At 44.2% G+C, this 144,179-nt stretch overlaps 1 protein-coding gene, 2 long non-coding RNA genes and 1 other non-coding gene across 7 annotated transcripts; 2 read left to right on the forward strand and 2 right to left on the reverse strand.

Annotated features, from left to right (window-relative positions):
• Positions 1–5,928: 5,928 nt before the first annotated feature.
• Positions 5,929–79,326, reverse strand: ARID1A (AT-rich interaction domain 1A). 4 transcript variants are annotated; one of them, XM_033422494.2, is made up of 20 exons: positions 79,308–79,326; positions 49,746–49,958; positions 47,990–48,442; positions 46,867–46,983; positions 23,817–24,057; positions 23,426–23,515; positions 22,710–22,877; positions 21,691–22,003; positions 19,951–20,096; positions 19,754–19,863; positions 18,362–18,571; positions 15,481–15,688; positions 13,864–13,996; positions 13,514–13,689; positions 13,056–13,206; positions 12,823–12,969; positions 12,642–12,738; positions 11,281–12,166; positions 10,785–10,915; positions 5,929–9,040 (listed from the first exon to the last, which is right to left on the reverse strand). In XM_033422494.2, exons 2-20 carry the CDS (start codon positions 49,944–49,946, stop codon positions 7,310–7,312), a joined length of 5,709 nt encoding a protein of 1,902 aa, XP_033278385.1. In that variant the 5' UTR covers positions 49,947–49,958; positions 79,308–79,326; the 3' UTR covers positions 5,929–7,309. The 4 variants fall into 4 exon arrangements, with proteins under 4 accessions (XP_033278385.1, XP_004266682.1, XP_012387356.2 ...); XM_004266634.4 differs by lacking the exon at positions 79,308–79,326 and adding an exon at positions 74,659–78,182; XM_012531902.3 differs by lacking the exon at positions 79,308–79,326 and adding an exon at positions 74,659–76,470 and having other exon boundaries at positions 13,514–13,686.
• On the forward strand, positions 34,639–51,382 carry LOC125961456 (uncharacterized). Its single transcript, XR_007472192.1, has 3 exons — positions 34,639–34,754; positions 49,670–49,724; positions 51,247–51,382. It is a non-coding gene; the product is annotated as an uncharacterized LOC125961456 (long non-coding RNA).
• Positions 79,327–81,504: 2,178 nt separating the features above from the next.
• Positions 81,505–89,631, reverse strand: LOC125961458 (uncharacterized). Its single transcript, XR_007472199.1, has 3 exons — positions 88,876–89,631; positions 84,975–87,220; positions 81,505–84,018 (listed from the first exon to the last, which is right to left on the reverse strand). It is a non-coding gene; the product is annotated as an uncharacterized LOC125961458 (long non-coding RNA).
• Positions 89,632–96,891: 7,260 nt separating this feature from the next.
• LOC117200248 (small nucleolar RNA SNORA40) lies at positions 96,892–96,988 on the forward strand. The gene has a single exon (XR_004481728.1). It is a non-coding gene; the product is annotated as a small nucleolar RNA SNORA40 (small nucleolar RNA).
• Positions 96,989–144,179: the final 47,191 nt, after the last annotated feature.

The raw sequence follows: 144,179 nt of genomic DNA on the forward strand, positions 1-144,179 counted from the left end.
TTGGGAACCCTGTAACGGAAACTGTTAGAACAGCTCTGCACCCTCCTTAAAGGAAATAGATAATAAATCCTTCTCCGTTGGTGGATTTCTCGTTTCTCAGGATTCCAAAGCCGCCTGTGGTTTCAGTTATCTGCCCTCCAAACGAAGCTAGGGTCTGGGTTAGCCTCTGGCCACAGCCCTGGCGGAGGGAGGGCTTTATCTTCCGCAACAGCTACTACTGTGGGTGGGAACAAAAGAGGTGGTTGCTCTCGCTCCAGGCGAAGACAGCGAATCCACAGCAGTTCTCTGGGGGCCAGGGACTGTGCCTTTTGATTCTTTATAGCTCATTTCAGGCCCTGGGACCTGAACTGCCCTCAGGTATTTGTTGTGTGTAAGGTGGATAAATCACGTTTTAGTTGTGGTGTGTTGAACGAGAAGGGGGAAAATGGAGTTTAGAACCCCAGGTTTTTCGGTGACACACCCTTGTTCTCAGCCCCGGAGGGATGTGAGTGAATCGGCAGAGCCGTGGGGCACACTCGTGCCTGGGGCCTAAGGTTGTGGCTTGAATCTCTAGAAGTCTGTGAGGCTCCAAGCAGTACTGTGTTTGCAGAGACAAAACTGAGAAATGAACTATCCTTCCTTTGTGGATTCACAGGGGAAAAGACATGCATTCTTTAGGTTCCCTCTGTTCACACCAAATTCCCTCAAAAATCTGTTTGTAAAAAGGACAGGGGTCTCTTTTGACACATCAGAATGTTTTATAAAAGCTCAACTGTCACCCTTTAGAGGTAGAACTTTGTCCAGCTCTTCAGCCCTACTTTCTTGCAATCTCTCCTTCCTTTCCTTCTCTACTACCCACCCCCCTTCTCTTCCGCTCTGTTTCCTGTTTCATTTTCTGGCTGCTGCTCCAACTGGAAAACAAGGAAGCTGAATCTTGTGCTCTCAAAGCTCTGGCTTGTCAGAATGGAAGAGGACTAGGTGGGGTGGGAGGGGTTCTGGGCCTTCAAGGCTGTGAGTAAGTAGTGGAGGAGGCAGCTCTCTCCAGTCTGCTTTTAGAGTCTGCAGCTAAAATGGAGCCTGCATCTACACAGGGAGCCCCTGAGCGGCCAGCACTGTGGGAGAGCTGGAGAGACAGGGACGTATCCCAGGGCTCCCAAAAGATTCTACACCGCCCAAACACTTCCATAAAGAAGCAGATATGCCACACCACCAAGAAACGGTTTCATAATACAAATCCCGGACCAAATTAAACAATGTAAGCAGTGCATCGCTGTTTCTAGACTCCTAGAATGTAAGAGACAGCATTTCTGTTTCTGAACTTGCCTGGCTCTGCTCTTGCTGTTTCCCCTGTTTGAAATGCTTCACTGCCGACCACTCTTTGGCCAACGCACTATATTCAGGTCTCAGCTGAAATGTCACCTCCTTGGAGAAGCTTTCTCTGTCTACCCAGCCACAACTACCGCTCTGTACTATCCCATCACTGTTCTGCTTTCATCATAGCACTTATTATCACCTGGTTGTCCTGTCCATGAATTTTCCTCATTTCATTGTCTGTTTTCCTCTTAGGGAATGCAAGCTCTATGAGAGCAGGGGCCTTGTTCACCAAAGTGTTACCAGCACTTAGAACAATGCCTTGCACATTGTGTGTACTCAGTAAGGAACTAGTGAATAAATCCGTTTGTTTAACCTGATACCTGCATTTTATGGATGAGGGAACTAAGGCTCGGGAAGAAGTGACTGGCCTGAAGTTACACAGCTGGGGGCAGAGGTGGGATTTGAATTCAGGTCTTCAGCCTCCCTGGCTGTTTTGTTTTGTTTTTTACCACCCCACAGTATTTTAATCTTTCTCAGGTTTACCTCTTTCCCTCTCTTCCTTTTTTTCCCCACACAACTAAGAGTCTTTACGGGCTATGCCGAGAATTCTACATAAGGCACACCAAGTCTTAACAGCTCCTACCTACTGTTTCCTCCATTAAATTACAGTTTTATCTTTTTGATTTGCTCAACGAAATAGGAGTGCCTACTATGTGATGGGGATGAGGCTGTAACACTAAGCAAGACAGACACAGTCCTTGTCCTCATGGAGATGATAGTAACATCTACCTTATGGATTTTATAGTGCTTGGCACAAAGTGCTTGATAAACATGAGCTGTTAGGTCCAGTGGTTAAGAATCTGCCTTCCAAGGCAGGGGACACGGGTTGAATCCCTGATTGGGGAACTAAGATCCCACATGCCGTGGGGCAACTAAGCCCACACGCCACAACTAGAGAGCCTGAGTGCCGCAACTACAGAGCCCACACACTCTGAAGCACGCACGCCACAGCTAGAGAGAAGCCCGTGCGCCGCAATGAAACATCCGACGTGCCACAACTAAGACCCGACGCAACCAAAAATAAATAAATAAATATTTTATTTTAAAAAAAGGTGCACTGTTACAACTCCCTGAACAAAAAGGGGAGCAAGTGATTTTCCCACTGAAGATGTGAAGGAAGTTTGGGAGTTCTCATGGAGCACTCACTTCCCTGGAGCAACCTGACGACTCATTTTTCTCTGTAGCTGCTTTGCTCTGCTGCCACATCTGGAGATGGCCTTGGCCATCTCTCAGTAACTCAGCTTCCAGACACCAAACTTTCCGTGGTCCTAATCTTAGGGGAATGACGGAGTAGCTGATCCTGATCTTGGCTTTGAGGCCAGGCCATTATGGGACAAAAGTGAGCACACTGGCCTCTGATTCTGTCACTGCCAGCTGTTAGCAGGCAGGGCTAATGCCTGTGATGACAGGCAGCTGTACCTTACCCAAACTTTATGCTACTTCTTTTCGTGCGGATTCTTTTCGTGGGCATTCGTTGGCAGTTTCCAAGGATGCTGGATGACACTTAAATCCATGCTGAAGCTAGGGGTGGCACCAGTCAGGTCTTGGACATTTACCAGAAGCATCCTTTTTGGCTCTGGCCATACATATCACTTGAGGATGCCCATCCACCCTGGGACAAGGACCCCACCCTTCCTCCCAATTTCAGGAGCCAAAATGCTGATCATTTAAAGGTCACGGATACTAGGTGTTTTTCACCCTTTCTTCGGTGTTTGCCTTTCGGTAGTTAGAAAACCTTGACCCCACCGAGAGGCCCAGTGGGAAGGGCCTTAGCCACTTGGGGGTGGTAGTGGCCGCAAGGCAAAAGAGCCAATGAGGTTGAGAGTATTGTTTAGGCTGGACTTGGCTGCTCTCCAGCCTTGAAAGAAGGTTACGGTCACTTGCGGGGCTGGGGAGGGAGGAGCCTGGGAAAAGAACTACTTACTGGCCACACCCCTGGGTTCTCTACTGGCGAGGTTCTATTTACTTCTCAAAAGCAAATTACTCACAGCTCAGTGGCTAGCAGCCCTTTCGGCCTGCGCCTGCGGTAACTCCAGTCAGAAACTGGACACCAGGCTAGGCTCCTCCTGCATTGCAGGAGAGCAGATGAAAAGAACCCAGGAAACCAAACTCCTAGGCAATGCTCCACACACAGCCCAGAAATGCAGTTTCTTGACTAGAAATTGGAGTTTCAGAAGCCCAGAGCAAAAATAGCCAAGAGCAGTATTACTCACCAAAATATAGATATGAAAAGCTTGCCATTTAGTTTTCTTCCAGAAGAGTCCTAGGAAGGCATCTTAGTTGACAAACGTTAGCCAATTGTCTCTATTTCCCCCTCTCTCAATGGAGACGTATGACTTAGTCATTCCTGTCCCTGACCCAAATATTAACAACCACACTTAGTTTGATGAACACTTGACTGAAATTCCTGGGACAATTTTACCTCATGCTAAACACAGCAAAAAACGAATCTTGCCTGCTGTGCTCCACAGCTGGGTCCAGTTACTCCTGGTTGTTCTCCAACCCAGGAAGGAGGTGGAGTGTGGTGCATTAGGAAGAACTCGGGCCTTGGAGTCAGGGGGACCTTTGTGTGTGAACTCAAACAAGCTGCTTTCCTCAGCTGTAAAACGGGAGCCAGAATACTGACCTCACAGGCATGGGGCTGTTGTGGAATTATTTGATGTACTATGTCTGGTACACAAGTAGGTACTCAATAGAAATCTTTTGTCTTGTTTTGCTTCTAAGTGTCCACAATAATAGCATTTTCTCTGTTACTGTTTCTGGTTTCTCCATTGTCTCCCTAAGGAAGGAGATGAATAGAGAAGCTATATATTGCAACATTAGCCTTATAAATGTAACTGCATCTGGCCAACATCTACCATTTCATTCAGCAGCTACTTAGTAAGTGGCTACTATGTGCCAGGCTGTTCTGCAGGACAGGGATACAGCAATGAACCAAATAAATCCCCTGCCCTCAGAGAACTTACATTAATTACAGTGGAAGACAGTAGGTAAGTACAATATACAGTAAGCCAGATGGTAAAAGTGCTGTAAAGAAAAATCAAGCAGAGAAGGGAGATGAGGCAGGGGAACAGATTGCTATCTTATTTTATTATTTTTTTTGGCCGCACCACACGGCATGCAGAGCTTCCCCAACCAGGGATCAGACCCGTGCCCCCTGCAGTGGAAGCACAGAGTCTCAACCACTGGACCACCAGGGAAGTCCCAGATTGCTATTTTAAATAAGGTGGCCAGGGAAAGATTCACCGAGCTGATATTTGAGCAAAGACCTGAAGGAGATGAGGACTTGAGCCATGCCATTTTATCTGGTGATAACAGCTCTGTATGGTGGAACAAGCAATGGGGAAGAGAGAAGACCAAAGAGGTAACAGTAAGATAGATAACTGAGGGCCACTGTAGGTCACTACAAGGATCTGGACTTTTACTCAGAGTAAGGCTGAAGCACCGAAGGATTCTGACCTTAGGTTTTAAAGGGAGCATTCTGGTTGCTATGTTGAAAATAGGTTCAAACACCAGGCAAAGCAGAAGCAGGGAGGCCAGTTTGGAGGGTATTTTGAGTTCAAGAAAGATATGATGGTGTCTTGAACTAGTGGTAGTAGCTGGACTGAGGATTATTTTTTGAAGAGAGCTAACAGACTGGATGTGGAAATGAAAGGAGTCAAGGATGTTTTTGGCCAAGCGATGGAGTTGCCATTTCCTGAGAAAACTATGGGAGAAGCAGGTTTCTAGGGGAAGACAGGGCATCTTAGGCATATTCATATTAAACTTTCAAGCAGAGATGTCAAGAAGGCAGCTGAGGGCTACCCTGGTGGCACAGTGGTTAGGGATCCGCCTGCCAATGCAGGGGACACGAATTCAAGCCCTGGTCCGGGAAGATCCCACATGCCATGGAGCAACTCGGCCCACATGCCACAACTACTGGGCCTGCGCTCTAAAGCCCATGAGCCACAACTACTGAAGCCCGTGCGCCTACAGCCCATGCTTTGCAACAAGAGAAGCCACCGCACGTGCACCACGATGAATAGTGGCCCCTGCTCGCTGCAACTAGGGAAAGCCCACGCGCAGCAACAGACCCAACGCAGCCATAAATAAATAAATAAATAGATAAATAGATTAAACATTTTTTTAAAAAGGCAGCTGAATGCTCTAATCTGGAATCAGGGAAGAGAGCTGGTCTGGAGAAATAAATGGTTAAGTTGGAGGCTGACTCCAGATAATGGTCTTTTAAAATATTTCTAAGAAAAATGGAGATCCTCCCTTTGCCAACTATTTCCAAAAGTTTTTTCCTAGAGTATCATCAATTTCTTTGGCTACTTAAACCCACTTTACTTCAAGAGGCTAACAAGCTTTTTATGCCTAGAACTTCTTCTGCAGGTAAAATCATCTCTACAGCTCTCTTAAAGTCAGACTTACACTGTGGAAGGTCAAGTGAATATGGTGCAGAAATGACAGGGTCCAGGATGCCACCATTTAGGGAGAGAGTATACCAAGGGGGACTCGCAAGGACAGGACCAGCTCCCCAACACCCCCAAAAGGGTCAAGATTTTAAACAGTTTAAAAATAAAAAGCTTCACAAACGTCTTACCAAGATTTAATGTACATTTATTCTTAACACGTGGAACATATAGTATAAAGATTTCATACTGAATAAATGATATTCATTAAGCCAAAAAAGGAAAAAAGGAGGAATTTACATCAAGTTTTAGCTACATTGTTTGAAATACAAATATGCAGATTTTATCACTGAAAAAATCTCAATTGTGTTTCTTCATCAGGAACTTCAACTGAACCTAGAACTTTTTCACACCTCGATTAGAAAGAAAACAAAACAAAACAAAAACCCAGAAAAAAATAAACTATAAGTTGATTGGCTGCTGAGACAGCAAGGACTTTTTACAGAGACCTGTACAGCATCGCACCAAGAGGGGCGATGTCTGGCAAGAGATTAAATAGCTGTGTCTCGCTTTGTGCAGGTCACCAACTTGTTAACTCGTCATACTATAAAGGGGTAGCTGGGAGGGGGTCCAAACTGTGGGGATCCAAGGGTATGTGCAATGTACAACGTCATATATATACACACGTGGCAGCGCAGCCGCTGCAGCTAAAGGTTAAAACCAGTTCTAAGAGGTGATCTCAGGGTTATTCATACAATCAAGGAGGAGAGAAAGAGGTCAGGGTGTTGTAGGTTCACACATGATACTTTGGGGGAAAAGCCTTTTTTTTTTTTTTTCTCCTCAACGTTTAACTAAAAACATTTTTAAAAACTACAGCTTGCTGCTGACCCAGCGTTTTCTCTTGTTTCCATGTGAGACATTATTATTACAGTATGTTTACAGTATCAGGTGTACAGTACAGTACATGAAAGGGTCTACACTCTACTGCACAGGCCTCTCCAGTGAACAGGGTTTGTCCACAACTGCGAACTTCTCGGTTCCTGCAAGATTGTGAATGTACAACAATAAACCATACACAGTTCAGCAGTCACCATTTTTGTCCTTCAGGGTTTTTTTTTTGTTTTTTTTTTCCTTTTTTTTTTGTTTTTTTGTTTTTTGTTTTTTTTAACCATTAAAAACATTATGAAATGTGGCATCCCCTTGATGCAAGGACTGGGAAAGCCATTTTTATTTTTATTTTTTTTTCCCCAAACTCACTGTAAACGACAGTAACTTTGGTTAAAATAAAAAAAGTCTTCTATGTAGGCAGAGCTTTGTCTTTTCAAATAGGGCAGGGTCCTGAGGGGAGTAAAGTGAGGACAGGGAATAGAAAGATCGGGAGGAAGAAGGGGCGAGAAGGAAGAGAAAAGAGAAATAGGAGAGACTTTTTTCCCAAGGGAGAAGCTGGACAGCACAGGGTAAACTGGATTCTGAGGTGGTTTTGCATAAATAAAGGGCAACAGTCAGTTTCTAAGTTCTCCACACACGCACACGCACACAGGGAGGGAGGTGTCCCACGGCTGTCATGACTGGCCAATCAAAAACAGTACATCGCAAATGACTTGTGAAACCAATGAGTTCATCAACGGTGATACCGAGATGTCCAACAGCCGTGACTCATACAGCGTGAACTCCGAGTGGTTCTCGTCCACCTTGGCCAGGGCCAGCAGCGCACGGGCAGCCCGTCGCATCATGTCCACACTAGTTGGCTCAAAGGGCGGGTTCTGCATGTGGAGCAGGCTGGCCTGGCTCTGCTGGAACTGTGTGGCAGCAAGGCTATCCTCCAGGAAGCCCAGGAGGTTGCCGATGCTGCCTTTCTGCACTGCAATGGCACGGGCTGCCAGGCTGTCACCCTGTGCCAGGTTGGCTAGCAGTACCACAGCCATCTCCCGGCACACCGGGTTCTTTCGGTCACTGAGGAAGCGCACCATGGTGCTGTACAACTTCTCCAGGCGGCTGAAGGGGGGTGTGGCCAGGATCAGGTCCACATTGTTGTCCTGGATGCTGAGTTTGCTGAGGGTTTCCAAGACCAGTCTCTGTGGGGAGAGGACGGCGTTGGGGCCCAGGGTGGAGAAGGGGTCCTGGGCTTCAGCTGAAGGGCAGACTGCCCAGTGTAGGAGTCCATCCAGGACAGGCAGGCAAATGCTCTCGGGGTATGGGGAGAGGTCCAACTGCCCCGAAATGTTGGCGAGCGTGACCAAGGTGTTTTCCCGAAGCATCTCCAAGCAGTCCCACCACCACTCCACTTTGTTGCAGCTCACCCCTTGGTCCTGCTCCTCCTCCTTCTCGTAAGTCAGTGGCGCCTGCTTCCGTTCCGGGTGCTTGTGGTGCAGAAGGATCAGCTTGCCCAGGATGAGCAGCAGCCCCGGGTGCTTGGACATCTCAAAGTCGTTGCCTGGCACAAATGACAGACTTCGGATGGTATTGGAGACACAGACGCAGCGTTTGGCAAGGGAATCCTGCCAGTCCAGAAGGGTACACAGTGGGGTCTCATCTTTACTGTGGGGTTCATCCTCTAGGATCTTGATGTTCCGATGGCTCTGTGCTGGGCTGATGCCAAATGGAAACTTGCTGCTTTCCTTGGTGGCCTCTACACTCTTAGCTCCCTCCTCGGTCAGTGTGCTAGACCGGGTGGACAACATGTCATCCATAGTGGCTGTGATCCGTTTTTCTGGAGGGCCATCAGTCGGGGGGCCCTCCTGCTCTGTTGTCCCTGGTGTACCCTCTACTGCTGTGACATACTTCCGAGTGACTGGTGGGCAGGGTACATGAGGCCGGGAAGGCAGCAGCTCTGTTTTGCTCTCAAAGTGGGTCTGGATATGCTCAGTGGTGTCCCCCCCACCAATCCGCCAGTGCAGCAAGCCACTGTCAAACTCCTGCACGCGCCCAAGCTTATCTGAGCAGTCCACCACGAACGGGTCATTCTTTTGCACAATCTTTACTGGAAGCCTGTCAAACTTACTAATCAGTTTCTCCTCACTATTCTCTGAGGCGGCTTTGTCCTTGCCCGCAAAGGCCATCTCCTCATCATTTTCAATTACTTCCTCCTCTTCTTCCTCCTCTAGTTTGGGACCTAGAAGGTCTTCCTCCTCCACCCCCTCCATAGGAGCTGGACTAGACGCTTTGCTGAATCTCCCAGGGTCCAGTAGTGTTCTCTGTCCTGGGTCACCCACCTCATACTCCTTTAAAATGCCAAAGATCTCAATCAGGCAACGTCGGAAATATTCCACAAGGAGCTCTAGCAACCCTGGGAGCTAGAAGAGAAAGAACAGGAAATAAATTAAGGGAGAAAAGTGGGCTAAGAAGAGAATCCTTGACTTGAGAGGCCTGCCAAGGTCTTCTATCTAATCTCCCCTCTTCCCTTCTAGGTCAGATGTCTGTATCACTGGGAGAGTCAGAGTTCTCCTTTCCCAAAGGCTCTCCACAAAGCAAGTCATTTGAACTCTCCTCTGCTTAGCACAAAATTCTTCCTTCTGCCCAAACAATCTTCACACAAGCCTGCTTCAGCAGATGGACCACTGACCAGCAACCCTGCACCTCACCTACCAGTGCCACCCACCTCTCAGCCTCACCTTTCTCAACCAATTTCTGCTTCTCTTCACCAGGCCCAGTTTCCTACCCGTTGGTCACTGCCATTGTCCCTCTTAGGACACTCTCCACATTCCATTGCCAAGTGGAGCCCAAGGCTAGGCATGGTGGGATAACACCTTCCAACACAATGCAGGGTGGACAGATGTTCATTTGCTCTCTTCCCCAAGCTCCCCAACTTTTCCAGGAGGCTGGACCTCTGTGCGTCATGTAACATAATGAGTGGGATGAGGCTTATATTCTCTAAACACTGTTCCAAGCTGGTGCTAGACAGACCCAAATTTCAGCTTAGATTCTGTATAGGCCATTTACTACTCCCAGCAGAAAACATTAATCTCCAGTCAGATTAATCTCTGGCTGAAGAGTATAGCAGAAAGGAAAAAATAGGGCTTTAGACTTAAAAAAAGATCCAGGTTTGAATTCTGGCTTTTCCAGGAACTATCTGTATGATTTAAACTCTCTGAGCTGTAGCTTTCCTATCTTTCCACTGAAAATGATGCACATTCCTAAACTTTACAGGGTTGTTCTAACGTCTAAATGGAATATGTCAAGTGCCTGGCTTATGGAAATTGCTCAATCAATATTTGTTCCTTTTCTTTCTCATGGGAAGCAGGCTTTGGATTCAGAAAGACTGCTAACAGCTGTGTGAACCTGAGCAAAGATAAGACTCTGAGCCTATTTACTCATCTAAGAGGCCACATCTGCCTCAGAAGGCTGCAGTGAGGATGACACAAAAGAAAATATGAAGTACCTAGCACAAAGTGAGGGCACAGTAAATGGGAACTATTAATAACGATGCCCCCCTAGTCAACTCCTAAACAGATGGGCTGGTAGGTGCTGAGGATGATCAAAAGAAAGAGTAGGATAGTGCAGCAGAAACTCTTCCCAGCTGAGAAAACTCCAGGTGCGTGTCTATGGAGAAAAGGTCTGGAAAACCACCTCTACATTAACTGCCCCCCCAGCCCCCGCCCAGCAGCGTGCACTTCTTTACCCTTCCCATTCTACACCTTAGGAAAAATGGGATCAAGAAAGACCTCTTCTATTCGGAGTGGATGAAGAAAGAAAGGGAAAATAAAGAAACTGCTCTACTCACTGACAGACAACAGGTTCTTCTTGGTAGTCTAAAAAATATGGTGTCCTCACTGACGTCAACAGAATCTGCATTTCTTACCAATACCAACAAGTTTCTCCCTTTGAAGTCAATCCTGATTGACTAAATTACACAATTATTGTTCTCAGTATTCTAGGCCCATGGCTGGTGGCAAAGTACTGGCATAGAAGGTATCAGACAGCAAGTGAGAGAAAGGAGACCATGTTGGCCAGGGATGGCTTAATTCCCTGGTCACTTAGCATCATCTCCTTCAAGAAGATCCCAGGCCCTCCCAATCTTCCCCGGGCACCTGTACTCACCTGACTGAGGTTGAAAGTCATGATGCTGTTGTCATCATACAGCAGGATGTTAATGGTGTCTAATGCCCACGTGCTCTCTGCCAGCAGCCCAGACTTGAGGGACATCATTACCCGCCATGCCTCCGGGGTTCCTGAAATAAACCTCCACGTCGTCCATCCACCAAGCCCAGGTTGGCAGGAGGCACCCCCCACCCCAGAGCTGGCTCATCAGTCAGGCTACTCTGAAGAGAACACATGGTGAGAGGCAGTTCCAATCTGGGAGATGACACACATCTGCCCCTCATGGCTTCTAGGCTCTCTTAGGACATCACTGTGTGGCAATTCCTTTAGTAAAGCCTGACATCAGCTGATTTCTTCCTTACCCAAAGTTCTTTGGCTCTACTTTAGTCAACACTGGACCAGATTTTAATTCATCCAGAACATCAGGATGGAGAGAGAACAATGAACAAGATGTAAAGAGGCAGATTAAGCAACCCAATCAAGGAGGTCTCCTTACCGATGTCTTTCATCGTGAGCCGCCTCCTCTGCTTCAACACAGGCTGTGTGGCTTCAACAGAGCCAGGTGGGAAGGTGATGTCCCGCCGAATCATAGGGGGCTGCACAGGGGCAGGTGCTATGTGTGAGGCAGGTACTGGGGGACCTGCCTTCTGCATCTTCATCCCGGAGTGCAGGAATGGAGACTTGCTAGGAGAGGTGCGGTTCTCCATTGGCCGGGGCAGGGGAGCAGGGCTGGATACCTGAGGAATGTGATTCTGCATGCTTGGTGGGGGCTGGTAGTTGGATGGAGGGGGCCTTGTCATGGGGGGCACGGGGGCAGAAGGACCATATGGGGGCTGGCGTGTGCCATGGGAAGGCCATGGGCCTTCATGGTTGGCTCTCTGATCCGTGTGCAGCATTTCATCTGTTCGGTTCACGCCATGATAGGCAGCACCTTGCGGGGCAGAGCCCGTGCTCTGCCTGTTGGCGTAACTGTAGGTCATGTCATTACGCCCCTGCCACATGGTGCCTTGCTGAGCAACCTCAGCCGATGCCTGTATGGGGCCGCCCATCATCTGCGGTGGCATGTTCTGCTGGGCACTGGAGCCAGGGGGTGCTGAGACACGGTCTCGGCCAAACTGGAATGGAAACTGGTTCTGGGGGCCGCCTGCTGGTCGGCGCTCAGTAGCAGCAGTGGCAGGATAGGCATTGCCATACTGGTTGTACACATCTTGCTGAGGGGAAGGCTGAGCAGCTTGTTGCTGGCTGGCAGGCTGGGGCTGGGCTGGGGGCAACTGCTGCTGCTGGGGCTGCCCCTGCCCCGTGCTGTACGGCACACTGTACATCTCCCCTTCGTGCCTCTTGGCAGGAGGGCCATATGTGCCATCCATCGGCCGCTTGTAATTCTAAGACGGGGACAAGCACAGGAAAGGTTAATACTCTGCACTCAGGGACACAAGACCCACAGCTGCCCAGATGCTACACCAGACACCTGCTGGGCTTACTTCTGCCCCTCTAGAAGAGAGGACACAGACTCCAAGGGAACAAAGGAATCACCTTTATGAGTTATCTTTTGAAGTTGTTTCTGAAAGCAAGAATCGTTCTCTATTCCCTCTGGCTCTCCCTTGCTCTAAGTAGAAAAATGTGGAAAAGTTCAAAACTCAAAATAAGGCCTGTTTCTAACCCTTTTGGAGAACTAGAGACGGGACTAGACTCCAAACAGGGAAGAGACTGAGGGCCTGGCTCTTCAGACAGAAGCGGCCATCGGGGTGGGAGAAGAACACCAAAGAATCTAAAGTGGACTTCACAGACTGCACAACTTAGCCTTCTAACTGGCTCTCGGGGGAACCTGTGTGTCAGCTTACCCGCTACCCTCCTCACCTGCTGCTGCTGCTGATACATCGTGGTCTGCTGGCTGGGGAAGGGGCTGCTGGAAGGGGTGCCTTGAGCGGAGAACTGATTGCCATAGGAATCATGTCTGCAGGAAGGAGAGAAACAGAGGATCAGGGTGGGAAGTGGGGAAGCCTGAGCCACAGTGGCACTGAGACCAGGTTTTACTTACCGTTGCTGCTGCGGCTGCGGCTGCGGCTGCGGCTGTGCGGGGTAACGGCTAGGAGAATACATCCCCGAGTCTGGGTTGGAAGGCATGAGATTCGGCTGTGGGGCTGCAGTGCCCATGTTTCCCTCGGGTCCTATTCCGGGCTCCGTCCTAAACAAAATTGGAGAAGCAGGTTGAGTCCATGATAGTTGTGGGGTGCTGGTGTGGGACAGGGGTGGGAGGTGGGGCGTGCTTACCTCACTCTGTCATAAGGACCTCCATAGGGATAGTGCTGTCGCGGTCCCATCGCCACATTTCCCAGCCCAGGGCCGGCAGCTCGACTGTAGGGGTCCCCCATCCCGCCGTTAGGGCCCTGACCTGAGGACATGAAGGGATCACTCCCCGGAGCTAAGAGCAAAAGGGAAGACGATGAGCAAACTGGTTCGTCAGTAGGCCTAGCAGCCTATACCTTGCCTGCCCCAAAGACCCAGGCCCTCTTCAGAGCTCAGGTTTGTACCAGGTCTTTAACAGAGATCTAAAATGGCCCCAACCAGCAAAGAAGACACACTGATAAAGGGATGACAAGGTGAGGCCAGGGAGAGGGAGACAAGAAGGGAGGATGGCTCGACAAGAAACCTTAAATCACTCTCAAGTCTACCCACCGCCCCCGCAATTCCCCGTCCTCAAGGAAGTAAGGCAAACAGCAGTTGGTCACCTTTCCTCATGCTGCCATAAGGATCCTTATTTGGCTCGTAGGACATGCGCCCCATCATGTCAGAGGTATTCATACTGGGCTGGTACCCAGGGTTTGGAGTCATGGAATTCCGCTTTTGGAATGTGGGGTCACTTCCATCAGGAAAGGCATCCTGGATCCCGACCGAATTGCTCCTGCTCCAGAGTGAGGAAAGCCAATTAGACCCCAAATAAAGGAATTCCTCCAATAATGCAAGGCACATGGGAGTCACTGGTTGGACAGGCAGAGCAGGGACCGCCCTGGGCTGCACAGGAGCTCATGCACTTCTGTCCAGGATCCCCCAAACCACCTGTCCCTGCTCCAGGCCTTACCTCATGCCTGGCAAGGGGGGGATCTGGCTGTGTGGTGTGGATGCTGGAGTTGGTGGCTTCAGGTCTCCCCCTTCTGCCATGGAACTGCTGGTTGACTGAGGTGTCTGTGGCCCCTGCATTGACCCTGATCCCGCTGTGGACAGAGATGCAGGGTGAGCAGGAAAGTGTTTAACTCTCACAGCAACACACAAATGCCCTAGGATCTCTTTGAAGCAGATCATTATAAGGCTAGAACTAGGGTTCTTTAAAACCTAAATAACCCTCCTCAAGAGAGGATCTGCAAGGCCAGTAATAAAGAAGGAAATCTGAGAGCGCTATCGCTTTTTGCTGCTGTTCACATTTGGAGACCAGGAGTGGTGTGGCGATGCCATCAACATGCTGGTGATTCCTTGAGTCTGTCAGCTTCCCTGACTACTTTTCTTTACTTCCCCCAAGGACCCTACCTAACCTATTACACATTGTTATGCTGGTACACAAGCTCCCAGTAAGAGGCCCTGGAATGCTAGATGGGGAGGTTCCATCTTGCCCCAAACCTGCAGAACACTGCAGGAGCCCAGGAACTCCTATTCTCAAGCATCTAACCCAGTGGCACTGTGCAGTTTCAAATGTTCCCTTAAGCTGATGAGCACAGAACTACCCATAATTAATGTGTCCATTAGCTACCATTCCCAGCAGCAGATATCCCACTGATTAGGCCTCCCCAGCTGATGAGTCATCTCAGGCACTCACTATACCCTCAGAGGTCAACACCAGGGCGCATGTGTTTACACCCACCTTCTAGGAGCCCTGGCCTTCTTCCCTCCCCATGCTTGTCCAGGCCCCATCCTCCTCTCAGAAAGCAGGGTGGGCAGAGGCACTCCCAGCAGAGAGCTCCATTCATGTTCCCTCCCCACCCCCTCCTTCCCATTCATTACCATCTCAGCTCCCTGGGGAATTCAGGGCTCTAGTCTGAGCTGCATTCTAAGGCGCTGACATCAGTGAGCCAAAGCTCCCAGATGGCCCTGCCTCACTGCTATTTGTCAGATTTCCCGACTCCTTTGGTGTCCCTCCCACTCACTAGTTTACAAACATTTGGCAAGACGCCAGGTGCACAATGAAAATTAAAACTTAAGGGCTGCTGCAAACTATCTCCCAAGGGAGTCGCCACTGCCCGCTCTTTAGTCTGCCAACCTGTTAAGCTCTGTGGTAGGACAAGGCAAAGCACACATCCCTGGTGGCAGGCACTGGTGAATAAGGAACCTGGACCCTTGAATGCTACCCCTTTTATTTTTTTCATTTTTCTAAAACATCTTTATTGGAGTATAATTGCTTTACAATGTTGTGTTAACTGCTGCTGTATAACAAAGTGAATCAGCTATACATATACATATATCCCCATATCTCTTTCCTCCCACCCTCCCTCTCCCACCCCTCTAGGTGGTCACAAAGCACCGAGCTGATCTCCCTGTGCTATGCGGCTGCTTCCCACTAGCTATCGGTTTTACATTTGGTAGTGTATATATGTCCGTGCCACTCTCTCACTTCGTCCCAGCTTACCCTTCCCACTCCCCATGTCAAGTCCATTGAATGCTACCCTTGAAGGGTGAGCCTTGGTGAGGCTGCTCACCCAATCCTTACCAGGAGAGGGAGGCTGGATCTTGGGCTGGGACTTCTTGGAATCAGCAGCTGCAAAGATGTCTGGGGGAGGGTCTTCTCCCCGTTCGATCTTGCACTCAAAGGCATAGAGACATTGGATGTACTGCTTTTTCAAGGAGCTGGCAGCACTGCTTGAGGTGCCGACATTGAGGTTGGTCGCAAGTTCCCGCCATTTTTTGTTCTTGTTGACCTGTACAACCAACCAGAAGAGTTGGGGGTACATCTACCATCTGGTCTTCCTGCCCACATACCCCAAACCCCATCAGGCTACCAGGTACTCATCTTGTGATATCACAGTTCTGTTAACCACAAAAGTTAACCTTGCTTGTGGAGAGTCCACAATAAACATTAAATCCATGGCTTTCCTCTACCCTCAGCAGGTTTTATCCACAGATCACTGCAACTGTCAGACAGTGCTTATTCAAAATAGGGCAAACCTTACACCACTATTAGAGAGAATGGAATTCAGAAGGTATGGGCTTTGCTTTACACAAGTGTACTGCTGAGAAATGATGTGCAAATCACCCAGATCCAAATCATATTTTAAATGAACTGATAAAAACTAACATTTTATAAAATGGAGACGTGTGGCAATATCAACGACCACGCTGCTTGACTTTTACTTTGTCAAACTGGGGGTTTTCATAACTGATTTTTTTTCTCAGTGTGGGGCTCCTTCCAAATTTGATACTCTGCGTCACTGCTCCCTGCATCTCAAGGACATATAACTACAAGCCCCTTTCCCTCAGCAGTCACTGTCTTGATTGTCCGGGAGATGCTTCAGACCCTATGACTCCTTTGCCCCTTCCCAGCGGCCGGCCTACAGTTCTGCCTCCTCTCCTCAGCTTCAGCACACACTGATCAAGACCAGTCCCCCAGTCCCTACACTTGGTCTGTCTGCTTTAGCCAGGCAGGTCTCCTTCTTCACGTATTCCTTTTTTTGGGCGCTCTGCGCGGCATGCGGGATCTTAGTTCCCCAACCAGGGAAGGATCCCATGCCCCCTGCAGTGGAAGAGCGGAGTCTGAACCACTGGACCGCCACGGAAGTCCCCTTCATGTATTCTTATGTTTATTCATCCACCATGTGATAAGCCTGTCTCTCAAGGCTAGAAACACTGACTTTCCAGTCCCAATCCACAGGGAGTTCAATATGTTTTGATACCTGCTGGTCTGGTACCTGTGACACCAGAGAAGAGTGATAAGGCAGCAAAGAAAGGAACAACCTAGACGAACACTTCCTAGAGCAGGCAATATCTGAGCAGAGTCTTGAAGGTTGGAGGTGGCACTGGTAGGGTATACTCCAGACTCTTTCCCATCAGCATGACAGCTGGGCCAGTCAACTGCCTCCTCCCTCCCCCACCCTCTACCTAAACCCTACTAATCCTTCAGAAAAGCTCAGGTCTCATCTTTTGCCTTCTTGGAGCCTTCACAAACTAACTCGTAACAGCACTCTTTCTCCTCTGAACTCTGTCTTTAGAGTTTAATCACATCACTGCATCTAAAAGGTTGGCAACCTTTTGCAAACTGGAAGACAGACCCAGGCTTTGGGATTCCCTCTATACCTCATTTTAGGTCCAGTGAACCCAGAAGCCCACACAATCAACAGTGTGCCAAACCTAACCCAATGCCCCCTTTCCCTTCAGGTAGAAGAGCCCTGACTACGAGAGCTCAACACCAGGGAGAATGGCAGGAATGAACCCAGGGTCACCTCAGAAGCCTGCTGTGGCTCGGCTTCCCACGCTCGTTATGTGGTGGTGTGCACGTGTCTTGTTTTATTTTGTTTTCCTTTCGTGGGGGAGGGGAACGAAGCCTGAGGGAGAAGGAATTCATAACTGACTGTTGGTTGGCTTCATTCCAATCATTTTCTTTTCTGCTGGTGACAGCTGTTTTCTCTTCTGATTTAGAAGGTTTGGAATACACCCCTCCCCACGACGCCTCCCCCTGAGCTCAGCCACACACTCAGATCCAATAGCAGCCTCCCGGTATGATGACTACAGAACATACATAGGAGGAAAGTTTGCAAGGCACAGTGGGCTGTCTGCCAGCGTTGCCTCACCTGTTTGACTCCTGGGCTGAGTGTAAAACAAAGATATAAGTTATTAGGGCAGGCGCAAGGCTCAGGCTGGTGCTCAGTTCAGAGGTTTCCAGTGGAGATTAACCCAATCACTTAAGTCTCCCATACAGAGTGACTAAACACAATTTCCCACCTACTTCTTCCTTCATAAACTATTTCTATTTAATAGCTCCTGAAATCCCATCTCCATTGGGAAGCTTCCTAGAATGAAAGGATCAGCAACCACTCTGGCTTCCCTTGTACCATACTGTAGACCAATTTATGTGACAGAAATCTTGCTGAAAGCTGTTTGATTATCCCCAGCTTTCGACAGTCTCAACAGGATACACACTGTCCCTACATTCCAAATAAGGAAAACGAGGGCTCGGAGTAGTTATATACCTCGATTAAGGTCACATATATCGTAAGTGGCTAAGAAAGAATTCAAAACCAGACCCATCTCTTTTTTTTTTTCCCAGACCCATCCCTGAACCTTGCCCTTGTCTACTACTCCAAACTGCCTGCCATGGAATCAGAATGCCCACAGACTTGCCCGATTTTTGCAACCCAGGGGGACTCTGGACACATGGTAAGTTAATGCTAATACTTTACACTACCCACGGAGGTCTCAGCCTCCTCCCTTTGCCTTATCTTCTGGAAGGCCCGAGCTCCCTGGTCTGTCAGTATGTGACTCAGAGAGCAGCAGGAGAGGGTGATGTGCCTGTGGGATGCATGGCACCAGTGATGCCACTGAGTACCTAGAGAGAGGCTTGTTGAAACCACAGGGGAAGCCAAGTGCCAGGCACTCACCTGAGTCAATCCACCAATTTCCTTCACAGACACATAGAGGCGGTACAGGTCCAGAGGTTTCCTACCCACAGCAGGCAGATTTGTCATGCCCATGGCCTTCTCCTCCGTGAAGGCCAGATAACGGTCCACCCACATCTTCCTCTCAGGCTCACCACCCAGCTCATACAACTTGGTGATCTTCTCATTGGTTGTAGTAGAAGAACTGGATTTCTGAAAGGGGCAGGTCAAGATTCTTAGGAACTGGTCAGATTCAAAGTCTATGCTAGGGGTCTTAGAAATCCCTCGATTAGGGCAGTGGTAAAGCTTCTCATTCTGGGGTGGCCACTAACATCTGCACTGCCTTCACAAAAACCAAAAGGGAGATAGACGTTCCTATAAAGAAAGAAAGCTAACACTGCCTATGTGTTATGTATTGAGTGCTGTGCTAGAGGCCTTTACACATTAGGTATTATAAATTATCCTGCTCTTAAAAGATAAGGTAGCAAGCACAAGGAGGCCATGCCTGACATCTCATAGCTTTTAAGTAGCAGGACTGAGAGTCAAACCCTTGTCCACCTGACATCAATGTCACTACTCCCATACTACTACCCAGGAGCCTGGACACACTTTTACAGACTGTTTCAGAGAACTCAAGAAACACAAAACATGACCTTGAGACAACTGACTAAAATGAAAGCCAACTCTTCCTCCTCTCAAGAAAGGAAGGGTCCTGCTTGAATGGCTTTGGATATCCTATCCAAGACATGAGGATGACTAAAAGGGTCTAGAAGCCAGAGGTGAACGTCCACAAGAGGTGGCAGTTATGATTTTGATTTCCCCTACTTTATAAGATAGGGAAAATGAGGCATGACAAAGGGCCGAAATAATTTAAATGACTTAAATACTGAGCAGGTCCCCAAAATGCCACACAGTCCAACCAACAGCACACTCAGGACCAATCTAAGAGAGGCCAAGGACCCAAAACCCCACCTGCCTCGTCTCCCACTTTATAGAACGTAGGGCACCAACCATTCCTGCTGTTCTGAGTAAGGTCCAGGAAGAGAAGAACTAGTCCCCCATGGCATACACCATCTATCAATGCATAAGGACAAGGGTCACAGTTTCAGAGAGAGCAGTGCAGAGAATTCTACTCTGCAGGTCTGGCATTTCCTCCATATCAGACAGCTGTGAGAACATGTTATTTACGTTAGGACCCCTTAGGCTAACTCAAACCCAATTCAGTGAACTATTATCCTGGGACCCTTCATGGTAAGAAGAGGTGACAGCACTCTTTTCCAAGATTATCTAGTTGGTGTCATAAAAGGCTGGAATCTAATCACCCTCTCTTCTTTTTCCTTCCTATCACTGAAAGGATGGGACAGAAAGTTGAGGGGTCAAAATATAAATCATTACCTTGGATTTAGATTCCGTCTTGGGTGTCCCATCTGCCTTGTTGTTCATTTTGGTGGCTGGAGTTAACTTGACATCCCCAAGACCCATCATCTCTGGGCTGGCTGCCATCCCTATAAAAGAGAAAAAAGTCCAATAGGTTTGTGACATGAAGATCACTTTGGAAGAAATCCCTGGGGTGAACAATGACTAGGACTTACCTGCTGAATTGTTAGCCATGGTTCCACCCATGGGATATGGGGGTCCCTGAGGGTTGATCATGCCAGCCATACTATTAATCCCTTGTCCATAGGGAGGTCCAGTTCCCATTATGCCCCCTTGATTCATATTGGGGTAGCCTGGTGGCCTGAGGAAGAAGATGCAAAGTGTGAGAGAGAGACAAGAGTTAGAGACACTAAGCTTTCGGATTTGGACTTGAGCTAAATAGGGCTGTGTGAGCCAAGATCATCTAGTTAGGCTTACAAGGAAAAAGTTTATGGCTCCCGCAAACCACAACCATGCACAGAGATATTCTTATCTTCCACCACCCACAAACGGCTCTAAGAGGGTGCAAGCTCCCAAAAGGAACTCACAGCTCAATTTTAAAGGATACACTCCTTGAAGAATGGAGTCTTACGGTGCCTCTTAAATACTGCCTCCTTTTAAGGCATCTCCAAAGTCAAGCTGTGTTTCCATTTAAGGGCCCTCACTATGGCAAAAGGCCTAGATTAAATGCTCAATTTTATTACTCTAGCATGGCACCTGGAGGGGCTTTGCATTCTTTTTATATTATTTTTAAAATTATACCTCAAAAAACCCTTATTTACTTATTTTTTGGCCGTGTTGCATGGTTTGCAGGATCTCAGTTCCCTGACCAGGGACTGAACCACAGCCACGGCGGTGAAAGCCCAGAGTCCTAAACACTAGGCCACCAGGGAACCAAATCCACCTCTTTATAGTCAATCACCCTATTCTACCGTGGTTCATCAACATCCCAGTAAGAGTCGCTTTAAGAACTGTAGGCACCAACAATGGGGTACACAGACTTCAAAAACAGCAGAATCATAGTCACTGAAGTCAGTGGCCAAGGAAGAAGAGATGAATCTTGAAGTCATTAAACCAAATCACACGAGCCTTCTACACTTTTGCACCAGAGTCAAATACACAGGACCACACAGAAGAGTAGGAGAAATGGCAAACCACAACCTCACCACCCTCCATTTCTTACATCGTAGATCCAAATCATGTGAATCATTAAAAATCCTTTTGGAGGGCTTCCCTGGTGGCGCAGTGGTTAAGAATCCGCCTGCCAGTGCAGGGGGCATGGGTTCGAGCCCTGGTCCAGGAAGATCCCACATGCTGCGGAGCAACTAAGCCCGTGCACCACAACTACTGAGCCTGCACTCTAGAGCCTGCAAGCCACAACTACTGAGCCCACGTGCCACAACTACTGAAGCCTGCGCGCCTAGAGCCCGTGCTCCGCAACAAGAGAAGCCACCACAATGAGAAGCCTGGGCACCGCAACGAAGAGTAGTCCCCATTCGTCGCAAACAGAGAAAGCCCGCATGCAGCAACAAAGAGCCAACGCAGCCAAAAATAAATAAACAAATAAATAAAATTGCATTTAAAAAAAAATCCTTTTGGAAACCAAGAAGCTAGACCGGCAGAAGAAATAAACTCTGAAGACTTATTTTACTAATCAAAATAATGTATACTTTATAAAGTTCTTTACATATGGTATCTGGTCATGTGAAATTTGATACCAATCTAAGATGCTTACAAATCAGCATTCCTGCTATATTTTTCACTGTAAAGAAACCTGGTTTTCTAAAGAGCTCTCAATAAAATGCATATTTACCAAGATAACATGATTTAGGTCCAGAAGTATCTCAACAACCTAAATGACTCTACAATGAGTTTCCTAGCACTGATACCCTCCCTCTTCACTTCCCAGGCCTTACCTGTTCTGGATAGAGTTGGCAGCAACGTGCATGGCGACAGCAGTTTCTTGAGTTTTCCGGTTCATACCCCCTGGTGGGGGACACATCCCTGACCCAACCTGAGGTGGCATATTGGCCATGTTAGGGCCATAAGGCCGGTTGCCCATGGAGGCATGACTCATTCTCCCTGGAGGGAGTGTGCCATAAGGTGGGATGCCAGGCTGCCCATGCATCTGACCTCCAGCACCCATAGGGTTCATGCTTCCAGCCATGCCTGCACTGGGGTAGTTAGCATTGGGCAAGGCATTATAGTTTGGCTGCCTGGGGTAGCCTCCTGGGAGGGGAAGGAGAGAAGATGCAGAGACTTGGTTAGTGACTCACTAGCAACTCACTAATAACACTCAACTCTAAAACTCCAAAGATAACAAATAATGGGAATCATTCAATATTTGGTCTGGAAAGAGACCAATTTCATGGTCTCTTTAAACAACAACAAAACTTCATGATCCATTTAAAAACAAAAAAAGTGGGGGGGGGGCAGGAGTATTTAAAGGCAGCCCTCAGTCGTCCCCTTATCTTAAGGACAGCACAGCACAGAGCAAGGCTGTCTGGCAGGCAAGGCTGCCTACGCTGCTATCCAGGCCCTTCAACGCCCAGAATTCTTTCCTTTCTACATACTCATCTTCCATGCTCTGTTTAAGAAATTCAGCTTTAGATCCACCTAGGGCTGATTTTGAGCAAAGATCTACTCTAGTAGGACTAATTTACTCAAAAAAGTTTAATAACCAATAATTACCATTTACTAAGTATCTGTGCTCAGTCTTGGGCTAAATACCTTATCCCCATTTTAGAGATGAAACAGAGGCTCAGAGATATTCAAGGACTTTCCCATGATGGCAGTCCTGCCCTACTTTAAGGGCCTGGCCTTGGTGGACTTAAGGCAAAGGACAGTTCTACTCTAATAACCCAGAGAGCAGCATATCAAACAAGGAACTCTTTTCTCGCCTCACCTCCATGTACTCCTACGGTAGTATACTCACCCTGTGGGCCGTACTGACTTCCCTGGGGACCATAGCTCCCCATGGAGTTCTGCTGGTAGGAGCCCATGCCTGTGTGCATCTGTCCTCCAGAAGGCTGACGTGGAGATAAGGCCGACCCGGGCTGGGGGGAACTGTACTGGGGCATCTGGGGGTTCCTCTGCATGTAACCTATTTGTGGGTAGTGTCCATAAAGTTAGTACCTCAATACAATGGGAACAAATGCTCTCCCTTACCCTAGGTCTTCACCATCTACGTTTTCTTTAGCAAATACTTGCACGGGGGCTCTTATCTGCTGTATAAATTGTGTGCTCTTTTAGGCACACTCAAAAGTGACACAGCCATTAACCAGGGCATGCCAACTGTTTCTACTAAATGGAGGTTTGAAAAAACAAACAGCAATGACCCCCCCTCTCCCCCCAAAAAGAGGTAGGATTTAAAGGGTAAAGATTCAATGCTGAGTATTTAGTATTTGCTGACCAAATCAGGCACAATGTAGGGGGGAAATCCATCAAAACACATGACCAACAAAGAATGACTGTGGGGGAACATAATTCTGGAGACACCAAGATGGCCAAGCCCATCCTAACTTCACAACCTGCTGCTGACACTGTCCTAAGCTTCATGGTCATACAGTTCTCCAAAAGCTGTTGCACAGATAATCAATCAAAGGTCTGCCTCTGCCCTGCTCCCCCCTCCCTTGAAGCCCAGCCTCTCACCTCGATCTTGGGCAATGCTTGATTGGTTCATAGAAGGATGCATGATGCTGTCCGACTGGCCACTGGGTGGCCGAGGTGGCATCTGGTTGCCTGCTCCAGACAGAGAAAGAAGTAAGCCAATTATGACTAATTGGAACTAGAATTCCGCCGCAACTAGAATTCCATAGCCTGGAAATTCTAGCCAGAAGGTCAAGTTAGAACTGGAAATGGCTTCTGAGAAGGCCAAGAACCTCCCAGTATCCCATTCACAAAAGGATCCAGCAAAGGGGCTCCCATCTCCCTTCTTCAAATGCTGAAGGGAAACTCTCTGCCAGTGGAAGCCTGGGGCTCCCTAATATTGCTGGGGGCCAGTCCTCTTTCCCTTTCCCCAAAGGTCAGCACTCGTGGGTACCTGGCACTGCAGCAGGCGAGAGTGGTCCTGAGCGAGACTGAGCAACACTGGCAGGAGAGCCAACTGGGGACGGGGAGGGGCCTCGGATGCCAGGCAGGTGAGGGGAGGTATGGGGAGAAAAAGGAGACTGAGCTGGATTACTCTGCTCCCCTTGGCTGCTTGAAATCCCTGATGTGCTCACTCCAGGGCTCAGAGCTCCTTCTGTCCCCATGGGGAGATCGTCTATTGAACCAGACAGATCCTGGAACATACACACAAGGACATGGATTAGCAGTATTAGGCAGAAAGATTCTTTTTCCAACAATCCTACTACATGATCAACATTTTTCTTAAACAACCCGAAGTAAATATACTGCACACATTTATGCAGTCGTGATACTATAGCTTACATACAGCAAGCTCTCTATTAAGGGCCAGAGAGGAAATACTTTAGACTCTAAAGGCCACATAGTCTTTGTCACAACTATTCAACTCTGCCACCAGAGTGCAGAAGCAGTCACAGACAACACATAAACAAATGGATATGACTGTGTTCTAACAAAACATTATTTATAAAAACAAGTAACTAGGGACTTCCCTGGTGGCGCAGTGGTTAAGAATCCGCCCGCCAATGCAGGGGACACGGGTTCGAGCCCTGGTCCGGGAAGATCCCACATGCCGCGGAGCAACTGAGCCCGTGCGCCACAACTACTGAGCCTGTGCTCTAGAGCCCGCGAGCCACAACTACTGAGCCCGTGAGCCACAACTACTGAGCCCACATGCCACAACTACTGAAGCCCGCGCGCCTAGAGCCCGTGCTCCGCAACAAGAGAAGCCACCGCAACGAGAAGCCCGCGCACCGCAACAAGAGTAGCCCCCACGCGCAGCAACGAAGACCCAACGCAGCCATTAATTAATTAATTTTTAAAAGTAACTAGCCCACAAGCTATAGTTTGCTGGTCTATCTGGTCTATCTTCTGGTCTATCTACCAGAAGCACATATAGTACTTTCATCTTCTTTCCCAGCCCCAACTTCTACAGTCATAAGAGAGCAGCTCTTTCAGCGAGCCTTTAGTTCTTTTCCAACGGGGAAACTTAACAAAACACTGCCAGGACAGCATCAGGAGCTATAAGAAAATGTTAACAAGTTTGGGCAACATTCACAGATCCCCTCTCCATCAAATTATTATAACCTACATTTACCAAGAACTCACTCCAAGTTACCATACTTTAAAACATAAGGGGTAGGAGGTAAGAAAGGGATATATTGCACAGACAATTCTTTAACTGCCAAGAGGGTCTGGGACTACATTCCTAACACCTGGCCAACAACAGGGATGAACAAATGTTTGCCAACTGAACAAACCCAGTTTTTTTTCCTAGTTTTAAGTTTTTCAATGAGAATTTGGTATTTATTTGGAGGTTGTGCTTGTCTTGAATTAATCGGTAAAGAGTTCACTCTAGGTCAGTAAACCCCAAGATTAGCAATCAGGAGCTCAATATGAAAAATATTTAAAAATAGAAAAAGGGACTTCCCTGGCAGTCCAGTGGTTAAGATTCCACACTTCCACTGCAGGGGGCGTGGGTTCGATCCCTGATCAGGGAACTAAGATCCTCCATGCCGCGTGGCACACCAAAAAAATAAAAATATTCACCCCAGGAAATGCACCCCCAACCCACTCCCAGCCCCAAGTTCACTCTCGAGCAATACCATGGGCTCAACATCACGCATTAACTTCAGGCTGGGAACTAACTGTACCTTGAAGAAAGAATGAAAGCTTTCAGTACACGCTCAGGTCTGTGAAAACCCTAATACTCAAATAGTTAAGAAAAGAGTTCTCTTAAAGAGACACAGCTGAAGAGGAAGGAAATCCAAAATGGCCTGATTTGAGTCTATTCCTATTCCCACAACAAGCTCACCTTGGAGAGATCAGTTCAAGGTGATTCTGACCCTGGAGTCGGACAGTAACATTGGAGATCAAAGAGCACCTCTTAGGCTCTCCCCTAAGTATCCAGGTTGGTTGGATCTTTGCAAACCAGTTGGTTACTTCACTAGGCTGGGAGTATTTCTGCTGAGTTCTGTGGGAACAAAGCTTGCCTTGAAGGCAAGGCAAGTAGGTAGGTGTGCATTTGTGTCTGTGTTCAGCTCTCAGTGTTAGCTGAGAAGTCAGAAAATGCTAGCTTTCCTACAAGGAGCAGACCCAGTACACCATAGCATGCTTTCACAAACTGCAACTAGAATTAGTCCCAGCATGGAAGAGAACTCAAGAAGCCCTTCTCTAGGTAACACCAAAGGGCCTCTTTCGTCTCAAAGGATTAAAGTACCTGGAGCTATGAAGAGCCCTAGATTCATCCCAAGAGAGGAGGATTCCATCCCCACGTTGAGGGCTAAGCTGTACCAGGGACACCTAGCTTCTGAACCAAGGAGAGTAAACTCAAAGAGGCAGCAAGATGACAAGAGGAGCCAACTGTGTAGGCCAGAAAAGGCCTTGAAAGCCACTTGTTAAGCCCTGGTTTATAACAGAAACCACAGCCCAATGCTCTGTTTTAGGGACCAGTAGCTTTCCTCAGCATTCCCTCCTACTGTCTCCATTCCTTACCAAACCACCAGCTTCTAGTAATAAGAGCTACTTGCTTAGAGGAAAAAGAAATCAGCATACTTTGGAACAGTACAGGAATTGAAGGTCTATCCATAAGACAAGAACTCTTCAAATGGCCTTGAAAAATTAAATGTTTTAAACATTTCTGTCTTTGATTAAACAAGTAAAACATGAACATTCTCATGGTAAAAACAGTTGAGACAGTATAGGTAAACTTAAAAGTCCCCTTTGCTCTCTTTCTGCTGCCTTCAATAGAGGAACCCCTATTCAAGCTGGTGTATATCCTTGGAGACCTTCTGAGGAACTGAGGAGGAAAAAAAAAAAGAGGATGTTCAACATCACTAACCATCAGGAAAATGCAATTCAAAACCACAATAAGCCTCACGTCTGTTAGGATGGCTATTAACAAAAAGACGAAAAGAAACAAGTATTGGCAAGGATGTGGAAAAAAGGGAACCCTCGTGCACTGCTGGTGGGAATATAAATTGGTGCAGCCACTATGGAAAACAGTATGGAGGTCCCTCAAAAAAAAAAAAAAAAAAAAAGGAACTACCACATGATCCAGCAATTCCACTTCTGGGTATTTATCCAAAGAAAACCAAAACACTAACTCGAAAAGATAGATGCACCCCCATGTTCACTGTAGCATTATTTACGATAGCCAAGGCATGAAAGCAACCTAAATGTCCAATGACAGATGAATGGATAAACAAAATGTGGTGTACACACACACACACACACACACACACACACACAGGAATATTATTATTCAGTCATAAAAAAGGATGAAATCTTGCCATTTGTGACAGCATGGATGAACCTTGAGTGCACTATGCTAAGTGAAATAAGTCAAACAGAGAAAGATAAGTACTGTATGATCTCACTTACATGTGGAATCTAAAACAAAACAGAACAAAAACCAAGCTCACAGAGAAGACTGGTGGTGGCCAGAGGTGGCGGGGGAGAAATCAGAGAAGGGGGTTAAAAGGTACAAACTTCCTGTTATAAAATAAATAAGCCATGGGGGTGTAATGTACAGTGTGGTGACTAAAGTTAATAGAACTGTATATCTGAAATATTTAAAAAGTTCTCATCACAAGAAAAAAATATTCTGTTAACTATACAGGTGACGATGTTAACTAGACTCATTGTGTTACTCATTTCACAATATATACAAATACTGAATCGTTATACTGTACACCTGAAACTAATATAATATTGTATATCAAATATATATCAATAAAAAAAATAAAAAGGAAAAAACCCCACCAACCCAACAACCGCTGCTATGGGGTCAGGGCGGGGCCTACAGATGCTCTTTCAGCCACACATCTGTTAAAAACCAGGCTCTCCACAGATACACAAGCAAACGTCCTAGCCCACCTGAGGGATCCCAGGAGCCTGAAAAAAACCACAGGCAGCCCCTGGGGTTGCGCTCTCAGGACCCTGGAGGCACCTGTGGTGGCAATGTGGTGGCTTCCTTCACAGAGGCATTCTGAGGAGAGCTGTCAGTTTTGGTAAAGTGCCCTGAGCTTCGTAGAGAAAAAGTACTAAGTAAACCACTGTCAACAGCAGTCCACGTGGGCTGGGATGCCTGGGCACAGAGTAACCGTAGGGGAAGAATCAGCATTAATCTTCTTATCTCTCTCATTTGGTTGGTTTGAAGCCAGTCTCTCAAACTGTCATTTTCATCAGAGGGCAACTGGTCAGCATGGGGGGAGTTGATTTAAAAAGATATTAAGAACCAGAATGTTAGCATAGGAAGGAACAGATCATTTATATTAATACTAACAATAACTATCATTTGAGCATCTACGATGTGTCAGGCATTTTATGGAGTTACTTAATTTTCTACAATTCTTGGAAGCAGGTACTACCACCACTAACATGTTGAAAAGGAGCAAGCGGGTGCTCAGAGACGGGGTTACATGCCCAAGCCATCCAGCCAGTAAGTGGCAGAAATCAGACTTTGAACCCAGATCTGCTGAACCCCAAAGCCTATGTTCTTTCTCTTTCCACTACGCTGTGATACTATATAGACTGAGGAAAAAGCATCATAACCTTGAGTTAGGAGACCAAAGCCCAGCTCTTGGTACTTATCAGTTGTGACCTTGGGCAAGCTAGCAACAAGATGGGCTTCAGTTTTCTCATTTATACGACGAAAGGACTGGACAAATCTGAGTCTGTGACAAATCTGAGTCTGGGGCATCTGCAAGAAACTCTACCGGCACCATATAGTCAGGGCCATATGGAAAATGCAATACCAGCAGCAATACCCTGAATAAGAGATACAACTAACACAGCAGTATAAGATGTAAGACATACCCATCAATCTGAGCGGCTAATCACAGTAAATGTTTTTATTGGGAAATGAGAGGGAGTGGTAAAAGCAGAAGACTCCAAAAGAAGTCTCCCTCCTCTATCTGCATGAACAGATATTGCTCTGAACTCCACGTCCTTTTATTGCACAGGACACACCTCTGCTTTCTACCCTACAAAAAGCCAGTTTTTCAGGTCTTTTGTTCCACAAAAAGCCGGATGTCTGGTTGTTGAGTCAGACTTCAATGTGCCTAACAAGTTCGGCTTTCTACAGCACACATATCACACAGACAAAGTTCAATCAATCCAAGCCCCTATTCTCTCTCCCTGGTGGGGCGACCTTTAGCATTTCAGGACTCAGGTTCTCAGTTCTCCCAAAAGAGTCCACCTAACAGGTGTCTTCTAGGAGGACTGCTGAAAGAATTGTAGCAATGCCCTGTAAGTGGAAAGATCTCTTTTCCCGGGCTTGCATTCCTCCAAGCATAATCCTGCTGAGAGATAGGAGGTGAGGATCAGCCCACTCAGTGCCCTGCCAGTTCCAAGGAAGCAGCAGGGCCAGGGAGAATTTCCTCACGTGTTTCCAACGTGTTTCATGCATTTTATTGCTCATCTACCATGCAGATCAAAAGCGCTGGAGCAGGTCCAACTATTTCACACAGAATCTCACACTCCAGGCTGGCTACAGCCCCGAAAGCCTTCGTTTCTTCACTTGAAATACTGCCCAATGTTATTTTGGGATGTGACCTGATAGAGGAAGCCCATAGGGATTCCATGACGATAACTGTTCCAGCTGTGATTGGTTGCCCAGCCCCAGCGAGTGCCAGCATGGGTCTGTCAGGCTCTGCTGACAAACAGAACTCAGCAGCTAACACCTCTTCACACCACAACAAAACCATGCCCAAAATCACACAGTCCATACCTCACTGGGTGTGGGGGTGGGGGGTGGGGTGGGGTTGGGGGGTGTTTGCAGTGCTCTCACAGGAAGAGCTACAAATTCTAACATGAACTGGCTGCCTGATTAAGTACACTTTCAAGCAGGAAGATACCAGATCAGGGTTACAGAAGGGTGGGGGGTTAAACAATCTTCTGACAGAGACTCACAAGGATGACATCAGCTCATTTTGCTGAACAGATTAAGCAACATCAATAAGGAAGTCTAAAGAACGAGCTCATAGCAATGCTCAGATTCAGGGTTTTCTCATAAATTTGGCCGAATCCTCGAGAAATAGAGCTTCTGTTAACCCCCAGGTGGAGTCCTCATATTCTTTCAGTTGTGACGAGCTTTTGCCAAGTTGTGCTGACTACTGGCAGGGAAACCATCCGCCCCAGGTAAATTCTACACACATACTTGCCCAGCCTAACAGATCCACGGTCCCTGTGGGAGGCTGCTCCCAGGCTGGAGAATGGGAGGAAATCCTGAAGAACACAGAAGAGGTTGGGAAACTTAACTTTGATGAAAGGCAGATGGTAGGAAAGGAGGCAATAGTTTTAACAAACTTCAAGGAAAAAGACAAACTTAATTACTTCAGAACTACTTAAGGCAAATAAATTTGGGGGAGAGCTGATTTTTCATAAAGCCTTCTTTAAGCAACATATTTGTCAAGGGTCAGGGGAGGAAGAGGCTACCTCTATCATACACTCACAAAAAAATATTCAGTACAATAATTCTCTTTTTTCTCCTCAGTCTTTGCTAAATGGAAAGATGGGCGAGCTGACCCACCCAGGCTAGAAGGGACTCCAGAGTTACAGGACTGCTGCTCTGTTGTTCTAATAAGTGGTCTTAGTCCAAGAGACTAAATGCCATCCCTCCCTTGAGAGCAGGCTAGCGGTAGCAGTGCTCGTGGAAATGCCAAGAACGAATCAACACACAGAAGAGGCTGCCTCTTACTTCCAAGTCAGGCTTTAAGCAGGTGGTAGGGAAGGGGAAAGAAAAGACACAGAGGCTGGCAACTATCCTTGCAGCTTAGGACCAAGCACCATCTCCTGCCTGGACTACACTCACTGTGTGGAATAGAAGAAACTGCTCTGGGAAAGGCTCAGAGAACTCTTATTTCTTAACCCCCCACCCCAAGTTCCCAAAAACCCCTCACCAAACTCCCACTTCTCTTTTTCTACAAGCTTTTATTTTGGCGATAATGAATCATTTCTTCTGGGTACCTTCTGGCTGCCTGGTGGGAAATGCACAGTAGAGAAAGGTCAGACTCTTCTTGTCTCCAGAATGCTTTTCAGGGGCCCACTTCCAAGACGAAATCCCCTACATATACTCAACAAATTTCATAAAGAAAGCTCTGGGAGACCAAATCTCCAAATTCAAAGGATGTTGGAAAGAGGAATAAAAGCCAAGTCCCTTCGTGTCTCCCTCTTTAAGGGACTCAGAACTGACACGAATATGTGACTATCATGTGTTCAACCCTAGGGTACGTGGCTGTCTCACATTCCACTCTCACAATCTTCTGAGGTAGGTATCATCCCCATTTTAACAAAGCAGCAAGAGGCTCAGAAGTTAAATGACTTACCCAAGGAGAGAAAGCTATTAAACAGAAGAACTGGGTCTAAACCCATATTTTTGATTCCAAAGCCTGCACTCTTTCCACCATAAGGTGGAAGTTTGCCACTATCAAAGGCTAGGCTCCGTGCTCCAAACAAGGTGAGGCAACAACAGTCTGTCTCCAGACACACCGGGTGATTAGCTACATGACTCTAAGAGGCTAACCTCACTAGGTATCACTTAGTTCTTCTGCAGAAGGAAAGAATAAAACTAGATAATCCAACTCTACAAGTCTACAATGCTATGTGTTCCTCTCTTTCCTAGCCACTCTTCCTTATAAATCACTCTTCCTTTCATGGTTATTTCAAGTCAGCCCTGTCACCTATAACTCTCTTAATTTAAACCTACTTTTTCTATACTAAAGGGTGTAGTACTTTTCCTCTCCTCTGGGTCCTTAGAAGGATACTTAATGCACAGGGGTGAGGAGGGAGGAGAGTGTGACTTAGAATCTAGGGAGATAAGCAGGAAGTTAAGTCCCATGAAAGTAGGTGTCTGATCTCTCTCTGCAGGTACTCCTGGGCCCTAATCCTATTATCAAGCATAAGGGTGTGGCCCAGAGAGAGAAGTCAAAACACTCCTAGCCTCTAGGCGGCCTCATCTCCGATAATTTCACACTTTCTTCCTCACCCAGCCCTGCAGCCACCGTTGCAAACTGCAGGACAACTGGGTCTTGTTTAGGAGCCCCAACTCCCAAACTACTCCTTTCTGGGGCATGTGCCAAGCAAGCTTCAACCCCCTGCCCACAGCCGCGCTCCAACAATGGGGCAACAGAGCTCTCCTCTAACACAACAGGGTAGCCCATTTCCCAGCCACCAAAGAGAACTGGGTGGGAAGAACAGCTGCTTGAAGTTGCACTATAGGTGTATCAACTACAGACTAAAATTGTTTTCTGCCTTGGGATCTTCAAAGATGAGAACAGCTTTGTGGGGGCAAAGCCTCCACAATCACAGTATACTACCCTGACCCCTCACGCTCGCTCCGCAGGCAGAGCCCAGAGTCCCTTCAACGTCCTCTAGACCCAGTGTTCAGGACTGATGGTACTGTGCTGAATCTGCCTTTTTCCTCATTAGCCTTAGGAGCTATATTCTCCTTTGTTATTAGTGACCAGAAAAATGCCAGGCACACAAAAGACTATAAATGCTTGATAAATATTACTCAAAAGCATCCTCTTTAGACCCAATCTCTATTAGTCTCTTTCCTTTAATAGTCATTCCTCCACCCTAACCCTGCACACCTCCACTCCAGACCTCCACAATGAAGGAGGGACTCTTGGGTGTTGTCATCAAGGGAACTGACTCTCCTGCCTAAGACGGAGAAGTGCAATCCTGAAAGGGCCTCAGCCACTTGATAAGAGCTCTTGATAGAACTGCAGTGCAGGGAAGGAACGTCGGGCAAGGAGGCTGTCGGGAGGTGGGGCTCTGTATCACTGGAGAAATTTCAATCTAATTACAAAAAACAAGAACCTGCTGTTCTAATCCACCTCAGCAGAATCTCTTGACGTAGGTCTGACCCTTTGGGTGGAGGCTGAGGGCGTTGCTGAGGTAAAAAGTGGGGAGAAGAAAGAGCGTTGGGCTGCCAGCATTCCTGCAGTGGGCACCCCTTCAAACAGCAGCTCGGCCACTGCAGCAGCCATTGATTTTCCAGGGGTCGATACTCTGCTCCCACAGATCTGCTCGGCTAGAGGTTTAATCACATTGAGTGCTTCTGCTCAACATCTCCCCTGCACTTCCCCCTCCCCAAGCCAATAAAACAAACACCAAAAACACAATAAGAGTTGGCAACGGATAGATGGTGTTTCCCACAGCTGGCCCCTAAACCCAGAAAAATTGTAAGCACCAGCTCAAGGGAACCAAAGCTACCTGGGCAATCCACAAGCTGCAGGGGTAGACCCACAGGCCCCGGAGAACCTTTTAATCCATTGCCCAACGTCCCCATGAGACCTTTCTAATAATTCAGATGTTTTACATAAAAAAATCCAGGTTCCCAACTTATGAAAAGAATAGATCCTAGAACTCCCAGAGGTGCTGATCGATTGAAACCTTGCTTTCTAGTTTGTCACAGACCCCACCACGTCTGTATAATACCCATGTTACCTACCTGACCAGCCTTCTGACACATACCCCTCCCCTGCCAAGGTTTCTTCTCACTTAGGCATTTCTCATTAGAGAATGTCTCATCTAGCCAGAAACCACCTCTTGGCCAAAAGTGTACAGAGTGTTGTAAGGGTCACTAGCTGCTAAGACTCAAATCTAAAAAAAAATGAAACTAGGTCAGAGCTGGGCCTGAGTTAGAGCAGTCAAGATCAGTGCATATTTATGGAATAGGGCTATTCTAATCCCAGCAGGAAGTGAGCACTGTAAAGCTAGAGAAGACAAAGACGTTAAGAACCCCCTACTTTCTCCAAGCTTGCATTCCCTGTCAAGAAGGCCAACCGCACAGACCGTGTTCCACCATGATCATCAGCTTGGATCCTAGAACTTGAGTAAGGAGAACAGGAAAAAGGGGAGAGGAAAAGACGGCAGAATTCTAGATCTGAGAAGTGTCAGGGGGAGGGGTACTGCCTTAGGCTTCACCTCATTTGGCTGCTCCTCAGAAATACAGCAATCAGAAAGCAAGGAGGACGGACGTAATGTACACAAGTAGGGAAGGTAAAGTTGGCACTGTGCTTAACACAGCGTAGACCAAGGTCTAGGGGGCTGGATGGCCTCCTTGGTTTGATATTTAAAGCCCTAAATTTATATTTGCCAGTGGTCTTCCCTACCATGACCTACGGGTCTAGATAAAATCCAAAGATTTGGGGGGAGGGGGTGGAACAAAGAAATCTGAGAGTGGGGAATGGATAGAATCCTAAACCAGAAAAGACAGCCCTGAAGGCCTTTAAAACCAAAAAAACAACAACTCTGTACACAGGGAAAGACATAGTCAAGTCCTAAAAGCAAAAGACGAGGAAGGAAAAGAACGAATCTTCTTGATGACAGTTCCTCTGAATACAGATGCAGTGAATTTATTTGGAACTTGGTTTCTCTCCTACTTTTTTTTCTCTCCTACTTTTTTTCTCTCCTCAAATATCAGGAAATTACCTTCACTCACCTCAGTAAACAACCGTCAATATTCCTCCCACAACAAAGCTGGCCTTAAGGGACAGATTTGCTCTCAGTCTGAACCTTCAACCTCTAGTTCCCACCTTCAACAAGGCATGGCTTCCCTTGGGGAAAGGTCAATAGGAAGCTAGCCAACAGCTTGGAGATGAGCTCCGCCTCACAGCAATCAGAGATTACATCACAATACCAGCCAATTCCATGCTGACACCAGGTGGGGAGGAGAAATCGGTTCTGGCCATGGAAGTAGATGGAGCAAGAGATCAAGCACTGGCCCCCAAAGGGACAGCACTGGATCACATACCAGTTTCATCGTAACATTCAGGTAGAACATCAAATATCTTAGAAATATGAGAAAAAGACAACAGAGCTGATTCCATGCTTGATTTATCAGGTATGTTAACATAGTTCACACCTATGGGCCCTCCTCTCTGGACCAAGATTCTCACTCTGGTGCAGGGGGGCCCTAGTGGTTTCTGTAAATATAGCATTTCTAGGAGGACTTCGTTCAGAAAGTCCAAGCTACCCCTCACCCACCTTCCCCAGACAGACAAGAAACAGCTTCACAATCCCAAATCTAGGGGCTAGCTTTTGGATTTTGTTTGGTCTTCTTGGAGAAGGACAATGGCAGAACTGGGGCATGTACTTCACCAAGGTAGTCTCCCAGACAGCTCTGCACGTTATAAAAGCACCAACAAGAGAGAAGGAGAAGGGGAGATAGATGGAGGAAAGCTACTGTCACCTAGGCAACTGAGTTCATCCATATGTTGACTCAGGAATTTCAAGAAATTCTAGTTGTTGAGGTTTCTTCCTTCCAGAGTAAATGCTTCCTACATCTTCCTATGGAGGAGACCCAAATCCAGAAGCTACAGTATCACTACCTTTGCCTAGAAGTCTCAACCCCACATCTCTCCATACCTCCTCCCTCCCTTTCCTCAAAGAGAAGAGAATATGGAAGACAAAGTCTGTTTTCTTTTTTTCTTTAATTAATTAATGTATTTATTTATTTATTTTTGGCTGCGTTGGGTCTTCGTTGCTGTGCGCGGGCTTTCTCTAGTTGCGGCAAGCAGGGGCTACTCTTTGTTGCGGTGTGCGGGCTTCTCATTGCGGTGACTTCTCTTTGTTGCGGAGCACAGGCTCTAGGCATGCGGGCTCAGTAGTTGTGGCTCACGGGCTCTAGAGCACAGGGTCAGTAGTTGTGGCGCACGGGCTTAGCTGCTCCGCGGCATGTGGGATCTTCCCGGACCAGGGCTCGCACCCGTGCCCCTGCATTGGCAGGCAGATTCTTAACCACTGTGCCACCAGGGAAGTCCCCAAAGTCTGTTTTCTGAATATGGCACTCTTCCTTCCCCTAAAGGAGCTTTTTACTCACCCTTTATAGGAGTTTTTCCTAATAGTAAAAGCAATGGGTTTTCACTATTAGGGAAGCCCATATTCTCATTTACTGAATGACCTTGGGCAAGTCCTTTAACTTGTTTGGGTCTTGGATTCCTCATATATGTAAAGAGTGGGGTGAGGGGGGATGGTGGTGTTTGTGTTAAGTGTGGTGAATATTCTGTGGAGTAGCTCATGCTAACTTCATTCTACTCTTTTCCTAATTGCAGAGGTTAAAAAGCTAAAAACTACATTTCCCAGAATCCCTGCAGATGGGTTTTGGCTATAATTCAGGTTCTGCTAATTAGAATCAGACTCAAGATTAGATCAAAGTATGGCAGTGATCATACTTCTGTCTCCTTCACTTGTCTCTACAGGAGCATTTTGGTTTCATCTTCCAGTTAACTGGGTGCTGGTTCTGGTAGCAGCAGCTGCTGCTTCTTGATTCCAGCTTACTGATCCCTAGATAGCAGATTTAGAGCACTCAATCTGATAGTGACTCACAAGCAGGAGTTCCCTTGGTGGGTCAAATCTAGGTCTAGATCCCGACTCCTGGAGGATGAGCCTAGAGCATGCTCCCTCAATTCGCCTAACAATTTTTAAGTCCAATTCCCTATATTAAATACTTCTCTATTAAACATACCTAGGGTTTAGCATGGCCTAGGTTCAGTGTAGAAATCACTCTATCTGACACAGTACTGTCAGATGATCCTAAGAGAGTAGTTGTGAAGGAGAAAGAAGAGAATTATTCACAAAGCATATTCCCTGAGTCAGAGTCTTCTGGGGAAAAATGGGCAAAATGGGGAAGCCTAGAACTTTAAAATACATTTGCCCAAGACAACCTCCTTCACTTCTTCCTTTTTTACAACCTTCCTGTACTTTCTCCCTCCCACTCTAAGCTCCGAGGGGTGTTGAACTGCTCACATAAGTTGGAAGGTTGAGTCAGCACATGCTTTCCTTTCCATCCCTATATTCTCTGTAAGCTTTTACTCTGCTGAGGATAGCATTACCTGCCCAAGCCCAAATATATTCTCTAGGCTTGGGCTAGAAAGGGTACCAACTGTCTTCCTCAGCAGCAGGAAGTATGTTTTACATACTCCAGGTGGTAAAGAACCAGGGCACAACAGTCCTGACAGCCCTGCACTGCTAATAAGTGAAGATACATTTGGCCTACAAGATCCCAGTTTATCTTCTTATACCAATTTCTGATTGAAGTAACGAACCACCAGCTTCCTGTAGCAGGACTGGGGACAAACTGAAAAACAAGGTCAAATCGAAGTGATATGCTTGGTGGGGATGGGGTACTTCCCACCAGTCCTCAGTAACGCTAACTGAGCCCAGGAGCCATAACACTAGACCTAAGGCTCAGTTAGTTTTCAGAATGAAGTTGTTCCGAAGAAAACAAAAGGTTCCAGCAAGAGGAATCTGTGTGAGACACACAGGCAGGAAGCAGAGCTGAGCCACCAGCAACTAGAATAGAAACAGGAAATGGGCCCAGGAACAAGCATACAGTAATCTGCTGCTAGCAGCACAGGCTCCAGCAGGCGCCAGGCAGTATCAGGGCCAAAGCAGCGTGACTAAGATGGAGAAGCAGATTGGCTAGTCCTGCCAGAGAACCGGCGTTCTAGAGAAGGGACAGCTACTTGCACACAGTACATGCTGCTCTGAGCAGTCTGGGCAGATATGTGAGAGGGGGTGGGGATTTCCTTTATGAGACTTTCTAAGAGCACCTGGATTACAATTCAAGGGGAGCAAGCATAGATACACAGTCAGATGTAAAGAAAACAGGTCACCAACCTCAGAATGGCCCAGCTTCTCTGGGTACCAAAATTGCTAGTGACATTTCTGTTATCCCTTTAAAAATAAGCCATCGAAAACCTAGGCAAAAACCGTTGGTCCTGCCTCCTTTTACCATGAAATGTGATGAAAGGAAACACTAACAGTGTAAAATTAAAATCCTTCACAAACATTCCAGTTTTTTAAGCCTTTAGAGAATTTCTGTCATTCTGCCCCCCCGCCCCTCACCAATAAACCTAGACAACAAAAAGCTGGTCCCCAAGATCAAGTAGGTAGCAAGAACCTAGGGGCTAGTCAACAAAGGTTTACTAAGTATTTGCCTGACACAGGTATTAGACACAGGCCTGAGTACTCAAGCAGAAGTACCAGCATAATGCTACGTCAACATGAAGAAAATGGGAAGAAGTCCCAGAGAAGGTATTTCACAGCTAGGTTTTGAAGCCAAAGTAGAAGTTTGCTGGGCTTTAAAAAAAAAAAAAAAAAAAAAGTTGGGGGTGGGGGGGAAGCAGAGATCACACACACACCTTAAGCAAAAGGACAATGGCAGGAAGGACCACGGCTTGTGAGGAGCTTAAGGCACACGCGAGTGGCCAGAGATGAGGTTGCAGAGGTATGCTGGGAGTTGTAGATGGCCCCATAATAGTGTCTGGACTGTAGGCACAGGGAGTCAGGGCCCCCAGAGCACCCACAAAACAACTGGTTTACTAGACACGGTAAAATTTATTGTATTCCAAAGTCTCTGGCATGATATTTTATTTGAAAATATTACTCTCAGCTTTCAGGGTCTAACTCCTCCTTGCTTCAGAACCATAAGACACATGAATCACCTGGAGATCTTGTTAACAGTGTTGGATTCAATAAAGCTAGTGTGGGGCCCAAGAATCTGCATTTCTTGCAAGCTCCCAGGTGATATCTGTGCTGCTAGATAATGGACCACATTTTCCCCAGTACCAAGGATCTAACCGATTAAAGTTTTAGCATTAATCAGGACACTGCTTTAAAAAAAAAAGGCACAGGGACTTCCCTGGTGGCGCAGTGGTTAAGAATCCACCTGCCAATGCAGGGGACACTGGTCCTATCCCTGTTCCGGGAAGATCCCACAGAAGTTGCCACGGAGCAACTAAGCCCGTGAACCACAACTACTGAGCCTGCGCTCTAGAGCCCGTGAACCACAACTACTGAGCCTGCGTGCCTCAACCACTTGAAGCCCACGTGCCTAGAGCCCGTGCTCCGCAACAAGAGAAGCCACCGCAATGAGAAGCCCACACACCACAACGAAGAGCAGCCCCCGCTGGCCGCAGCTAGAGAAAGCCCGTGCATAGCAACGAAGACCCAACGCAGGCAAATAAATAAATAAATAAATATTTTTAAAAAATAGACTTAAAAAATTTTTAAAAAGGCACAGAGCAGGCTCCCATACAACACAAGGAAACCAAAGAACCACTTTTGTCAACTTTTCAGTTTGAGGTGATTCCCCAGTTGGTTAGTACCTCCAGCAGGCCTGACCTATAGATTTGGCCATCTTCCCTCTCCCACTCCTCCCTGTGCCTTCAGTTCACAACTCATCTATGCCTCCATCACAGGCAGGTCTGGGCAAAAAAGGGAAATGGAAATACATTTATACTCTTCTTTTAGGACAAATCTAGTAAATGTTAAATGACAAAGGGTTCAGGCTTTTGGCTAAACATTAAGAGAGAATCAGATTGTCCATGACTTTCCTCTGCTGGGTGGGATGCTAAAGGAAATATTTCATCTAAAATATCAGAGAAAACTGGATTCAAATTCCAATTCCGAGCCTTAGTTTCTTCTTATGTAAAATAGAAGTGATTATTCAACTTAATACATTTCAATTCCTGCCTTTCCAGGAAGATTTGTTTTGGCTGTAGATCCTTTCCTGGCTTCACTCCTGCCCTCTAAGATTCAGATTCTACAAGAGTTCCCTCCCATTTCCTCTTTCCAGATCACTATAACCCAAGCTCTCAAGATTTGAGAACATCACAGTAGTAAAGCATGAGTGCTAATAGCTACTTTGTTGTTAAGTAGAAATCTAAAGAAGGGCTTGGAAACCCAAGTGATACAACAATATCTTTAGATAATTTAACAGACATTAAAAATCCTACTCCTGGGCTTCCCTGGTGGCGCAGTGGTTGAGAGTCCGCCTGCCGATGCAGGGGACACGGGTTCGTGCCCCGGTCCGGGAGGATCCCACATGCCGCGGAGCGGCTGGGCCCGTGAGCCATGGCCGCTGAGCCTGCGCGTCCGGAGCCTGTGCTCCGCAACGGGAGAGGCCACAACAGTGAGAGGCCCGCGTATCGCAAAAAAAAAAAAAAAAAAAAAATCCTACTCCAGCTCACCTCACTCCTGGCATCAACAACTTCCACACTTCCACTCCTATCTAACCACAGCAAACAAATATGGTTGAGATCTTCAATGGCAGTGTCTGAGACATTTTCAGTCAAGGATATATAGTGTCCCTTTTAAGCTAAACCAGTGTCCCTGATTCCCTTCTCTCGCAACTCCTGAAAGATGTGCCTGTTTATACCTTCCTAATGTTCTGCCAGCAGCGTCACCATTCTGTATCTATCTGCTTTATACACATGTGGGTCTTGAGATGAACCTAAGGAATTCAGGCCGATTCAGCTGCCTCCCTTTCCACGCCTTTCAAGGGTGCTCGTTACCCTTACACCTTTCCCTTGCTCATTTCCTTCCCTCCAGCCCTCAGAAATTAGGTCTTCTCCCTACCTCAGAAGTATTCCAATAACCTGCTTCATGACAAATCTAACTTTATATTCCTTGAAAATACTTTAGATGCACACCATCTTTGTCCCTTCCTTGGCTTCCAGAAATATGGAAATATGACATGATCCTGGTCCCCCTCCAATCTCTCCAGCTACGTGTTGGGCGCTTCTACTCAGTGACCACAGGCATTGTCCAGGGCTCCATCTGGCTCCTCTCTCCATGCTGCATGGTCTGGGTGGTTTAACTATTCCATGGTTTAACTTCATTCCATGGTTTAACTATTAACCACTATGCAGACAACTCTCAAGTTCTATCCAGACTCAGCTCTTACCCAAGTTTCAGTCTCCTATCTCCAACTAGTAACTAAGCATTTGTTTTTCGATATCTCACTATATGGGACTTAACTTCTCCTCAAAAATGCGTTTTCCTATTAACCTTTCTATTTCCGTCAATGAGATCCCCCCACCCCCGCCCCAACCCAGTATACAACATTGTTAAATTTTCCAGCCAGTAGAATGCAGTTATTCTCAGTTCTACAGATTCTTTCCTGTGCATCTCACAACTAAGACTAGGTGGTTATGTAAATGAGACAGAGGGGTAGAACTCCACTGAACACCAGAACTATTTCAACAGTTTAACTTATCCCCTTGCTTGCAGACTATCCCCTTTTCAAACTACACTACACACCAATGGATCATTTCTGTAAAACATTAATTTCATCATGCTATTGCCCTAATTACATATCTGCAGGCCTATGAGATAAGATCCAAATGGCTCCCTTATCCTACCAGGGCTCCAGCCCCTGTGATCTAGCTTTCCATCCTGTTTGTTACTCCCCACCCCGGGAAGCCTGATCCTGACCAGCCCCTCTAAGTGTCATCCACACTGCATCCCACCCCCACCGAGCCTCTGCTCAGGCTGTACTTTCCTTTCCAACCACCCCAATACATCCATACCTAGTTCATTCTAACTAAACTTCTGCCATGATGTCTTCCCTCTACTATTTAGACATAAATGGATCACTGAGTTCACCAAGCCCTGATAGCACTCACTGTAACATTCAGGCACACATTCTTCCATCTATTTTACTAATGAAACAGAGGAGGATCCTTGAGGGTTGCAAGCATGTCATACTCAGACTCACCAACTTAAGAGCTCAGATTACCTCAGAAGTCATCAAAGTTCAACCCTTGTCTAATGCGTATTCTGCCTCCTATATGACAACCACAGCAAACAGGGTGCCAGGTTTTACAGGTAAGACAGGGAACTTACCTACTTTTCTTTTTCTTTTTAAAATATCCTCAATACTCCAGATCACAAAGGAACTTGTATGTCACACTTGGGCTTAAACCTATAGGCAACAAGTACCCAGAGGTTTTAGAACAATAGTGTAACTTGCCAAGTTTGATTTTTTAAGATGATCACTCTGGTGATTATGTTGAGGACAGACTTGGAAGGAAAAGAAACAGGTCAGGACTCTGTAGCAAAACACCTGGTGAGAGATAATGGGGGCCTGAAAGAAAGGCAACGAGGAAGGACAAGGGATTTAAAAGCCATTTCTGAGGTAGACTAGGATTTGGTGAACAACTTATACAAGGGATCCAGCAATCAGTGCCACAGAGCTGAGAGCTCCCAGGGTGTGCTGGCAACGCAAGGGCTGCCCTAACCTCCGAATAAACTGCAGGGGGCACAGCTGCAGGCAGTCTGTCTCTCCCAAGGTCTCCCCTCCTTCATTTTCAACCCGCAGTCTTCCCTCCAGATCATCAAGAGGCAAACGACAGTGTAAGTCACCACCACTATTATTCAAGTTGCCACTGTGGCTTCCAAGTCTAGTCATTTTTTTCTTCCCTTTTCAAAGGACTACCAAAGCTCATTGTTATTCAAGTATGGTCTTTAGAACTACAGCACCACCTGAGAGCTTCTTAGAAATGCAAATTCTTGGGTCCTACCCCACAACTACTGAATCAGAATCTCTCTGGGTAGAGGTCAGTAATCTTGTTCTAATTGATCTCCAGATGATTCCTAATGCATGCTGAAGTTTGAGAAGCAGTGATATAGCTAACCTCTACCAGATCAAGGCTTTTAATCCTATATCCATTTTGCACCACTGAATGGAAACTCTATCCCAGGTACACTTTCAAGACTAACATGTAAATTTACAAATGTGCTGCAGTAAGAAAAATTTGGGAAGCAGTCATTACTCCAAGGAAACCACATACACTTGAATGAATCACTTAAATAGAAGCTTTTCAAGATGCAACTCCAAGTCATTCTCAAAAATGACTATAATCAAAAGTCAGAAACCAATTTACAGATGACTCCCTTACAGATTTTGACCCAAAATAAAGAAAACTGAAGACTTAACGAAACACCTAGAGATTTGCTCACCCACCCCTTACAAGAACCTTATTTCTTTTATTTTTTTTGGCTGCACCATGTGGCATGCAGGATCTTACTTCCCCTGACCAGGGATTGAACCATGCCCCCTGCAATGGAAGCACTGAGTCTTGACCACTGGACCGCCAGCAGGGAAGTCCCAAGAACCTTCTTAACATAAGGTGAAGTGGTAGCTATAAGATAATGACAAACCCCAACCCCATTTCTTCCTAAGGCCACTGTCAGGAAGCACAAATAAATTAATCTATCCTCTAAAATGAAGTTTGGGCATTCCCATATCAGTCTGTGATAACCGCTTTGCACTAGCAGTGAAAACAACAATCTGGTAATATGGTCACGCTGTCCCCTGTCAGCCATACACTTTTTGGATGATCAATGAACCTGCTCAGGTTTATTTGTTCAATGAGTTGGAACCTACTATATGCCAGGCACTATGATGGCATTGAGCAAGACAAAGCAAGTCTACCCTCACTAAGCTTGGAATAAGTAACTGAAATTACCCTTGAGATAAGCACTGACAAGAAGCATGGGCACTAAGATGGTCTATTACAGTAAAGGAACCTGACATAGTTTGGACTAGTGGATCTCTACAGGGGCTGTAAATCAGAATCACCCAGGACAGCTTCTAAGCATACCAAAGCCCAAGCCTCACCCCATATCGAACTCTGTGAACCCTGGCCATTGGTTTTAAAGATCATTTGCTTCCCAGGTAATTCTAACATGCAGCCAAGGTAGAGAACCACTGGTTTTGGGTATAATGCGATACGTGTTATGGGCACAGAGGTCAATAATACAATGCCTACCCTCCAAGAGCTTTCTGTCTAGTGGAAAAGACCCAACAACGTAGAAGTATCAGCAAAATACTCTAGCAAGATGGAGCAAAAAACCCTCAGATACAGGATAGTGCTTCTCTGGGCACAAGGGTAGGGAAGTGATCCCACTGGGCTATATAAGGTGCTTTTACCTGTTCCAGCAAGGTTTGGTTTCTAAAGATGGGTACTCAGGCAACTAATTATTTTTTATACCTTTTCATATATCTTAAATATTGCAGGCTTTTAAAATAATAAAATAAAAACTACCTTTAGGGACTTCGCTGGTGGCACAGTGGTTAAGACTGTGCTCCCAATGCAGGGGGTCCAGATTCGATCCCTGGTCAGGGAACTAGATCTCACATGCATGCTGCAACTAAGAGTTCACCTGCCACAACGAAGGAGCCTGCCTGCCGCAACTAAGACCCAGCACAACCTAATTAATAATTAATTAATTAAAAAAACTGTCTTAAGTCAGTGAAGGCATCATAGAAGTTATTTACGCTGATTTTTTTTTTTTTTTTTTTTTGCCGTACGCGGGCCTCTCACTGTCGTGGTCTCTCCCGTTGCGGAGCACAGGCTCCAGATGCGCAGGCTCCGCTGCCATGGCTCATGGGCCCAGCCGCTCCGCGGCACATGGGATCCTCCCAGACCGGGACACGAACCCGCGTCCCCTGCATTGGCAGGCGGACTCTCAACCACTGCGCCACCAGGGAAGCCCCTTAAGCTGAGTTTTGAAGCTTGATTAGGAAGGAGTTTTCTGAGGAAATGATCTTGAAGATGTAGTCTGAAATATGAACGGGAAAAGTTAGGAGGAAAAGTGTATTAGGCAAAGGGAAGATTGTGTGCAAGGGGCTGGAAGCAGAAAAGGCATGGGGCCTTACAGAAACTGAGAGGGCAGAGAGCAAAAAAGGATGAAGCAGAGGTTCTCAAAGTGCCATCCTTGGTCTAGCAGCATCAAGAATTTGTTAGAAATGCAAATTCTGAGACCTCACTCCAGACCTACTAAATCAGAAAGGGAGGGCGGGGAGGGGGGCGGAGAATAGCCTTTGTAATAATAAGGATTTTGGATTTTATTCTAAGATTAATGAAAAATAATTGAGAGGTTTTAATAGAGGGATAACATAATCAGGATAATAGTAGCTAAATGGTTTGGCATTAATAGCTGAGCAAAAACTCCTCAAAATCTAATTTTTGTAATAATCAGGATCAGAAACCATACTGAGCCTTTAAGTCAAGGGTCACAATCGTAATGCCTTTAGGGCTAAGCCAGAAAAGCGAATGACTGAAAAGAGGGATGTGGAACACTGATGGGGCTGCACAGCATCTGCTCTGGAGCCAAACAAACACGTGCTGAGTGGAGGGATTCACTGGCGAACTTAGGGCTCCCTTAACACACCTGCTGAAGAAAGGAGTGGGCCCCTTGCAGGGAATCCAGCCTTCTCCCTTCTTCAGATGTGACTATTTCCCCAGCCTGGCTAGGCAAATCTGGCATCAAACCAAAATTTCGAAGAGTAAACCACCTTTTGTTTCTTTGTCCAAGTAGCAGAGGGATAAAAAGCAATTCAACAAACAAGATGCCAATAACCCAGCCTGCTCACCTCTCACACGGAGTTTCTACTACAAAGCAAATGACCCATTTGTATGAATCTACAGTAGAAGCCTGAACTTGGGAATGCTCCTTGTGATAGGCTAACCCAGGAACAACCCTCTCCTGGGCCCAAGAGGCTACCAGTGTCTTCACTTCAGAAGGTCAAATCAAGCTCTTGGATTCAACAGTATAAGGCCCTCAACCCTCAAAAGACACACAACATGTTTGTATGCTAGGTTTCTCAGGACTAAAAGCTATCAAATACAGTCCAATCAAAAGGTCACTAGAAACAAGCAGAAACTTTTTGATGAGGAGCAACTTACAGCACTGGTAGAAATCCACCGATCTGGATTCTTGCCACAATATTGTGTACCTCACCCAGATTTAGCTACAGACCATAGATGATGAGGGAGTGGTTACACAGTTCTGACTGAATCAGGTTAAAAAGCACATTCCAGTGAAGTTCAGGATGCAGAAAAGGATTGCAACAGACATTAATGAGACGGGAACAAAGAGTGATTGCCTTATTCAGACACTTCCTCCCCCAATTCCTCAGCTGAGAAAGTCAACAGTCTCTGAAGTCCCATCTGACAATAGCTATTCATCCTGGCCTGGGAAGCCTGAATTACAGGTGCTGAGGGACTCCACAGACCTTGCCCTACTAAGGTTATGGTTCAGAGATCTTCAAGGGAAGCCATGGAGGCTTCACGATGAAGTGAGTTCCTGCCTCCCACCTATTCCTTAAAGATCCCAAAACCATTTTCCCCAAAGTCAGAATAAATGAAGAGACAAGCTTCAAATCCAAGTAGAATCAAAATTTCAAAAGAATCTTATTTGCACCTGTGGCTGAATTTCCATTTCCTAAACTGAAGCCAGATTTGTAATGGCAGGTTTGCTACCTGCAGTCTTACTAGATTTCAGAACATCCCATTTTATTCCTGTGCCCAGCCTAAGTGACTTGCCTACGTGTACCGGCAGAGCTAAGACGAAAGGTAAATGTTCCCAGAACCAGCCTACTATTTAATAGTTGGTGTTAACTGCCTTTGAGTATCAAGTATAGTCCCTCTAAGATGATGATGATAACAGCTGACATTTATGGAGCACCTACAAGCACCAGTACTCTCTTTATATAAACTTATTTAATATTAACCTCTCCATGAAGTGGGTACTTAAGAGTTTCATTTTACAGATGCAAAAACTAAGGCACGGAGAGGTTAAGTGACTTGCTCAAGGATCCAGAGTTAGCGGCAGAGTCAAAATGCAGACCCAGGAACTCTGAGTGTAGAGCCCAAGCTCTAAATCAGCAAACCACACTGTCTTTCTCAGGATACTGTCAGTCCATTCTACAAACACTAACCAAGCATCTGGGCACCAAAACCTCTACTAGACGAAAGCACCTATTCACACAAAACAACAACTAGCAAATCTGCTTTTACTCCGCCACGCTCAATGTGACAATCCATGCTGAATGCACCCCAGATCCTACCTCCCAGCTTACCGCTCAGACAAACACCTAAAAATTAAGCCCTCAAAAGTAAGATGAACAAACAAAAAAACTTTAAAACAGTGTTTAGATCTCTAAACAGAGATCACACACATATTCCTCCCTGGGCAGGCAACCAAAACAGACATTCTATAAGGTCAGTCCATAAATTCCTATTCAGAATTTTGAGCCTGAATTCAAGGAATAGCTCATCATTCATTTAGCTCAATACCACCAAAACATCCAATCAGAAACTGGTTTTCTTTGCTTTTCTCTCTGCCCCCATCATCTTTTAGAGGGTGGCAGAAATACTCACAGGCAAGCTTGAAGGTCTTGACTGAAGACTCAGGTTCATATCTTCTTGCCCTCCCTTACTGGAGGTCATTGAGGGGGCTGAGGATGCCTGAGACCCAAATGAATCTTGAGATAACTCCTAAAACAAGAAAAACAAAAGCTGTGAGAGCTTGGTATTGATAAACCAGGCAAGCTTGCTTCATGATGAAAGGCCTATGGGACTCTCTTCAACAGGGGAAGCTAGGTGTGAGAGACTGCCCAATCACACACAATATTACCCAAAGGCAGAAAAAACAAGCTGTGGCTCTTAAGAACGTCAACAGTGGACATAAGACTCTCTGATGGCACTCCTGACCATTTATCACCACCCACAGAACGCTGTTACTTGGGGATAAATGCTAAAGTCTAGCTAACTACAAGTTATATCTATCAAGGAATGAGACCACCTGATTCAAAAACACCAACAAAAAACTCACGCTAGGACCTCTGCATTAAAATGAGTACTGCTTCCTTTAAAGATATTTATTCCAACAATGCCATCAATGCACAAAATCTTTAATGGACCTGTCATCACTCAGTCATTCTCCTCTTTCTGCTCCTTAAAGAATAAAGCCCAAATTGTTATTTAGACTTTATCACCTACCTTGTTCATAGACATGGCTACAGATGAATTTTAGCTATTTCCCCAAATCAAATCCACTCTCAAAAAAATAAAGAGATTTGCTACCACTGAGACTATTCTAAAGAATGTGATGTCAGCTCTGACAGCAGTTTCAAATGAAGGGCTCCAAAATATTTTGAGCAATAGCAGAATGGAATGGCAGTTGGATGAATGTACAGTACAGCCTCCCAAAGCGACTGTTTTTAAAAAGACCAAACTAACTTGGATGCTCAAGTTCTGAATTCTGAGTTAAAAAAAAAGAAAAAGAAAAAAAAAAATCAGTCCCATTATCTTTATCTCTTTTCTGCCTATGCAACTCTCCACTGCCCTATTTCATGAGTATGGAGAGCTACAGGTTTTTATGCAGTTATATCTTTATTAGTTTCAATTAGAGAACCAATTTTGTAAGGCAAAGTTCTCATGACACCAGCCCCCAAAGTCTGCGGTCACACATAGGGAAGGGCATGAGGAAGGGGCCTCTTACCTGTGGTGGAGGGAAGCGCTGCTGAGAATAGGCAGTTTGCTGTGACTGCTGAGACTGGGGCTGAGGGTACGCAGCCTGCTGGGAAAGCGTCGAGGATGCTGGCTGCTGAGGTGGCGGCTGCTGGTAAGGAGACTGTGCCTGCGGCTGTGAGTAGGGGGGCTGGCTCTGGGGGTGCTGCTGGGTGGTGGACTGCTGGGTGGGGTACGGGGTTGGGGACTGCTGATGGGGGGGCTGGGATGGCTGCTGGGAATACGGAGGCTGAGAGGACTGGAGCTGCGGTGGCTGAGACTGAGGCTGCTGCTGATATGAAGGCTGGGCGTGAGGGGTCTGGGATGGTGGCTGCTGGGAGTAGGGCTGCTGCTGCTGCTGGGGGTGAGGGCTTTGCTGGTTGTAATATGGAGCCTGGCCCTGCTGACCATACCCGCTGGGGCCTGGCTGTCCATAAGGTGGAATCTGTAAAAGGAAAGGATACTTTTAGCACTGACCCTTCTGGATGAAGAAAGATGATTATGTCAGAAGCCATGCCCTGAAGATGGGTATACAAAGCTGGCAAGCCAAGCCTCACATTTAGAAAGCCCAGGGTTTTTCTACCAACCCTGTTAAACTGAGCCAGGAAGGACAGCCAGGCTGGGTTCCTAGTTGGTTTGTTCTTAAGTGGATCACATTCATTCGCAGAAAATTCACACTATTTAATAAAAATATGGTCAACTTACAAGAGTTCAAGAATAGCTGTTTTCACCAATGAGTCTACTCTTTTTATCATGGCCTAGACTGTTTTTATAAGCGCTAGGAATCTGTATCCTAGCCACAACGAAGAGTCAAGAGCAGCCTGGCTCAGCCGACTGAAAACCTAGGGTTTAGTAAGCCAGATGGTATATGCCAATCACTAACCTACCCTGGTTCTCTTTTTCATTTAGTCTTCATTCAAAACGTATCTGACAGCCTACTTGCTTACTTGTACCAGGCACTACTCTAGGCACCAGGGATATATCTGGCAAGGAGGGGGGAAAAAAAGACCAATAATATCCTTCCCAACTCTCCTCCATTTTCTCATTGAAAAAAAAAAAGTGATTTTATATAAGGGCATACTTTGCTTTCAAGTCTTAGAAGTAAAGTTACGTCTTATATTCTATCCCTCACCATTTTCAGTATGAATACCACTCACATATAAATGGTAGAAAATGCTGTCAAAACAAAAAATGGCAATAAAAAGATGATGGTGCGGATGGTCAGATAAAAGGAGATGAGTAAAATCTTAACATCTGCAATAGCACTGTTAGCATCTTTACTGTTCAATCCTCCCTTTTCCTGCTACTCCCAGTCCCTTCTAAACATTCACTTTAAACCAGACAGCTGTATGTTGAAGGCCTTGAGAACATGAAGGGCCTCTTCTCTCCCCAGGGCACATGGTATGAGCGGTTTTTCTTGGTAGCAGTGGATTGATTGGTGTTCAGCCACTGCCTTTTTCTTTCTTCCCACTTCCTTCAGAGATCGCCATTCAGTGGGTACAAGCAGGCCAGCCAGGTCAAAGAAGACAGATACGTATAGCAGGTGGCCAGGGAGCAGTTTTCCTTCAAGCATACATGCGATGGTGACCACAACCTTGGCCTTGTACATAGCACAGTGAAACTAACTGAGTCAGTTGGCCTATGTTCCTTTCAAGAGGTTTGGAAGCCAAAGACACATTCTGATTCTATAGCTGAAGACCAGATCTTGGACAGCAACAAGGATTGAAGTAATCGGAGTCAACATCTACCTGCTGTGCATAAGAGAGGCCGCCCATGGTACTCTGCGCTCGGCCCTGCATGGTCATCGGGTACCGCTGCGGGGTCTGGGACCCATATGGCTGCCCTGGGTACCCATGTCCTTGCTGCGGTCCTGATGGAGGTCCCTGTTGTTGCGAGTATGGGTTAGTCCCGCCATATGGCTGAGGTCTCATCTTGCCCATCTGATCCATTGGACTGGATGGCTACAAAATAAAGAGCATTTCATTAACCTGAAGCTTTGATGTCCTCTAGCCAATATGAACACAAACCTTGGCATACAGGTCTGTATGCCACAAAGGAAAACAGTTACTATGAAATAAAGTAATGGTATAGACCCAATAACCCTCGAGCAAGTCATTTAACCTTCCTCAGAACCTTGATTTTGTCATATGTAAAATGGAAACACCACCAGTTTGTGAAAGCATCTTCTAAGCTATATACTACTTTATAAGTGTGGTACTACTTGAGATCCAAGGAACGGGCCAGGTGTGGAGCAATGAATACACGTACTCTATGGTACAGAAAAATGAGAACAAAGGCCCTTCAGCTGGGAGGGGATGGTGCTGCTATACTCTGCCATGATCCTGTTCAATAACACCAGAACTGATGCTTTAATACTGTGGTAGGGAATTCAAATACACAAGCCTCTAGATGTTTTTATTCTTTAAACAGTGGAAACTTATTTCCTTGCACATCCAGAGCCCATTTGTGCTATGGCACGAGGACTTAAATTTATGCTTTCTTCCAACTGGGTATCATAGCTAAGTTACAGTTGTTGAGGGAATTGTGACCCCGAATTTATTTAGAGCCTTGTACAACTCAACTGAAAAGTTCACCTCCTTTAATATTCAAGAGCTTAAGGGTGTAAGGCAGGTAGAGAGTATGTCTCTCTAAAAAACAAGATGCAGAGGTACCAATAATGGAACCTCAAAGCTCATAGGTATTTGGCTACAAACATAATTTCCAGCTCTTTGTGGTGCAACAGGATCAGTCAACTCATTCACTTTCTGACATAATTTTATCTTACTGGAGCTACGTAGAACAGAGGCCCAGCACACTTTCCCCTCCCAGAGATGCCTACCTATATCTATTGGTGGTGAGAAGGGAAGGAGTATCTCTAAGCACTTAAATAGATACACCCAAGTTGCCAAGTAGGCCTGCACCTGACGTAAAACCTGAAAACTGAATCTTAAATTGGGGATGGGGAGTAGGTATTAAGGAATTCAGTGGTTCTCAAACTTCAGAATGCATCAGAATCACCCGGAGGGCTTGTTAAAACGCACACTGCTGGGACCCATCCCCAGGGTACGATTCTGTAGGTTCAGGGGTGGGCCTAAGATATGCATTTATAGCAGTTCCCAGGTAATACTGATGCTGCTGGTCCAGGGACCACCATACTTTTAAGAACCACTGGCCTAGATTACACCTAGGGTCCCTTCTGGTTCTATTATTCTATAATTAATAAATTATTCTAATATATTTTTTTTGCAGCACACTACCTAAGTGTTTTATAATAATGAAGAAGTCGAGCTGTCGTGAGGAAAATGGATAAGATAAAAAGCCACAGAGACTATTCTTCTAAATACTAACCGAAAAAAAGCAGAAACGAAGTTCTCTCTTAGGCTGCAGCTGAAATCTCACCTTAAAAGGTTAACACTGAAACCTCTCAAGTTTCCAAACTACGAGAATCATAGTAAAACCGTGTCCCAAATCACTACTACATGTCAATATTATTAAAGTGTTATTTCCAACAATCATAACTAAACAATTTTTGCCCAGACCTGCCTCTGTATCAGAAGCTCCAATAACATTCCCAATCATAACTTTGGAGCCACGTGGATTCTTTTGAGCCTGTTTAGGAAGTTCAAATTCAACAACCAAACTAGTGAGTAATAAATAGCATGTGGTCTTCCCCAGATACACCTGGCAATGGAGCCAAAACATCACCATTCTCTCCTACAAAGAGCTCAGGGGCTTACACAGCCACATCATGCCGCAAATAACAAGGAGATCCTCATCTTATCCTAGACTGCAGCTGCTGTCCACGTGGCCCCCAGGTGAAGAGACTACATTTGCTGAACAGAGACCAGCCCACTCTGGGTATCTCTGTCAGTCTAGATCTCCTCAACACACAAGGGGCAGTCATTACCATGGTTACTACGGAGCTTCTAGAGCAGCAGCTATTAACCACAGCTACCGATCAGATGTGAGAAGCTGCACAAATGCCTGGGCCTCTCCCTAGAGATTCCAATTTAGCGAGTCTAGAAAGGCTTGGCTCCCTCCCCCTAAACCCCTTAAGATCCTTGGATGATTCGTGTGTCGGGGGAGGGGGCAATGCATGGCTTGTGGGATCTTAGTTCTTAGTTCCCCAACCAGGGATTGAACTCAGGCCACGGCAGTGAAAGCGCCAAGTCCTAACCACTGGACTGCCAGGAAATTCCCTAGTTCTAACATATATTACTAGCTGAGAACCAGTGATCTAGAGAAACACTGCCCAATAAAATTTTCTGTGTTGTATGACTATTAAGTACTTGAAATATGCCTAGTGTGACTGAGGAACTGAATTCTTTTTATTTACTTTAAATTCAAATAACCACATGTAGCTGGTGGTTATACTGGATTGCACAGTTCTAGAGCAATACTCACAAATCATTTTCACCTCTCCCTGCTCAACAACAGCCCCAAACTTCCTACCCACTACATCAGGTACAGTATCAAATAGAAAGAGCAAAGAAAGTAATAAATCGACAGACTTGGGTTCAAATCCTAACTCTTGTCACTGACCTTGAGCACATCAATTCTTTAACTAAAATGCACATAACTGGGGCTTCCCAGGTGACGCAGTGGTTAAGAATCCACCTGCCAATGCAGGGGACACGGGTTCGAGCCCTGGTCCAGGAAGATCCCACATGCTGCGGAGCAACTAAGCCCGTGCATCACAACTACTGAGCCTGTGCTCTAGAGCCCATGTACCACAACTACTGAAGCCCGCGCGCCTAGAGCCCGTGCTCCGCAACAAGAGAAGCCTGCGCACCACGACGAAGAGTGGCTCCCACTCACCGCAACCAGAGAAGGCCCACGTGCACCATCAAAGACGCAACACAGCCAAAAAACAAAAACAAAAAAAACATAAAATGCACATAACACACTTCACACAGTGCCTGGTACTTAAACACCCAATGAATAGTAGCTATTATCAATTATGATAAATAGTGCTTCTGCCTGGCTCTAAAATGGGCCACAGTGCTCCAGTTCTACGCATTTTTCAGCCTCATGCCAGACTTCCCACATGTCCAGCTCTGCGCAATAGTACCCTGCCCTGCCCTCCTGTCCACAATGGCTTCCACCAGCAGAAACCCAACCCTTCAACATGAAGCCACTTCCCACTTCTTTAGCACATTCTGTTCTTTCACACTTCTAAATGTCCTATTGTAAAATCAGTCAGAATCATAGGTTTAGCACTTAGTTGTCCAGCTAACTGACTGCATCTCTCGAGACTAAGTTCTCAGAAATCGGAGATCAGGTATTTTATCTTCAAAGTCCCCCGAAAGACCCCAAGTGCAGAACTAGGGCTCAGGAACTTCACTGTGCCAGGCTGCCCTACTTTAAGAAGTGGGTAGGGGATACTATGGGAAGAAAGCCTAGATTAAACCACCTAGCCAAAGGGCCAGGGACACCCCTAAACCAGGTTATGACTTTGAGGGCAGAAAAAAATGGGGACTGAACTGAAAAAGCAAAGGGGAGGGTAGAACAAACAGTCAAGGAAGAATGAGCACACCTCTGAGGAGACTCTTAAGTGCCATCCTTAAGTGCCTCTCTCCTATAACCAGAGAGGTCTTCAAACCACACAGGCATCCACAAACACACTGCTTAAAAACAAAAGGCTAAAGGCAAGTTACTCCCCCCTACCCACCACCCCCGCCCCATGTCTCACATCAGGGTGCCTGCACTCCCAATTGAGGACAGCTACTAAAGGGTTCAAGGATTCTTCCATTACTTTAGAAACTCCTTGCAGACTAAAAATAAACGCAAGTTAAAAAAATTCTTATTCTAAAAAATGAAATTAAGACATTTCCCTTTCCTGGACATCAGATTTCTGACCCCTTCCCTTCACTAAAGGGTTATAATAAACGGAATACACAGCTTAGCAACTAAAATATATTCAGTTCAACCAGATTAATCTGGTCTCATGTCAAAGTTAAACATCTGCTCATATCAGAAGGGGAGGTAGGCAGGGACTGAACTCACACTTCTGACATTTAAAACCATTGTGAAAGATTTGTGATTTGCAGTTATAGATGAAATGTCATCTTCCAATCTTTCATAACAGAGAAGGGGCCTTAAATCTTCACTAATCAGTTTTTTTGGAAAGTAGCAATTTCAGCCGAGAAAAATGCTTACTACATACAAGACAGAAAAACCAGTATCAGCAGTCTGCAGGCACCAAGGAAGAGGCAGAGGATGGGAAACACCAAAGAGCCAGAGATTCCTCTCTGGGAAAGACAGAGAGGAAATCCCTTCAATGGGAAACCACAGGAGTAGATTACTGTGATTACACTTCAAAAGCAAAGGCTCTGCCACAAAGACACATAATTGAGAGGAAAATGCTGCCCCCTTGATCAGGGCAGTCGGGCCCCCTGCTATATACTCTCCTGCATTCATAAAAAATAAAAATAAAAAAGAGGAAAAGAGCCATAAGAAAACCCCCATCTCTATTCACCACTTATCTCTTTCCAGATCACTGGACGTCTTACAAACTGCCTGCCAAATGAAATGCATCAAAAGTTGCAGTTTCCCTAGGCATCAAAGGCAAGGATGCCTAGCAGGCTGGTCCCTTTGAATATATTCAGAACAAACAGCTTACAGACTAACCACTTGCACAGAGTTTCCCTGCTCTAAGCAAATGGAATTAAAAGCCCCTCCAGATCAGAGGGCTAATGGAATCCCTTACAACTTATTGCACCAAGGAAAGCCATAACGACCTAAGGGGTTGCTGAGATATAACACACTGGACTTCAAATTCTCCAACTTCTGATCACAACTGATTGAGAAGAGAGCAGAGAAGGCGGGGCCAGGGACTCCAAAGTGAGAGATACTGTTCCCCAAAATGCACCACACCACATGCAGTGGCACCAGGAAAGAGAAACTTCTTAATTTTCTTGAAATAAAAGTCCAACTGAGGAAAGTTCCAGGCTTCAGTCCCAATCCAAAGATGCAGAAAGGAAGTGACTGTGTAGCAAACCAAAGGAACCAGATTTGGTACCCAAGGACCAGCAAGAACATGACTGGAGAGAGATGGACTGGGCTGCCAAAAATGTGTCCATCAGAAAGCAGAAGTTTTGACTACCACTTGTCCTGTCACCCTAAATGCCAACTAGTTGAGGCTAGTAGAAACCTAGAATATTATTTCTTACTCACTGTGCTTTCAATTTATTCCTGGCCAGATTTGTTGTATGACTTTTAATAACAACAATAAAAAAAAGCATCCCTGGCTCTTTAACCAAAAGAACCACCTAATTGATTCCCACAGTAATTAACCTGCATTTTACCTCAGAGAGCGGTAGTTAAGGAAGTCGGCACTGCTATTTATAACTCATCTCAAATTGAGGGCAGACTGCCTAAAATCTAACACATCCCAGCTGTACTCCTGTTTGAACTGGGGCCAAGGGAATTTTTTAAAGCAATCTTGGCACCGAATGAATGACACCAACAGTATGAGAGCTCGAGCGGTTGTGTTGTGGTGACGTAGCACTGGAGGTGGAATGGGAGGGGGCCAGTGTACTGTGATCCCTCTCGTGCACGCCTGCTGCTTGCTGAGTCCCAGTACAGTAAGCTGGGAACCGCCCACTGAGAGCCAAACACAGGAAAAGGCTTTTCCTGTGGAACGCCTTGAAGTGAGAAACACATGGCTAATCTGCATAAACGCGAAGCCACACCACCCCTGCCAGGAAGGTTAGTGCTCGTAATCTCTGGCCATGAAGCTGGCTGCCTGGGAGGACTTGGACTGGCGCCTGATAACCCAGAAAGAGCCGAAAGAACAGATGGGTAAGGACCCCGGCAGAAAACAGCCCCAGGTCACGTGACTCGCCACATGGCCCCGCCAGCACAAACTATTGTCTGGCTGTGGAGCTCCCATACAAAGGCACCCAGCCTTGGCTTCCTGTGATTACAGGGACAGGCGGCAGCTGTTGATCCAGTTTCCCTATGGGACACTCCCCTACTGAGGAGCATTCCAGGGAGGGATAAATACAAAAGTTAAGGCCTCTCCCAACCAACGTGCTCTCAGCTTCCCGCAAGCTCCACGTGGCCCCACACTCAGATCTGAGGAAGGACCGAGTAGATTCCATAGACAGAACCACCCTTTGCACCCCGATACATGTGAGCTGACCAGCATAAATCATTCTCACAGTGCCCCCCTCCCCAGCCACACAGACATCTGTATCCTCATCCTGTTTTTTCTCACTCCTCCAGTACACTTCATGGCTTTGAAGACTGGTCTAGGGGCCCAACCCCAATCAAGGAAAAACTGCCCAGAAACCTGCATTTAGTTCTATCCCCAGACCCTGCCTCCTAAAATAAGGAGATTCCTTCCCTTCATTTTGTTTTGCATTTAAACAGTCATGTGCCCACTGTTTATGTGACCCAGGATAACAAGAGATTCTTCACTTCCTATTTGGCCTCACCAGAGACATCACTGATTTCCTGAAGCTATACTGATGATAAGAAAATAAAAATCTCTCATCAGATATACCAACACCTGACCCAGGAGATCAACCCACTCAGCCTATGTTTCTTATCATTCATAACCTGAGAATCACACCCCATTTTTCTACTTCACAAGAGACTGAAAACAATTCTTTCATTTTAGTTCTAGTTCATTCCAGTTCTCAACAAACTGGCCATATGCCTATGGTGAGAGAGGAATTACCAACAACTAGTTTACAACTACCACCTGAAAGAGACAGTTTTTTAAAAAATTCTTTCAACGTTCCATAAGTGTCCAAGTTGAATATAAATAAAAAACCCAAAGTCAATTAAAAGTTCTATCTACCCCATTCTGTTTACAGAAACGATTCTTGAAGATCAGGGCACATTCCCCTTTGCAGCCTTAAGTAAGAGCCCATTTCAAAGACATGACCTGAAGCATCAAGCTGACCGAACTCCTAGGAGGGGCTGCAACCTGACAACAGACTCAGGACCTTCCAACCCACACTGTCTCTAATGTGATAGAGAACAAGACAAGATGCCTGGCTCTCTCCCTGGCTCAGAGGTATTTAGGCTACTGTGCTCCATCTTTCCAGACCAGAAAATCAGAAAAAAACTCACTAAGGGTAGAAAAAAGAGACCAAAGGGGGAAAAGTCACTGAATCTTCCACAAAACTCAAATAAATTATGAGAGCCAACCGTAATAACTACCTCGCAGCTGTCCCCCAGAAGAGGCGTGACAGAAAAACCACAACCAGGTGGCTGGCATTTCTTTATTTCTTCGCTGGGTCCTGAAAGAGCTCTTCAAATAAAGCAAGTAGAGCATTAAAGTAATAAATTCCCCAACAAATGATAAAGTTCTTCTCATCCAGAGCACTTTCATTAGCCACCTTTCAAAGAGAAAGTGCTCTTCCAAAAATGATGATCCCTTTTTCGGAAGACCAAACTTAGCTAACCAATTTCTCCCAATTTCCAATGAATTACAAAAGCCTCTAAGAAAGACACATACCTTCTTGAGAAAGAATTCTTCAGGTACTACTTAAAACCCAGGTATATAATATATAAAACAGTAAGGCCCCAAGACAATGATTAAACAAGAATGAAATGCCATTTGATAAAATTAAACATCCCCTTGTTTACAACTTTTTAATCTCAAGAGTAAGACAGCATTACAACACGATGAAAAGAGTACACTAGACTAAGAGAATGCCTGAGTTTCAATCCCAGTTCTCTGACCAACTGGGGAGAGAGGGGTAGGCACTAATCAGGCTGTACCTAACCTCTTCAGCTACACACTTGAATCCCGCCCTCTAGATTCTGAATCAGCAGCTCTGGGATGGGGCCAGGAATCTCCTCAGGCAATTCTCATGTCCAGTCTGGGAGCATTTGGGCTGCATGGCCTCCCTCCAAATCTCCTCCCATCTCCAGCACAGAATGACCCTAGAACTCAGATGCACGTTCAGCTTCCTTAGCCAACCTATGGTCTGAAGAGGGCAGTGCCTGGCCAATAGAGAAAAACTAGGAACGGACCTCAGATTCCCAAATAAGCAGCATTCTCAAAGCCAAGATTTCCCAAATTCTTATACTTAATCCCCGACTGTCTTGTTCACCTGACCACCTATTACTAACAATACTATATGCTTTACTTATTTACCTTGTTCACTGTCTGTATCCTAGACTAGAACACAAACTCCGGGAAGGTAGACATCCGTGTGTAAAACAAACTTTTCTACTTTAAAAGAGGAAAAGAAAGGGAACTGTGAAAGAGAAAGTGGAATTCTAGAGGTCTTGGCAATTCCTAACCTCTTTCATGCTGAGAGGAAATGCTTTGGTTCAACACAGTAAGTCCTAAGAGCTCTGCCTCCACAATGCCTTCCACTTCTCTGTCCCTCAGTTTCTACATCAACAGAATAGAGACGGCAGTAGTAACACCCTCAGGGTTGAATAAGTTAATACATTAAAACGAAACAAAACATTGTTCTTCAAACCAGCTGGACATGCTCCAGCCTCAGAGTCTTTGTATTCACTGATCTCTCCACCTGGAATACTCTTTCTTCTCTCAGGTATTAGTATAGCTCTCTCACATCAAATATCACTTCATTTTGGCCTCCCCTGGTGTACCCATTTAAGATTTCAATCCTGCACACTTCTTATAGTTGATCCCTGATTAACTTTGCTCCTGAGCACATAACACTAAGCATACTATATGCTAAAGTTTACTTATTTATCTTGTTTAAAGTCTATATCCTAGACTAGTATAAGCTACAAGGCTAGAATACAAGGTATGTGTCTGTGTTTGATTGCTATCTCCTCCAGCACCCAAAATGTTAGCTATTATCATCCTACACAAGTCCCAAATTTCTAAGCAATAAAGCTTAGAAACCAGACCCAGGTCTGGTCCCACACACTCAAGACCAGAAACCCAAAGTGGTCAACTAGAAGTTAACTAACAATCAAATAAATTACTTCCCTCTCTCCATACTCAATAGGAGAAAAAGCAGAATGGAGCTGAAAGCAGTTTCAAAATACCCACTTAAAAAACAAGAATACTACAGGACTTCCCTGGTGGTGCAGTGGTTAAGAATCCGCCTGCCGGGCTTCCCTGGTGGCGCAGTGGTTGAGAGTCCGCCTGCCGATGCAGGGGACACGGGTTCGTGCCCTGGTCCGGGAAGATCCCACATGCCGAGGAGCGGCTAGGCCCGTGAGCCATGGCCGCTGAGCCTGCGCGTCCGGAGCCTGTGCTCCGCAACGGGAGAGGCCACAACAGTGAGAGGCCCGCGTACCGCAAAAAAGAAAAAAAAAAGAATTCACTTGCCAATGCAGGGGACATGGGTTCGAGCCCTGATCCAGGAAGATCCCACATGCCGCGGAGCAACTAAGCCTGTGTACCACAACTACTGAGCCCACATGCCTAGAGCCTGTGCTCTGCAACAAAGAGAAGCCACCTCAATAAGACAACTTCGGTGCACTGCAACGAAGAGTAGCCCCCATGTACAGCAACGAAGACCCAATGCAGCCAAAAATAAATAAATATTTTTTAAAAATAAAGAAAACTTAAACACAAACACACTCACACACACACACACACACACGTTAGACACCAAAAGGGTTGACCAGTCCAGTTCTCAAGCTCTACCTACTTTCAGTCTGTTCTCCCAAAGGAATTTGTTCAATAGCTCCTTCCAAGAATCCTGACAGTAAAGCCCAACGGTTTTCAACCAGGGCAACACTAGCCCCTGAGAAGTGTTTGGAAACCAATGTACGAAAGTGCCTTTTAGGTTATCACAGCGGTTCTGTGGTATTACTGACATTTATTACCTGGGGAGCAGGATGCCAAATGTCCTGCAATGCATCTCCACACAAAGAAGAGCCTCACTGAGAAATAATGGACTCTAGCCCATTACAAGTCCAGTCTGAGATGGAGAATTTCCTGTAACAATTGACCCTGGAGCAGTGATGGGAAAGGGAATCAGAACTGACTGGTACCTATCCCAAGAGCTCAACAGTACAAAGTCACCCACTAGCCAAGGTAATCATAAATAAAAATTTACTTTATGAAATAGTTGGAAAATAATTTACTGAAGGCAGTACTTCCCCAGTACATTAATACAATTGTAATTATATAGTTATTTGTGATTATTTATTTATATCTTTCCCTACTAGAAAGTACTCCATGGCATTATGAATCCTGTTGCCTGATACATTGTAGAAGTTCCTTAAGTAGCTGTTACATTACTGTAAGCAACTGCCAAATGGTAGGTAGGTACTCACAGGTTTTTCAAAAAAAGTTTTGCCACAAGATTTCTTACACTGGCAAGTCCCAACCATTGTATGCTTTAAATTAGACAATATTTCAGTAACAGGACCGGACAATTAAGTGAGCTAAAAAAAAAAGTTCTTATCCTGAAAATTCTTGAGAAATGGGGCATATGATCAAAGTCCAAGAAAACCTGATGGTATACAAGGAAAACAGGTTGGTATACTGCCTTCCAGTAAATGCTTAATAATTAAAAACTTAACAATATACAGACCTGGCTACCCACACGAGGTGTTATGGGTTGACATCAGAAAAAAGTATTTCCTCCCACAAACCATCCTTTGGTGCTTCTACTAGGGAACGGACCTTATTGTGGATGGACCGCAGCCCAACTGAGCAGGTTAAGAATGAAGCACTAAGTAGGTTTAGACATTTTCTTCCCTACCTATTTGTTATTTATCAGGAATTGATATGGTACGCTTAAGGCATACATGGAGAGGCAAGGGGCACATAGCCTTTCAAACAGAGCTTTACCCAGGAGAGTATATATCAACTTTTCAGTAAAGACAACACTTCTAAATCACACCTAGTTCTTTTGACCTAGTTTCTAAAATACTACTCCCTCTTCCATATGTTAAATTGCTTTACAGATAACTGCTCAAAAATAGACAAAAAAGGCAAAGGCAAAAACTGCTTCTAGCCAGAAAACTTCAAGGCCTCCTTGCCTTCTCCTTTAAAAAGCTCTCTTTTCCCCCGTTCCTTTTACTTTATCTATAACTCCAGACTTGGTCTGGCATGGGTCATATAAAAAGGTTCTAAATTTCTCTAAGTGCAGTTTTACATTCTGCCCAAGTTTTTCCTTCTATACTAAAAAAGGTATCTGTGACATCACTTACCTGTAGGAACTTGATTCACATGCAGTAGGGGAATCTGTTTGCCATCATGCTTTGATTGTAATCAATCCAATCAAGTACTATATTTTGATAAGGACACTGAGAAGCAGCAGCCATGGCACTTTCATTAATTCCATGGGCTGCCCTGGACCACTTTCCAAAAATGCCAGCCTTTCCCTTGGTCCCCCTATGTCCACTATAACAGGCACAATAAAATAAGTTAAAGAACGGCCAAGGGCACAGCCTACCTTATTAAGATTATAGATGCTTCCAAATCCTCAGGCTTTTTTAAGGTCAGCAGTTCCCTGAATGAAAAGCCATAGAGTACTATAGATTCTCCTATTCTTTTCAGAGCTCCAAAAGTACATTGGTACCAACCTCCCCTCCTCTATACCACTGTCCACACAAATGTGTACTGAAGACCCTGGCTTCATCATTTATACGAGAAATGCATGTGACTAGACCAAAGTTACCAGCTGTCTTTCCTGCTATCTGTGGCCAGTATAATCAAATTGGGATGAATACTTGGCACACTAAGCTATGGAAATCTAGCTAATATTTATCCGTACCCCCCCCAAGTCTGTTTTGGCTCATACACTCTTTTGAGATTGCTGTGTTCACTCACCCAGACACATTTACCAAAGGGAAATTCTGTGTGCCTTGAATAAGGCAATCTCAATCTCATTTTATTTTAACCCAAAATACCATAATGAGACCACATATTGGTCACTTGAGGTTTTATGTAGGGGTTTTAAAGAAGCCAATTCAAAGCTGCACTGGGAAAGCAGAAGATTCAAATCACAGACTAGAAAGAAAAACAAGAATGTTACAAATCTGTCTTAGACCAACAGAACCCCCAAAACAGATTAAGGAGAGCTAAGAAAGTCTCCAGACCAAAGGCAATAAGGTGAGAAAAGAGAAGAGGGAGAGATCATCTAGGAAACTTCTGTTTCTTAGTTTATTAGACAAAGACATGTCCTGCCTCTAGTTAGCCAGGCCATTCCAACAGAGGTAAGCAGATACCAGGAATCTTCACTGAAACGATGTTGATCTGAAAGTGGTATAAATTGCCTCTCCGGTTCCCTTAAGACATTTTGTCAGCTCTGGTGTGTTAAAGCTACTGAAGTCTCCATGTGCTTTGCATTCTACTAACAGAGTTAGAAACCAAAGGAGAGAATGAAAAAGGAAAAAAACAAGAACAGAGAGAAAATAAAGCTGAATGGCAGAGGGATGATAAAGTGAGTCTAGAACACAAAAACACACACACGGAACATATGACTACCAGAGTATTGTCTGTACATACAAATATCAAATCACAGATCAAACTGTCAGCATACTGCCTCCTGGAAGCCTCTGCCTTCATCGCAGCCAGGTCACAGTGATCACAGCTTCCCTTCTCAGGCAGGAGGGAAAAGAGGTCTGGTACAGGAAACATGTTTTTAATGGGAAGGATTCAGAAACCACATCAGGTTTTCAGAAAGCCCCCATGAACTACAACACTGGTTCTCCACTTGGTCTTTGCATTATTAATGTTTATTATCTAACCATTTCTGTAACTTCCATCTCTGTGCCAAGCACAATCCTTATTAAGTCATACAACTAGGGACAGGTTTTGGCTCAAATGTCCATTCCTCAAAGAGACCTCATCTACTTCAGAGATGGGGTAACTTGTCAGGAGTCTTCTTAGAGGGTTTATTTACTAGGACTTCTCAACAAGGGACACAAGGAAAGGAATCACAGCAAAACTCAAGGTGGCCACTGGGGCACTGAGGGGTGGGGGATGAGAGACAGAGGGAAGTCACTAAGAATGGTCTACTCAGAGACCACCAGATTCTCAGATCAGCTGGCCATCAACGAGCAGAAAGGATATCATGGCATTTAATTAAGGTTTCAAATACTAGCCTCTGAGGAGCATTTTCAAGAACTACTTTTTTGGGCAGTTTTATCAACTGGTCATACTTGGAGGCCACCACCCTAAAATGAGCTTTTCCACCTTCATCAAACCAGAACCATCCTCATGCTACGCCACCAAAGAGCTAAAAGAGAAACGGAGGGCAGGGAGTCCCCAGGTCCTATAAACAAACAGAGTGTGTCATTACTGTATAGAAGATCCATCTCAAAAGTATTTTCTTTCTTCTCCCCCAACCCCTAGCACTTTTAACCTTTTCTCCAACCAATAACACACTTTCAACATCATGGGAAGGGCAGATACATCTGAAACATTAGCCTTTGGTATAATGTGGAAGAAGCCCCTCAGGTATTTCAGATATATTCTGTAGCCTAGTTGAGCATAAATCCAGTAGTTCTCAAACTTGGGTGTGCATTATAGTGGCCTGGAGGTCTTGTTAAAACATACTGCCAGAGTTTTGGATTCAGTACGTCTGGATGAGTATTTGCATTTCTAAACAGGGCCCAGGTAAAAATGCTATGGGCCCAGGTAAAAACTATGGGATAGCTTTTAATTCAGCACAGACTAATGCTGTCTGTCTTTAACCATTCAATTCTATCCCCCTCTCAAGCAGGGGCCTCTACCAACTAGGAGCTGTGTTCGAATTTTATTGGATAACAAGTAATACTTACATATATGTTATTTAACGTTTACTACAGCTGCAAGTAGATATTTTTCCTTATCATAGAGTTGAGGATACAGATTCAGGGAAGTGACTTGCCTGAAGTCACACAGCCTAAGGGAACTTTAAACCTCGCTTTTAGAGCTGACTCTGACATGAAACTGTGTGAGGCACTTAACCTTTACGTGTTCACTTCCCTGAAGTGGAAAATTAAGACCATAATCCTCATCTCTCCAGTGAGTGCTCCAAGTTCTAGAAAGTAAAATCACTCTGCAAATATTTTCATAATGCAAGTTACTCTCATTTAGGTCAAAGTGAAGGGCTCTATCTTTGAGCCTGAATCCTACCTCTATCCCCACTCTCAAAGAGAAAAGGGCCTAAGGACCAAATCCTGCCAATTCTTACCATCGGGATCATACAGACATTCATCAATAACCTAAATAAAATTCTAAATGGAAGAGATGGATGGGACAGAAATCTAGGCATAATGTCAAACTGTAACTAAAGGCTTTTCAGTCTTTCACCCCATTTAAGAGTTCTAGGGACTTCCTTCGTGGTCCAGTGGCCAAGAATCTGAGCTCCCAATGCAGGGGGCCCGGGTTCCATCCCTGGTCGGGGAACTAGATCCCACATGCACGCTGCAACTAAAGATCTCGCATGCCGCAATGAAGACCTGGCACAGCCTAAATAAATAGTTTTTTTTAAAAAAAAAGAGTTCTAGATTATTGCAAAAAATAATGTCCCAACAAGGTCTAGTGCTTGAATAATTTATTTTGGAGAAGCAAACTTAGTATTTTATAATGTTACACAGCTCTGGAGAATCAGACAAACCTTGATTCAAACCTAAACTCTACCTTTTACTAGTTTTTTGTCCTAGGGCAAATTTCTCATTCTTACTCTACTTCCTCATCTGTAAAGTGGGAGGAATAACTCTAGAACCCACCTCTCATGATTGTGAAGATTAAATAAAGAAATTCATGGAGAGACCCAAGCATAGTGCTTGGCACATAGCAAGTACTCAACTACATGGTAATTACCATTAATATTCACCCCCAACACACCATCACTTGAAAACAGGGAACTCAGTGAGGTCCCTGGCCTACCCCTGGCCCAGGACAAAGTTGTGGACAAACTACCTGTAGAATTGATCCCCAAATCCTTATTAATATCTTTGGCAGCCCAGATTCCTAAACAGGTAAAAAGTTAGAAGTCTGGAAACGAAAGGCAGGTTATCCAAATGTGAATCAAGAGTTTCACACTCCTAAACTAATGCCATGAAACTCCATCACCTTCCAACCAGAACAGAATCTTGTCCAAAAGGCAAGAGAGAAAGCCATCTGTATTCACCAGAAAAGATGTAGTAACAAAGAGCAACCAATTCCCAGCATTCTGCTCAGGTGATTTGTTCTCTAAGAACAACAGAAAGCTGTAATAAGGTCTACCCAAGAGAGAGGGGAAATCACTGGGCAAGAAGAGCCCAAAGACATATCTGTTTCCTCTTAAAGGAAGCACCCAGCACGATGTAGCCTTTAATCCTCTACCACGTGGCTGAACTCACACTCTTCTTAAAGTCAAAGTACACCAGGCACCAGTCAGTTGAGAATAAACAGCTGGACCCAGATGCACTCATGCAAGTTGTGACCTCAAGGAAAACAGGAGGCAAAATAAAGACACTAAGCACACAGCAAATGGGTTTTCAAATATCACACCAATCCCTAAACTCCCCTGCTGCCCTCATGCTGGTGCTAGATCTTGAGGGGGGAGTTCCTTTTAACAGAGACGTCTATAAACAAGCAAGCTGAAAGCTAACAAGTTTAAGAGGGAAAAGCATACAAAAATCTTGGCTGCTGGTGATGAGCCACAAAAAAATCATGAACGTGCCAGTGCCAAGGGAGGAGGAAGTCTAATACCTAACATTGCAGACTTACGAACCCAGAAGCAATGAAGCCATAAGGAAGCCCAAATGCAAAAGAGAAAAAAAAAAGCACATGGCACATTTCCTCTTCATATTCAAGCAGCACTCTGGGCCTGCAGAGCGCATAGCCCAGTGCCCAAAGCCCCTTAGTATTTCATACCAACATTAACTTCCTGGAGGACGACAAAAATCTGTCCTGGATTACTGAGTGATTTCTAATATGTACCATAACCAACACTAAGTCAACATTTTAGGGATCAAATTTCCTACTCTGCAGCATGTTGGAATGCATTCTTGGCATTAGACTTCTTCCCACTGCAGTCCACCCTTAGAAAATGCAGAAGCCACTGGGAAATACAGACTCAACCTGTCCCAAGACCATCTTCTAGTATGCACAAATGACTAACAAAAATAAAAGTTCACTCAGATGTCCCTTCAAATGCAATAAATACTAATGCCATCCATTTAAATAGGGGGAAGAGCAAGTTCAGGGAAGAATACTCAAGGCAGTTAAGTCAACATTCACCCCAACTTGGATTCTTAAAACCTGGACTGACTAAGGAGTTCATCTCAAGCCCCTACACACTTGCGGGAACCACTGTGCCCAATTCTGAGTTACTGGAAACTCACTTTCGCAAAATGCCAGAATGGCAAGGTAAAGATGGTGGAAGAGATATTTCCAAACTAGAATCTGTATTCAAGACTCCATATCTTTATACTGGAACAGTGTAACCTACCCTCCTCTTCCAGGTGGAAGCACTGTAGTGGCCTGGTACTGGACACTCCATGCATCTTCAGTTGTTAAGCATCCACTTACCATTTGAAAAGTGCCAGAAATCACATGTGATCCAATCACACATGGACTAGCAGGTAAAGAGAAACCAAAATCACTACATTTCAGAGGCTCCCATAAGGAATAAGCATGTGTTTGCAGCATTTATGAGCTTCTTGGCCACAGCCAACCTAATCAAAAACAATATTAAAGGCCATTTCTGTGAACAGATGGGCAAACTGCATATGTGCAGGCTTACCCACCCAAAAACCCTCAATATAAGGTCTGATCCAAGCAACTCAGCTTGAGCACAGCTCCCAAACCTTCAGAAACAGCAGCAGCCTGAGTCCAGACAGGTACCTCATGGCTCCTGTTTTAAGAAAGGTCAATTAACTTTGCCGAAAAAGAAAAAACTCAGGCTCTCTAACCAAAGTTGAACGACTATCACTGTAGAGTTGTCCAGGGCACACAACTCTGAAGGTGACACAAACTTCCAAACCCAAAATTACTACAAAAGAGCCTCTGAACTAGCCAAGAACTTGGCAGGTTGTACTAAAGGCCCCACATAACCACAGGAACCACTAAGACCCTGAAACCACTCTCTTTCATGGAACTGGTTACAGTCCAAATTCTCAAAGTCACCAGAATCAGACAACTACAGGTCTGGGAATGGATGTGTAACTTGAATTCTATAAAGCCCATGAAACTCAGAGTAGCATTATGAAAAAGCAAATTAATATTTTAACTTTCCCCTTCTTGGACATTTAACTTCACAAATCACTGCCTCTGGAAAGCTGTCCCAGGTTTACTCTGCCCAAATGTGATTGCTCCTTATTCTCAGATTCCTTCAGCCCAATACACTTAGTTTGGTCTGTATCCATTTGTAAAACCCTGCTTTGCAAGTTTTCCAAATGTGTACACATAAGCATGTTTCCCAAGAAAACTAAATTCTTCTGAAGCAGATATTGCCTCTATCTTTTAAGTCCCTCCCTAGTATCTAGTAGGTATGTTCACAAAGAGCTACATCCCACCCCCATTTGAATCTCCAGACCCCCCTGAGCTAGAAATCATGCTCTCAGCAACAAGCCTGAAGTTCTAATACCCTCCCTACCACCATACTGGGGAAAGGCCTGGGCAATCAATGTCAGTGTCAATCCAAGTTTTTGTATCTTGTTTTAAAACAAGCTGATAGCCTTTGGTAAGTTAGCTGAACCTAACTAAAAATTATGGTCAGGGCCATAATTACATTCATACTCCCTACTACTATGCTGAGTCAAAAAGGCACTTCCAGGACTCTGGTCTAAAAAACACTTCTTGTGAAGAACACTGGTGTCAGAGTCAGTGGATTACGTTTAAAAAGAGACTTTGAGAAAGTAAATCCGGTCATCTCACAAGGCTACCAAGGGAGAGTACGATAGGCAGACAGATAAAACACTTCTAAAATACCTCCTCCTCCATAAAAAGAATGTTTCACCAGAAGAACCAGAAACGTTTTTAATCCTAAAATGGCAATTTTAAAAACAAAGATTGAATCTACTCACATAACCCTTCAGGCAGGACTTAGCGAGTCCGCAAACACTGTAATGACCCAGGAAACTGGGGCATTAATTTTAATATAAAAATAAGTGATGGGGCTTCCCTGGTGGCGCAGTGGTTGAGAGTCCGCCTGCCGATGCAGGGGACATGGGTTCATGCCCCGGTCCGGGAGGATCCCACATGCCGCGGAGCGGCTGGGTCTGTGAGCCATGGCCGCTGAGCCTGCGCTCTGCAGCGGGAGAGGCCACAGCAGTGAGAGGCCCGCGTACCGCAAACAAAAACAAAAACAAGAACAAACAAACAAAAAACAAGTGATGCACAGGAGTCCAGTAAAAGCTATATAAATTAAACCCAGCCCGGGCTTCCCTGGTGGCACAGTGGTTAAAAATTGCCTGCCAATGCAGGAGGGGACACGCGTTCGAGCCCTGGTCCAGGAAGATCCCACTAAGCCTGGTGCAACTAAGCCCGTGAGCCACAACTACTGAGCCCACGTGCCACAACTACTGAAGCCCGTGCGCCTAGAGCCCGTGCTCCCTAACAAGAGAAGCCACCACAGTGAGAAGCCCGCGCACCACAATGAAGAGTAGCCCCCTCTCACCACAACTAGAGAAAGCCCGCACGCAGCAACGGAGACCCAATGCAGCCAAAAATTAATTAATTAATTAATTAAAAAAATTAAACCTGGCCCTTGGAGGAGTGGGCTTATAATCCTGCGAGCCAAAGCAGAACAGAGGCTGAGGACAGCACTGAAGTAGTAGTATCTTTTTTTTCCTTTTTGGTATTCCAAAAATGCAAACCCAACCCTAAAAACATCTCACCAAACTACAGAAACATTCTGAAAGAACAATGCTTTAAATTTAAAACTCACAGTCTCATAAAGCAAGCTTTAGGAGCACACTTAGTTCACTAACTGAAACTTAGGACCTTCTTTCCAAACTTCTGTTTATTTTCACTCTGAAACTGCAACCGATTTTAAACAGGGCTCCACGTGCCCTGAACTCAGCATGGAGCCAGAACCAGGGAGGTTTCTCTTCCAGGGCATCCTCTTTTCACTTCAAACCTCTTTTACATCATTTCTTCTCATCTCCATGCTCTCCACCCCCACCTCCACCCTCCAGCATTACCCTCTCTTCCCTACCCCCCAAGTCTTTTTCTCCAATGTTATTTTATTCCACCACGTGAGAAGAAACTAGCATTATCTTTGCTTGAACACTGTTTATTAATTTGCCTGTCAAACATTCTATAGAGCCGTTTACATCTTACTATAGAAACCTCCTGGGTACATATTGACAGCTCAGCAAGTATTTACACAAAGCTCTGAAACACTTGGCTCCTTCAGAGAGAAGAAGCTGCTGTGTCAAGCAAAGAATTATCAAACACCTTTCCTTCTACCTTTTTCCCTCTTTCATAAAGGGAAGCTTCCTTCTAGCACACCTCTAAGATGCCTAAATTACACTTTTTAACTACTAAACCAGGAGGAGAAAAATTGGAAATTCTGGTATACTGGAGAACAGCCGAATGAACAGCATTTCCAGGACCAACTGCAAACCACACAACATAGTTTTAAAAAAACAACAGGGGTATGAGAAATGGCAATACACCTATGAAGCTGACCCTGAGACGCTTAGCTTTTCCTGTTCCTGTTCCAGTCTCAGGAACTTTTGCTCCTCTCTCAGCAAAACTTACAGGGCAAGTTCAGGCACTCAGATTACAACCAACTGCCCAAACCAGACCTAGACCTGCCCAAACACCAGAAGAGTCTGGAGAGCTTAATACTACCTCTCCCCACCTTCCTATCCACCCCCAACCAAAGAAACAGTGTTAATGCTGAATTTATGAATATCCACTCCTCACCCCCTCCCTAATCTACCCAAAATCCCCTCATGGAGATTCTGAAGGAACTATTTTTCAAGTCTTGCTCTAATGAACTCTAATTTTTCAATTACTGTTTAGTGTATTAATACCACCAGCCAGGTGGAATGACTAATGACAACCAGATTAACAGTCTCAAAGCAAAACAATCTGGTAGGGCTTTTTCTGTGAAGGGCCACAGACCACAGTGGCACCCAACTATTTAGAGCTTGTTCCTGTAAGTCCTCAAGAGAAAACAGACTTGAATTCCTTGAGCCCAGGGAAAGAAAGATGGTCTCAGGATCCCTGTTGAAAAAGGTACAGGAAGAAGCTGCCCTCCTAACAAGCCAGGTATGGAAGCACAGACAGATGTGTAGCATCAGAGAAGGTTATGCAGTTCACCAGCTTCGCTTTACCAGCGAAGAGAAAATGAAACAGAGAAGGCAAATGCCCTGCCCAAAGTCACACAGCTTAATCCAGAGCTGCATGTGGAACCAAAGCTCCTCTTCCTTCTGAGTCCTGCACTCTTTACTGCTCACTACTATACCACACACAACTCGATGCACATCAGTAATGATAATGACCAATCTAAACAGGGAAAAACCCAGAAATGAAAGCCAAGGGAATCAGGACTCCATTTCAGAGACCAAGGTATCATCCCATCTCACTGGCAGGAAAGACTATTTAGTGCCAATTTATTTTGAATGCCATATTTTAGCCATATTTGCATGCTTCAGTTGCTTCTAGAATTTTGGGATTTGAAGCCAATCAATACAAACTTTTGGGGGATGGGAATGGGAAAAGACCCTGACCATTACTTTGTTAGCTTATTTCCACGTTTTAAAAAAGGTTCACTGGGACTTCCCTGGGGCGCAGTGGTTAAGAATCCGCCTGCCGATGCAGGAGACATAGCTTCAATCCCTGGTCCAGGAAGATCCCACATGCCATGGGGCAACCAAGCCTGTGAGCCAGAACTACCGAGCCTGCGCTCTAGAGCCCGCGTGCTGCAACTACTGAAGCCCGAGCACCTAGAGCATGTGCTCCACAGCAAGAGAAGCCACTGAAATGAGAAGCCCACACACCGCAAGGAAGTGTAGCCCCTGCTTGCCGCAACTAGAGAAAGCCCGTACGCAGACCAACGCAGCCATAAATATATACATACATACATACATACATACAATAAGGTTCGCTAACTTTGCAAAAGAGTGACTGTAGACTTCACACCCTACAGGAGTCAATCTAACATATGAATATTTAATGCAATCCAAATCATCTTGTTACAGCAGGTGCCACTTGTCATGGTTACTCTGTGCCACACACAAGGGAAGGAACCTTAAAAAATCCCCACAGGGCCCAATACAAAGAAGCCATCCTTGGTCCTGACTGCTTTCTCTCTTCTCTCACCATCATCCCAACCTTCATCAGCCCAGTTCTCTCATGGAAAGGAGAGAAACATGAAGCCCTCACAACTAAGTGCCGTCTCAGTGTGGTTTTCCTGATCCCTCCTACTTGAGAGAGCTCCAAGAGTCCTGTGTTTCAGCCAGCCCAGAATTTCTGCCAGTAGGCATTCCCATAAGCCCAGGATTCCTGTATTTGTTTCCCAGGAGTCGGAAATATCATTTGATATTTCCATAGCAGGAACTAACAGCCAAGCTTCTACAATCAAATCCACCTTGATCCTGGACTACATATTCTATTGGATTTTTTACTTTGATGAGCGTAGTCTACCAGCTCAAGGTACTACAGCTAAAAAAAAAAGCTTTACACGAGGTTCAAGAACATAGGTGACTGAAAAGTATTTCATCAGTAGCAGGATTCAACACCTTGAGATACAATACTACTTATGGAAAGGCATAAAGGAAAAGTTTGTTTGATGGGATCCAACCAGCTCCTGTGAAAAAGACAGAGCCACAATACACACACATACCTAATCTTTATTCCATAAAGATTCAGAGTCAAATGAACATTACCACCTTAACTCTGTTAATCAAGTCCCTGCAAAAAACTTTTTTTTAACATCTTTATTACAGTATAATTGCTTTACAATGGTGTGTTAGTTTCTGCCTTATAACAAAGTGAAACACTTGCAAAAAACTCTTAATTCAAGACTGAGTTAGGGAAAGAAGAGAACAAACCAAGATCTTATTATTTAAGAATGCTTAAGAATAGGCATCATGGTCTGACAAGTAGTTTATCCTTAAGTAGCAAAAAGGAATTCAGAACGAAATCTACCCACCTACAACCTTCATCTAGATGACACACCTAAAACAACCCACAAAACTGGAAGTTGCACTGTCTCTTCTACAAGTGAATGCTCACCAGCCCATGCTCTGGGTCTCAGGAGAACAGGCAACTGAACTGAAATCCGACAGAAATCTATGTTGTGTGAAGTGCTAGGCCTGTTAATGTTAAAAGGGAATAAGAAAATTCGCACAAAGGCAGCACAGACAAGCTTCCAAACAGGGACTGTATCTACTTTCCTACCATTTATCCAGAACAGAACATAGTGCCTAGTACATAGAAAGTGCTCAAATATTTGTTTAATGACTGAAAAACAGAAATTACTATACGGCAAAAATTGGTTTTACCAAAAAAAAAAAAAAAGAATTTGCTTGAATATCCCCAAGCTGAAAGAATTCAAATTAATTTTTGTTTTTAAATGAGCCTTGACTTACCCCAAATTATTTCATCTAACGGTTTAAGAATAGTAAATTACTTAGCCTCCTTTCCCCCTCACCCCCAAAAGGGAAAAAATGAGGGGAAAGAGATAAACTACAGAATGACCCAGAGAGAAGATGTTCTAAGACAGAATTTCTCCTCCAGACACTAGGAATCTAATTTAAAATTCCCCTATTTCTTGCCCAGATGTAGAACATCATGGAAGACACGGAGTCAAGGCACAGACCTCTAAACCTGCTACCTGACATAAATATTTTCAAAATTCCCAGCTCAACGTAAGGGTAGAAAAGCAGTTCTAAGGTGGGGAGGGAATACATCTAATTAGGCCGCCGAAGTGAACAAAATGTGAACAAAATCTCATAGGACAGAGGTACAACTGGGTACTGCTAGGAGAGGGGCAGACATGAAGGAAGACTTTTTTCTGCTTTGAAAAGATAGATGACTCCAAAGAATACCCAATATTCGTGGCCAAAGCACTGAAGACAGAACATGATGAAGAGGAAGAGCAAAATAAAACAGAATACATAAAAACACACCTAAAAGTTGTAATTTCTAAGCAAGTCTTAAGTATCATTGTAGGTCATATCTTTGTTATCTTGGAAGACAGAAATAAATGGAACTTAAAATGCAAAGAAAAAAACTGGTTGACCTCTATTTCAAAGCTGTAAAATGAATGATGACAAAATAGAAAACTAGGCTTTTTGATATTTCCAGGAACAAATGATAAATTTCACCAACCAAGCCTTTAAGAAACAGCCCCTCTCAAGATCAAAAAAGATGTCCTTCCCTTTAAATTGATCTGCTCTCCCCAAGTTCAATTAACAAAAGAAAGTGTTAACATGTAAACAAATAATGAGGCCAGCCTTCCTTAAAACAGAACACCTAAATATGAAATTCTCTTTCAGAAAGCTTTCAGTTCTCAAAGTTTTTTCCTACCTCCTCTGATAAAGATCCCACATTTGCCACTCAATAAAAAGGTCAGTAAAATAATTTCAGTTCTGCAAAGCGAACAGGGTCAAAATTACTCAAGACAAACGCATCTTCAGAGCCATCAAAGAAGTCATTTATACCATCAGGAAAGTCACAAAACCAAAACAAACAGCAAACCCATTGTAGAGAAAAACTCAGCTACTGTTCTGACAACACAGAATCTATTTCAGTCTGCATAAAACATAACAAGCAAAATAAATCCAAGGTACAAGCAAAATGCCACTGCCTCCTCTTTTGTTTCGGGCACAATGTAACAAGGGCAGCCTGTCTGGGACTCTGCTCCTGCTGATACAGTATTGCTGCTTAAACCTCCCTCCTCAAGGTCACAGCCAATTTCAGCTCTGGAATAAAAGGCAGATAGTGGCAGCGATGGTTTGGGTTATCACTGGCAGAAAAGCAGAGTGTAAAAGTTTATGAGCTCATCAGGATTGTTGTACCATTACATCAGAGGCAATTATAAATGGCCAAGAGCAGGAGATGGGGAGCCAATCAGATCACAGATAGGATGTCAACCTAAGACCAACTGTCTCCTGGCTTTGACAGAAGGATTTTACCTCCATAATTCAAATCCCAAACCAAAGCAATCTGCACTTACTACTCCAATCACTCAGCTGTTTACCAGCACTTCCAGGGAGAAGCCCAGGCCACTGGGCCGACGGAGACTAAGACAGGAGACGGCCCGGGCTGCCCTGGGTGGACCGCAGCCGGCCTCTAGCTGCTCCCAAGCAGGCCCCTGCCCTCCCTCGAGGTCCCCCCGAGCCCGAGGGGCCCCTCCTTGAAAACACAGATGGGGACCGGCCTAGAAAAAGGTGGGCGGTGGGGGGAGGAGCAGAGAGGAGCGGCAGGTGAGCAAATAACTGTTCACTCAACTCCAGACCTCCTAGCACTGCCTATACCCCTAACCTGACCCCCCAGCACCCCGTCACCCCGGGCCGGGCCCTTTCCCGCACACTCTGCTTCGCACCCCCTGGAAGACTCCCAGAGCTGGAAGGGACCAGGGTAGAGGGAGAAGGGGAGCAGACACCTCAGGGAAAGCCCCACACAAAGGCTGAAAGAGGGAAAGAGAGTAAGGCAGACAGGCAGCCATTTTAAGAGAGAAGAGCGAGACAATGGCAGCTCCCCAGCAGTGGGGGCCCCGGACTGGGGGTAGCCCACGGCTGTGGCCTGCTCCCCGCCGCCGCCCCCCACTCCCAGGACCCCGCTCGCCCCAGCCCCCTCCCCACTCAGCCGTGTACCTGCGGGGTCCGGGCGAGCGGCTGACCCCCGCCGCCGCTGCTCCCGGGGCTCATGGGCGCGTGGTGGCTCCTTTGTTGGGCTCCTCCCGAGGCGGCCGCCGCCGCCGCCGCAGCAGCAGCAGCAGCAGCAGCCCCCCAGCACTGCGAGGCCATGTCCGCCGGGCCCTTGCCGGCGCCCCCGTCCTGGGGCCCGCCGCCGTAGTCGCCCCCGGGGTAGCCCTGGTAGCCCCGGGCCGAGCTGGGCGACGTGAGCAGTTGGTTGAGGGTGGGGGTGGCGGTGGGCTGAGGGGTTCCCCCTCCGGCCGCTGTGGGGCCGCCTCCCCCCATGGCCCCGAAGCGCTGCTGAGCGAAGGACGAAGACGACGAGGAGGCGGAGGCGCTGGAGGAGGGAGGCGGCTTGGAGCCGGCGGCCGCCGCCGCGCCGGACCCCGGAGTGCCACCTCTCGGGGAGCTCAGCGCGTAGGCCTGGGGGGGCGGGGGGTAGGCGCTGCGGTTGGGGTAGTAGGAGTTGTACTGGTGGTTGGGGAAGCCGTGGTCGTGCGAGTTCTGCTGGGGCCCCGCGTAGGGCTCCAGGCCCCCGCCGCCGCCGCCGCTCTGCAGCGCTGCCAGGCCAGGGCTTTGTTGTCCGCCATGTTGTTGGTGGAAGACGGCGGCCGCCGCGGCGGCGACGGCAGACGGGCTCCGGCCGTAGGGTTGCCCGAAGCCGTAGGCTGGGGGCGGCAAGGCGGCCGCGGCTGAGTGAGGAGGCGCCCCCACCCCGTCGCTGCTGCCGCCACCACCGCCGCCGGGCGGCTCCGTGAGGTTATTGTTCAGGGCGGGCCTAGGGCCCGCGTTCCCGTTCGAGTTCTTCAGGTCCGGCTCCGCGCCGGGCCCGCCACCGCCGCCGGCTCCGCCGCCGCCGCCACCCCCATTGCTCTCAGCCCCGTCCTGCAGCTCTTTTCCCAGTGGCTGCGGCGGCCCCACGGCGGGGCCCTCGCTTTCCTGCCCGGCGGCTGCCTTCATTTCCCCGCGCTCGGCCGCTACCGCCGCCGCCTCGCCCCCCGCCTCCTCCCGCTGCTGCTGCTCCGCTTTCTTCAGCTCCGAGGGCGGCGGCGGCGGGTTGCCCAGGCTGCTGGCGGCGGCGGGGGCGACCTGCGCGGCCATGATCCCCGCTGTCTCGTCCGCGGAGAGACCCGGCCCTGTCTTCGTCTTCTTTCCCCCTCCCACCCCGCCCCGGGGCCGAATCCCCCGGGCTGCCCTCCCCACTCGCCCGGGCGGGCCTCGCGGGGCTCCGCTGCTGCGCTGCGCTCGCTCGCTCCTCTCCCCCCCGCCCCGCCGGCTCAGGCTCCGGGCTGGCGGCGGCGGAGGAGGAGGAGGCGGCGGCGGCCGAGGCGCCGGCGGCTCAGCTGCTCCCGGCTCTGTAGGCTCGGGACCCGGCTCTCCCGGCTCATTCCCCCCAAGCCCTTGCCTGGGAATGAGGGGGGCGGTGGAGGCTCCGCTCCCCAGGGCCTGGCCCCGCTGTGACTCTCCGCTTTCTGCTGCCGGAGAAAGGAGGAGGGAGGGAGGGAGGGAGGCAGGCGAGGGGGAGGGGGCGGGGAGGGAGGGAGGGAGGGAGGGAGGGAGCGGGGGGAGGGGGACCCGGGACGGGCGGGCTGGAGGGCGCGCGGCAGCAGCCCAGGCGCCGGGAGGTAGAGTCGGAGCGTAGGCCGGGCCGGGCGCCCTGCCTCCCCTCCCCGGCCGCGGCGCGGGCTGAGGTTGCTGCGCGGCAGCGGGCGAGCGGGCGGGCGGGCGGCCGGACTGAGCGGCTAGAGCGCCCCACTCTCCTCCGAGTCCCCCTCACTCCGACACGAGGCTCAGCACTGCCATTTTACCCAGCGCCGTCGCGGCCGCCTGGCAAACCCGGAGCGGAGCGCGGAGCGGGCGCAGGCCGTGGAACGGACTCGCTCCCGTCCCTTCACAAAGGAGGAGGGGAGAGAACCAGCCGCGGCGGCGGCAGGCCCTCTGCCGCTTTCGCTCGGCAGCGCCGCCGCCGAAGGCTTCGGGGAAAACCCGGCCCGGAGCTCGCGCCTCTCCGGAGCCTGCGCCGCCTCCCTCCTGGCGTTCCTACCCAGGTCGGTCCCCTCCAGGCCGCGCGTAGGGGAGCGGGCAACCGTGAAGTTTACTTGGGGCTGCAAAATTGGCCTGAGCCCGAGACCGCGGCCGCCTCGGCCCAGGCCTGACCCCCCTGGCAGCGGGCCTGGTCTCTTGGCTGCTACTTAGCACCTCTACAGCACTTTTCTTCTTCAAAACCTTTTACAAACCCGCTCCAAAGAACCAGCTGAGCCTTACAGTTTATCCCCTTTGCAAGCTGCATGGAATGACAGATCATTGTTTTAGACTTTCCGTTTTCCCACTCCTCTGCCCTCATTAGCCAGTCCTCACAAGGCCCTGGGGGCATGAGGTCTATTATCTCCATTTTACAGAATCAAGACAGAGTGTAGGGGACTGCCCTGTCACTTAAAGTCAGAGCAGAGGAGGGTGGCTTTAAAAAGCAGCAGAGTCCCCACAGCTGCCCCTAACTACTTAGCATTAAAAACAAACAAAAAACAGTGGTCACGGGCTTCCCTGGTGGCACAGTGGTTAAGAATCCGCCTACCAATGCAGGGGACACAGGTTTGAGCCCTGACCGGGCAAGATCCCACATGCCGCGGAGCAGCTACACCCGTGAGCCACAACTACTGAAGCCCGCGTGCCTAGAACCCGTGCTCCACAACAGGAGAAGCCACAGCAATGAGAAGCCCGCGCACTGCAACAAAGAGTAGCCCCCACTCACGGCAACTAGAGAAAGCCCGTGCTCAGCAACGAAGACCCAATGCAGACAAAAATTTTTTAATTAATTAATTAAAAAAAAAAAACAGTGGTCAAGTTGTGCCATATTCAACAATGTGATCAGAATGGGTTTGAGATCAAAGCTGGTCATCTCAACACTGACTTAAAATAGTCACCACTGAAGCTACTTTGAGGGCATATGACAGCCTTCTAGCGGGAGAACACAAGCCCCACCTTTGCCCACAATGACCAAGAGCCCCAGTCTCCAAAGACAGTACCTGTAAAACTGTAAACAGATCACAGAAGAGGCTTCAGGGACTGGAGGAACCTAAGTGTTCAAAGAAACCACTGCAGAAGAGGGATGACCAAATGGAGGAAACTATTTTCGCCTTAAAGAGAGAAAAGGTGCAGTCTAAGAGGTCACTTAGAAAACAGATGCAACCCAAATTTGTTTTCTGTCCTACACTGTAAAGAATCATCAAAGTTTACCATTATATTCTAAGAGATGCTGATTGAGCTGCAGGCATACATAGAAAATTCTAGATCCACAGGCCCCACCGAATCCCAGCAGCAGACTTTTCCTCCTCTGGCTGACTTGGAATGCTCTGACATGACAGGCTACAAAAGCCAGAGGGGATTCCAGCTCCTCACCAAGCCCAAGGCTGCCTTGGGAGAGGCCAAGCCAGCTAGTCACTAGACACCAGAGCCTTTTTCCCCCTTAGATTCTGTAAATGGAGACTTCATGGCCACAGAACCATTACCTTAGAACTTCCAGATTCTGCAGGCCCCTGGAGTTTTGGCCATGCCACTGGTCACTGTGAATAATTCCGAAAACCTGAACTCATTCTTACCCCCAAGAAAACCTAAGAGCATCTTACACTAAAAAAGCAAAAACTTCCTACTGGTGTTTTCTTTCCCCCCAAGCCAAGAACCAAACCGGCCTACCAGGATCTGACTGACTGGAATGGACCAGTGCCCTCCTTTCACTCACAGTCCTCAGGGGCAACAACTCGCCCGGTGCATTAGGTCCTAGAAACCAGATTATAGGCTGCCTCTTAAATGGACTTGGCTATTTAATCAACTGCCTCTGAGCTGGCAAACAGTCCTGAGTCCTGCACACAAATGAGGAATTTTTTACATGCAATTACCCTGCCATTTCCCTCAGAGGTGGAGTATAATGAGAAACCTGGAGCCCAGTGACAATCTGGAAGCCAGAATGAATTTGTCTCCAGAGGAAGCCCTCATCCCCTTTCTTCAATGGCTGTGAAATTTGGAAAGTGCCAAAATCCCTGTCCGACACGTGGGCAGGCTGTTTTGAAAACAGCCACCATTTTTGTCTAGCAATAAAGTGCGCAAAAAATCTCTCCACCTGGGTTGGAGGAGGTAGTAATGTCGGATTTCTCCTTTCCCACTTTTTTTTTTTTAATCTCAAATCCTTTAGGGTCCTCTTCCACCCCTACCCTTACAGCCCCACATCACTATCCCGAGTTGACGGGAACTTTCTTAGAAACTGGCCCATCAGCTTTCCCTAGGGGTAATGGCTGCGGGAAAGGGGGGGAGGGGAGGAACAGGGCACGTGGCCGGCCCAAGCTCCGAGACCCGGGTTTGGGGCTGTGGGTCCTCCCGCTGGTGGAGTTTTCTCCCCCACGGCCCCTGCCTTTTAACCCCACACCTAGGCAGCTCAGGAATCCCGGCGCCGATTGGAGAACTAGGACTAGGACAGCGCTACCCGCACGAAAGCTCCTTTGCCACCAACAGCCTGATGGCAAATATGGACTGTATCGTTGACATGGAAACCGGACTAAAGTCTCGCTCGCTCCGTCACAAGAGAGTTCTTATCGCCGTCCCCTACCGCACGGCACCTGGCAAACGTGGACTGGATCTCCGGCCCGGAGGATCAGGCGGAGTTTTCTGCGCGCAGCATTAACTCCCACGGCTGCCGCAGCCAAGGAAGGGGGCAGGGCTGCCAGGACAAACCGACTGAAAATGGCAGAAAATGTGCTCTCATTTTATCTGGCTACACAGTGTGCATGGATTGGGCCCGAGAGTAAGGGAACAGCCTATTAAAATCCACGCAGTCAACTGCAAAATGTGGAACCGAGGCCTGGAGGGTTTGCTAAGAGAGGGAAACGTTTGCAGGGAGGACAGCCCTTCCTCTCTGGCAATTTGCTTCCCAAGTGTCCGAAATACAAAATTCAACAAACAAACAAAAGATCGGGCCCGGCTCCTTCCTTTCCCCACTCTTTTTGAAGGAAGACGTTTAAGCCCAGGGACCCAAGTGAAGGTTTGCCTCGGTTCTGAACTAAGGCGCGGCGAAATAGGTGGAGCGCCGGCTCGTAGCCTCACACGCGTCCCCGCCGCGCCGAAGCAAGCAGATACCCAGCGGAGCTCTCCCGAGTGCGAACTGGAGCTGCGAGTTTGAGCAAAAGGGCAACTATGTCAGTTGACGGAAGCCAGAAGCAGAGCTCAAAGCCTGGCGTGGATTTCCGTCTGGAGCTGTCTGTTTCTTAAAGTTTGTAACTCCGTGTTCTGAAACAGCCCCAGCGGAGGCTTTGGGAGCAGTGTGAAAGTGTAGCAGTACCATCTGACAGCGAGCTGCAAAACTTTGGACTGCATATTAAGCGAGGAAAGTGGATTGAAGCAAGAGTCAAGGCAATTCATTACATTACCGGCTTCCAGGCGGGAGCTGTAAGATACGAACTGGATCGCCACGGAGAAAAATGGAATGGAGTCCGAATGGCGCTCAACAGCCCTGGTAAAATTGCGCTTGCCCAGCACCTAGAATTCCAAAGGAGCAACCCCAGAGGTATCAAGCATGGTGGGCGCTCAACAACTCCTTGTCTAGATCCTTCTTCCATTCATCTCAGAGTTTTAAAATAAACAATTTGAAGGAACTTACATTTCAGAATAATAAGGAACACATTTTGAGAAATGTTAATTTCTGAATGAGGCTTTTTTTTTTCTTCGCCAAAAGAGTAGCTCTGCAAAAAAACCCTTAGGTATAAGTCAACTTGCTTTTTTTGTACCAATATAAAATAAGAATTACCCTCACCATCACCTACCCCAAAACTGAAATCTAAAATAAAATTAAATAAATAAAGGTCCAGGCTAGTTTGGTTTGTGATGGGTTTCAAACAAAGCAAGCACCCAGAGTCAATCTAACATGAGGGAAAAAGCACAAGCTCTCTCACACTCTAATATATACATTTTCCGTAACCACTTATCTCATTGGTGAGCTTGTTGACGATTCTTTTGTAGAAGATAGAGTAAAACTATTAATAATATTTTAAAGACAAACAAACCAACCCAGACTCGAGTTTTATAAAACCACTGGGCAGATCAGGAATTTGGGCATTTCTCCTGAGCCTCACTGAAGGTTTGTGTTCACCAACGGACACAAAAATAGTGCAGATATGAAAAACCTACTTACAAAGAAGCTTGAAAGCCACTTTACAGTCCATCAGAAGAGACAAGACAATTTTGTGTTTGGTACTTATTACACAAAGCTGTTTTTAGATTTGGAGAGCTAAACACTAACAACACTACCAAGGAAAGATAAGGTCACCAATCTGAATACTGAAGGTATTGCTCAGGAACAGTAAAAGTCTGTTTTCTTTGACTTCCCATATTAAACCAATCCAGGCTGCATTTGTTCTGCTTTATTCTTTAAAACCAATCTAGAAAATTCCACACATGTAAAATGATTGTAGGGGAAATTTTTGAAAGTTGAGAGTAGAGAAGAAAATCAGAAGGAAAATCAAATATTCTAGGTGGGTATTTCTTTCAGCCCTGACTGCATAGAGCTTTCTTACACTGCCATTTTACTGAGATAGGAAAAAAAGTCAGAGAGTGGGGAAGTTTCTCATAGTAACTCTGGAATGGATCTGGAATGGAGTCTTTTGCTCCAACACAAGTCTGTAGAAGAGAGGTGGAAAGAGAAGGAAAAACCCAGTGAGCACTGACAAAATGGAGGGAGGTAGGCATGCAGTCCTGTGAAACAGGATAGGAGCCTAAAACAGCAAGTGTGCAACACAGCCGCCTCAAGAGAATACCCCAGCATGATCATCCCAGGCTTTTTATGTAAGCATCAAGGAAAATCCAAGGGAACTTATTAAGCATAAGGCAGGAAGTGAATGACCCTTAAGGGAAAGCATTCTGACTAGCTTTAATAGAGTGTAAATCCGTCTATCCCTACTGAAAAACGGCTTCTTCCAAAGATAAAAGTGGACCAAATGAAAAAGTCTGCTGCGAGGTACTGTAGTAGTAGTGGTGCGGTACTCCAGTGAAATGCAGAACTTACCAATGACACCAAGGGAAAGCTGCCAGGAAAAATTACAGTGGGTTTTGGCACTTTTCCAAATTATCACTTTCTGCCCTGAAATTTAACAACACTGAAACTGGATTCAGAACCTACCAGAGTGGCTGGGGGTGGGGACAAGCAGTTTGGTTCTAATTGGCCTACCCTTCCAAAGAGACTACTGGAGGCTTGGGTATAAGTGTGTTGTTCTTCCAGTCTTACGGTGGAGGGAGAGAACAGGAGACAAAGGTGAAATAACCTAACACATTTCATCAAACCTACCCAACAGGCCATTTAAAAACAGCACTGAGGGCTTCCCTGGTGGCGCAGTGGTTGAGAGTCCGCCTGCCGATGCGGGGGACACGGGTTCGTGACCCGGTCTGGCAAGATCCCACATGCCGCGGAGCGGCTGGGCCCGTGAGCCATGCCCGCTGAGCCTGAACATCGGAGCCTGTGCTCTGCAACGGGAGAGGCCACAACAGTGAGAGGCCCGCGTACCGCAAAAAAAATAAAAATAAAAATAAATAAAAACAGCACTGAAACACACACACACACACATTCCTCTCCACCACAGTGTGTTTTCATTAATAGAGTCCATCTACAAACTATGTTCAAACAAAAGAATACACAATATCACACAACATTAGGTACTATTTTTGTGTCAAACACCAAGATCAGGATATAGAATACACATTTTTTAATGCGGTCCCTTTTGACCTCAGAACAAAGTCCAAGAGCCCATTTAAGTATTTTTTTTCCCATAACCGTCAATCATGGTTACTTAAAAATATGGCACTCTGTCCAGAAAACCCTGGAGTTCATGGCTCATGTCGTTCCACTTTAGCCCAGCTAAAGTTGGAAGTCCAAAGTATCTAGAAAAGAAGGATTCTAGTTGACTCTGTACATACTCTCTGGTTTTTTATGAACTAGCAGCCAGTGTTTCCAAGATGCAATCATAGGAGAATTGAGATACTACATAACCTTCATAAGATATTCTCTAGGAAGATGCTTAGAAGTAAGGAGGTCGCAACCTGATTGGCTACTGAGGATTTTTGTAATCCATTATTAGCACAATTGGTAACTATTACAGAGAGTTTAGGCAGAAACTGTTTTATAAACTTAACCAAGGGCGCTCAGTCTCCACGTTGAATATTCACCTTTCATGATGAAGCAACTTTATGCACCTGCCCTTCTTCAGCAATCCTTGAGTTGCATGTGCTGTTCTAACCCAATTTCCACCAAAATGAGTCTTCTACTTAGGCTCAGTACTCCTGTGAGCATGTGATTCTTTCAGCTAGAAATTAATAGTATGACTATTGCCAATAAGATCAGTCCAAAGCCATATTTATAAACTTTATTAAGAAACTTGTTCCTTGCTCTAACTATCAACTGGAGTACTTATTAATGCTACCCTTGGCTGTAGACATTTCTAAAGTCCCACAATAAAATTCACAGGAGAGGCCCGCGTACCGCAAAAAAAAAAAAAAAAAAAATTCATAGGAGAGCCCTGCAGTAGCAATAGTGCTAGGAGTAAATACAGGAGCAAACAGAAGCAGTCATGCTGAGCCATAACCATTCACTGACATCACCTTTTGACTGCCAGTGAGTGATTCATATCCTCAGTGATCTGCTAATTGAAGATTAATTAAATTTAGTCAATTCTTCACCACTGCACACATTGTACTATCTAACCTGGTCTTTCCCTCACCTCTACCTGCTCCCCCCCCACCCCACACCTCTGACATCATGTTTTGGTGTGTGATGCCAAAATATGAGAAATGCTTAACAGGAACAATACAAGAAACATTTTCTTTTTTATTTTTAATCTATTTATCTATTTTTGGCTGCGTTGGGTCTTCGTCGCCGTGCGCGGGCTTTCTCTGGTTGCTGTGAGCGGGAACTACTCTCCGTTGCAGTGCGCAGGCTTCTCATTGCAGTGGCTTCTCTTGTTGTGGAGCACGGGCTCTAGGCGTGTGGGCTTCAGTAGTTATGGCTCACAGGCTCTAGAACGCAGGCTCAGTAGTTGTGGTGCACAGGCTTAGCTGCTCCACAGCATGTGGGATCTTCCCGGACCAGGGATCGAACCCATGTCCCCTGAATTGTCAGGCCATTCTTAACCACTGTGCCACCAGGGAAGCCCTCTATTTTATTTAAAGTTTTTACTTCTAGGGAATTCCCTGGTGGTCCAGTGGTTAGGACTCTGTGCTTCCACTGCAGGGGGCAAAGGTTTTGTCCCTGGTCGGGGTGCTAAGATCCTTCATGCTGCAAGGTGTGGCCTAAATAAATAAATAAATAAAGTTTTTAGTTCTATACTTTCAACCGCAGAACACACACACACACACACCCGTGTGTGTATATATATATATATATATATACACACACATATTTATATATATAATATATATATATTTTTTTTAAAGGGATGAAAAATGCTGGCCAGGACTAGGGTTATACCAAACATACTCTACACTGTCATTTTCCAAACTACATAAAACAGAACAAAAACATGGAGAAGAAGGAATTTACAGGAATGAAGTACTACAAAGACATTGAAAACTCTGTCAGAGATGTTCTTCTTGGGAGTGATTGGGGGTGGAGGATGAAGAAACAGAAGACAAGAGTTAAAGGAGGATAACCTACCTAATATTCAAGGCAAAGAGCCTACAATTTGATAGTATCTCAATATTTGAGACAAAGGTCCAGGCTTTCATTCTAAGTCAGACTTCCAAAAGGCTATATCCATTTATAGACTGTAATGATCAAGATTTCAGACTTACAAAATCTAATCATATGGACTATGTATGCTCTGAAGCATCAGAGCAGAGGTTCTCCGTGAGTCACATGACTGTCCTTTCACTGTGATGCTTTGAAACCAGTCTAGAGGTTTCCACTTTTTGATTTTGGATGTCAATCCTCTCATTCAGTTTACTGTAAATGGAAGGTTCTCTGTCAATTACCCTGCTGTGATGTACAAAATTGTAATAAACACTACTTTTGTACCTCCTATAAAGTACAGTGTAGGATGATTTCTAACTAACAGGAAAGATAGGCCTTTTTCCTTCAAAATCGATAAGTTCCTAACTCTCAGGGCGAGATCCCTCATTTTCCAAGAAAGTTGATGAATAAAGAGGAAAGAGGAACAGGGAAAAACTTAAGACATGGCAATTCCCATTCTATGGGACGTTAAAGAGATTTTGGTGAGTACAAAGAAAATAATGGATGTTAAAAGTACTTGAGGGGTGCTTCCCTGGTGGCGCAGTGGTTGAGAGCCCGCCTGCTGATGCAGGGGACACCGGTTCATGCCCCGGTCCGGGAAGATCCCACATGCCGCGGAGAGCCTGGGCCCGTGGGCCATGGCCGCTGAGCCTGCGTGTCCGGAGCCTGTGCTCCGCAATGGGAGAGGCCACAACAGTGAGAGGCCCACGCACTGCAAAAAAAAAAAAAAGTACTTGAGGGCTTCCCTGGTGGTGGTGCAGTGGTTGGGAATCCACCTGCCAGTGCAGGGGACACGGGTTCAAGTCCTGGTCCGGGAAGATCCCACATGCTGCGGAACAACTGAGCCCGTGCGCCACAACTACTGAGCCTGCGCTCTGGAGCCTGCGAGCCACAACTACTGAGCCTGTGTGCTGCAGCTAATGAAGCCCACAAGCCTGGAGCCCATGCTCCACAACAAAAGAAGCCACCACAGCGAGAAGCCCACAGTGAGAAGCCCGTGCACCACAATGAAGAGTGGCCCCCACTCGCCGCAACCAGAGAGAGCCCGCACGCAGCAACGAAGACCCAATGCAGCCAAAAATAAATAAATAAATTTAAAATAAATAAATAAATAAAAGTACTTTGAGATCAGTGGCCTAATTATCAAAGATATTATTATTAATATTACTAATGCTCTTACACTCAGGTTATATTTTAGTCATTTTCTCCCCTTGGGGAGAATAGAATTAAGATAACTTCTTTCCTCCTGTTCATCTTCTCCTACTCTCTTTCTGTTTGTGTCACATAGGCTCTCATGATGGGTAATTGTACTTGGACTAAATGGCACAAAAATGTCCACAAGTCACAATCTATGCCACACTGGCTGCTCTCTAAGCTCAGGCTTCTGTACATAACAGTGCTCATGCCAGGGATTCCTGCATAGACTAGAACTCAGTCCTCCTAAGGCAGCTATGTGGAATTATGCGATATTTGTTTTACCTATTTGGCTGACTCTGGGTTTAGAATGGTCATTGGTCTTTATAACAAGAGAAACAACTGTCCACCAAAATGAATGGCTAAGACGCACCAAATGAAATAATGTCCTTAATTGGTCGAATAAGAAAGGAAAGAACAAGCCGACTTAGAGTCCACTCCATTGCAACTCTTCACCAGAATCCTGGTGCTAGATGAGGAAACAGGATACAGCCTTCCAACATTTTGATCCTTGCTGTTGAATAGAAGAATTGGATCTTTAAGATCAGTGTTTAGGGGGTTTTTCAAAATTAGTGACCTGGGAAGTCCCCAGCCAGCAGCTAGCACTTCCTCACTCCATGAACACGTGACTGTCCCTTTCAGGGGGCTGGTGTTTCCAGTCCAGCCTTTCTGAGGCCCTCATGCAGTAGTGACACAAAACAGAACAGTTAACAGAAGAAATCCTAAATATTCAAAGCTGCACTGAAGACATAGAACCTCTTGTTTCCTTCTTCAAATTTCAAAATATGTCTTCAACACAATTCTCCATAAAACAAAATTTTTGATTTGTTTTTGCATCTCTAAAACCAGTTTTCTATTACAGTGTTTACAAAAGTTAGAGTGATGTTTACCTTAAATTCTAAACATTTACCAGCTGACAGCATTAGAGTCTTCTATAATTTAAAAAACAAATAGAGAAGAAAACAAGTTCTTAAGTCTCCATACTGCTTAGGCCTTCATATAGCTAATGCTGAGTACACAGTGACAGAAAGGTGTTGGCAAGGGGTTAAATTTACAAAAGTGTTAAAAAAAATTTTTTTTAAACACAAGAATGATTTAACAAGAAGGAAGAAATGAATTTCACTAATGCTGTATGCCGGGAACTTGCCAGTGACAATTAGTATTTGCTACATATTCTTCCAGAAACTAGGAAAATCAAGGAGATAAAGTCAGCCTAAAAGTCGAAAGACTATAAAAACAAAAGGAAGCAAATACATTGGGCAGTCCCTTGCAAGTCTACAACATTCAGACTGCAGCCCAAGTATAACATGGAGGAACAAGGCACCTGGGTGCTTGCCTAATACTGTAGTCCATGGGCCTCCCAGGTCAGAGCACCACAAGAAGGAAGAAGCAGCAGTCCTCACTCTAGTCCAAGCTGTGTGCCTGTGATGTCTTGTCATTTGTGGCAGGAATTCCTCTTCCATGCGGAGCTATTGAGGAGCAGCTCTGTTCCAAAACAGGGTTTTCCGAATTGCCTCTCTCTGTAGGCTTCCCTGAGGGCCAAGCATTAGAAGAACTTGCCTGCTGTACCTGTAAAGGAAAAGGAAAATAGCAGAGGCCCTAAAGTGAAATTGAGTAACTCAGTTTGAAAATTTTTTTAAACAAAAATAAGTCATTGATGTTGAATTATTCCAGCTTAACACTAGAGAATCAGGGAGACCAAAATTCCTTATTAAACATCCTGAACAGGTTTCCCTGGTGGCGCAGTGGTTGAGAATCCGCCTGCCGAGGCAGGGGACACGGGTTCGCGCCCTGGTCCGGGAGGATCCCACATGCTGCGGAGCGGCTGGGCCTGTGAGCCACAGCCGTTGGGCCTGCGCGTCCAGAACCTGTGCTCCGCAACGGGAGAGGCAACAGTGAGAGGCCCGCGTACCGCAAAAAAAAAAAAAAAAAAATCTTGAACTTTTTCTTTGAATCTCTTAATAAAAGAACGAACCCTCCCACAAAAAAGAAAGTAGACATCTACGTATTAAAAATTATATTCCGTATGGATTTTACTAGAGCTCCAAACAACACCTTCTTTAGGCAGATAAAGAAAAATAATCTTTGAGAATCATCTCCCACACAACCAAAATTTCAAGATTTAGGAGGTTTTAAAGAAAATATGGAGTGATGCGAGATCCAGAGAAGGAAATGTGGTAGCTCTCCCACCTCACACAAATATGATGACAATAATAGTAGTTATCTCAAGAGTGAGTATAATGTGTGTGCCATAGTCTCCAGCACTCCCAAAAATCCGCTGAGATAGGTATTAGTATCTCCATTCTATACACAAAGAAACTGAAACTCAGATAGTCCAAGGCCATGACATTGGTTAATGATAGAGCCAGGATTCAAACCCAGTTCTCTTACAGTTCCAAATCCTGAACTTTTCAATAAAAATGGATAATAAAATACCATAATGTTAGTAATGTACTTTTTCAAGATACCTGTATTAACTGTTGTTAGAAGCATCATATATATGTTGTGCCACTAGCAAGTCAAAATAAAAATATTTACTTGGCATTTTAACTTCAGTACAGAGCTGACATAATACTAATCTCAATCAAAGAACAAATATAATTTCAATGAGTCTCTTAGAGTCTCTCTATTCCAAGTGTAATTCTAGGACCAGCAGCTTCAAGATCACCTAGGAGCTTCTTAGAAATGCACAGTCTTAGGCTCCACTTCAGACCTTCTGAAACAGATTCTGCATTTTGACAAGATCCACAGGTGATCTGTATGCAAATTAAAGTTTAAGAGGCACTGGCTTAGAAATGGGTGATTCCAGGAAAAGGCATGCCTCTCATCCCTATTGAAACCATAGGTATTCAAAGGACCAGGGAGGGAGAGAAGGGTTAAGAATGCACTCACGTTATAACCTTTCCTCTCTGGGTTTAATTAAATATTTGTTTTTTAAAAAGTAACAGCTTTATTGAGGTTTCATTACAATTTCTCCATTAAAGTGCAGAATTCAATGGTTTTTAGCTTATTCAGAGTTGTGCAACCATCACCACAATCAATTTTAGAACATTTCATCAACCTAGAGTGAAACCCTTTAGCAGTCACCCCCTCTTTGTCCCCAGTCTCAAGCCCTAGGCGATCACTCACCTACGTTCTGTCTCTATAGCTTTGCCTGTGCTGGACATTTCACGTAAGCAGAATTGTACAGTACACATCTTTTGTGATTGGCTTCTTTCACTTACCATGTTTTCAAGATTCATCCATGTTGTTCATCAGTCCGTCTTAATCCTTCCTCATAAGTGGCAGTTATTCTTTTAACAGACGTATGGGTGCCAGGCAATGTGACCTCATCACGCATTCCTCCTAGTGGAGCTCCTGGTGCCACTGCTTCCCCAGGAGAAGCCTTTTTCCTTCCATCACTTACTACCCTAATAAGGAGGTCTTTAACAGAGTTCCCCTTTTCCATCTTTTCCCTGGGACTTAGCAGCTCAAGTACAGCTGGCCCTTGGCCAAGTTTCTCTCCACAACACCTGCAGGCACTACCAGTGCTGCCACCTTATGCCCATTTCTTGAAGTAGTGGACACTGGGTCAGGCACTGTCTTCCTCCCCGAGAGCCCAGCTCTTTGCTGTTTCCACAGGACTCAAGGTTGTGACTCATGACAGAGTGTGACCAGGAGAGGTCGAGGGTGTGCCATGTGGCAACGCATGCCTGGCACCTCCAAACAACCAAAAGGCAGAGAAAGAGGCAAATGCAAATGCACTTGGGGCTAAAGGGGGCATGTTTTGCAATCTCTCTTCCTGATTCTTGGCTGTTTCTTCAGCTCCCATTTCTCTTCCTCTCCAGTTCACTTTCATTTCCCTACATTACTCTTCACAGAACAGGGAACCTAAACATCTTTTCCTGTTCATTTCTACCTGGATTGTTTTCTCTTGCCACTTCCAGCAGCATAACAGTTGTGTACTTAGACATTTGGGTATGCTAAGTTACTTCTGTAAAAAAGAGGGTCGGTCTAAACATTCTGCCCTACTGAACAGCAACACAAGGAAAACGGTGTTCTGTTCTCCAAAATCATGATGTTCTTCTTTAATAAATGAAGCTGGGGGCTTCCCTGGTGGCGCAGTGGTTGAGAGTCCACCTGCCGATGCAGGGGACACGGGTTCGTGCCCCGGTCCAGGAAGATCCCACATGCCGCGGAGCGGCTGGGCCCGTGAGCCATGGCCGCTAAGCCTGCGCGTCCAGAGCCTGTGCTCTGCAACGGGAGAGGCCACAACAGTGAGAGGCCCACATACCGCAAAAACAAAAAAATTTTTTTAATAAATAAATGAAGCTGCCCAAAGCCAAATTTCTGTTATGAAACATAAATTATCAGTCCCAAAGAAAAACTAGCATGGTAACAAAATCATTTTCCCTAGATGCCTGTGCCTGGATTTGGGACCTTGTCTGAGTTCATTTGGGGGCATATAGCTCCATTACAGATTGTTGTACACTGCGCTGTACTCCTTGAGTAGCTTATATATCCCCAGGTCATGCCTTTATGCCTGGGAAATGCTTTCCAAATTAAGGCTCCAGTTACCTCAAGTTCTCATTGCCACTCTATCATGTTCATTTAGGAAATGGTTGAATACTACTACATGCCAGCCCTGTGCTGTACGCTGTACATAAGACAGACAAGGTTCAGCTCTCATGGGGTTTTGCCCTGGAGGGGATGGGAGGGAAGGTATATAATGGTAGCCTGCAGCCCTAACCAACCTGTCATGTGCTTGGTGGATTCTCTCAGCGTGTCTTGAAGAGTCCTGCTCTTCCTGAGTGAATCAGACAAGAAAGACCCTGCTGTCTTGGACAGTAAGGAAGAAAAGCAGATAGATTCATGTGTTCCTGGCTGGTAGTCTTGCAGAACTTTCTGCTTTCAACTTACTTTGACCCTTGAGTAACAAATAACCCCCTAAGAGCCACAGAGGTATCTCAAAAGGTGAGAACTATAGCATTAATGGACTTCAAGATATTATTGAATTCTTAAACAATAGCTTATATGTGTTAGGAATTGCTTAGAAATTGTTCTTATATATAATCTTTGTTAATTTATATAGTTTCATATTATTCAACAGTATAAATAATTTACATTGTGGGTTTGTTCATATGATCATCCTTTAATCCTTGGGAAGTCAGAACAAGGTGCTACATACCTTTCTTATTTTCTACTCATTTTCTCTTCCACAGGTCTGGGCATACCAATGGGAACTTGTTACACTTTTATGGTTAGTCAGCTTGTAGAGGAATGCATTATTTATTCTCTCTTGCTTGGGGGTCAAAGCAACCAACCAGATCTAAAGACACATTTAGAAGACTTGTCAACATAAACAGGTATTTATTCTGACTTTGCTATTATAATTTAGAAAATCTTCATTTATCTAACACCTTTGAAGAACGTGAAAATTCTGAATTAGTTTTCTAATTAATTTAAACTAATCCCCTTAAGTGTAAGATGTTTAAAAATCTGCCTTTAATGAAATATTTTAGGGACTTCCCTAGTGGTCCAATGGTTAAGACTCCATGCTTCCAATGCAGGGAACATGGGTTTGATCCCTGGTCAGGGAAATAGGATTCCAGATGCTGCGCAGCGCAGTCCCCCCACAAAAAAATTATTTTAAATAAAATTGATCCCTGCCTTCTTGAAACATATAGCAAATATACTTTAAGCTCTTGTTATTTTCTCGGTCATTGTTAGCATTAAGAAATAGAGTGCAAAGTAATGCATTTTGGGAAATATTAAAATATACTAGGGACTTGCCTGGTGGAGCAGTGGTTAAGAATCAGCCTGCCAGTGCAAGGGACATGAGTTCGAGCCCTGGCCCAGGAAGATCCCACATGCCGGGGAGCAACTAAGCCCGTGTGCCACAACTACTGAGCCTGCGCTCTAGAGCCCACGTGCCGCAACTACCGAAGCCCACGCGCCTAGAACCCGTGCTCCGCAACAAGAGAAGCCACCGCAATGAGAAGCCCGCGCACCACAACGAAGAGTAGCCCCCGCTCAATGCAACTAGAGAAAGCCCGCGCGCAGCAACAAAGACCCAATGCAGCCAAAAATAAATTTAAAAATAAAGTTTTAAATAAAATAAATAAATAAATATAGAGTGTCCACTATACGCCAGGTGTACATATTTTCTTTCCTATACCTTGAACAGTGCTGTGAAATATATAACAACCTTACTTTACACCTATGGAAAACTGAAGCTAATAGATATTAAAGGAACTTAACTGGGTCACAGGAGTGTTAAGTTTAAGAGCTGATATTCGAATCCAACCCTTAATCAAGAGTCTCTATTCTGACTAATAAGAGCCTCCTGTATAAAAATAAAATAAAATAAAATTCAAAAATTCAAAAAAAAAAAAGGTGTCTGTACTCTTTTTTTCTTTTTAAAAATGAGAAAACAGAAGTTTATTTCTCAAATAACAGTCTGGAAGATGCTGAGCAGCAGGTAGCTCTGCTGCACCTGGTCAATCAGAGACTTGGGTTCCTTTCATATTGTTGCTTTGCCCTCTCTTAGGATTTCACCTCAATTGCATGGTCAAAACTCAGTCACATGCACATCTGGTCCAGCTTGCTCTGGAATGGCGGAGGTCAGACTGGAGTGGGTAAGGGACACTTCAAGTCCTGTGTATTGAGGGAAAGGAGAGATAGGGAATCTGGGTGCCCCTGGGTAAATAAGGAGGGTTAAGGACTAGGGTTGCCCATCTCTCCACCTCCACTCACCTCCCTCTCTCTGGTTCCCAGACCTAGAAAGCTACTCTCAGATTCTGCATCCTTTCTATTAAGTCAGGTTGCCTTCCTTATACTGTTGCTAAGAGGTAATAATAGAGTAATCAGCATGTATTCAGCAGAGTAATTGAGGCCAACTTGACCATGGACCTACTGGCAATAAATGTAACCAACCAGCTGTGCTTGTAATTGTCAGTTATCATTAGAAGATAAAGTGGAAGTGGTTCTTCCCAGTTGCTAGAATCTCCCTCTGAGGGGGTGGTCAGGAGACTTGGACTAGCCCAGCTGAGACCAAAGGCCAACTTGTTTAAAGGCCAGGGTTGGGTTTCATAAGAGCAGATCTAAAGCCACCTGATGGGGGACTCCCCTGGTGGTCCACTGGGTAAGACTCTGGGCTCCCAATGCAGGGGGGCCGGGTTTGAACCCTAGTCGGGGAACTAGATCCTGCTAGGCAGTTAGGGATATGAACACCCCATCCGGAGTGCAAAGGCAAATGTTGAACTGATATAGTACAACGTTGAGACTTTGGTGAGAACAAGTACAAGTGTAGTTCAATAAGAGGAAATCTTAGGCAATTTCCTAAAACAACTGTTATCGAAAGATAGGTAGAGGGGTCAACCTTGCTTAAAGGGGACAAGATCTTCTGTGATGATACTAAGAGACGATTTGAATCGTAGGAGCCATTTACAAGCTTTGTCAGTCAGTCAGTGGCATAGTCCATAATGAATGAATGACAATAGAACCGTGCTTTTCTGAGTTCTTTTTTAATATTTACAGCAACTTTTAAAGTCTTTAATTCTTTAATTTTTCTTCCTTTTTTCCCTTTAATTGTGACAAACACCAATTCTAGTGCCTCAATTAATTCATGGTCTTTCTTCCATTTTCTGTTTCTGCTTTAGGTTAGTTTTATGCTATAATTAGCTATCTATCAATATATATCTATATCTACTGTATTAGAGTTTCTGCCTAAACTGCTTCTACCCAGTTGGTTATGCCATTCCATGATTCTCTGACCAACTCCATCCTTGGTGGGTTTTTTTTAAACTACATTGGGTTCTTCTGAAAAGTCTGATTTCAGCAAGCTTGCATTTGAAGATTCATACATGTGGTAGTCAGCCTCCAAGATGGCCTTCGATGGTCCTTACCTCCTGCTATCCGTGTCCCCTCTCATGCTGATAGGGATGACCTCTGGAACCAGTAGGGTAGTGTGGAAATAAAGACATACGATTGCTTTTTTTTTAATATTAATTAATTAATTAATTAATTAACTTATTTGGCTGCACCGGGTCTTAGTTGTGGCATGGGGGATCTTCGTTGCCACCTGTGGGATCTTCGTTGCGCATGAGGAATCTTTAGTTGTGGCTTGCGAACTCTTAGTTGCAGCATGTGGGATCTAGTTCCCTAACCAGGGATCAAACCCTGGCCCCCTGCATTGGGAGTACAGAGTCTTAACCATTGGACCACCTGGGAAGTCCCAGGTATACGATTTCTGAGGCAATTCATAAAAGACTTGTGGCTTCTTCGTTACTCTCTCAGATCACTCTTTCTAGAGGAAACTAGTGGCTATGCCTTGAAGACAAGCAACCCTATAAAGTAGTCCATGAGGCAAAGAACTGAGGCCTCCTGCCAACAGCCAGGTGAATAAGCCATCTTGGAATTGGCTCTTTCTGCCTCAGTTAAGTCTCAGATGACTGCAGTCCCGACCGACACTTTGACTACAAAACTCATGAAAGTCTCAGAACCACAACACTTAGACATTCCTGAACTCCTGACCTGTAGAAACTATATGGAATAATAAATGTTTATTGTTGTCTGAAGCTTCTAATTTTGGAAATTATTTGTTATATAGCAATAGATAACATACAATATGCTTGGTGGCTTTCCTTCTTTTTAAAAAAAATATTTATTTATTTATTTATTTGGCTGTGCCAGGTCTTAGTTGCAGCATGCGGGATCTTTAGTTTTGGCATGTGGGATCTAGTTCCCTAACCAGGTACCAAACCTGGGCCCCCTGCGTTGCAAGCATGAAGTCTTAGCCACTGGACCACTAGGGAAGTCCCGTTAGTGGCTTTCCTTCTATCTAAATTCCTTGTAGTTTTGCAGGACACCTTGAACTTCTCTTTTTAGCTTTGAAAATATCGAATTCTACATTTTAAAATGTCTGTCTATCTCCTTCATTGGGGCAGAGACCACATGTAATTTTTCATCAAGCACAACTCCCAGCATACAGAAGGCATTAAAATATGTTTTAGTAAATATCTAATAACAAACAAAATAAGGAATCCTAAACCCAAGAATGATTTGTTCCCCACATTTTGTATCCCTAAAATATATTATAGTGGTCTTTCCCAAAATCATTTTTCGCATAATATTCAAACATTTATGTGCCTCTATTGTAGCATTATCACACATAGTAATAGTTGGCAGTCTGTGAGCTCCATGAGGGCAAGGAGCTTAGCTTACTGCCTTTGTATTTACAGCATTTGCAAGTGCCCGCCACAAGGGTGTTCAATAAATGCTATTGAGTGATAAATTAAGAGAAGTGATTGGGGACTTCCCTGGTGGCGCAGTGGTTAAGAATCTGCCTGCCATTGCAGGGGACACGGGTTCGAGCCCTGCTCCGGGAAGATCCCACATGCTGCGGAGCAACTAAGCCCGTGCGCCACAACTACTGAGCCTACGCTCTAGAGCCCATGAGCCACAACTACTGAGCCCATGTGCTACAACTACTGAAGCTCGCGCACCTAGAGCCCGTGCTTCACAATGAGAGAAGCCACCGCAATGAGAAGCCTGTGCATCGCAACGAAGAGTAGCCCCCGCTCGCCGCAACTAGAGAAAGCCCGCGCGCAGCAATGAAAACCCAACACTGCCAAAACTAAATAAATAATAAAATAAGTAAATTTTTTAAAAATTAAAAAAAAAAGAGGTGATCAATCTGTGGAATGACTAAAGATGGACTTCCCATGATACTATTCAAGATTTGAAGGCATGCCATCTCACTCAATATTGCAGTTTTGGGGATTCTTTGCTTTGTTGTGGAATCATCAGTTATACTGAATTTTTTCAAAAGCCTTATTAAAAAAAAAGCCTTCTATTAATGACCTTTGACCAAACCAAATTTAAGTAAGAGGTTCTATTCAGAGAGACAGTAAATCAGAGGAAGGATAATATCTTCTGGTCCAAATGCTGCTCCAATTTGGCAGATGGCGAACACAGGAAATACACGTTCCATAAGACATGTGGATACATAGACTAATCAATTCATGCTCATGCTGAACCAGCAAATCCAAGGATACTAGGCACAGATTCTGCAATTAGAAGGGCTCCCTTGAGAGAGATTGCCATTCAAAATACTAGAAAGTCCAAGAGATAACTGAGGAGTTGGATGATTCATGATACACGGAATAGTAAAGCCCAGAGCAAAATGCCTTGAAACTGTATAGTATTTACAGTAATACTCATAAACAGCTATGGGTGCAAATACCATTATTACGGTGTCGACAAGTCAGCAGACACTTTTTAAACTCAGTTTTATTTTATGTTACTGTGGAAATTTACAGTAGAACTGTTAAAGTCATTCTCAGTGGAAGAAGTACATCTAGGGCTTCCCTGGTGGCGCAGGGGTTAACAATCCGTCTGCCACTGCAGGGGACACGGATTCAAGCCCTGGTCTGGGAAGATCCCACATGCCGCAGAGAAACTAAGCCTGTGCGCCACAACTACTGATCCCGCGTGCCACAACTACTGAAGCCCGTGCGCCTAGAGCCCGTGCTCCGCAACAAGAGAAGCCACGGCAATGAGAAGAGCACCACAACGAAGAGCAGTCCCTGCTCGCCTCCACTAGAGAAAGCCCACGCACAGCAATGAAGACCCAACATAGTCAAATAAATAAATAAAATTAATTAATTAATTTAAAAAAAGAAAGCCATTAAGAAAAGTTTTTTTAAAAAAAGTACATCTAACATATCATGTTAGGGACTTCCCTGGGGGTCCAGTAGCTAAGACTCCGTGCTCCCAACACAGGGGGCCTGGGTTCGATCTCTGGTCAGGGATCTAGATCCCGCATGCCACAACTAAGAGTTCGCAAGCCGCAACTAAAGATTCCACATGATGCAACAAAGATCCCGCACACCACAACTAAGACCCAGCGCAGCCAAATAAATATTAAGAAAGAAAGAAAGAAAAATAAAGTATCATGTTATACTAGAACATATCAAACATGATTTGTCCTGACTGCAACCACAGCTGCTTATACAAATTATATAATAAGTATACTCACTAATTAAAACTAGCAAGAGTATCAGTTGATTTAGGGATGACTGAGAGTTGAAACAGTTAATTTTCTTCTGTTACTTACAGTTCCTATTGCAATGACTACTAATATATCTTATTCATACTAATGTATCCATGTAGACTTCTCATCAAAATAATGAGGTCATGTTTTTTCACTAGTGGTCTTCCTTACTATTGATGACCTTCTCATCCCATATACAAAGAATTGCCATAAAGCAATAACAAAAACAAATCTATAATCCTCTTTTGCAACCCAGAACTCATTGTTCAGTATGAGTTTTGATACAGATAAGAAGGAACATGATACCTAAGAGAGTCAAGTGATGGGGGTGTATTGATAAACATAAAGATTGCTTCCAGGACTATAGAGCTGATAATTTCCCTCATATCTTAAGCTTTTAAATTATCAGCTGTATTGATTTAGTACTCTAATTTTAATGTTGACATGAAACAAAGATGGCTTCTTTTTTTAGGCTTTTATCTTGAACACAGTGTCTGGATAATTTTAAAAGGTATTGGCATATCCCAATGATCTGTACTGTTCTAGGGTGTGATGGCTTAGGAGTGAAAATGATTTGAACCTAATACGTTTTTAGAGGGTGTCAAATTCAGAACCAGGCAGATCCATCTCCTGACCCTAAACATGGTCCTAAAGTAAATCGCTTGAGGAAATTGGATCCCAAAGATTACAGGTGGGGAATTTTGAAGTGTGTCCATATTTCATTGGAGATCAAAGAAGCCTAACTAAAAGAATTGTGGACTGACTCACATGATAACTTCTTTTTGAAAGGGCTATTTTATCTTGAAGATTATGAGTTTGGAGGAACTAAGGTGATTAGCAGTGGAAAGAATCAGAACGTGTGAAATTCCTTAAAAATTTATTGACTTAAATAACTTTGTGTTACACATAATAATAAAAAAACCCTTTACACTTAAAAAAAATCTATATTATATTGCCAAAGTATAATGACCAGCATGAAACACAGATCTTGGTTAAAAAAAAAAAAAAAGCAAAGGTAACATTTAAGCTGGTACTCCCGTATTCAAACATTTTTGTTTAGATCATACAGTATTTAGCCAAAAAGAGGAGGCCATAGTAATGCCAGCAATGGATCACACAACTTTGAAGAGGATCTCTCAGCAAAGTCAAAGGAGCCACCATTGTACACATGGTGTTTAATGAAACATAAAAGCACAATGTTCTGGCACTGGGCTATGTTTACACGGTGTTGATATAAAAACCATCTCAGCTCCAATTATGGCTTGCTCACCAAGAGTCTTTCATTGCAATGGTCATGAGGGAAGGAATTTTGTTAGCTGATAAAGCTGACAAAGCTGTTAATTAACAGTTCCTAAGAGGTAGGAACCATGAAAGCCTAAATTCTAACTTTCACAGAAGTAGCCAATTTGATAATATCCCAATTTAATATATCTAATTTCATTATATAGTCTCAAACTACAATGGCAATCGTTCATTCATATATTTTTTAAAAGCCTATAATTTGCCTGGCACTATTTTAGGTATTAGGGAAACAGAGGTGAACAAAGTGGACAAAAGTCTCTACCCTTAAAAACTTACATTTTAGTGATGGGAGCTAGACAGTAAAAAATAATTAAAATATAGGTATAATATGCCAGATGATTTACTGGAGAAAAATAAAGCAGGAAAGGGGGAAAGAGAATGCCAGGGTTAGACAGGGTTGCAACTTTAAATACGATAGAGAGGAAATACCTCAGTGAGAAGGGAACATCTGAGCAAAAACCTGAAAGTGGAGTGTGTTAGTCAATTCAGGCTGCCATAACAAAATACCATAGGCTGGGTGGCTTAAACAATAGACATTCATTTTCTCAGAGTTCTGGAGGTTGGAAATCAGAGATCAGGTAGTCAGCCTGGTCCGGTTCTGAGGAGAGCTCTTCCTGGCTTCCAGAGGTAGCCTTCTTGTTCTTCGCGCACATGGAGACAGAGGAGAGAGAGAAGGAGGTGGGGAGAGGGAGGGAGAGAGCTCTCAGGTATCTCTTCTCACAGGGACATTAATCCTGTTAGATCAGGTCCTACCTTCATGACCTCATTCAACCTTAATTACCTTCAATAAGGCCCTATCTCCAAATAGTTATATTGGGAGTTAGAGCTTCAACATATAAATGGGGGTGGGTGGGTGGGAACAAAACAATTCAGTCCATAGCAGGTCGTTAGTAATACATATATCTGGGGGAAGAATGTTTTAGGCAGAGAGTCTGGGCCAGAGATACAACCTAGGGAGTTGTCAGCATATAGATGATATTTGAAGCCCTCAGGCTGGATGAAATCACCACTAGAGTAAAAGTAGAGAAGGGAAACAAAGCCAAGGGCTGAATCCTAGACTGAAAGGAGCAACCAGTGAGTAAGTTAGGAGAAAACTAAGAGGGTGTAGTGTCCTGGAAGCCTAGTGGATAAAGCATAGAATTTCAAGAAGGAGGAGGTAAGAGCTCTGTCAAATAAAAATGAAGGCTGGGCTTCCCTGGTGGCGCAGTGGCTGAGAGTCCGCCTGCCGATGCAGGGGACACGGGTTCGTGTCCCGGTCGGGGAGGATCCCACATGCCGCGGAGCGGCTGGGCCCGTGAGCCATGGCCACTGAGCCTGTGCGTCTGGAGCCCGTGCTCCGCAACGGGAGAGGCCACAACAGTGAGAGGCCCGCGTACCGCAAAAAAATAAAAAGAAAAAGAAAAGAGAACGAAGGCTGAGTCTTGACCATTGGATTAACAACATGGAGGTCACAGGTGACCATACCAAGAGCAATTTTAGTGGAGTGGTAAGGGCAAAAGCCTGGCTGGAGTAGCTTCAAGAGAGACTGAGAGAGGGACTTCCCTGTTTGGCCCAGGGGTAAAGACTCCACGCTCCCAATGCAGGGGGCACATGCTCGATCCCTGGACAGGGAACAAAGATCCCACATGCTGCATGGCACGGCCAAAAAAAAAAAAAAAGAGAGAGAGACTGAGAGGAGAGGAATTCAAAACATTGAGTAGACAAGCAACAAAAGAAAAAAATAGATAAATTGGACTATATCACAATTAAAAATCTTTTGCTACGAATGATATCATCAAGAAATGAAAAGACAACCTTCCATATGGGAGAAAAATTTTTACAAATCTGATAAGAGACTTGTATCCAGAATATATATATTTTAAAATTCTGTAACTCAACAATATAAAACCAAATGACCCATTTTTTTCAAATGGGCAAAGGACTTGAATAAACATTTCTCCCAGGAAGATATGTAAATGGTCAATAAGGACATGAAAAGGAGATCAGTATCATTAGCCATTAAAGAATTGCAAATCAAAGCCACAATGAGATACCACTTCATACCCACTAGGATGCCTATAATAAAAAAGACAGATAATGTTGGTGAGTTTGCGGAGAAATTGGAACTCTCATTTATTGCAGGTAGGAATATAAAATGGTCCAGCATTTTGGAAAACAGTTTGGCAGTTCCTCAAAAAGTTAAATATAGGATTACTCTATGACCTAGCAATTCCACTTCCAGATATATATCCAAGAGAAATAAAAATATATGTCCACACAAAAACTCGTATGCAAAAAGATGTACGTGAACGTTCACAGCAGCATTATTCATAATAGCCCAAAAGTGGAAACAATCCAAATGTTCATCAACTGATGAGATCAATGAAAGTGGTATATTCAAACAATGGAATTATTATTGAGCAATCAAAAGGACTCAAGTACTGATACATGCTACAACTTGGATGAACTGCAAAACATTGTGCTAAATGCAAGGATCCAGTTAAAAAAGATCGCGTAGTATAACTCCTTTATATGAAAAGTCCAGAATAGGCAAGTCCATTAAGACAAGAAGATTAGTGTTTGTGTAGGGTTTTATAGGATAGGAGTGATTAATGGATGGGGGGTTCTTTTTGAAATTATGAAAATATTCCAAAATTGATTGCTGTTGCACAACTCTGTGAATATGTTAAAATCATTAAATTGTATACTTTAAATGAGTATATTTTGCAGTATGTGAATTACATCCCCATGAAGACGTGGTGGGTTTTTTTTTTTTTAATTGCATAGTGATGACTTCAGGAACAGAGAAATAAAACTCTAGTAGATACTTAGCATCACCATTTGGGATCCAATTCTAAGTGTATCTGACTCCAAAGACTGTGTGTTCTTAACCACTCTGCTATACTGCAGATAACCTAAGGGTTATTTCCTTAGGTTAGATTCCCAGAAGCAGAATTAATTACTGAGACAAAGGATCTGAACAATTTATTGTAAGGGCTGAAGGAGTCCATGCAGCCATCTGGGCTTGCCAGGTACATGGGCCCCTTCTAGGCAAAGTGATCCAAACTGTTCTTTCCCGAGCAGTTGTATGACTCAAACAACCTGTTCTGAATGAAATAAACCCTGCTATCACAGCTGATTAACCAGTGGCTAAGACACAAGCCAAAGGCAACTACATACAGGCTAGTCAACTTCCACTGAGGCAGAAGCAGTAGCTTAGAAGCTTAGTAGCTTAGTTCAAAAGCAGCACTTGGGACTTCCCTGGTGGTCCAGTGGTTAAGAATCCACGCGGGCTCAATCCCTGGTAGGGGAACTAAGATCCCACGTGCCTCGGGGCAATTAAGCCCTCAAGCCACAACTACAGAGCCCGCTTGCCACAACTAGAGAGACGCCACAACGAAAGATCCCACGTGCCGCAACTAAGACCCAATGCAGCCAAATAAATAAATAAATATTAAAAACAAAGAAAAGCAGCACTCAATACTGAGTAATGGTAAATCAACCCAATCAAATTATCTCTGTAGGGATGTGCCAGGTGAACAAAGAGACGGCAAATAACTCAAGCCCAAGGTGTTAAACTTTTAGCAGCTGTGTGCTAAGTATAGAAAATGAATTTTGTGGAGAGTTTTCAGTTGTTGTCCAAAGAGTAAGCCCAAATACCTCTTGAAGAGAATCTTACCCCACTAGGAACCCATGCAAAGCACATTGATACCAAGTTAATTTTACTAATATAATTATATGAAGCATTTTCTAAGGATAAAGGAGTTTTCAAAGGGAAACAAAGTCATTCCATCAGATTGAATCATTATATCAATAAGAATTTTAAATAAATTATCTTTTGTTCCAAGGTGGGGAAAATGAACATAAGCTAGAACATCTAATCCAACAAGGCCTCTAAACCTTCTATATCTTCATCTGTCCTCAAACCTTAACACCCCTTTCTGCCCTGCACTCAGCTAATAAGTTTGCCTTTATGCCACTGGGAAAATATAGGCAACCAGATAAGACTTTCTCACCCTCTCACCACCAAATCCACCAACCTATCTGCATCAGCACGCATATTCTCTGTTTTCTCTCCCATGACAAAGGGAGGAGTATCCCTGTTCTTATTAAAGGCCAATTATCCCATTTAGGCTTTGTATCTCATTCCCTCTAGCCTAATCATAGACTTTGCTCCTAAAATTTTCCTTAATAGCTCCTGCATCATCAATTCCTCCCTTTCTATTGAAAACATGCAAACATGCTCTAGTATCGCCAACCCCAATACTTTAAAAACTCTCCTGGGAAATTTTTAAAAAAACAACAACAAAAAACTTTTGGAGTAGGGACAGTTTTCAAAGTATGACACAAAATTCAGAAAAATTCAACTATGTAAAACTTTTTAAATTTCTGCAGAGAAAAATCAACATAAAGTGAAAAGACATATTTGCAATTCATATCACAAAGTGAAGTCTAATGTGCCTGATATATTAAAAGCTCCTACAAATCAATAAGAAAAAGACCAATAACCCATTAGAAAGAAGAACAAAAGGTAAGAAAAGACAATTCAAAGAAAAAGAAATACAAATAGCTTTTAAACTTTTGAGAATATATTCAACCTCACTGGAAGTAAAAGAAATAAATGAAAATTTAAAATACAGCAAGAGGGGGACTTCCCTAGTGGTGTAGTAGTTAAGAATCCACCTGCCAATGCAGGGGACACGGGTTCGAGCCCTGGTCCAGGAAGATCCCACATGCCGCGGAGCAACTAAGCCCGAGTGCCACAACTACTGATCCCGGGCACCTAGAGCGTCTGCTCTGCAACAAGAGACGCCACCACAATGAGAAGCCCGTGAACTGCAACAAAGAGTAGCCCCCACTCGCTGCAACTAGAGAAAGCCCGAGCACAGCAACGAAGACCCAACGCAGCCATAAGTAAATAAATAAATAAATTTATATTAAAAAAAAATACACCAAGAGGGGACTTCCCTGGTGGCGCAGTGGTTAAGAACCAGGACACGGGTTCGAGCCCTGGTCCAGGAAGATCCCACATGCCGTGGAGCAACTAAGCCCATGCGCCACAACTCCTGAGCCTGCGCTCTAGAGCCCATGAGCCACAACTACTGAAGCCCGCGTGCCTAGAGCCCATGCTCCACAACAAGAGAAGCCACCACAATGAGAAGCCTGTTCACCTCAACGAAGGGTAGCCCCCACTCGCCGCAACTAGAGAAAGCCCATGCACAGCACCGAAGACCCAACGCAGCAAAAAAAAAACACCAAGAAACCATTTTTCACTTACTAGATTGGCAAACATTAAAAAAAAATTAATAACATGATATGGGGAAACAGGTTTTCTCATCATTGCTGGTGGGAGAGATATTGGTACAAATTATATTGACGCATTCTGGAACCATATCTATCAAACTCACAAATGTACTTACCCTTTGACTTAACAATTAATAATTTTACCCTATAGATATGTTGCCACACATGTGAAAAGACTTATGTATAAAATTATTCATTGCAGCTTTGTTTGTAATAGCAAAAGATTGAAAACAACCTAATATTCATCAACAGGAATCACTAGGGGGTTGAATAAATAAATTATGGTATAACAACACAATGTAACCATCAATAAACTGGAAGACCTCCTTGTATACCTATATGGAACAATCTCCAAAATATGTTGATAGTAGAAAAGTAGGGGGCAGAAACAGTGTGTACAATGAGCTACCATTTGTGTATTTGTTTAAAAGGAGGGAAAGTGGAAGAATATATATATATTTGCTTGTACATACACAGAGTATTTCCAGAAGGATTCTTAAGAGACTGGAAACATTGGAATGAGGGAGGAAAACACTGTGACTGGGGGAAAGTTGTGGGAGTGAGACTTTTCACTATATACCCTTTTGTACCTTTACAATTTTGTACCATGTAATGTAACGTATTCAGAATTTGCTTCCATTAAAAAAAACATTTTAAAAGTTTTCCCTGACCTACCTCCCCTCCCAACTATCATCCTAATTCTTTACAGAACCACTCAAAGTGTTTGTCTATATTTGCTGTCTCTACTTTCTCATCTTTATTCTCTCTTCAATCCATTCAAACCTAGGTTTTGTCCCAACCATTCTACTGAAACTGCCTTCTTCCGGGCATTATAACCTCCATCTCTGATGGAGGCTAAGACCTTCATCTTAGCCTCTCAACGGTATTCAACACTGTTGACTAGGGGCTTCCCTGGTGGCGCAGTGGTTGGGAGTCCGCCTGCTGATGCAGGGGACGCGGGTTCGTGCCCCGGTCCGGGAAGATCCCACATGCTGCGGAGCGGCTGGGCCCGTGGGCCATGGCTGCTGAGCCTGCGCATCCGGAGCCTGTGCTCCACAATGGGAGAGGCCACAGCAGTGAGAGGCCCGCGTACCGCAAAAAAAAAAAAAAAAAAAAACACTGTTGACTACTCCCTGCTTGAAGTAATTTCTATTTATCTATTTATTTTTATTTATTTTTAAATTTATTTATTTATTTTTAATTTGGCTATGCCGGGTCTTAGTTGCAGCACGCGGGATCTTCATTGCCACGTGTGGGGTCTTCCTTGTGGCACGTGGGATCTTTCTTTTATTTTTTTTGGTTTTGCTGTGTATAGGTTTTTTTTTTTAACATCTTTATTGGAGTATAATTGCCTTACAATGTTGTGTTAGTTTCTGCTGTGTAACAAAGTGGATCAGCTATATGCATACATATATCCCCATATCCCCTCCCTCTTGCGTCTCCCTCCCACCCTCCCTATCCCACCGCTCTAGGTGGTCACAAAGCACCGAGCTGATCTCCCTGTGCTATGCAGCTGCTTCCCACTAGCTACCACTAGCTATCTATTTTACATTTGGTAGTGTATATATGTCAGTGCCACTCTCTCACTTTGTCCCAGCTTACACTTTCCCCCTCCCTGTGTCCTCAAGTCCATTCTCTATGTCTGTGTCTTTATTCCCATCCTGCCCCCAGGTTCGTCAGAACCATTTTTTTTTTTAGATTCCATATATATATATTAGCATACAGTATTTGTTTTTCTCTTTCTGACTTACTTCACTCTGTATGACAGTCTCTAAGTCCATCCACCTCACTACAAATAACTCAATTTCGTTTCTTTTTATGGCTGAGTAATATTCCATTGTATATATGTGCCACATCTTTATCCATGCATCTGCCGATGGACAGATGTCCATGTCCTGGCTATTGTAAATAGTGCTGCAATGAACATTGTGGTACACGCGGGATCTTTAGTTGAGGCACGCAGGATCTTTTTTAGTTGGGGCACGTGTAATCTTTAGTTGCTGAAGTCATTTCTTTTCTTGGCTTCTAGGACACTTCTTTCTCCTAGTTTTCTTCTTGCTTCCTTGGCCACCCCTCAGTCATCTTGGTGGGATCCTCCACTTCCTCTATCTAATTTCTAAAGATTGGTTCTCTCTTTGGCTGTTCTCTTTCTTTTCTTGAATTTTATTTAATTTATTTTTTATACAGCAGGTTCTTATTAGTTATCCATTTTATACATATTAGTGTATCCATGTCAATCCCAATCTCCCAATTCATCCCCCCACCCCCACACCCCCACCCCCGCCACTTTCCCCCCTTGGTGTCCATCCGTTCTCTTTGGGTCTTTTCTACTCCATCCACAGTCTGCCCTAAGTGATCCCATCCAGTCCAATAGCTTTAAATACTACTATTGGCCACCTAATATATAATCCAGTCTCGCCTGTCTCCCTGAGCTCCCAGGCTCATATATTAAATATACACTTGAAAATTCACTGGGATGTCTAGTAGACATCTCAAACTTAACATATGGGAATTCCCTGCTGCTCCAGTTGTTAGGACTCCGTGCTTTCACTGCTGGGGCTGGGCTCGATCCGATATTGCAAGTTGCATGGTGTGGCCAAAAAAAAATAGGACTTTACTTCCTCAAACCTCTGTCTACTCAGTCTCCTCCAGCTCAGTAAAAACCTCTTGTGGATATTCACAGCTACTCAGATCCAAAACCTAGAATCATCTTTGATTCCTCTTTCCCTGATACCTATATCCAATCATCAATAAGTTCTTTCAGTTTTACCTTTAAAACATAGCCCAAATTCATTCACTTCTTATGTCTACAGCTTCCTAGCCTGAGGCACCATCATCTTCCTAGTGTGTTACTCATCTTTTTGCTACTATTGGTAATTTAACATTTCTACCTCCTCAAATACAGTATGAGCCTCTCAAAAGTAGGACCCACATCTTAGTTATTTTTGTATTCTGTTATAATGCAGTGCTTGGTACATTATAGCTGCTTAATAAACGTTTGTTGAATGAATAAATAGATGACTGGAGGAACTAATGAGTGAATGGTGACAAGTAAACCATGACTCAGGTAACTAACAACACCCACATCTAGTGCCTCCTGTCATTTCCTTGCAGTTCTTTGCTGGAAAGGCCACATCTTTATAAAATTTCATATAGTAGGCATCCATTAGGCTTTCTGTCCAGCATCATATTTTCTGTGAACTGCTTTCCCCACCTCCACAGCACTAAATTCACCTTATAATGGTAGTGGGCCCTTGGTACCATTTTGTGCGATGTTTATACACCAAAAGACACCATAAACTAAATCAAATGGAAGAAAAACCACTGTAGACAAAAGGCTAATACTATTACTGTAAAGAGAACTCATATAAACTAATAACAAAATGATAAACAACCCAGCAGGAAAAATGCTGGGCAAAGAATAAGAACAGGCAATTTATTAAAGATGAAATACAAACGTCAAAAAACAAAACAGGGCTTCCCTGGTGGCGCAGTGGTTGAGAGTCCGCCTGCCGATGCAGGGGACACGGGTTCGTGCCCCGGTCCGGGAAGATCCCACGTGCCACAGAGCAGCTAGGCCCGTGAGCCATGGCCGCTGAGCCTGCGCGTCCGGAGCCTGTGTTCTGCAACGGGAGAGGCCACAACAGTGAGAGGCCCGTGTACCGCAAAAAAAACAAAACAAAACAATTCTATTCCATTGGTCATGCTTTTCTTTATGAAAAATAGATTTTTAATATACCATTTTTAACTCCTCAGATTGGCAATATTTCAAAACATTGATAACATTCAGTACTGGAAAGAATATGGGGGGATGAGAACTCTCATACATTGCTGGGGGAAATGATAAGTGCTATGACCATTTGGGAAAGTAATGTGGCAGTATCTTTTAAAATGTAGTATACCTTTTTTTTTTTTGGCTGCACCGTGTGGCATGCGGGATCTTAGCTCCCCAATCAGGGATCGAACCTGTGCTCCCTGCATTGGGAGTGCAGAGTCTTAACCACTGGACTGCCAGGAAAGTCCCTAAAATGTAACATATCCTTTTAATGCAGTATATGGGATCTTTTCTATAGAAATAAAAATACCAGTACATAAGCATACGTGTACAAAGATATTTATTGTGGCATCATTTGTAGTGGGAAAAGGCTGAATTGGAAAATAGCCAGGTAGCTTTCTCTCCATTCATTTTTCTTCCCTGGGATCACATGTTTTCTCATCTCTCTTTCTCTCTGTATTTCTTCCTGGTCTTACAGATGGACCAACAAGGTCACCAGACTTGAATCTCTGATCCTACAAATTTCAGTGCTCACCATGTCTCAGTCTAGAGTTTCTATTTTGTTCATTTACAAAGCTGCTATTTGTATTTTAATATCACTTTTTATAGTTTCCAGTTCTCTGCCAAATTTTTCAAGTTTAGTTTTTATCTCCTGGAACATAGTAAAGAGTTATTTTATAGTCTGTGTCCAGTCATTGTAACATCAGAGTCCCTGTGGGTCTGTTTCTATTATCTGTTATTTCTCTCCTTCCTCATGGTATCTTGTCTCCTTATGTGCCTGGTTATCTTTGTGCTGGACACTGTATTTGAAAAAAAAAAAAACTGGGAATTCCCTGGAAGTCCAGTGGTTAGGACTCCATGCTTCCACTGCAGGGGGCATGCAGGGGCACAGGTTTTCTCCTACGATCCCACATGCCACATGGCAAAAAAAGAAAAAAAAATTATATAAATAGTTTGATGCCAACAATGATGATATTTTCCTCCAAAGAGGATTTTTATTTGCTCTTGCCACTAGCAATTAGGGACAGTTTAATACAAGTTCAGGCTTTTAGATTTTTCTGGGCCACTTAAGAAGATATGAAGTCAGCCTGCAGTCTGTATGAGGGTTAGTTAACTTCCAGTGCTCCCTTATACCTACAGTGCAGTGTTTTAAAGTCCTGAGCCAAAGCACAGGGTGGTATATTAGGGTTACCACCTTTTATGGCTCCTAGACTCCAAATTTTGTTCCCATAAACTCTCGAGACTGCCAAAAGTACACTAACTTCCCAGTCACTTCTGAATCAGTAAATGTCTCCAGACAAAAGCAGCATGAGTCCCAGGCTCATCACTCCAAATTCCTTACCTATTGAGAATTTTGGCCGAGTAATTCCTCACTGTCTTGTTATTTTATGAGATGTTTCTAGAAGATGCTTTTTAGGTTTCATCCAGGTTGTTTAGCTGCCTTCAGTAGGAGGGTTGACGTGAATTATGTAGTCTACCATTACTAACAGTGAAAGTCTATTCAGTTTACCTTATTCCTGCAAGAGAAAATTTCATTAGTTCCAGTCAAGGGCTGATTCCTGGTGATGTGGCCAAGGGTATAGGGTCATTCAATATATAGAGTACTCAATATATATTAGCCTTGAGAAGGGCAGATTCCTAAGAAGAGGAAGTGAGCATAGGAGAAATGATTGGCATCTCTAATATACCTAATTACTTGCTGTTCTCTAAATATACTCTCCGATGTCATATTCCTGTACTTTTTCATATGCTATCTCCTCAGCCAGCATTTCATCCCCTCTGGTTCACTAGACAAACTACCATCTCTTTTCAAGTATTGATACCTCATCTCAAAAACAAGCAAACAAACAAATAAACAAAAAGGCAAAGACAGACATCCCTTCCTCTGTATGCTCTTTGTAATGTGCAAAACTTTTTCATAACAATTTTTCTATCCTTCAGGGTAGGAATTATTTTTTCACCTATGTGACCTGACATTGTATCAGGCACATTCAACAAATATTTGTTTAATAAATGAATGATTGTGAGTAAAGAACAACTCTTTCTAAGTTCCCTCAGATCTTACATTCCATGATTCTATAAAATTCCAACTCCAAAAAATAACTTACTTCAGTGGTTTGTCATTCACAGGACCTTAACACTTACAAAGCCCTTTTTCTCCTTTCTTCTAAGAATACAGGTATGTTTTGAGAAAGAGTAGATAATGATATCATTTTAGGGATTCCCCTGGTGTTCCAGTGGTTAAGAGTCCACCTTCCAATGCAGGGAACATGGGTTCGATCCCTGGTCGGGGAACTGGGATCCCACATGCCGGGGGGCAACTGGGCCTGTGCGCCACAACCGGAGAGCCCTCACACCACAACTAGAGAGAAGCCCGCATCCCACAATGAAGATTCCGCGTGCTGCAACTAAGACCCAAAGCAGCCAAAAAAAAAAAAGAAAAGAAATCATTTTAGAGGCAATTTCTTAACTACTTTTACCCTACTAGATTTGGTTCTCTAGATTCTTAATCTTTTTCCTTATTTTCATGCCTGAATGACAAGGCTTCAAACTCATTAGCTGGCTTTATGACTAATTCACACTTTACCCACCTCCCTCTCCATTCCCACAAAATCCTATTTTTTTCCTTCCACATTTTCATCCCTTCTCCCTTCTAACATTTCATTCCTTCTTCCATACAAGGACCATTCACCACCACACTACTGGTCAAATGCAGCAAAAGAAACACACAACGTTATATCTACACAATTCTGTAACTTCTATGAAAATCAGAGAATAAGGAATCAAAGCAATTACTAACAAATTTAGAGCATTCCTCAGGGACCTGTATCAACCAGTTCTAACAATTGCACTCCAAGGGAGAAGTGGCAAAATGTTTGTGAGTACTAAGAAGCCACCTTTTGAAGCTTTTTGTTTGTTGGTTTGTTTGTTTTGCCACACATTGTGGCATGGAGAACTCCCCCGCCCAGGGATCGAACCCACACCCCCTGAAGTGGAAGCGTGGAGTCATAACCACTTGACCACCAGGGAAGCCCCTGAAAATATTTTCGAGAAAGATAAGGAGAGCAGTGTGACCAAAGAGCCCACCCATTAGCAATCACCTTCACCAGGACAAGGAAAACAGAAAGCATCTGTTCAACCATACTCCCCAAAAAGAAGAGACTAGGAAGAAAACAGACAGAAAACTAATAGTAGCTCTTTGAGGAGGAACAAAAACAGAGGTTGACGTATGACCAATTGTACAAAGCAGGAAGGATGCAAGAAAACAATACCATTAAGAAGTTGCTTTGGGGGCTTCCCTGGTGGCGCATCAGTTAAGAATCCGCCTGCCAGTGCAGGGGACACGGGTTCAAGCCCTGGTCCGGGAAGATCCCACATGCCTTGGAGCAACTAAGCCCATGTGCCACAACTACTGAGCCTGCGCTCTAGAGCCCACGAGCCACAACTACTGAGCCCGCGTGCCGCAACTACTGAAGCCTGCGCGCCTACAGCCCGTGCTCCACAACAAGAGAAGCCACGGCAATGAGAAGCCCACGCACCGCAACAGAGTAGCCCCCACTCGCCGCAACTAGAGGAAGCCCGTGCACAGCAACGAAGACCCAATGCAGCCAGAAATAAAAAAATAAAATAAATAATTTTTTTTAAAAAGCCATAAAGTAAATTATGAGGACAATTGGGAAATTTTAAATACGTATCATATATTAGGTAATCTATGTATCTGTGTTAAATTTCTTGAGGATGACAATTGTATTGTGGTTGTGTAGGTGTATTGGAAAGAATGGTAGCCCCCAGAAAGATATATCCATGTCCTAATCCCCAGAACCTTTGAATGTTATTTGGAAAAAGGGTCTTTGTAGATGTAGGGTCTTGAGGGTCTTGAGATGAGGAGATCATCCTGGGTTATCTGTGTTGTCACTAAATCCAATGAGAAGGATTCCTATAAGAGATGCACAGAGGAGACAGAGAAGAAAAAGAGGTAATGTCACCACAGAAGCAGAGACTGGAGTGATGTGGCCACAAGTCAAGGAATACCAGCAGCCACCAGAGGCTGGATGAGGCAAAGAGGATTCTCCTGTAGAGTCTCCGGAAGGAATGTGGCTCTGCAAACACTGTGATTTTCGAATTCTGGCCTCTAGGGCTTCCCTGGTGGCGCAGTGGTTGAGAGTCCGCCTGCCGATGTAGGGGACGCGGGTTCGTGCCGCGGTCCGGGAAAATCCCACCTGCCGCGGAGCGGCTGGGCCCATGAGCCATGGCCGCTGAGCCTGCGCGTCCGGAGCCTGCGCGTCCGGAGCCCGTGCTCCGCAACGGGAGAGGCCGCGACGGTGAGAGGCCCGCGTACCGCGGGAAAAAAAAAAAAAAAAGACAAAAGAATTCTGGCCTCCAGAACTGAGAAATAATACATTTCTGTTGTTTTGAGTCACCAAGTTTGTCGTAATTTGTTACGGCAGCCACAGGAAACTAAAACAGTAGAGAATGTATTGTTTCTTAAGCAATGTATGCTAAAATATTTAGCATATTTAAGAAATGCCATGATGTCTACAACTTGTAACTTACTTTTGAAAGGATCATAAAATAATATTTTTAAAGTATGTATGTATATATTTTTAAGATATATATACACAGACACATGTAGTAAAATATTAATGTTATCAATTGATAAATGGATGTTGTACTATTGTTTTTTGTTTTTTTTTTTTTGGCTGCGTTGGGTCTTTGTTGCTGCACATGGGCTTTCTCTAGTTGTGGCGAGTGGGGGCTACTCTTCGTTGCGGTGCACGGGCTTCTCATTTCGGTGGCTTCTGATGTTGTGGAGCACAGGCTCTAGATGCACAGCTTTCAGTAGTTGTGGCACATGGGCTCAGTTGTGGCTCATGGGCTCAGTTGCTCTGTGGCATGTGGGATCTTCCTGGACCAGGGCTCGAACCCGCGCTCCTGCATTGGCAGGCAGATTCTTAACCACTGCACCACTAGGGAGGTCCCCTGTTGTACTATTCTTTCCATTTTTATGTAGAATTGGAATTTGTAAAAAAAAAAAAAAGTAGAAGTTTGGAAAAAATAATAAAAGAGTACTTCTCTAGCTAAGTAAGAAAAAAAAAGAGATTTACTGGCCATGGGGCTGTCAGTTCTTAAAAGCAGCATCCACAGGTAGAAGGACAGTTATTTCAGAAAGCTTCTTGGAAATCTCAAATCAAAACCAGCAAAATCTGCTGCCTTACACCCTCCACCCAACCCTCAGGATGGAAGGGCTATGGAAACTATCTAATGCTTCTGAATGGCAGAGCTAAGCAGGCTCCATACCGTACTTATAAACTGGGGTGACGAGGAAAAGGTAGAGTGGCCAGTTTAAGTAAAACGAGAAAGAACTTAGAAAATGAATTTGTTTCTCATCTTCCCTTTCTTCAGATTCATGATGAAGAAATAATTCCACCTGCACATATGGGTTCCTCCACATCCTGCCTTTATGGTGCTAAGTACGGAGACCGTTAACTTGAATGGTGCTAATATGATTAAAGTCCTCTGAGGAGGAAACAAACCCAGGGTAATTGTTTTTTAAAATAATGTAAATATTATAAGCAGTAATCAGACAAAACAAATTCAGAGACCCAGTTAAACTCTTTGCTCTCAAAGGTGAAATTTAATGAGAGCAATTTTTACAAGTAAATCAGGAAAATAAATACTGTGGAAATGAGGAGAACATGGACTAACCAGCTCAATTCTGTAATGGTATATGACCAAACGGTACCTGTACAAGTGACAGATCACAAAATAAACCAACAAAAGTGAAAATAATCTTTGAATATAATATACTTTTTAGTTGCAGAGATGTTGATCTGCACTCATGCTAATTGAGTGCATTACTAATTTAAGGAGAGAACTAAGCAACTGTCTTTCTGGAGCTTAAAGAGAAAAATATTATCAATTATTTCAATTTAATTTTCCACTCATTCATTCAAATAATTTTTGAGCACCTGTTATGTGTGAGGCACTGGGGTTGGTGACGGGTGGTTGTTGAAAATACAAAGCAGAAAACGAGCACAAAGCTACTTTCTGTCTCTATGGTCTTGCTTATTCTGGACATTTCATATAAATGGAATTATGCAACATGTAGCCTTTTGTGACTGGCTTCTTACACTTAGCATAATGTTTTCAGGTTTTATCCATGTTGTAGCAAGTACCGGTACTTCATTCTTTTTTTATTTCTGAATAGTATTCCACTGTATGGATATACACATTTTGTTTATCCATTCATTACCTGACAGATACTTAGGTTGTTTCCACTTTTTGGCTATTATGAATATTGATACTATGAACATTCGTGTACAAGTTTTTGTGTGAACAAAGTTAATACAGCATGATTAATTAATGTACTAATTATGTATTCATTAATACAGAAGTAATGGAATGTGGTAAGCATCATGTAGTGGATTTTTATTGGTTTTGGCTGCCCAGCATCTATTCCTCCTTCCCCTTAGAAACAGTACCCATATTCTCTTACGTATGATCACAAAAGGAAGCTTCCAAGGAAGCTGACTTCACACCCAAAACCAGGATAGACCCTATTTGGCTTAAGCAGAGCACATCCTATCTCCATGGACATTGATTAGTTCAGTGATGGACAAGTGATCTTTTTTTTTAAATAAATTTATTCATTTATTTTATTTATTATTTTTGGCTGCTTTGGGTCTTTGCTGCTGTGTGCAGGCTTTCTCTAGTTGCAGTGAGCAGGGGCTACTCTTCCTTGCGGTGCGCACGGCCTTCTCATTGCAGTGGCTTCTCTTGTTGCGGAGCACGGGCTCTAGACGTGCAGGCTTCAGTAGTTGTGGCGCATGGGATTAGTTCCTCCCCAGAGTGTGGGATCTTCCCGTACCAGGGCTCGAACCCGTGTCCCCTGCATTGGCAGGTGGATTCTTAAACACTGAGCCACCAGGGAAGCCCCTGGACAAGTGATCTTAATTCAGGACAATGGGATATGAAAAGACCTTTGCTGGGGCTTCTGGAAAAGATGCTTCCTTGTTATTTTGAAATAGCTTCCTTGAGAGATGTTCTCTTCCCACTAGAGATGAGGGAAGCACATGCAGCCCTCCTAGAAACTGCTACAGCCATACTGAGATCATGAAGGAGGAAACTTTAGAAAATCAAATATTTTAGAAGATGAAATGGAAAGAAACCAGGTCTCTAGTAGTATCATTGAGCCTCAACACTGAGGACGAAACTTTGAGTTTTCAGTTGATAACTAGTAAATTCCCTTAATTAAGTTTGAGATGAGTTTTCTGTTGCTAACAATCAGAAGATTACATAATAATATGAACAGGAACTAAATTTTTATAGCACTTATATAGTGTAACTTCAAGCTGTGTGAATTCAGTGGTGGACACATTGGCTACTGCCTGTGGGAGTCGTGAAAGGCTTCATGTGGAATGTAACATTTGAATTACAACTTGCAATTAACAAAGTATTTACTGAGTACAATGGGCTAAACAAAGTTAAGCAGATTTCTTTTACTGCAGATGTTCTCAGAGACTTTAACATTCATTCATAATTATTCATAACATGAATCATAAATATCTCCAAGAGAAGGATATAATATACAGTGTTTACTAAATTTATTTCACCTGGAACACCTAGTAATATTTCAAGGAATTGGCCGGCTTGGGAAACACTGGTATGTTTAATGTGTTAATGGATGGCTAGAAGTGAAGAACAAGAGCATCTTGGCCACCTTATTAGGAAGTTTTTATGAAGATGAGGGCATTTGAAACAAATTTTAAGAGACTGATAAGTCCTGACCAAGTAGAATGGATTTAGGTAGCTTCTTTTTTTTTTTAATTAATTAATTTTTATTTATTCATTTTTGGCTGCGTTGGGTCTTTGTTGCTGTGAGCAGGCTTTCTCTAGTTGCAGCGAATGGGGGCTACTCTTCGTTGTGGTGGGGGATTCTCATTGCAGTGGCTTCTCTTGTTGTGGAACACGGCGCTCTAGGTGCGTGGGCTTCAGTAGTTGTAGCGCACGGGCTCAGTAGTTGTGGTTTGCAGGCTCCAGAGCTCAGGCTCAGTAGCTCCACGGCATGTGGGATCTTCCCAGACCAGGGCTCAAACCCGTGTCCCCTGCATTGGCAGACGGATTCTTAACCACTGTGCCACCAGGGAAGCCCCTAGGTAGCTTCTTGACTAAGTCAAGTTCATCAGCAAAGCTCTTTAGTCCAGAAGAAATCTGAAAGGTTAGCCAACGGTGACTCACTTTTAAAATTTATCAGTAACACTCTTTTTTTCTGAGTCCTGCAGCAAATTCAACAAATAAAAGGTAATAACTATTACTAAAAAAAAAAAAGCTAAAGTGAAAAATTTTTTAATGTATTGGCCACTGTATTTATAGGAAATACTTGCAGAACACAGGCATGAGTAACAAGCAACTGATTCTTTTATATTTGATAAGGGACCTGGTAATGCGTTTGTCACATTCAGCTTCACCATATAATTGTGAATGTACCCTGAAATAAATACTACATCTTTTCAGCTCTGCTATCCAACAGGAACAATTGATAGTTGGAGAAAACTCTGCAAGTTCGTAGGGATAAAATTAGAGAATTAGGGTTGTTACTTTATTAAGACAGAATCATTAAGTTTCTAAAACTCACAATTTTGTTTAACATCTTTACTGCAGTATAATTGCTTTACAATGGTGTGTTAGTTTCTGCTTTATAACAAAGTGCATCAGCTATACATATACATATATCCCCATATCTCCTCCCTCTTGCGTCTCCCTCTCACCCTCCCTATCCCACCCCTCTAGGTGGACACAAAGCACCGAGCTGATCTCCCTGTGCTATGCGGCTGCTTCCCACTAGCTATCGGTTTTACATTTGGTAGTGTATATATGTCCGTGCCACTCTCTCACTTCGTCCCAACTTACCCTTCCCCCTCCCCGTGTCCTCAAGTCCATTCTCTATGTCTTTATTCCTGTCCTGCCCCTAGGTTCTTCAGAACCTTTTTTTTTTTTTTTTAGATTTCATATATATGTGTTAGCATACAGTATTTGTTTTTCTCTTCTGACTTACTTCACTCTGTATGACAGACTCTAGGTTCATCCACCTCACTACAAATAATTCAGTTTCGTTTCTTTTTATGGCTGAGTAATATTCCATTGTATATATGTGCCACACTTCTTTATCCATTCATCTGTCGATGGACACTTAGGTTGCTTCCATGTCCTGACTATTGTAAATAGAGCTGCTATGAACATTGTGATACATGACTCTTTTTGAATTACGGTTTTCTCAGGGTATATGCCTCTCACAATTATTGATGGTAACTCCATTAATTCCAGATGAAGAGGTCTTTCTCTTCCACATTTTTCCAAATCACATCTATGAATAGCATGCCAATTAAAGCTTGAAAGGAAAAGAGACCATTAATATATATCCATCCTTTATTTTCCAAAGAAAATTGTACAATTTTGGGCTTCCCTGGTGGCACAGTGGTTAAGAATCTGCCTGCCAATGCAGGGGACACAGGTTTGCGCCCTGGTCTGGGAAGATCCCACATGCTGCGGAGCAACTAAGCCCGTGCCCCACAACTACTGAGCCTGTGCTCTAGAGCCCACAAGCCACAACTACTGAGCCCGCAGGCCACAACTACTGAAGACTGCATGCCTAAAGCCCATGCTCCGCAACAAGAGAAGCTACTGCAATGAGAAGCCCATGTACTTCATGAAGAGTAGCAACTAGAGAAAGCCCGCATGCAGCAATGAAGACCCAACGCAGCCAAAAATAAAAGAAATTAAAGAAATTAAAGAAAAAATGGTACAATTTTGCCATAAATTGTTTTCAACAAAGGCTTAGTTTACCCATAAAAAGATGGTAGGGAGGTGAGCACGGGGGTGGGTTGGGGGGTGGGAATAAAGAGATTAACTAATAAAAAAAACCCAAAGACTATTTCTGGAAAAGCTACATGGCAGAGGAAAGAAAATATAAACATTGACCTTTCTCTTTAAGAGTAAAGCTTCCACTGACTTTTTACATCCATCAGTCAGTGCTTATCCAAACTCCAGGCTGAAGTATTATCTCATATAAGGCTCACCTACCAATAGAAGGCCAATTTGTCCCAAAGTAGGTAAAGCACCCAAAACCAAATTTCTGGGCTGCAAGATGCAAATGCTGACTAAACAAGGTGTTTACAGGGTACTTCTTAGCAACAGCTAAGTCTTTAAAGGTAGAGAAGGGACTTCCCCTGGTGGTCCAGTGGGTAAGACGCCATGCTCCCAGTGCAGGGGGCCTGGGTTCAATCCCTGGTCCAGGAACTAGATCCTGCATGCATGCCGCAACTAAGAAGCCCACATGCCACAACTAAAAGATCCCTCATGCCACAACGAAGATCCCATGTGCTGCAACTAAGACCTGGAACAGCCTACATAAATAAATAAATATTTTAAAAATAATAATAATAAAATAAAAGTAGAGAAAACCTGAGATACTCCTCAATGTACCAGATTCACACACCAAACATTCACTCTGAAGTTTTTCTACTTATTGGCTGAGTCTCTAGCTGAACTGTCTTAAAAATACATAAATTGTAAAAAAAGCAATTGCCTCTGCTCTGCCCTTTAAAAATTGTTACAGTATTCCTAGGACCCAAAGACTTGTCCATTACCCTAAAATCTTCTGCTTCCCTCATACTAAATAATTTTTTCTTGATATTTTACTCTGCTCCCCTGAACATGAATCCCAAAGGTCTTTTCAAATAAACAATTCAGTATTTTAGGAATAAAGATAGGGTATATTTTCAGCAGAGTCAAAGGTAATTCAAACTCTACTTTGTGAGGTTTAACAAAACATCACTCATTCATTAAAAAAAAAAAATTCTAATTCTGATTCCTTTCCATTGTTTCCACTGGGCTATGGTAGTTTTTATTGTAAGGACAGATATTATCAATCACTATTTTTTCTTAAATTATTTTCAAAATATTCTGTAAGTATAAAATAATACACGGGCTTCCCTGGTGGTGAAGTGGTTAAGAATCCGCCTGCCAATGCAGGGGACATGGGTTTGAGCCCTGGTCCAGGAAGATCCCACATGCCGCGGAGCAACTAAGTCTGTGCGCCACAACTACTGAGCCTGTGCTCTAGAGCCTGCGTGCCACAACTACTGACCCGTGTGCCACAACTACGGAAGCCCGCACGCCTAGAGTCCGTGCTCTGCAACAAAGAGAAGCCACCACAAGGAGAAGCCCGCACACTGCAAGGCAGAGTAGCCCCCGCTCACCACAACTAGAGAAAGCCTGTGCACAGCAACGAGGACCCAATGCAGCTAAAAATCAATAAATTTATTTTATCAATGGCAAAGATGGAAAGAGAAAGAGAGAGAGTGCACAAGCTAAAGTTGCTCTTGAATGGTAAAAAGGCAAAAATGAGGAAATAAAGGAGATCCAGGTGACTGACTGACATGAGAACTAAGAAAAAGATAAGGGGAAGAAAGAGACAGTGAAATTGAAAGATAGACCCAAGTCCATAAATTGGGCTGTAGAAAATATAAGGTAGAACATGGATACTGAGATAGAAAGACCACTATCCTGGGAGTCAGGATATCGCATTCATGCCACATCTCTGAGATATGAGCTTTATGATGTTAACCTCTGTTTCCTCATCTGAAGTATAAGGAGACTGAACAAACTGCTTCTGGTATTCCATCTCTAACTTTCTATGAATTGCTGGATGGATCCCAGGTGGCAGAAGCTAATATAAGCCAAGATGGAAATTTGGAGTAATTTGAAGAAAGTATCTCACAGAGAGTGACAGGACAGAGGAACAGCCAGGGTAGGAAAAGAAAGTGAGAAGTTGAAGATTCAAGAGCAGATACCACATGAACTATCTCCATTTTTCTACCAATTCCGTAAGAGAAGAGAAAACACATCACTACCTAATAATATGCTTACTGCTATCAGGTTGAGCCATATGAAATTGTTGACATTTAATTTTTATTTAATATTTTCCATTATCTCACTTGGAGACAAGGCATCCTCCCACTGATGACAATTAGCCGATTTACACTGATTTACATGGAAAATGATAGATCTGATTTCTTAATTTTTTGATAAAGCTGATTTACTCAGTAACTAGTAAAACTAGTAAATGGCCCCCACCATCTATGATTGTGGTTAGATTAATCTCCATATTTTAAGACTATAATTCTGAAATGCTATGTTCCCTTTTTTTTTTTTGGCATATTATGTCTTAATTTTCCACCAATTAAGGAAACTGAGTCATAGAACCACAGAAATGAAAACATACAATTTTATTTAGAATAGATAATATTGAAGAGACCTTGAAATGGAGTGGCCTATGGAAAGAAGTTTAAACAATAATACATCATCACTCTATGGGGGACAGGGTACAAATAATACCATATAAAAGAAGCTGAGCATGTACAGAAAAAGACTGGCGATAAGAAAGATGTTAAACCTACAAGAGGAAAGAGATATCCCAACTGTACAGCTCAAAACTTTCAGACTGATCCTTGCCTAATCATGAAGGAACTGAAAGAAGCATTTAGTTATGTTAGTCTGGTTCTCTAGCAGAAGGAACTAGCTCTAAGGAACCAAGAAACTAAAAAGAGAAGTAAAAAAGGGGTGGCTCAACCTTTTCCATCCAAACAGAAACACCAAACAATTCAGTTGGTGTTGTAAAAAGAGGACTGACATCTGGAGATCTGAGTTTTGGCCCTAACTCTGTCACTAACTTTTTGTGTGACCTTGAGCAGTCTTCACCTTCCAAAATCTCAATTTTCACCTCTTCAAAGTGAGAGGGTGGAACAAATGATCTAAAGCAATGTAATTTCAAACTTACAGAAAAATGTCAAGAGTAGCAGAAGGAACTCCCCTAAGTCTTTTATCCAAATTTTAAAATTATTTACATTTTTTCCATTTACTTTATTATTCCCTCTTACATATAGACTTATATGTGTTTTTTCCTAAACCATCTGAGACTTAGAGACATCATACACTTTTTTTTTTTTTTTTTTTTTGCAGTGCGCGGGCCTCTCACTGCTGCGGCCTCTCCCGTTGCGGAGCACAGGCTCCGGACGCACAGGCTCAGCGGCCATGGCTCACGGGCCCAGCCGCTCCGCGGCATGTGGGATCCTCCCGGACCGGGGCACGAACCCGCGTCCCCTGCATCGGCAGGCGGACTCGCAACCACTGCGCCACCAGGGAAGCCCCATCATACACTTTTTAACCCTAAATACTTCAGTGTGTTATTTATTAAGAACAAGGTCATTCTCTTATGTAACCACAGTGTGTGTGTGTGTGTGCGTGTGTGTGTGCCTGTGTGTATATACAAATTAGGACATTTAACATTGATACAATATTATTGTCTAACTTACAGTCTATATTAAATGGTGTAAATTATCCTAAAAACATTATGTAGAGATATATTTTTTCTTAGTTCAGGATCAAATCTAAGGTCACACATTGCATTTAGTTGTCATGTCTCTTTTGTCTCTTTTAATCTGGATCAATTCCTCAGGCTTTCTTTTTTTTCCTGACCTTGACATTTTTGAAGAGTACAGGCTAGTTATTTTGTGAAATGGCCCTCCATTTGGGTTCGTCTGACATTTCCTCATGATTAGATTCAGTTTGTGCATTTTTGGCAGGATTATCACTGAAGTAATGTTTGGTCCTCAGTGCTTTTTTTTTTACATCTCTGTTTTTTTATTTACTTGTTTATTTATCGATGCATAGAATTGATTAGCTTTTATTCATGTTACCAAGAGTTCTTTTCTTTACAAAAATTATCTTTCTGTCTTTTTTTTTTTAACATTTTTATTGGAGTATAATTGCTTTACAATGGTGTGTTAGTTTCTGCTTTATAACAAAGTGAATCAGCTATACATATACATTTATCCCCGTATCTCTTCCCTCTTATGTCTCTCTCCCTCCCTCCCACCCTCCCTATCCCACCCCTCTAGGTGGTCACAAAGCACCGAGCTGATCTCCCTGTGCTATGCGGCTGCTTCCCACTAGCTATCAGTTTTACATTTGGTAGTGTATGTAGTCCATGCCACTCTCTCACTTTGTCCCAGCTTACCCTTCCCCCTCCCCGTGTCCTCAAGTCCATTCTCTAGCAGGTCTGCGTCTTTATTCCCGTCCTGCCCCTAGGTTCTTCATGACCTTTTTTTTTAGATTCCATATATATGTGTTAGCATACAGTATTTGTTTTTCTCTTTCTGACTTACTTCACTCTGTATGACAGACTCTAGGTCCATCCACCTCACTACAAATAACTCAATTTCGTTTCTTTTTATGGCTGAGTAATATTCCACTGTATATATGTGTCACATCTTCTTTATCCATTCATCTGTCGATGGACACTTAGGTTGCTTCCATGTCCTGGCTATTGTAAATAGAGCTGCAATGAACATTGTGGTACATGACTCTTTTTGAATTATGGTTTTCTCAAGTAATATGCCCAGTAGTGGGATTGCTGGGTCATATGGTAGTTCTAATCTTAGTTTTTTAAGGAACCTCCATACTGTTCTCCATAGTGGCTGTATCAATTTATATTCCCACCAGTAGTGCAAGAGGGTTCCCTTTTCTCCACACCCTCTTCAGCATTAATTGTTTGTAGATTTAAAATATATATATTTTTTATTTATTTATTTATTTTTGGCTGCATTGGGTCTTTGTTGCTGTGCGCAGGCTTTCTCTAGTTGCAATGAGTGGGGGCTACTCTTGTTGTGGTGCACAGGCTTCTCATTGTGGTGGCTTCTCTTGTTGCAGAGCACAGGCTCTAGGCACGCAGGCTTCAGTAGTTGTGGCTCGTGGGCTCTAGAGCGCAGGCTCAGTAGTCGTGGCACACGGGCTTGGTTGCTCCACGGCATGTGGGATCTTCCTGGACCAGGGCTCGAACCCAGGTCCCCTGCATTGGCAGGCAGATTCTTAACCACTGCGCCACCAGGGAAACCCTGTTTGTAGATTTTTTGGTGATGGCCATTCTGACTGGTGTGAGATGTTATCTCATTGTAGTTTTGATTTGCATTTCTCTCTAATGATTAATGATGTTGAGCATTCTTTCATGTTTTTGTTGGCAATCTGTATACCTTCTTTGGAGAAATGTCTATTTAGGTCTTCTTCCCATTTTTGGATTGGGTTGTTTGTTTTTTTAATATTGAGCTGCATGAGCTGCTTGTAAATTTTGGAGATTAATCCTTTGTCAGTTGCTTCATATGCAAACATTTTCTCTCATTCTGAGGGTTGTCTTTTTGTCTTGTTTATGGTTTCCTTTGCTGTGCAAAAGCTTTTAAGTTTCATTAGGTCCCATTTGTTTATTTTTGTTTTTATTTCCATTTCTCTAGGAGGTAGGTCAAAAAGGATCTTGCTGTGATTTATGTCATAGAGTGTTCTGCCTATGTTTTCCTCTAAGAGTTTTATAGTGTCTGGCCTTACATTTAGGTCTTTAATCCATTTGGAGTTTATTTTTGTGTATGGTGTTAGGGAGTGTTCTAATTTCATTATTTTACATGTAGCTGTCCAGTTTTCCCAGCACCACTTATTGAAGAGGCTGTCCTCTCTCCATTTTATATTCTTGCCTCCTTTATCAAAGATAAGGTGACCATATGTGCGTGGGTTTATCTCTGGGCTTTCTATCCTGTTCTACTTATCTATATTTCTGTTTTTGTGCCAGTACCATACTGTCTTGCTTACTGTAGCTTTGTAGTATAGTCTGAAGTCTGGGAGCCTGATTCCTCCAGCTCCGTTTTTCTTTCTCAAGATTGTTTTGGCTATTCGGGGTCTTTTGTGTTTCCATACAAATTGTGCAATTTTTTGTTCTAGTTCTGTGAAAGATGCCATTGGCAGTTTGATAGGGATTGCATTGAATCTGTAGATTGCTTTGGGTAATATAGTCATTTTCACAATATTGATTCTTCCAATCCAAGAACATGGTATATCTCTCCATCTATTTGTATCATCTTTAATTTCTTTCATCAGTGTGTTATAGTTTTCTGCATATGGGTCTTTTGTCTCCTTAGGTAGGTTTATTCCTAGTTATTTTATTCTTTTTGTTGCAATGGTAAATGGGAGTGTTTCCTTAATTTCTCTTTCGGATTTTTCATCATTAGTGTAAAGGAATGCAAGAGATGTCTGTGCATTAATTTTGTATCCTGCTACTTTACCAAATTCATTGATTAACTCTAGTAGTTTTCTGGTAGCATCTTTAGGATTCCTCAGTGCTTTTTATTAAGAGGTACATGCAGTCAGTTTGTCCCAGTATCAGTGATGTAGGCTTGATGACTTGGTTAAAGTGGTGTGATGAGGTTCCTCCACTATTGCTCTGTAACTATTAAATAATTTATGGAGAGATACTTTGCCATGTAAATATCCTGCTCCTCATCAAACTTTCACCCAGTAGTTTTAGCATCCATGAATGACTTTCTTACTCCATCATCCCATCTGTATTTATTAGTTGTCATCCTCCTGAAAGGAAACACTTTCACTTTTCCTATATTTATGTAATGATTCATTTACTTATTTATAATGATTCATTTACTTATTTACTTATTCATTTACTTATTTACAACAGGGATTCTTATTTTATTCAGTGGTTTATAACGCATTACTAATAGTATTTATTTTGATTAAAGCAGAGGTTCTTAATTTTTCTTTGTACCATGGATCCCTTTAACAGTGTGGAGAAACCTATAGACCTTTTGTCAGAATAATGTTTTTAAATGCAGAGGATATTACATTGGTTTACAGAGGAAACCTAATATACTGAAATAGTTATCAAAAAGTTTTGAATGTATGATACATTAATAAATATATTTCTGGGACTTCCCTGGTGGCACAGTGGTTAAGAATCCGCCTGCCAATGCAGGGGACATGGGTTCGAGCCCTGGTCTGGGAAGATCCCACATGCACAGAGCAACTAAGTCCATGCACCACAACTACTGAGCCTGCGTTCTAGAGCCCGCAAGCCACAACTACTGAGCCCACGTGTCACAACTACTGAAGCCTGCGCACCTAGAGCCCGTGCTCCGCAACAAGAGAAGTCACCGCAGTGAGAAGCCCATGCACGGCAACAAAGAGTAGCCCCCGCTCACTGCAGCTAGAGAAAGCCTGCGTGCAGCAATGAAGACCCAACACAGCCATAAATAAATAAATAAAATGTATTTCTTTTTTTAAAAAACTAATTTATTTATTTTTGGCTACACTGGGTCTTCATTGCTGTGCGCAGGCTTTCTCTAGTTGAGGCGAGCGGGGGCTACCCTTCGTTGCGGTGCACAGGCTTCCCATTGCGGTGGCTTCTCTTGTTGCGCAGCACGGGCTCTAGGTGCGCGGGCTTCAGTAGTTGTAGCACATGGGCTCAGTAGTTCTGGCTCGCAGGTTCTAGAGCGCAGGCTCAGTTGTTGTGGCACACGGGCTTAGTTGCTCTGTGGCACGTGGGATCTTCCTGGACCAGGGCTCGAACCCATGTCCCCTGCATTGGCAGGTGGATTCTTAACCTATGCGCCACCCGGGAAGCCCAATAAATGTATGTCTTTATTAACACATTAAATAACAAGATCTCCTAGTAATGAGTACAAACTATATCAATGTGTCTGCAACAACTGCAGTGTGATATGAAATTATCTGTGATTTCTATCAATGACAGTCACAAGCACGGTACTGCTAATACAGTAGTGCTGTGGTTTTGTTACTAACATTCAAACTAAAAAGAAATGTTAAATTTCAGTTACAAATTAGTGAAAATAAAGATGTGATTTCCCTCAATCCATGTTCATGGACCCAATGCATTCTATCCTGGATGCCAGGTTAAGAATCCCTGAAATAGTCTTTGTTCCCCTAACCTCCCTAAGACCTTGCCTTAACATCACATTATTTTTGGAGCCCAAAATTTCAATCCCTCAGTGTAAAACTTCTCTCATCAATGTATAAAAGCTAAATAAGACTAGAAAAGACAGATATGAGTAAAAGAAGAAATTACTTTAAAAGTCCAGGGTCCTGCAGCACTAAAGCAAAGAAGTAACCTTCTGGAGAATGACCTGGAGCTGGTTGTGGGTTCAGCAAGACCCAAGGTAGAGAAACTGAAGCCCGAATAAGAGGAATGACTTACCCAGGATCCCAAAAAGAATGAAGTCAGAGCAGTGGCCAGAAAAATCATCTTTAGAAAGCTTCATGATAAAAAGATTTTGCAGGCATCTATTCAAACTGTGGCTTCTAAAATGACTAAAGAAATGGAAGCCTTATGACTTCCAGCTTGGATGCAAGACCAACAATAAGGATCCATTTATGCTCTATGACACAGAGGTTGACAATAAAGGGGAAAGCAAGGCCTGAATTCCATTATGATAAAGCTGATGACTGTGTCAATTTTTCTATAGGTTTTAGTCTACAGTATGATTTTCCCTTAAGAAATCAGATAGTGCCACTCTTCTCCCAGTTCAGTGACAATAATCCACAGCAGTTTGACTCTAATGTCTATGGGGCACTGTTGCAGGTTATGAATAGCAATACAGTCACATACAAGAGTTCAGAGAATTATCCCTAGATTTAATGAGAAGTAGTACATTTTCACATGTAATTTCTTCATTTTACTTAAGAAGGACTATGTTCCTGACTTTCTACTGGTTTGAGCCTGTGGTAATTTCTTCATTTTACTTAAGAAAGACTATGTTCTTGGGGTTCTTACAATTTAACTTCTGAATCTAAATGTTAGAATAGGATTGAGCTGAAAACCTAGTTACACTATCTTATAGCACCAACCCCATGAAAGGCATCAGTTTGCAGACCAGGATGTAACAGCAAGGTTGCGGTAACTCTGGAAGCAGAAGCAGGAGCCCAGCAGAAACATTTAGAGTAGCAGAATGAAGCTAAAGCTTATAAAATCACTGTAGAAGGTAAATTTGAATAATAAAGTTCAAATGCAAGGCTTTCTAAATTGGTCAAAAAGTATTTAGATTTAAGTTATATGTTTAATGTCAACTGTAAGTGATTTTCTTTAGGGGTGGGGTGGATAAGAGTTTTGGTTCTGTCTAACCTAAATCAAAGGATTCTCCCCTCCTTCTACTATAGGAAGTTTGAATTCCATTGCAAACTAGATTTTTTCTTCTCTACCACTGGTCTTCCTTAAAACTCCTCACCAAGGAATTCCCTGGCGGTCCAGTGGTTAGGACTCCACGCTTCCATTTCAGGGGGCACGGGTTCATCCCTGGTTAGGCAATTAAGATCCTACATGCTGCGAGGCACGGCCAAAAAAAAAAATTTCCACACCCAATCTGTGCACCTAGGCAACTGCTTAGACTTAGATGCAAGACTATTTCATCCTTCCAGAAATAAAAGCTACGTTTGTCAACACTCACACAAAGTTAAATAGCACATAATTCCTAAGGCCTTCCGTCGTTTTTCAGTATTTAAAATCTGAAGACCTGGACATCCTTACACTTACACTTCTCTTTCTTGCCACTCTTACAGTCTTATTTTTCAGTATTGAACTGTGTGATTATTCATATTCCCATTAAATCACTGCCCACTCCTGATCCTTTCTGTTTAGATACTTCTTAGCTCTTCATTCCTCCCATCCCTTAATCTACATGTTCAGAACCTGAGAACTGCACATGAACGAGGGGAAAAATTTTGGGAAATCTCAAATCAATATATAACTTAAGTGGTTAAAAAAAAAAGTTAATCTAGAAATAACAATGACTTTCTACTGATTTGAGCCTGTGGTGAAGAATTTTATCTCCACTACTAGGTTGCTTCTTAAGAATAGCCTTATCTTGTCCACCTTTATTTCTCACAAAAGACCTAATATAGTGCTATGCACATAGAAAACATTTATTTACTGAACAAAAGTTCAGAAAGTGTTATCATGCAACACTCAGTCAACTTAACAAAAAATTGCCTTGTAACAAACCTGGACTGGTTCTTCAGACCATCATTGTGCTTAGAAGACATCAGCCCAACAGATTATTTAGAAATATTTGCAATAGAGGAAAATCATGATAAAAGTCATTTAAAAGAAAACAAAATAACAAAACAGACCCATATTTACAATGCTTGGAATGAGACTCAAAATATTTGAATCTGAAATAATGACTCGTTAGATATACATAAAATTACACAAGTCTATTTCCTTTCATTCCCACTTATAGCTTTAAAGTTTGTGATACACAAAAAGTTTACAGAAGCAGTACCTCAAGATTCTCCATGACATCTCTTGCAAGCCTCTCATCGACTGAAGGTAACTTTAATTAGAGCTGAAGCCCAGGGAAGAACTGACTTTGGGGATTGTGGTGTGGAATTTAGGAATAATAATCAACCATACTAACAAAAAGGAAAAGTTATCCTTTAAAATGAAATGGTAATTCTTTTTTACTGGAGGAGACAAATTACGTCAAAATGTTTTCAAAACCAAAAGAATGATCTCGAATGGGGGAAGGAATAAAAGAATTACAAAATCTAAGAGAAAACATTAAACATTGTGTTAAAAAACGACTTCTCATTGAATAAATAACCTGCAGCACCTGTAAAAGCCTCTGTGCCTGCTAAGATCTCCAACTGGCCCTTCTTCTAATTCAGTAATCGCTACGTAGTTCATTTGGGATCAATCATTTCTCTGGCTTTTGACAACTGGGCTGGACTGCAGGACTGAGGGTGCCAAGGAAAGACTGGGGACTGGCTTCCCACGGCTGCTTAAATTGTAAGAAGTCAAGGGTTACTCTTAACAGTGTCAATTACCGTGTTTGATTTTGGGGACAACTCAAGGAGCCTTTAGAGGCCAGCCTGTCCTAGCTCTGGACCTTAACTTCCTCATCTGTAAAATGGAGCAGGCGATAGCCTGCTGAAGGAAAAATACAGGATTACTACCCGCAGCCCCACCAACGTGAAAGCAGCCATCCAGTTAGGGCCGGGAGGAGGCGGCGCCGAGAGGAGCGAGAACAGGGCAGTTTGCAGGAAGCGCTTCAGGCTTGGGAGGGGAGATAGAAGGCGGAGGCGGGAATGTGAAAGCTGAGCCCTAGCTGCGGAGTTTGTACCGAAGCTCAGGGGAGGCGGGGCGAAGCTGGGGTGAAGGGGTTAGTCAGTGGATGGGCAAGACAGGCCACCTCCCCCGAAAAGAGAGGGCTGGGTGCGGGGGAGGCTCTGAGGTGGCGGCTGAGGAACGTGGGGGGAGGGGGGACGCTAACGCGCTCAGGAAAGGGGCGGAAAGCGCGCGCCCACTGCACGCATGCGCGCGCCTAGCTCCTCCAGGTCGCAGGCCTGGGCTTCTGACCGCACGCCCAGCGCCGACGGCGCGGACGTTACAGGAGGAGGAGACACGTGGCCCCTCCCCGCCGGGACATGACGGCCCTTCTGCGCGTCTTTCGAGGTGGCGGGTCGCCACTTGTTTCTTCAGTGGGGATTTAGGAAGCAGGGAAAGGGAACACATTTCTCTCCCTTGCTCTTTTCGTTCCCCTCCCCCACGAAGAATGGGGCGGGAGGTTCTGGGCGTGTCAAGGAGAGTCCGCTCCGGGTTTTCCCGCCCACTTTAACTCTGTGAGCGCTTTACTCCACCCGGCGCGTCCGAGCCCTCCGCCGGAACTCGTTCCGCCTCCCCCACACATCTTTCTCCAGGAATGGAAAGTGGGAGCGCGGACCTCTTTGCTTGAGCTCTTCAGACCAGGCAGCCACTCCCTATCTTTTCGGAGTTTCAACTCCGACAGCCCCTGGTAGCCAGAATTCTCCTCTAATCAGGTCGCTCTGAGGGACTACTTGACGTCTTCGTGCGCTCGGTGGTGCGGCCGCGTTCTGAGCTCTTCCTGGAAACTCCCGCCTCGGGGAGCCAGGAGAGCCCGGCCGGGGGGGAGGGGAGCGGAGGGGACGCACACGCCCCCTGTCCCGGGGGAGGACTCCGCGCCCCCGCCCTCCTCCCCGCGGGGAGGGGAGGGAAGGCGCGAGGGGGGGGGGAGGGCGCGGGGCAAGGAAACGGGGGGGGTGGGGGCGGCTTCCCGCCCCACCCTACCCCCGCCTCGAGAACAACGGGTTCCCGCTGCTGCCCCCTGCCGCCCACAGAGCCCCGCACCCCGCGGTCCTGCCCAGCCCCTAGAGGGGCGTCGGGGGAGCCGCAGCCTCCGGGGCCGTGGGAACCCGAGCCGAGGCTTATAAGAACTGACCGGTTTCCTGTCAGAAAACTTCCAGTTACTTTAGAGAAGCCCTTTGGGCCAACTTGGTCCCAGCCGGAACTGGCCACATTTCACTACAGCCCGGTGACCTCCCTTCTACTTTAAAACAACGGGGAATAATCTTGGGGGAAGCAGTCGGTTGGTAAAACCAAGAGCAACACTACGTTGCACTGCTCTGACTCAAAGGAAATTAAAATACTGATTGTGGGGAATTTTTAAAGGACTACCAACAGAAGGGACTCGGGTTTTTGAAGTGAAAGCTTTTTTCCTTTCTGTGTGTACACAAAGATTTAAGTCATGAGAGTTTATTACAGCAGTACATCTGCTTGTAAGCGTACTTGAGTTTGTGGTTTAAAAAAACCTTCCTGAACTTTTTAAAAGAGAGGGGTTTGTTTCCGAATCCAACAGGAAAAAAACCAATTCGAAAAAGCCTAAAAAAGTTCAGTTAGAATAGCAGCCACATTTCAACATTTCCCAGATTTTGCAATATTAAACTGTGAGGGTTTGTGCCAAATTTTAAGGCAAGAATTCTTGCTGCCAAATTACAAATTTCTCAAAATGAGGGGTGTTCAACCAAATTGCTGCCAGACCCCATAAACAGGCACTAACAGCACTGCTATAATTACACCTTATTATCTCCCTCGCAGCCTTATTTGATTCACTGCCGGATAAAATCTTCATCCCGGGTGTCACTAGCTGGCCTTTTTTTGGGGCTGAACAATCACACACCTCCCATGCCTCAGTTCCTCCAACGCCTCTTTAGCTGTACAACCAGTCGCCTTCTAGTTCATTCTTTATGGTCCATCTCTTCCAAAAATGCAACCCAATCAGATAGGTTATTTTCACCCCAGCTTCCCTAGAGACTAAGAAATGAAGAAGATGAAAACAAATTTATCAGAGTTACTCACAAGAAAAATTTCTTCTTTGAAGAAAAGGATTTAGGCCAAGAAACCAAATTTGTTGTTTAACTCGAGCCCCCTACGGGGATTTAGCATAGTGGGTTGAATGCAGTTAAACCAGCTTAATCACTTTCTTTGTTCTGGGCTCTTTGCATTTATTTAATGTTGTATTTTAACATGATTTGACACAACCTAAACTAATTTCTTCTGTTAGTGTAGAGTCTACACTGTGGACCGTGTAACGTAACCAACCATAGCTCTCTGTGGAACCTTTGACATTTTTGTAGAATTCTGTACTAAACTGCTATATGACTAAGACTAAAAAAGTGGGGGTTTGGTGGGGGAGGGGTGGGGAGGAAGTCATGTTTTCTTTTTTTTTTTAATCCAGAGATTTTAAAAACACAAAAGTGTGGCCATTGTAGACCACTTAATTCTTTGGTAAGATCTATAGCTCCACAGCCCTTTCTAGGAGCCTTTACTCATTTTTGTCTGAAAGTGGGTTTGTTTATTTGTTTGTTTGTTTCAATAGGGAAAAAAGGAAGAGAGCATGCTGGATCTCATGCCGGATAGATTCTAATTCTTCTAGCCTTTACTCTCCCTCTTAAATAACAATTCTACCCTGCTTCTCACCAGCCCCAGATTGAGGGGCATTCATTCACAAATGACTCTTGAGCTTCCTTCTGAGTGTCTGCTTCCTTATAAAGCCAAAACCTCAATACTAAGACTCAGTGAATTAAGGCTTGTAAAGATTCAGGCAGAAAACCTAAGTGCCTGGGAGAAATAATCTCTTTTCTGTTCTAACTTTAAATTATTTTGCAACGTGCAGGAATAATAATATCTGTCCTTTACTGTGTGCGAGACAAGCACTCTTCTAAGCTTTTTCCATGAATTAACTCCTTACAACAGGCCTAAGAAGTGGGTACGATTGTTGCCACTGTTTTACGGATGAGGAAATTGAGTCATAGAAGTTAAGGAACTGGCACAGGATCATCCAGGGTGGAACCTAGAGAACTAGGATTTAAACCCAGGCTGTTTCCATTGTGCTTCTCATCATCCAAGCTGGTTATCAGCTCGACTGTCCATAAAGTGAAGAGTCATCATTAATTCACCATCTTTTGCTTTCAGAGTGTCCCCTTTATGACCAAGTCTTGGGCTATGCTTTTTCCTCTGGAACTCCAGTAGAGTGAAATTGTTGAGATCTGCTTAGGAAAAACATTCCCAAAGCAGATTACTCTCTTGGAAGGCAGCCTCAGACTGTCAGCATATGCATTGTAAATGCTAACCAGGACAGACACATCCAGCCTCACCAGATTCAGAAAGAAGCAAGATGGTTAGAAAGTGATTTGGATTCTCTGATGTTGGAACAGGTAGAAACAAGGAGATGAAGTGGGAAGAGATAAGGCAATGGAAACTGAGGGAAAATAAATGTAACATGTGCACAGGGAGAGAGCAGTCTAACACTGCAAAGAATGAGGATCGAGGTCACGCAGAAAAGAAGTGTATGGGCATGTTATGAGAGAACTAGAAGAAGAACATAAACATGAAAACCAAGTACATAACAAGGAGAGGTAGTGGGGAGTCAAGTTGGTTTTTTCCACATATGGAGCTTCAGATGAATTAAATACAGTTTTAGGCTGGATTAATAGAAATATAGCAACTGGAACAGGGAAAGAAAGAGCTCCATTTCATTCTATGTTAGACCACATCTAAGTAATGTGTTCACTTTTAGAGGGAGGTAATAAAGACAGCAACCAACCAAGATAGTGAGGAGACTTGAAACCTTGGCTTGCAAGGAAGAATTGAAGAATTCATAAGTGATAGAAGAGCCATCTTGAAATACCTGAAGAGCTATTGTGTAAAAAAAGAATTAGGCTTGTCCTGGGAAGCTCCAAGATTCTAGAACTGATGGTTAGGAGCTTTAGCTTAGAATACAGAAGAAGTCATGTAAACATGAAATAGATTGTCTTAGAATGTAGGAATCTCCACGTCCATCACTAGAAGCATTCCGAATATATGTGGTGGCTGGACTGTACAATGTTGAGGTGCCTTTCATCCTTGCTACCATTCACTTGGACACTGTAAAAAGGGGGAAAACAATATAACCCACCTCATTAGTTTGTTGAAAAGCACTTAGCACATAGTGATAAGTGATAGCACTCACTAAAAGTCAGCTGATAATAACATCCCTGAAGTTCTAAGATTCAGGATTTCTAAATTTATCAGTGGGCAATTATTTAAGTCTTGTGTTTATAGATCACTTCTTTGGCATTATCAGTACTATCCTGAATGATGGCTTGGGTATCATCTGTCACCTTTAGGAGATCTTGGTGCAACTAAAACTTATTTAGTAGCATCAAGGGGCAATTTGTTAATTCTCCACCATGAGGATCTTTAAAATTGAATTGTAGTACCACACAGCAATTCCAGAGGCAAACAACACAGTAAGATAATGTGGGGTGACTGTAGGAAGGGTGGATAAAATAAAATTAATAAAATATGGCAGACCGAGAGAAGTCAAGCAGTACAGCTTTGTTTTGATGGTTGAAAAGCAATGGCAGCTGAGGTCAGCCTTGCATCTCACGTATAAGAGTCAGATGAGATGGCTCATCTTGAGGAAAACGTGTCATGAAACCAACTGGGAAAGCTGGGTACAGAGACGAAGACAAGCCAACTAGTGAGCTGGTTACCTGCTCACCCCAGGAATGTAGTTTGGTAAAGACGTTGCTATTTCATGTAGAATAAGGCTGACCTCAGCCACATCTTCAAATAAAAAGAAAGCATACATGACTGTTAAAAGGGACAATGAAGCTGTCTTAGCAATCAGACTTACTTAAATTCGTCTTTCCTCCAACCAAAAAGGGAAAATGGAAAGGAGACAGGACTGCTGCAGAGTGGGACAATACTGGAACTAAAATCCCAGCTCTGCCTCTGCTAGATGAGCAACTAGAGCAAATGACTTCACCTTTCTAAGCCTCAGTTTTCTCATCTGTAGAATGGGAATAATAATAACACACACCCCATGGCATTGTTGTGAGGATTATATATTACCAGTAAAATATAGTTAGGACAATGCCTGACACATAGTGCCTAATATATTACCAGAATAAATGTTACTGGGGAAGCAGGGAAGAAGGTTTGGCCATCTTAGTATCTGTGATATAGATTCTGCCATATAGAGATAGTGACATTATACAAAGGGAATGAAGAGCCATGACCACTGCACAACCCTCCCATCTTAGGTGGTCACTAAAGGGCCTAAAGCTAAGAACTTGTGTAACTTATAGGAGAAAGCCAGCTGGAATGGAATTGCAAGTGTCCTTGCTCCAAATGCAAGGTAAATGATTTCCCTTTTCTCTCCTTTGGTTCTGCTTTTCTTTTCATGCTTTAATCATTTTGACACCAAGCTGTACAAAAGTAATTTAAAATTAACATGTCTGACACTTGGAAGCTAGCAGAACCTGATTCTGAACCCTGCCCCCTCTCCAGGGCAGCCAAAAGTCTTCTTTGATTGGCTACTGGTCCTGCAGCAGCTGATGAAGGGCCCAGGAAAACACATCCAACAATTAATTTGCTAATTTAGTTTTCTGTTTAATTTGAAACCAGAAAATCCTCAATCACGCAAGAGCTTGGCTTTCTGGCTTGAGCATCAGCTTCTGAAACTTCCTTTTCAGTAGCGAGCAAAGAAACAGAAGAGAAAGGGAGAAAGCTTACCTACTTAGGTACATACCATACCTCCTGTGCCCTTCTATCTTCACAACGGTTTTCTATAGGATCACAGTTCGCAACTCCTTTCACCAGGAGAATTGGGAACAAAACATTAATACTCAGTGTAGGTAAACTGCTTCATGAGTTACAAGGAATTTCCAGGCCAACATGTGTTCATAATTTAGAAAACTACCTTAGGGTTACAGACAGACCCAGATGGGTGTCTAGCATTAGAAGTAAGCATCGCTCTGAATTTTGAAGCAGATTTCAGGTTCCCTGGGAACTTTTCTGCTGATTTCAAAAGGAAGAGGCAAAGGGAATTTGTATCAGAGATTGAAAAGATTTGTATTAGAGAGTTGGGTGAGAAGAAAGACACAAGTTTTTTCCCACAGATCCCTCTGATAGCTTGCTCTTGCTGGAGAGAATCTCAGAATTAAGAGGCAGAGGGGTAGGCTTAACCCTCGAGTATGCACCAGAACCCATACCCTTTCTGCCACTCAAAGTGGGTTTTGCTCAGTTGGTGGTTTAATTTTACTCCCAGTTTCCCCCCCTCAGGCAGGTTAAACTCTTCTGCCTGACTTCCAAGACCTTCTGTAATCTAACCTCACCCTACCTATCAATCCCTGTTTCTAACTCTCATCAAAGTGTATTTTCTAATTTGGCCAGACTCAGTGTTCTGAAAACATGCTGCTATGTTCCTGCTTCTGAACCTTTGTTCATTTTGCCACTGATTTTCCCCGCACATGCTCCTCTCCCCTTTATTTATATCCTATCCAAACCTCAAGACCCACCAAGATATTATTTCCTCCATTCAATTTTCCCCACCACTAACTTCTCCCCGTCTGTCTTCACATTGGTAACATTTATATAATGTACCACATGTTGACCACTCTGATGAAACCATATTCAGTTATTTCTTATCTCAGTTCTAACTTTCCATGTAAACTGTCAAGTTCTGAAAGCCAGGGTCCATATCATATACTTCCTTGGTATCCCAAAATGGCCACCCATGATAATCATCAGTGCTTGTTTAAAAACACAGATTATCAGGTTGTACCCTCCCTGAGATTCTGTTTTGTTAGGTCACAGATGGGACCCAGGAGTTTGTATATTTTACAAGTGCTTCAGGTATAGCCAGTCCCTGAGAGTAGTTAGAGAATCACCGCTCACAGCACATGGCATGGCAGTCACTCAACTTGACTATGAACATTTGGGTATAAACTACAGTATATGTAGTTATTAATGTCACATGGTGACCTAATTGATGGGCACTCAGACTGCCAAATGTACACCTCAGGGCACAAGTTTGGAGGCAGATAATCTGGTTTATCTTTGGTGGCATCAGTTTGGTATGTTTAGAATCCAGATCTCTCTCCACCTTAGGATCTCTTTGTAATTACAATTACAGAGATTAGGTTGACTGAATTGCTGGAATTGTAGCTGGTTAGAAACATTCCCATCTTCATTGCCCATCCTCTTCAATCAGTTGCAATCTATAGTATTTGTTTGTGGAGTACTATTTAGGGGCAAGGGGACTTTGGTGTGTGAAAAAGCTCCAGGCACAACTGCAAAATTCGTAAAATACCCCATATCCTAAATCCAACTCAAGTGTTAAATGATGAAGGATTAAGCTGTGATCCCCTCCTGGGGTATTTGTGTTTCAGAGGGAATCCTCTGGAAGTGAGAGGAGGGGATTATCTTAATGACTCCCAATCTTACGTGACAGGCAAGCTTCCAGAGCCCAAGATCTGGGTGCGCATTTTCTTAGCAGATGAGCCCCTGGGCACCCCTCTGCTTCTTCCTGGACTCTACCATCTTCCGTAAAGTAAACAGCGACCGTAAAAGTTTACAATCATTGTTCTCAGAGCTGAGAACAGTTTAAATGTGGACATGTTGGTCTGCTGTGGCTGGTGTTAGAAGAAGCATCTGAGTCAGAGTCCCATCGCTGTTTTGACAAAACACCATATTCTGGATTTTTCACATTCTTACATTATTAAATTCAAAAGAGAAAACCCTTGAAGTCTTCTTTTATTCGTCCAACAAATGTTGATCTAGTGCCAAGTACTGTCCTATATTCTAGAGATACAGTAATGAACAGATAAAACTCATGGGGGTTACATTATGGTGAAGAACAGGGGTGGTGAAGGGCAAGATATAAACTAAATAATTATATTTTAAATGATGAATGCTGTGGAGAAAAAAATAATCAGATAATGGAAATGAGCAGTGTTGGGGGAAGGGTTAAATTTTTTTTTTTTTTTCTTCCTTTTTTGCGGTACGCGGGCCTCTCACTGTTGTGGTCTCTCCCGTTGCGGAGCACAGGCTCCGGACGCGCAGGCTCAGCGGCCATGGCTCATGGGCCCAGCCGCTCTGCGGCACGTGGGATCTTCGCGGACCGGGGCATGAGCCCGTGTCCCCCGCATCGGCAGGCTGACCCTCAACCACTGCGCCACCAGGGAAGGCCGGAAGGGTTAAATTTTAAAACCAATGGACAAGGACGTTCTGAGAGGGTGTCATTGGAGTAAAGACCTAAAGGAGGTGAGGAAGCAAGCCGTGTAGATATCTGGGAAAAGAAAATTCCCAATAACTGGTTTAATACCTCTCAAATCATAGATTAAGAGTTAAGTCTTGCAAATTCCAACCAAACTCTAGTGCCTTTGCTAAATGCACAATAACTTCCCCTTGAAAGTTATTCAGTCCTCAAAACTATAAAGTCTTTTAAGGCTTAGTTGAAAATTTTGTATTGAAGAGCAAAAAGAAAATGTTTCCCGAAAGCCAAACAGTGCCACCGTAGTCACTTAGAGGCATGGGAGTCCACCCAGAAACCAAACAAACCAACAAATAGTTTCTTGTAATTTTCAGCTGACTCATGTTAATTAATTACTTTAATTTAAAAAACATTATTCACATAAACCATTAGACATTGGATTTTAAATGGATTATTTGTTTTTAAAAAATGAAAAGTAGTTCTTCTCATTTGGTTCTCAGAACAAATTGTGATATAGACAAAACAGGTATTATGCTCAGTTTACACGTGAGGATGCTAAGGCTCAGAGAGATTAAGTGCCTTGCCTTAGGTCACACAGCTAATAAATGGTTGAGCCAGTGTTAAAACTCAGGTCTTTTGATTCTAAATCCCATGTTTCTTCCCTCTATCATAGCTACCATTTCAGTTCCCAAATTAGGAAAACAGCTACAGCACAGTATTTACTTACAGAATTTAAGCAACCTCTAGATGCCCTGTGAAACCACATCTGTCATATAAAAAAGAGAAATAACAACAGTATATTGGAAAAGCTAGCTGTGAAGTTAAACTTAAAACCAAAAGGGCAGATAGCTGGCACCAGTTCCTAAGGCCTAAGTCTTAAAGGCTGGAAGTCTAAATCACAGCAGAAATATTATACCTTTCTACCACTGGGCTCTGGTACAAGAAATGCTTTCCACCTAGGGCAGAGTAGATGCTGAGAAGCAGCACAATGTTCCATTAAGTACTAAAATTTATCAATACCCCAGTTCAGGCAAAAGAAGATATAGATAAAGAAGTGGTTATATTTCTGGAATTTGGTTCTTTCCCCTCATTTCCAAAACCACTCTAGTCAGGGCCCTTGTCACGTATTTCTCATATTTCTGTAAAAGCCCACTATCTGGTTCTCCCACCCCTGTTTCTCCCCTTTCCTTGACCTCTTTCCCAAACCCTTATTTCACATTCTTCAGTACTGTCACTCTTTTGCATAAAAACCTTTAATGACTCCAAAATATAGTTCATTTCAAGAAAATAAGATTCAGTCTAGCATTCAAGATGTTATCTAATACAACTTATTAAAACTGACACAAGATGAAGTAGAAAATGTGAATTGCCCTGTATCTCTTAAAGAAATTGAATTTGTTATCAAAAATCTTCCCTAAAGTAAGCTCTGGGCCCAGACGGTTTCACTGGCAAATTCTATCAAACATTTAAGGGAGAAGTAACACCAATCTTACACAAATTCTTTTAGAAAATAGATGAGGAGGGAATAGTTCCAGCTCATTCGACCTCATATAGCCAACCTGATCTTTGGTACTCCTGCCCAACCACCGAAAACTATGCGTGTTTCCTAATTATCTTCCACACAACATGATGTTTGCCTTTGCTGACAGTTTTCGCCTTTCTTGGGATTCCCTCCCCACTCCCTTTGCCTATACAAGTACTTTGGAAGGATAAGAGTGAGGATTCTTAGATGGTCTGAAACTTAGGTCTATTGTTTTGTCACCTGCCTCTAAAGACAAGAACAGCCTTGAGAAGTCAGCAGAGAAAATAAAACAAACCACTGTTAGTACTATACATAGACGTTAAGCCCAGCATAGTGTACACCAAAGAAGAGTCAAGGGCTTTTCTGATTCAACAAAGTGGAGTTTTTCCACTCAGCAGTGAAATGCAATATAGAACTATGCAAAATGCAGAAAAAAATGAGACTTTTTTTTGAAGAACAGAAACAGAATACCAATAAGAGTCTCACATGTCCCTCAGCTTTTCAGCAAACATTTCTTGAGAGCCTACTATGAACCAAGATTTTGCCAGACACTGTGTATACACTTGGTGGTCCCTGCCTTCATGGAACTTACAGTCTAGTGGAAAAGACAGACAATCAACAGGTGAACAGAATTATAAATTGTGTTGTGATTAAGTTTTCTGAATGAAAAGAACAACCCCCCCCCCCCCCATTTTTTGGTCTTGCCACACAGCTTGACGGTATCTTAGTTCCCCAACCAGGGACTGAACCTGGGCCCTGGCAGTGAAAGCGCTGAATCCTAACCACCGGACTGCCGGAGAATTCCCAGAACAAACTCTGAAAGAAAGAATAATGGTGGGAACCTATTTTAAAATTGATGGTCAGGAAAGGTCACTCTGAGGAAGTAAAGTTTCCTGCGGGATGAGAAGGCACCAGCCACTCTGGTGAGGGCCATTGCAGGCAGAGAGTAGGGAGTGTGTGATAGTTCTGAAATTGGAAAGTTGTTACGTTCTCTTAGCAGCCGGACAGAAGGTCAATGTGGCTGGTGGGTTGGACAGGTAGTTGAGGCCAGGCCATGATGGGTCTTCCTGGTTTTGGAAAGAGTTTGAATTTTATTCTAAATATAGTGGAGCCCTTGGAGGATGATAAGTTAATGAAGAGAGAATTGAGAAGACCCCAGATCCATAATATTTCAAGAGGCATTATTTGCTCCCAGATTCAACTGACATTTATTGAATATTTCTGTGCCAGGTACTTGTCTCAGCATTTTAATATCCCATTCAGTTCTCACCGTAGACCTGTAAGTGAGGTATTACATCATTATCACTTTCTCACTTATAAAGAAACTGACGCTCAGAGAGATGCAGTGACTTGCCCAAGATTATACAAGCCCAAAGCTACGGATTTGAAATTTAGTCTCACCTCTGCTTCGAGGCCCCTGCTCATTCCACCAGATTATCTGATAGTTGCTCAGGCCCAGACATCCACAGAATCCTTGACTCATTTCTATTTCTCCTATAACCCCCCAACCCCACGCTGATATCCATCAGCAAATCCGGGTACCTTTACCTCTTAAATCTAACCACTTGTCACCACCTCCACTGCTGCCATTCTGACCTGAGCCACCATTGTTTTGTGCCTAGATTCCTGCAGTTGCCTCCTAACTGTTCTCCCTGCTTCTGCCCTTGCACTCCTACCTTCTTTTTTCTACACAGCAGCCAGAATAAAACTTTTAAAACATGTTATATAGTAAAACATAAGTCATTCCTCTAGTGACTTCCCATGTCACTCAAATAACAGCCTATAATGACTTCCAAGACCTTACAAAGTCTGCTCCCTGCACTCCCACTCCCCCGTCCTATCTTTTAAGTCTCTCCCTGGCTCTCTCTATTCAGCTACACTAGTCTCCTTCGACAAGGAAACTCTTGTCTCAAGGCCTTTGCATTTGCTGTAACTTCCACCAGGAAATCTCTTCCCTGTCGTATTTGTAAAGCTTCCTCCATTCTTTTAGGTCTTAGCTCAGGGAGTCCTTTCTGATTACCCTTTATAAAATAAATAACTCTGTCCAAACCATAATCCCCATCTCCCTTAACTCTGCTGTCTGATTCTCCATAACCCTTATCACCATGAGGTAGACTGTATGTTTACTTATTTGTTTATTGTTTGCCTCCTCCCACCCTTCAGAATGTAAGTTCCATGAGGACAGGGACTTTATTTTCTGTTCTTAGAACGGTTTTCAGCTCCTAGAACACTGCCTGGCCCGATGAATAGAGGTAGGTGACTAAAGAACAGAGCCTATCTGTTCAATGACTGGATGAACAGAAAGACAAAGTCATTCTCCTGAGGATGGGAAACAGTTTGTAAACTAGGAAGTGATGTAGAGGTTTATTTCTTCCAGTTGGTTCTTTGGTTTCTAAGCCTTAAGAATCACTCTGAAAGCCTTGACTAAACTGAGTGGACCCAAGTAATCTTGGTTTACGCAGTGCTGACTACCAGTGACATAACTGGGTATCTCCAGGGAGCCCAGTCTTGCCCCACTTGCCTTCTCTGGTTCATTGGCAAAGCTAGTGAGGACCCCTTCTCTCTTCTAAGATACCCTTATAGGCCTTTGGCTTTTTAGAGTTTTTATTGTAGGCAATGGGAGTGATGGTTGGTCCCTATCTGTGGTTGGGATTCCATACAGGGAAAGTCATTCAATTAAATCAAGCAGTACTGAATTCTTAATTGACACAAATGAGACAGACAGACAGCTGGAGGAGTGGGGGAGGGACAGGGAGCAGGTGCTCTGCATAACGGAGAAAGAAGAGGGGCAGAATATAAATTGAGCTCACTTGTAAGTCTAGGTTTTGTACTACAGGAAAGGTAAGTTTGCCCCAGCTTACTTTACATACAGCGGAAAGGATCCAGTGGTGTCTTTGCCAAGGATAAGGCAACAGGTTCCAAATGCTTGTGCCATTTTGGCTGCCCTGCTGGCCAAGTCTGCCTCTTGTCAGGTACTGTCACTTATGAGAATCACTCTGTAAAGCCCAGGTTTTTCCCAGATAACTTTATCAGATAATGTTTGAATAAAAGAAAATACTTTTTAAACTCCACTTTTCAAACAAAGGGATTCTTAACACCTGAGTTAGGAAGGTGAAGGAAAGGCTGTTTCCAAATCGTCAAGTCAAATGCCAGACATAGGGGCATTCCTGCAGAGAAGGCATGTCCCTTGACAACTCTGGAATTTCCCTGAGAATGTTGGGGGCATTTTTCCTCTCAGCCCCCTCTTGATCAGGGCTTTGACTCCCCAGCTCAGACAATTCTTCTCTGTATCCATGGGAATTGCTCCCGTAATTAGCAGTGTCTCCTGCCTGGAACACAGACAAGTAAATGTTCAAACCTGGCAGCTGATCCTGGGAAGGAGAGCTGATTAAATCTTTCCTGTTGAGAGGCACCTCTTTGATTTGAATGTGACACCTACATCCTCCACCTCAGGTTTGTCTGAGGGAAGCCGTTTCATCCATACCTTCGTAACCGGAGATCTTGATATTTAGAGACACATTTAATCTTACAAAGAGCCCACTAGTTTCCTAAGTCAAGTGACTTAGGAAAAAGCACAGTTTTCCCCCTTCCCCCCTCTCCTGGCCACGTCTCCACAAAACACCACCCTGTATTTGGTATGATGAAAGCTCCTACTGCACAGGGCTCAGCAAATGCCAGGGGCCTTGAGAAATAAAAGGAGTTCAGAACACCACTAAATACCCATAAGTATTAACTACAAATGGAAGAGTGAAAGAGCGGGCAAACTATTTCTTTAGAAGTTTTAGTAAGACAGGCTGGAACCATCAAGCCCCTAAGTGAATACTCTTGGTGATATTCTGTTCCAGAAAAGCTTTCTATGGGAGGAGGTGTATTCTTATCTGGATGTAGCTAGGATTATGTACTATCATTCAAATGTGTTCAGGAGAGACAATATCCATTTTCTTCTGACATCAAGGCAGCCTTTTAAGTCTATCCAGATTTATTTTGGTGAGTGCAATAAAAAAGCCAGGTTGGAGAATTATGTCTAACAACCGCCACAAAAAAAGCCATTGTATGCTTAAAGTTTCCCACTGGAAGCCTGCTTTTAAAGCAGTTTGCTACTCCACAATTCCAGTCACTTCACAGTATTTGCATTCAGGCAGGTTGGCTGTAAACAAAGCAAATTTGCTTCACAGGAAACAGCCCTAAACCTACTCTCTCAAGACAAAAGTTTTTCTTAGCAATGTTTTCTACATGGCTCTGGTGAAGGGCCATTCACTTACCTCCAACCTCTTTCTCCTGGGAGACAAAGACACCTTTGGGCTGCAGTGACACAGGAGAGTTAGAATCAGATTTGTTATCAACATTGCAGCCTTCAGTTTCAGTAAGAGCCTGACTCTGTCTATTCCAACTACAGGAAGGCAGTCTTTATAACCCCTGGAGCACTTGGCCAATTATGCACCTGCAAATATACCATACAGGACATTTCAGGTTCCTAAGCACTTTGAAAACTGATACTAAAACAGTCTCAAGGGATCCTATCACCCACCTCAAATAATAGCTGCTTTGGAATCTGTTGTTGGCACCAGAAAGAGTCCTCTGAAGTCATTCTAAAGCCATTTTTATTGTGCATTTTCAAACAAAGAACCTCACCAAAAGAACTTCTGTTACAAAATCAGGGTAGAAAGTCAAACTCATCTAAGAGTCAATTACCCTGGCAATTTTGTGAAGGGATGGGAAATAAGGGCTAGGGGAGAGGATTGTGGGGAGGGAGTGGGATTAGCCTTATAAAATCCCCTGTGTGAGAAGTGTGTTCCCATTGACTCTAAGCTCTAACAATTACAACAGAAGGGCCTCTGTGACTTTCTGGCTATAAACTTTTTATGATTATTAACTGGGGAAATCTAGAATATGTGGTATTTTAACAATCGGCTTTCAACCTCCATTTGCTTCTTTCCGAGAAATTTGTTTTTGCACCGAGCGTAGTAATAACCTAAGGCTCAGAACTTATGTTGACTACCTGATATTCCTTGCTGAAAAGCCACCTTCTTACATATCTTACTTCCAATAAAGAGGCAGATGCCCTGCGTGCTGTTTATCTCCGGAAAGAAATACATGTGGGAAAAAAAGCGATTTTCTTCTTGCAATTAAATTGTCATGACCACCTGTTGTGGGATTATCCTGCCATCTGCTGTTCAAAAGAGAAACAGCAGCAGAGAAACAGGTGGAACGAGCTACAATGTCCCTCAGTTGATGAAGGGTTTCAGTACAGTTAAAATCGTCCTTCTTTTAAGGTATCACTGTCTGTTTTTATTATTGTGAGGTAGAGCAAAACTGCTGATGGAGGGCCCAAGAAATGGGGTACAATCCTTTCTGAAAACAATTGGCATTATTGTTTCGAGTCATAGAATGTTTTTTTTTAAAAAAACATCTTTATTGGAGTATAATTGCTTACAATGTTGTGTTAGTTTCTGCTGTATAACAAAGTGAATCAGCTATACGTATACATATATCCCCATATCCCCTCCCTCTTGCGTCTCCCTCCCACCCTCCCTCTCCCACTCCTCTAGGTGGTCGCAAAGCACCGAGCTGATCTCCCTGTGCTATGTGGCTGCTTCCCACTAGCTATCTATTTTACATTTGGTAGTGTATATATGTCAGTGCTACTCTCTCACTTCGTCCCGGCTTACCCTTCCCCCTCCCCGTGTCCTCAAGTCCATTCTCTACGAGTCATAGAATGTTCTTTTCCTTGACTTATTCATGCCACTCCTAGAAACGTCTTCTAATTGATGAATCCGAAAAAGCCATGTGTGCAAAGATGTTTATCACAATGATCATGTTATAATGAAAAAAAATTTTAAAGAAGCAACTCAAATGTCCACCAACTAGCAAATGGTTAGAACCACCAACTTGGTGGAATATTCTGAAGCTATTATAAATACTTATATTAAAAATTAGTGACATGATATAGTGTTTATATTATAATATCACATGAAAATAAAATAGATTAAAAGAGCAGATTAAAACCTAAGCATGAAAAATAAGTATTTTTTGGGGAAAAAAGCCACACCAAAATATTACCAGTAGCTCTTTGTGAGGCCATGAGGGACTAAACATTTTTTCCTACTTTTTAGTCTTTTCCAATTGTCTTTAATCAGCATATATTAAGTTGCAGAATGGAGGAAAAACTTATTTCCCCTAAAAGATGACTGGGTTCTAATTCCATATTTTACTAAAAAACATCGAAGAAACAAACCCTCTGTGACCATGGGCAACTCACTTCAGCTCTCTGGGGCTCAAGCCTTTCATCTGTCAGTTGCTTCCCTCCCTTCCCAGGGTTGTTTGAGGATCAACCCAATAATGGATGTGAAAGAACTTTGAAGAGTATGATA

Source organism: Orcinus orca, chromosome 1 (assembly GCF_937001465.1).
Source record: "Orcinus orca chromosome 1, mOrcOrc1.1, whole genome shotgun sequence".
NCBI classification, from domain to species: domain Eukaryota; kingdom Metazoa; phylum Chordata; class Mammalia; order Artiodactyla; family Delphinidae; genus Orcinus; species Orcinus orca.

Coding starts and splice junctions, on each gene's coding strand:
- ARID1A (XM_004266634.4), bottom strand. CDS start 75,801: ATGGCCGCGCAGGTCGCCCCCGCCGCCGCCAGCAGCCTGGGCAACCCG. Junction 49,959..74,658: donor CGCTCGCCCGGACCCCGCAG/GTACACGGCTGA, acceptor TTTATTTTGTAG/CCATCCAGTCCAATGGATCA. Junction 20,097..21,690: donor GCCAACTCTATCCAGAACAG/GTAAGGCCTGGG, acceptor CTTCTTCCTCAG/GCCACCAGGCTACCCCAATA.